Source organism: Gobio gobio (assembly GCF_949357685.1).
Source record: "Gobio gobio genome assembly, chromosome: 22".
In the NCBI taxonomy this organism is placed as follows: Eukaryota; Metazoa; Chordata; class Actinopteri; order Cypriniformes; family Gobionidae; genus Gobio; species Gobio gobio.
Window position 1 is genome coordinate 22,355,304 of NC_137118.1, and position 144,179 is coordinate 22,499,482.

At 38.9% G+C, this 144,179-nt stretch overlaps 4 protein-coding genes across 6 annotated transcripts; 2 read left to right on the plus strand and 2 right to left on the minus strand.

The window, feature by feature from the left end:
* Positions 1-3,510: 3,510 nt before the first annotated feature.
* LOC307118356 (cystatin-C) lies at positions 3,511-6,548 on the plus strand. Its single transcript, XM_079803966.1, has 4 exons — positions 3,511-3,884; positions 4,642-4,793; positions 4,884-4,985; positions 5,089-6,548. Exons 1-4 carry the CDS (start codon positions 3,791-3,793, stop codon positions 5,173-5,175), a joined length of 435 nt encoding a protein of 144 aa, XP_079660092.1. The 5' UTR covers positions 3,511-3,790; the 3' UTR covers positions 5,176-6,548.
* rassf6 (Ras association domain family member 6) lies at positions 5,508-18,912 on the minus strand. Its single transcript, XM_079803965.1, has 11 exons — positions 18,700-18,912; positions 17,785-17,862; positions 14,714-14,792; positions 14,295-14,446; positions 13,935-14,023; positions 11,682-11,875; positions 7,314-7,419; positions 6,700-6,747; positions 6,299-6,417; positions 6,113-6,210; positions 5,508-6,030 (listed from the first exon to the last, which is right to left on the minus strand). Exons 2-11 carry the CDS (start codon positions 17,841-17,843, stop codon positions 5,955-5,957), a joined length of 1,020 nt encoding a protein of 339 aa, XP_079660091.1. The 5' UTR covers positions 17,844-17,862; positions 18,700-18,912; the 3' UTR covers positions 5,508-5,954.
* Positions 18,913-28,717: 9,805 nt separating this feature from the next.
* On the plus strand, positions 28,718-81,825 carry musk (muscle, skeletal, receptor tyrosine kinase). 2 transcript variants are annotated; one of them, XM_079804524.1, is made up of 16 exons: positions 28,718-28,932; positions 47,138-47,264; positions 47,418-47,569; positions 47,697-47,824; positions 47,942-48,083; positions 48,779-48,903; positions 55,629-55,792; positions 64,313-64,576; positions 66,517-66,680; positions 73,397-73,420; positions 73,641-73,729; positions 75,234-75,393; positions 75,535-75,724; positions 77,043-77,237; positions 78,566-78,714; positions 79,041-81,825. In XM_079804524.1, the coding sequence occupies exons 1-16, from the start codon at positions 28,860-28,862 to the stop codon at positions 79,724-79,726; spliced, it is 2,832 nt and encodes a 943-aa protein (XP_079660650.1). In that variant the 5' UTR covers positions 28,718-28,859; the 3' UTR covers positions 79,727-81,825. The 2 variants fall into 2 exon arrangements, with proteins under 2 accessions (XP_079660650.1, XP_079660649.1); XM_079804523.1 differs by having other exon boundaries at positions 55,629-55,788; positions 64,423-64,576.
* A 5,416-nt stretch (positions 81,826-87,241) lies between these two features.
* On the minus strand, positions 87,242-120,372 carry lpar1 (lysophosphatidic acid receptor 1). 2 transcript variants are annotated; one of them, XR_013815571.1, is made up of 4 exons: positions 120,119-120,372; positions 104,173-104,928; positions 88,434-91,238; positions 87,248-88,098 (listed from the first exon to the last, which is right to left on the minus strand). XR_013815571.1 is itself a non-coding variant. In XM_079804555.1 (3 exons), exons 2-3 carry the CDS (start codon positions 104,909-104,911, stop codon positions 90,937-90,939), a joined length of 1,041 nt encoding a protein of 346 aa, XP_079660681.1. In that variant the 5' UTR covers positions 104,912-104,928; positions 120,119-120,372; the 3' UTR covers positions 87,242-90,936. The 2 variants fall into 2 exon arrangements, 1 of the variants encoding a protein (XP_079660681.1); XM_079804555.1 differs by having other exon boundaries at positions 87,242-91,238.
* Between the last annotated feature and the right edge of the window lie 23,807 nt (positions 120,373-144,179).

Below are 144,179 nucleotides of genomic sequence, written 5' to 3' on the forward strand. Positions count from 1 at the left end.
AATTAGGTATCATTTGAAAGCTTACGAACTCAAAATTCATCCTGTTAAACCGTTTTGAAATCAGACGTTGCGTTACCATGGAAACAGTACTCTAAATTCTTCTAGTGGGCTCCTCCCCTTGTGGGCAGCGTCATGTTTACTTACTTTACAACTACTTTATAATCAAAATGATTACTATCTTGACAAAACACATATCGTCGGAAAGGTCTGGATCTCAAGGTTCCATATTTGGTGACTGTTTTGTGATGGAAGTGATATTTGGACAGAAATTTACAGGAAACTACATTAAAAAAAAATCAATGCAATGTGGCATGACACCCGGTGGCAATTTTTTGTATAGCGCCTAAACAAAATCTCATGGGGACTTAATTTTTTGTGATATCAACTTCAAATTTGGAACACAACTTGGTTAGACATCATGGCTTTGATTTTATAGTAATTTTAGAGTAAAACATTTTTTGTAAAATATAGATTTTATATAAAATATAAATATTTATTACAGTATTTTTCATTTACAGTAAATGTAAACTTCCATAACTTTTTCATACTTTCATATTTTGAAATGCTTTCACTTCAGCAATAATCTATTGAGTGTCGTCTTTAAAACAAGACCAAACTTAGGCGTATAGGCATTCTTGAATTACAGCCCTTTAAGTTTGGATAGTGCATTTTCATGACTATTCTCAAAAAGGGGGGTGACAGTTTTAAGGGGATATACCTTAAATCCCATCAGCGTAAGTTGTTTTGGATTTGTTTAGCGCTTGCCAGATATGTAAGTAGATACACTTGCCTTGTGCACACACACACACACACACACACACACACACACACACAAACAAAGAGTCCCTTATGTCGAGTTCACACTGCCCGATTTCCAACCAATTGTTTGAGACTTTGTTTCAATAATGAGGTTAAGAATAGCTACAAGTTACTATATTCCAACTGCCTACACACAAAATCTGTTCATTTCACACGATTTTTGAAACCCCTCACTCAAAGTGCCTTTGACTCAGTTTTCAATTGTATAGAACACTTTTTTCAAAACGCAACATACAATTCTCTACCTAAAACACAAAAATCTAACAGAAAGCTCCTTTTCCGAACACAACAATCAAAATACTACAGTTATTGACCTGGTCATATACACACACACTCCTCACATGTGCAGACACTAATTGCTTAACTGATCACTAACCAATCACTGCTTTACTGTAGTATAGGCCTATACATTGGTCAAAGGTCAGATTACCTGTTTTGAACAATGGATGCTAACAACGGACAGAGAGCAAGAGGAGTAGGAGGCAGAGGCAGGGGACTACAACGAGGACAAATTCAAAGACGAAGAGTTGGAAGAGGAGGAGTTGGAGGAAGAGGAAGAAGAGGACGATGGCAAAGAAGAGAAGGAAGGAGTGCCATCTCTGATGAGATTAGGGCAACACTTGTTGATCATGTGATCCCCCGGGACTCCACAAACACAATTGTGTTATTTACTGTATTCTAAAGAATATACTTTTGGTTTACATATGTTTATGGTTTTGTTGTATGCTACTGTATACAACAGTAATGTTTGACCTAATAAATATTTTCTGTTTCTACATTGCATTGGTGTTTACAGTGTACTGGTTACCCCTCTCAGCATATTACTTTTTGTGTGTGCAGTTTTGGGAAATGTGTATAGAGTTTTGAAAAAAGGAGACATGGTTTTGAAAATGTGTGTAAGCAGTTGGAAAAAAACTGTAATATAGTCACCTGCTGTACATACACTTGGATATATGCAGCATTTGATAGTGTTACTTTTTAAAAGCTTTCAGTTATTCACCTAAATACACATGCAAATCAGTCTGCGTATGTCAGAGGGGTTTTAAGAGTTCATCGTCGGGTCAAGTCCTTAAGGAAGCTTGAACAGAAGAGCTTTTTAACAGCATTAGGCTTAGCTTATCACTGGGACTGTAGACCAATATGACAGGGTTAACTGAGGTAGTCCTTCAAAGAGATTGTATTCATCTGATATACCTGATGGCATAATTGATCTTAGAGGATGAGTTTCCCATTTACTCCCTGACAAAATAAAATCCTTAGGTCTGATAAGGCCTATTTGTAACCATTTGTTTCTTAAGGGTGTATACCATTATATATAAACCAAGCCATACAAACATTATGTGGGTATATTACGCAATCAATATAATACCATAGCACATCACACATTGTAATTACAAAAGCTAGGATGTCATCAATGGTCCGAAATTCAGTCACATACAGACATGACCTAAGGCCAGATGAGATAACTGAACTATTACATTGCCACAGACATGTGCAATAGTTTATTGTAAACAAGGCAAAAAGTATGAACTGTCTATATAATGGAATGATTAGTATTTTATAAAGCACTGGTGATATTTTTATAAATCTCATCTATTGTGCTCTGTTAGCATGGCCTTTATGTGACTAAGGCCTGGTTGTTTTGTCTGGGCTTTTGTTGCAGCGAGGGTGTGATTTTTGTAGCGCATGTTCTAGATTGTTTTGTTTTTAAATGTGTCCGTGGTGAGAGGTATTTGTACGTCACTGTTCAGGACAAATGACTGATTATCCTCCTGAGAGCAGAAAAACATGTTTTTGGAATTTAGAATTTCTTTTTTTCTTATAAAAATATTAGAGGGCACCATGTCAGACACTATATGCAAAACGTAACTTTTAAAATGTTAAAGGTTGTTTAGTTTCAGTTTTTATCTACAACGTGTAATACTGATGTAAAATGTTTCTATGATAGTTGTATTGTTGTATGCATGGTACTTTAATTTTGATTAAAGACCTATTCATTATATTAATTCAATTAAATGTTTTTAGCACTTTGACACAGAAATCTTAACCTAACAATTTAACTTTTACATCAACTTATTAAATTAACACTCATAACCAATAGCAAATATAAATAAATTAAATAATATTTTAAACAATGTCACTCATAATCAACAATATATATATATATATATATATATATATGTGTGTGTGTGTGTGTGTGTGTTATTTGCTGTAAGGATTTACACTATTCACCCAACAGAGGACAATTGGATTGTTTACTTTTTTATTGTAGTTTTATTGTATTTAAAAAATATATATATATGAAAATCATCACATATAATTGATAGTACAAATGCAAAATATACATACTGTTTCTCGTTCTTAGTAGCATATCTCTAAAATGCCCAGAATTTAAAAAGACTTATCATCTCAGAGAAATAATAATAATAATAAATTAAAAATAAGTAAATAATAAAAAAAGAATAAAAAGAAGTGAAATGTTAATGCAGTAGGCACAAATAAGCAATGACGTTTGTTCTTAAGTGTAGTTAAACTCAAGTAAGTTCACCTGTAAGTAACAGGAAGTAAAATTACATGGGGAAAGCTGTCTACGTAGGCTACTGACAACAGACCGGCGGCTTAAGGTGTAAGCAGATTACCCTTTATTTCCTAATTTTCTGTCAGGACACACACACACACACACACACACACACACACACACACACACACACACACACACACACACACACACAGACACACACACACACGTAAATGTACACACAATGCTTTCCCTTGACTCACCGTCTGTGTGGATTCACACTTACAGGCTTATTACATCAGTGGGCGTCACATGAACTCCACCCTCACGGGCGGGATGGGCGCGTGCGGCACCAGGACGCGTCAGGCATTCCGTGACTACATGGCAGATTTCTAAAAGCGTCTCTGTCCACATTCACTGGTTCATTCTCTCAGAGATCACGCAGCCGAAGTCATGGATGTCTGCTTTCTTGTCATTGTGTCTTTTCTCTCTGTGTTTCACTGCAGCAGTGCTGACCAGCCTTTGGAGGAAGCAATAGTTATACCAAGTAAGCTTGTTCTTATTGGATTATTTACAAAACTGACAAATGTTGAACGTGTTTTCTATTTTCGTGTGTATTAAATGTGAATATTTTCAATAGTAGATTGTGAACTGTGATAGCAGATAGAATATAGGCTAGCTACTTTTTTTTACTAATTTTGAGAAAAAAGAAAAAAGAATTGTGATATAAAGTCTCAACATAGAGCATTGCACTTCACAGAATACTCTGGAACATTTGTATCTTCATAAAAGTATCTTTGTTGGTGAAATGTATATCAGTTGATGTAGACGTGTGTGTTTTTCATGAACACAAACATATTTGTGAACCTGGACCACAAAACCAGTCATAAGGGTATTTTTATTTTATTTATTTTTTTTATTGAGATTTATCATCTGATAAAGCAAACGAATAAGCTTTCAATTGATGTATGGATTGTTTGGATACAACTATTTGAAAATCTGAAATCTGAGGGTGCAAAAAAATCTAAATATTGAGAAAAATGCTTTAACGTTGTCCAAATGAAGTCCTACGCCATGCATATTACTACTAATAATAATTGTTTTCTATATTTACGGTAGGAAACATGATCTTTACTTTATATCCTAATGATTTTTGGCACAAAAGAAAAATCGATAATTTTGACCCACACAATGTATTGTTGGCTATTACCACAAATATACCCATGCGACTGGTTTTGTGGTCCAGGGTCACATTTCTTCGAAACCAAGTGCTGTCATTAATATTCCATCTCCATGTCTCACAGGAAATGTGGAGCTCCTCGGTGGCTGGACCAACGCCAACCCAGAGAGGGAAGATGTTCAAGAAGCTGCTAAAGAAGCTGTAGAGATTTTCAACACAAAGTCCAAAGCAAAGAAATACTTCAAACTTATCAATATCACATCGGCTCACACTCAGGTACAAATTGAATACAGTATTTTTATAATGTTCGTGTGTAAATGTGTAATAATCCACTATTAATAACAGTGCGTAAACCTTTCTGTGCAGATAACAAATATGATAAACTACAAAATAGAGGCCACTATTGGAAAGACAAAGTGCCGCAAATCAGAAGATGTGAACATTGGAGCTTGTGGCATGGCAAAAAAGGCAATTTATTTTTATATGCTTTCTATTTGATACTTCCAGTGTAACAAATCTACCGTTACTGTACATTTCATATTTTTGACTTTGTTTTTTTGTTGTTTTTTAGCAACTGGCATGTAAGTTTGAGGTAACCCTTAACCCAATGAATGAAGACCACGAGGTGCAGAAGATGTCCTGCAAAAGATCTTCTTGAATTCGACACGAACACAAAGTTGCCACAGTTTTGCCATTTTGGATAGTTGACCAGACCACACATTATTTTTCTTGAAAGAGCTTTTTCTGATGTAGTTTATGTAGAATGGAGAACTTTTGTAAAAACTTGTGGATGAAAAAAACTCCCTTTGAAAGGAATTTTATATTTTGTTAAGTACCTAAAATACTTTGCTTTTTTTTTTAATATATATATAAAAGGTGAACATTTTTAGTAAAGTGAGATCAGTATTTATATGTAAACTTTTCCAAAAAATTATGTAATGACAAAATGATATGTGATTTTAAATGATACATCTTGCCAAGAAGTGTTTTAAAGTTATGTTTAGAATCTGCCATTGGCAGATGTTTTCCAGAATTCTACAGTAAGCCAGTTGGAACTTGAAGTAATTTTCAAACTTGTTTTATAACATTTTCAAGAGTACAACATTGAGAGAAAAACACAGTATAGCCTATAGTTAGCAATAGAGCTATAGTTAATTCACAAATAAACTGCAAATCAAATACCAGCATTTCATTTGGTGTCTTTCATGATAAATATTTTAATTACATTCATGTGAAAACTATTTTACATTATATTTACACTACAACCACAAACTTAACAGAAAGCCATGTTCGAAATTGTCTGTATGCACTTTTGAACATCTCACAATCCTGATTTCTGTCCTGAAAACTCCATTTTCCATCTTATTTTGCATTTCTCTTTGTACCCTGTGGTTGACTTCATGTGGAAAACAGTTTCCCATTGCCATCTGACTTCATTTATACAGTTGTCTCAGTTTTGACCGGCATCTTTTTTTTCAAGCACTGCGATAACAGACTTCGTTCCATTTTGTATCTGTATGATAAAAACGCGTTAGCCTATCAGGCAACACTAAAGTCATTGGCAAAAACACATTTAGCTTTTCTTAAAGTACTACCTTGCAATTATTCTTTGTTCTTCTTGATGCTCTTGCTCTTCCAGCTTCTGCAAAATTACTTTCAAAATTGGCATCTCTAAATTGAGGTATTGAGCAACCTGTTAAAGCATTGGAAACAGGACGTTAGTTCAGCTTTATTTGAAATGGAAATATAAATTTATGTAATGTCTGGAGAGCTAGTCTTACATCAAGGCTAACTTCCTGTTCGTCTGCATCCATGAGGAACATTTTCATAATTCTGTTTGATGGTCCATGTAGAACACGTTCCCACAATGGCAGGTCTGAACTGCTCAACCTTTGTTTCTCTGTGAACAATGGATATAACGATCAGAAATGTGATTCTGTAAATGTAAGCAAAGTCTAAACTCTAGGACACATAATCTTGGATTAAATGTTACTGAATGGTGGAATAATTCCTACCAAACAAATATGGATCAAAAATTTGAAAGAAAGAAAAAAAATATGAAAAGAAACTTCTCCCACAATTAGATCTAAATAAGGCTTTACAACTTTGTAATAGGTTTTTTTAATTAATTGCGAGTGAAAACCATCATCTGGATCAAACTGAATCAATAATTCTGCATTACCTCCACTTTGATGAATGCAGTAGAGAGCAAATTCATTTGGACTGTTTTCTACCTGCATTACAAAAAGGTTATCAGTAAGTTTGTTGAATTTTGAATCGAAATTAAAGGTGGAAATCATCAGTCAACTACAACAAAATGAAATTAGACTTAGATATAATCAATTTAATATAAATTGGAAATTAGATAATCATTAAGGGGCTTCTGTATTAAATTTACATTACAGAAACCTCTCTAAATGTCCAATCACAACTGTAACTGTATAACAACTGTTACAACATAATTGAACATTAAACACTAACGTTTAAACTAACAACATCATTCCCTTTACAGAAAAACATAAAATAACACTTTAATCCCTAAATTTACTCTCCTAATGGAGTCCCTTACAAAACACTCTGGGAACTGTCCAGTTAGTTGTGTCAACACAAATATTTCACGTAGTTGTAACACTACTGAATTAAGTAAACTTCAGTTTTAAATATAGTAGGTTGATTGAACACAATTAAATTAAGTTGTGACAAAATTAGATATGTTTAAGTAAAGTGAACAGAATTTAAATGTGTCACATCTATGAAGGGCCTGAATCATTTTTTTGAGTGTAGTTAAAATAATACCTACTTTAAATTTCTGAAGCAGCTGCGTAATGACCTCTTGTGTTGTCATCTTGCTGGTAATGTGTACATTTGTGGTTGCTCCATATGCTGGTGTGAAAATAGATGTCTGCATAAACAAAATGAACCAGAATGCTATAAAACGGTTTTGTTTTGTATTCCATATAGAAGAAAGAAAGTTGTACAGGTTTGAACATGAGGGGGAATTAATGATGACTTTTCAATAATGGGTGAACTTTAAATTTAAATAGCTTAGTCTGCTTTACAAGATCCTCAAAATGTAAACTTTTTTTGTGTTGATTCTGTTATATTAAACTTTTTTAACTATAATAAAATGAGTTAGCCTACCTATCAAAAGCTAGCGCTTTGTTTAACGCTGCGGGAAACAACCAACCAGAAACAAGAGGCTTAAATAACCTCTGACGGTGATATCATTTGAATACGCATGTCAAGGCTATAAATAGACTTGAAACAGGTGTGCTTTCAGGTTTCTTTGTCTTTAGAGAACCGCTTGTGTGCTACCTCTCTCTTCAAACTATCCTTGTGTTAGGAGTTAGCTTTGTCAGGCAAAGCTTTTAGAGTTATCATGTCGAGAGAATCCACTGAGAGATGCATGCTGCTACGGCCCATCCCATAGGATGATCCACATGAGTTCTGCATCATTTGTTTGGGGGAACATCATGCTGTATCAGCCCTCGAGGACGCAGAGTGTGAGCACTGCGTCTTATTTCCCATTAAAGTGCTTCGTTCCAGACTCGCTTTCTTTCGGGAAGAGCAAGCCATAGATGAAGAGACCACAGGGCTTGTGTATCAATCTGGCTGAAGGGCAGGAGACGGGTCCTCCCCTTTCTCTTGTCCTCTCACCAGATCGTGAGGTCCTTGAGCCTGTTTCTGGAGCTCCGTCGCTTCCTCAGACCAGTCTGAGGACATCAGTTCTCTTGGGAAAATGTTCTTTGCTGCCTCTGAGCATTCCTCTCTTGACAACATATAATTTCGATGAGCTGCTCGAGGTAGTGACTCACACTGTGGAAGTCTTCAGTTAGACTGGCCACAGGAACAAGAGACCCACTGATGATCGAAGTTAGATGACAGATTTCTGCACCAGAGAGACGGTCCCTCTCGTTCTTTCAAGATCTCCATGAGCAAGCCGTCTGTCAGCCATGTCCACACTCATACCTTTGGGCCTTCTGCATATGAGACCATTCCAGCTGTGGCTCAGAGCCAGGGGATTATAAGGGTTACGCGCCGCGGACTACGTACTATTTCTATGTGGCTCAGACCCCACTCTAGGTGCATGTTGTCATTGCAAAATGCTAAGGACAGATGCTTCCCTAATGAGCTGGAGAGTGGACTTAGATGGCCATCCAGCCCAAGGGAATGAATTGTCTCGAATTGATGGCTGCATTTTTGGCCCTGAAGTACTTCCTCCAGCAGTCAAGGGGCTACCATGTCCTAGTGCGGGTGGACAACACTGTGGTAGTTGCTTATATAAATCATAATGGGGGACTGTGTATGCGCCGTTTGAACAAACAAGTGCAGCAGGTTCTGCTTTGGGCTCAGGACAAGTTCCTGTCCCACAGGGCGATTCCTGGATGCATGAATGTAAGAGCAGATTTACTGTCCAGACGGGAGGGGACACACAGGGATTGAAATCTCCACCCCGTCATAGTCAGTTGGATCTGGGAAAGATTTTACAAAGCAGACGATTGGACGATTAGGTGGACGATTCAATAGCGCAATGTGCCCACTACTACTCACTGACTCCTCCAGCCCCCCTGGGTCTTCCGGGCCAAGGTTTGTCAACAAGGGTCTTTCCTCTTAGGTTGCGTGTCCACCAAATAATTTTTAGAACGCTGTGAGCGTAACAAGGTGCTAAGCGAGTATTTCACGCTCAAACGCTGAGCGTGCAGCGTTTTTTACTGGTCGCCGAGAGTTGAAGAATTTTCAACTTTGAGTAAAGTGCTGCACTCATCACTGTCACTTTTCACCCAGCCGTCCAATCAGAGTGGAGGAGGGGCGGACAAATACAACACAGACCAATCGCCACATTCTGCTTGTACAACGTCAACCGATGAAAACAAGCAGTATAATAACAGAACAAAATAATTTGAGTAACACTTCCGTGGAAATTCCGTATCATAACAAGCAAAGAGTCTCAACCGAAAAAACGCTGCGCTGCCAAAACGCTGTCAAGTGCCCACAGCGAGACGTTTTCAGCTGAGTGCCTAGCATTTTCAGACGGCTAAAAACACTTTGGTGGACATGCGGCCTTACTGATAGCGTCTCGTTGGCCAACCGGTGTTTGATTCTCACATCTAATATCTCTACTCGATGGCTCGCCATGGGCGATTTCGATCAGGAGAGACCTTCTGTGTCAGGCCCAGGGGACAATATTCCATCCTTGGCCTGAGCTTTGAAAACTGCATTTTTGGCCCCAGAGGGGCACCAGCTAAGAGATGCTGGGCTTCGAACGTATGTAATAGAGACTATTTTTAGTTCCAGGGCTCCCTCCACTAGAAGAATTTATGACCTTAAGTGGCACATTTTTGAAAGGTGATGTACTATATGTCATGCAGACCCAGTTCACTGCCAGATTGTTTCAGTGCTGGAGTTTCTGCAGGAAAAATTTACATTGTCCTGCTACTCTCCTGTATTTGTGCCTATTCAGCTTGTGATGCTCTGATTGACGGGGTTTCAGTGGGGACACAACCTCTGATAACTCACTTCATTCGTGGAGCTAGGCCACTGAGGCCACATGTCTGAGTCTAAAGATGTTTTTTCCTATGGCTATCTCATCACTGAAGAGAATTGGGGATTTGCAGGATCTGTCAGTTTCGCCATGGGTGAGGGATGATATTGTTGTGCGTGGTCAAGCTTAGCCTCTAGGCATTAGGGCTCATTCTACTGGGGGGCATCCTCCAGGGCTTTAGCAAGAGGCACCCCCTTGAGCATGTATGTGATGCGGCAGGCTGGTCCTCTCCGCACACATTTATCAGATTTTATAGTTTGGATGTTCATTTTACTCTGGGCTCACATGTCCTTGAGTCCACATCCCAAGCTCATGTGTGAGGTCTTTCTCGTGTTTGTGCGCACACACTACACAACCTTGAGGGGTCCAGACACTTCCAGTGTGGTGGCGTTTGTATTCTCGTTGCCATAGCGATGTCAGCACAGCATTGAGTGTAGCTTTGATAGGGAACGTCTCGGGTCACTTGATTGTAACCCTGTTCCCTAAAAAAGTGGTAATGAGATGCTGCGCTGCATTTCCGCACTGTTCAGGACGTCTCTTAAGACAAAGTGACCTAAAAGCGCACCTGTGTCACATCGATTTAAATCCTCTGAAGTTGCGCATTCCAATGACGTCACTGTCAGAGGTTATTTAAGCCAAATTCTTGGCGTGTTTGCCACACATGCTTCACAACCAGTCAAACAAAGATGTTTCCCATAGCACCAACCTCAGCGCAACAACTCTTTCCCGCTTTTTCAGGGAACAGGGTTATAGTCAAGTAACCTGAGTTAAATTCTTTATTTCTCAGAACCTTACCTTTCAACAAGCAACCGTTATTCAGTGTTAAAAGGTAAGCCGGTAAAACAACGTTGCATTATCAACTATGATTCGATTTGCAAAATTCAATGTTAATTCAACATCCGTGGCGCGAAGAAGGCTGTCCCTATTCTAAGGCTCCTTCAAATGCGGCCTTGAAATTGCCAAATTACACTTTTAAACGTAAGTATTGTTTTTTTACTTCCTCAAATATCTAATAAACTTTAAAGTGGTTCAAATGTTGACTTATATCTTACTAAGATGTGATTATATATAGTTTATACTCTTTATTACATACAGAAATGGACCATGGTGAACATATTTAGAGATATTTTACATATTTTGTGAACCCTGTTTCTATTTTCAGACAGTTTTTTTTGTATGAAAGTTTAGTACAAATGTCACTCATCAACGGCAGCTGTTACAGTTGCTAGGTGACAGTAACAATCCTCTGTAGGCTAGACCATTCCATTTAACAATCCTCAGTCTGACCTTTGCGGCCTTCGAAAGATGCAGCCTTTGAATTAGGACTTGGCCATTGGCTGCTATTTCTGTTGCTACACTAGTTGCATATTTTTGTTTGCTGATGGTTAATTTACATAAAACTTGATGATTATGGTGTATTACATCGATAGATGCTTCAATAATTTTTATGGATTTATATATGTATATTAATTATGTTTTTCAAAAGTTATAAGCTAAATAAAAAACTCTGGGTTTACTTATATGTCGCTTTACCTGTCACAGCAATAATACTAACAATATTATTGATAATTTACATCTGGCTTCAATGTTAGATATAATGTCATGCTAGATGAGCTACAGACCTTGTAGTTGTAGAAGTGTCCGTTGATGGAGAAGCGATTATTTCTGTTCCTCTGGCTTTCTACCATCTTCTTACTTTTTACTCTCATTTTCACCAGCGAGGCATCACTCATGGTACGGATCAGATATGAACTCTCTTCACAGATAGGCACCCTCCGGGAAGGCCTTAAAGTCTTGCTCTCGTATACAATGTAGTCTAAAGAGAGAGGTGGTATTGTGTTAATTAAAGTTGTAATGTCATTTTTAATGCATAAATCCAACTGTGAGATATTAAGTAATTATACTGTTTTTATATGTATTTTTTTAGATTTAAGTTTCTATCAGTTGTAAGAAAACACGCTTTTAAAAACATATGTTGGCATAGTGCTATTTCCATTGTCATCAAATAGAGTGCAACAATCGAATTCCGGAAGTACTGTAAAAACTTCATTAATTTTCTCCATTGAGAATGTTAAAGGAACTGTATGTAAGAAATGTATTTCAATTAATCATAAAATGGCCCTGATATGTCACTAGACATTAAGAAATCATGTTAATTTCAAATATTTATATCACTGACAACGGTTGTCCGGCCAAGATATTGTCATTTTAAAAGTGAAGTTGCAGCCCTCAACTGATGTTGATGTTGACATGTTGTGTTTTGGCCTGAAGCGCCACCCTCCACCTGTCTACCAATCACGAAGTCAGTAGTGTTTCTGCATTCGGGTTGCCAGCTCTGCTCTAGTTACCACAGCTGCAGCTACAAACTTTTTGGATAAACAATGTCTAACTTTACGAAACCTAAACGACCTCGTTATGAATCAGAAAAACGTTGTGACAGTGTCCGAAATAAAACAAGGATTTGAGATGCCTTTGAAAGATAGAGACGGCTGAAAAGGGAGAATAATTTGAAGACTGATGCCAACGTTGCTAATTTTCTCCTGGACAGGTAAGGTTCATCTATGTTTGGCTAACTTGTACTTAATGTAAATGGACATTTCAAATATTCATGACAGTCGAACAAAGATATGCATGTTCGTGCAAAGGTTAGGTTAGCGCAGATGGAGGAGGTGGGTCATTGAATTGAAAAGGTAACGTTAAGGAATTGTTTGGTAAATAAAAACGGTGAGTCGTCATTGCTAACATTAGTAATGCATTATCAGAGCCTGTTTCTCTGTCATTATGCTGGGACGCTGAGGAAAACAACATTAGCACGCCTATTAGCACTGTGTAAACGTATTTGAGACAGTAGCCTAACGTTACCTCAGTAAAAATGATTCCTCATTCGTTCTTCGCATATATAGTGGACAAAACATGCTGCAAGTTGACCTGTATGACCATTGCTAATGTTATGTAGCTTTGCTGTAATTTTACTATAGTATTTTTTCATGTGGGAATGTACTGTCACATACGAGCTTTCATATTTACGATTATATTTGTCTAATCGCCATTAGTAAATTTTTGCGATTCATAATTACTTCACAAAACATCGCTCTTGAAGCATAAACATAATTAACAGAAAGAAAAAAAACTTACTGTGTTCGACTCGTCACTTGCCATTGAAAGCTCCTTGTAGCAGCCTACCTTCCTGCTGGATCCTGCAGCCTAGCTGGCAACCTCGAGTCAGGGGGAGGGGGAGAGGGGATACACCGCTCTACAGTCATTTGAAAGTGATTGCAGTACCAGTTTTGGCCACAGTCCTACATACAGCTCCTTTAACTTATAAACTTTTAAAGACAGACCTACTGTGAGCTACAAGGTTTTTAATCAGTGGTACTTGCTTCAGCCCGCACTATTTCAGCTTATTTTTTTTAAATAGTCATGTTTGGTGAAAAACTACATTACCCATGATGCTGCAGAAAATTCCACCAATCAGACAGAAACATGCAGCAAAAGGTATTGTTAGCTCCACCCACTCCCTGCAAGTGATGTAATCTAATCGTCCTCTCTACGCTATATCAAAATACTTAAATGTTGTATATAAGTATATTTTGCAATACAATTAAAATATATTGTTTAACTTAAATTTTTATTTTTGTTCGATTTTCAAATACTTTGTTTTTGCTTCAAATCATAGTTTGCAGTGTTGTGATTCACCGTGTAGCCATTTGTCTTGGTTCATGGCTTACAACTCTTTAACGAAGAATTTAAAATCCCAATAGAGAAAGATTAATGGAAAAAATACATCCGGAACCAGCACCTCTGAAAAAGAGGCTGGGTGCTAATGCACTCTATACTGACTGTGCCAATTGTAGCACAAATAAAATAAATGGAACCTTCAGTAGTATTTTCAGGTGTTGTGGATCCAGCTTCATCCAGTTCATCAATACGAAGATCATCAAATTCTCCCCAACGTGTCATACCCCTAAATGGAATATTTTAACAAAAATTAAAAAAAACATTCATGCCACTGCCGTTGTCAATAACAAGTTATAAGTAAATATAAGTCAATATATATGAGTTTAAGCTTCATTGGACCTGGAACATTCCTTATAAATAGACCAGAACATCTTAACATATAAATAATATATATACTTTTTTTTTTACAGCCTTTTCCCTTTAACTGAAAATAACATGTTACACGCTACACAACACTGGTTACAATGGACGGTAAGAAAGAAAAAAAGAATACTAACCTTTTGTTTCCAAGTGGACTCATGGGGTCTGGTGAGTTGACTGACGACTCATTTGTAAATATTTGTTTCTCATCTTGTATTTGTAACCGAATGGGTTTCTTCACACCCCAGGAAATGACAAGGATGCCTTCAAATGTCACCTTCCCTTCATTCTATAAAAGCAGACATGACACTGTTCTTACTGATCTGCTATACTGTTCTGTGCCAGCAGAGGGCAGCATAATGCTTTTTTTTTTTTTGGCAAACTATAATTATAGCCCCAAGTTATCCAGGGCACAAAGTCCACACACAGGGGTGCAAAACCACATGGAATGTATTAATGTATTAACATTAATACTAATTATTAACAGTATTAATTGAGCATTATTAATGTAATTAATGCATTATCGTCCATTAAGATAATAAGAATGGTGTTTTACCTCATAGACTGTAAGCTGAAGGTGTGTTGTGTCTTTAAGAAAGCAGTTGTAGGTGTTCAATAAAGTGGAAAATTGAGCCCTTTAAATTCAGAAAAAAACAGGAAGAAAGAGAGAGTAACACTTTATTTCTAAAGGTCCACTTTAGACATTCCGCTAACTATAAGTATCTTTGAAACATATCAACTAGCAGTCATTAGAGTATTAGGAGACTGTATGGCAAGACATTTTGACTCTTATTCATTCCCAGGATATTAATTCTTGATATCAACAAATCAATTTTCCCTAGTTAAAATGCCATTTTTTGATATCAGGAATTAGATTTCTTGTAACAAAGTCACATAGGCTGCAATTCAAATTCAATTGTTGATAGTTGATTTCTTATCAGTTGAAATTCCAATTTCACATATCAGAAATACAATTATTGTCTTGCAAATCATATATTTTTTTATATATCAATAATGGCATTGATAAATTCCTGATATCAATAACCCTTAAATGCATACTTTGGGTCTTTAGCGACCCGGGACGTCATTCAATACCCTCCTCCTCATAATTTTTTTAAAGTTAGACATCAACTTTAGTATTCCTCAATCAATTAATTATAATATAATATAATATAACAAGAAAATAAAAAAAATCTAATTATAAAAGAATGCCTGTTTTTCCATTTGTTTTATGTAAAAATTGTATAGGGTCACTAACGGCCCGAGGGGTGTAAGAGTAAACATATATTTTTTTTCTGCACAACAATGATCAAATCTTTTATGACGTAAAAAGTGCAATTCACCTTTATTCCACAAGGTGGCAATGTCTGTACACAATGATGAAGTGATGTTTCACTTACTGCAGACAGAAAATAAAACAATAATAATGATCTGCAAAACTTGAAATGGCTCAGCGATTTAGTGCAGAGCAAGAACTGAAAGCAAACAAATTAATATAGTGTCACTGTCACTTGATGGTGGATCTGGTGAAGAAGCTGTCAGCGATCAAAATATTGATTTTGAAGATGTTGAAAAAGATAGTTTTCGGAATATGTTTGAGATCGCGAATATGAGGGAAATGCTGAATGTACTGGGAAATGAGCTCTGACGAGGACAGTGATGATGGTATAAAACATATGCTCAAACTGAACCCTTCCAAGCTCCAAAAGGTAACAAAATATGCTTTATTTTATACTTCTGTAATTGTTACAGTAATTTCAGGAGAGTTTTATATTATCGCGACAGGTAGAGATCCATCCGTGTTAGATATAGATCCAGGTCGCTAAAGACCGGAATATGTAAGAATGATTGGCGAAACAGTCATGCATTTAAGGGTTGATTCTTGATCCATGTGAATATTTTTTGAAAATGTTACATTTGGCATTTCTGATATCTGAAAATGTATTTCTGATATCAATAATTAGGAGAGTAATTTTATATATCTAAAATGGCTTTCTTACTGGTAACAATCACTATCATGATATCAAAAATGAATTTTTTTACTAGTTGCAATTCAATCGTGGATATCAAGAACAGACTTTTGCACTAGTCACCACAATCATTGATATAAAAATATGATTTTTACTATTAAGAATTGTATTTCTGATATGTGAAATTGGAATTTCAACTAGTAATAAATCTATTCTTGATATCAACAATTGAATTTGAATGGCAGCCTATGGTAGACTATTTAACTAGTGAAAATACAACTACTTATATCAAGAATTAGCATTTTAACTGTAAAAAATTTTTTTAACTGTTGATATCAAGAATTCACGTCTTGAGAATAAATAAAAGCCAAAAAGGCTTGCCATATAGACTGTCTGCTTAAAGGGATAGTTCACCCAAAATTGAATATAATCCCATAATTTACTCACCCTCAAGCCATCCTTGGTGTATATGACATTCTTCTTTCAGACAAATACAGTTGGAGTAATATAAAAAAATGTCCTGGCTAATCCAAGCATTATAATGGCAGCGAATGGCAGCCCAAAATTTTTGGTGGTGGTTGATGAGATTCCCCCTTCTATATGTAAAGTGCTTTGAGTGCCTAGAAAAGCGCTATATAAATGTAACAAATTATTATAATTAAAATTTGAAGACCAAAAAAGTGCATCCATCCATTATAAAAGTACTCCACACTACTCCAGGGGGTTAATGAAAGGCCTTCTGAAGCAAAGCAATGGATTTTTTGTAAAAACAAATCCATATTTAATATGTTCTAAAGTAAAATATCTAGTCTTCCGTATTCACAAAGTAAGTGTAACGCCTCTCGCAGTTCAAAACACTTATGCTACGACCGACGTCATTGTCACGCCAGTTACGCTTTTTTCGTAAGTTGAACGGAAGGTGGTCCACCAGACACTAGATATTTTACTTTATAACGTGTTAAATATGGATATTTTTCTTACAAAAACCCATTGAATCGCTTCAGAAGGCCTTTATTAACCCTCTGGAGCCATGTGGATTACTTTTATAATGGATGGATGAAGGCTTCAAATTTGGGGCTGCCATTCACTGCCATACAGCTTGGAAGAGCCAGGACATATTCTAATATAAGTTTGATTGTATTCATCTGAAAGAAGAATGTCATATACACCTAGGTTGGCTTGAGGGTGAGTGAATCATGGGGTAATTTTCATTTTTGTGTGAACTAACCCTTTAATATCTGCTTACACTTTATTTGTATGCTCCCCAACAGACATTCTACTGACTATAAATAACTTTGCAACTACATGTCAACTTATTCGAACACTTAACCCTAACCTAACAGTCTACTAATACTCAAATGAGAGTTAGTAGAATGTCTAAAGTGGACCATCGAAATAAAGTGCAACCAATAATAATGAAAAGATGTAAAGCAGTATATATATTGCATTGCAAGAAAGCAGCGTAACTATTTGATTGAAACGTTTATTCAAAAGTGTATATTTAAAATGTAAAACTTTTTGAATTTTCAATGTGGTCTCAGACTTTATGAACTGCTTATAAAAGTCTCCTATGTGTTACATCAAATTCCTTTGACTGAAAGAAATATGATCTGTGTTTTTGTGTATCTAAAAACAATATATTCAAATGACTACTCACCTGGAGCAAGATTTTCCGGCACCGATTTGAACAACAGAGTTTGACTGACCTGCATTCATTTCAACAAAACAACCGGATCTACAAAGAAAGTACATTTTTTTATGCACCATTGAAACCTACTAATGACTGACACTCAAGCCATGAAGACTTTCGAGTCAAGACTGCTGTATCTATCTCAAGATATTTATTCAGATGAGTTCCAACTGTGTCCAAACACGTTTTTGTCAGCATTATTAGTCTCTGGTATTTGAGTGAAGGCAGCTGATGCGTCCACGCTAATGTGCTAGCAAACAGGCCCTTTTAAAATGCTGTGCTTTCTTTCTTTAAAAACTCTAAAGCCTGAGGCCATTAGAGGAAAAAAAAAATAGACTGTCGGGCTTGTGTGTTTAGGATTGTTTGAGTTGTACTTTCACTTTACTCGCTCAATCAGACCTGGAACATTCAGTGAACTTGTGCATTAGAGGGAGTGGTGTGGTTTTTCAAGTTAGAGCACGCTCTCCACAAACCACAGATACAAATCCAGCTCCGCGGCAAACAGCTTTGACTGACAAAAGAGTGTGCATCTGTATGTAAATGAGTCTGTCAGCAGTGCTTTGCGAATGCAATCAAACAAACAATGGCACAAGTCTCAAATGAAGTAACATTGACGTTTAAAGCCACACTGTGTGTTTGATAAAATTCAGAACTCATTTTAGATAAAGATTTGAAGTCCCTTGTGTATATTCATAACATGTTTTCAATTGAATTTCTTACTTCATTAGTAACCTGGTAATTGTATCATACATGTAGGCTACTTTCTTGTAAGTCACAGCTGCCAGCAACATACATAAAAGCATACTTCTAATAAGCAAACTTGATGTAACTCTTTAAACATAATGCTGTAGTAGCACATAAACACTCTCACAGTTCACTCACCTGCTGTCTGCTTAGATCCAGTGTCAGTGGACTTTACCAGGAAGGGTTCACATATCTCTTCCCAAACCGCCGTGGCTATAGCAGTGTCACAGCCAGACAGAGTAAAGGACAGAGTAAAGAGCTACAGTCCTTGTCAGGTGTTTTTCTGGTGATTATGACAATGTAACTTGATCCAACTCACCTCTTAAGTGCATTCTGGGAATGCCTGTCAGTGAATGCATGAACACACCCATAGGTATGAATCCCATAAATTTGAATTTGTCGGCGGAACAGGAAGTTTTGCTTTATATGTGACGCACTGGTCTAAGATAATTTAATTTCCCTTAAAGATTTCTGTGCGGGGTGTGAGATTTATGGGAAATTAATTTAAAGAAGAGGTCTGGGAATTTATTGGACATTCTTTCTCTAGATAAATTAGTTTGATTAATAGTCTTTCAAAATTACTCACAATTTGATGGGGTTATCATAATAGTAACATTTCTGAAATAATAATACCAGATAAATATATTTGTAATATACACTACACTGTAAAAAAAACAATTCGACCAGTAAGCTATGACAACATATGTTTTTACATTGCTTTAACTCAAAATAATAAAAACAAAACAAGTTAAGCAATTTTCAACTTTTTTTATAAGTTATACAAGATTCAACTCATTTTTTAAAGTTAGTTTAATGTGATTTTGAGTTGAAATAACTTAATCGATTAAGCAGATTGTACTTAAAAATTTAAGGCAGAAACTTTCTATTTATTTATTTATTTTTTATTTATTTTTTTTTTTACAGTGTACCATTCAAAAGTTTGGGATTTTTAGAAGATGTTTCTTATGCTCAATAAGGCATCATTTATTTGGACAAACATACAGTAAACACAGTTGTGAAATATTATTACAATTTAAATTAATTGTTTCTATTTGAATTATATTTTTTAAATGTAAATAATTCCTGTGGTGCCAAAAAAAGCAACATAATAAAATAAATAACATTACTAGAATAATAGTTATGCAGGTATCCAGAGAGTATTAAATAATTAAAAATAATAATAAAAGTACTTAAATTAAGGCCATATTTTTTATTGGTATAACACTTTAGAATAAAGACTCATTTGTTAACATAAACAATGAGCAATACATTTTTAAAACATTTATTAATCTCAATGTGTAAACTGTAAACAAATACAGCTTGGATTAAAAAAAAAGCATTAATACATGTTGAGATTAATGATTAACTAGGTTAACTAATGTACTTAACTAATGCTAACAAAATAAAACCTTATTGTACAATGTTACAGTTTTATATTACTTAGGCTATTATCTTTCAAATCAGGATATACAACAACCCAATGATATCTTGTATTTTAGACAAACTTCTATGCAAACTTTACATTTGAATTAATCTTGACTTTAAATTTGCCTTTGCCCGTTTGTAAAAGTGCCAATATAAACTTGTGTGTGTGTGTGTGTGTGTGTGTGCGCAGCTAAAATGTGCTAACTTCTGATATATAATACAAATAGACACTCCCAAAAGCTGCAATATTCTGAAAGAATGACAAAACACAAGTGCACTTTGACCCTCAACCTTTGTCCAGCCTTTTAAAGACCCATCAACAACTCCACACTATTTCAAAATATTGCACAGAGGTTTGCAATATACCACATTTTGAAATCTCCTTTTCACATATTCACCATGCTTTTGCTTTAGCCATGCATTTTAATCATTAGAAAGTTGCTACATTACATAACATTTAAACTGCAATTGCTTCACTCACACACACACACACACACACACACATACATACACAGCTGCTAAAATGTACAAAGTAAAAACAGCGGTTGAATTTCATGCCTACATTACAGATTGGGATACCTTTTGAAATATATCGGTTTGCTAAATAGGAACGTGCCATTACTGAAATCTCTTCTCTAACTGTACAGGAGAGGGCAGTATAACTTAAGTGACACGAAGACCTATGGAAATTAAGGCACTGAGTTGGCGTGCTGTTTTCAGCCTTTCAGTGGATTTACAGCTGAATTCATAGATAGGCCTATATAGATTTGGGCCTTTTGAAAGGTAAGTTTGAATTCAGACTGCAGCATAGTTCTGCATCACCCTTACTGTATTGCAGAATGCTTGTTGTGCGATCATTGTAATACCTCAATGTCTGCCAAAACTCTGGGTGACACTGTTAGGGTTACGAAAGGAAGATCCGAGGAATCGCAGCTGTCTTCAGCCTCTCGTGTTAACTTTACCATTACAATAGACCATTTCATGAACCTCAGTAGTACATACTGTTCCAAAGATTGGGTTCATTAAGTTTTTTTTTAATTAAAAGTCTTTTTTATTAAACAAAGATGCATTAAGCTGATCAAATGTTCTTTTTAACAAACTGCTAATTCTTTCCACAAAATTATAAAGTAGCACAACGGTTTTCAATATTGATAATAATACATGTTTCTTGAGCATCAAATCAGAATATTAGAATGATTTCTGAAGGATCATGTGACACTGAAGACTTGTAAAGAGGCTGAATATATATATATATCCAGGAGACTCGGAGCGGGCAGGAGAGCTGGAGCGGATTCCAGGAGACTTGGAGTGGGCACCTGGAGACTAGGAGCTGGCTCACGGAGAACTGGCACTGCGGGTTCGCTCCAAAAGTCTATAAGCCAGCGCTCCTGTGGCTCTGGCGAGATTGCGGCCATCTCGGCCGGAATCGAGGGCTTAGCGGTGGCCCTCCACCTCGGCCGTTTGGGCTGGCAGGACCACACAGGAAGGCACACTGGAGGGACAGGTGGAGGAAACTGGCTGTGGGTGAACTGACAAGGCCGTGTGTTTTTCTGAGGGGACTGGACGAGGACACTTCCTTTCTTGAAACTCCTCAATGACAGACTCAGAACAATTTAGAAATAGAATCAGATTAATGGATTCGACTAGGGAAAAGGAACAGGCAGGTTCAATGTATTGGATAGTGTCCTTGTCCAGACCCATCAGAAAAAAAAGCGTTTAATGGAGCGTCTGGCCAGTTCACCAAACTAGATAGCTCAGTGAATTCCTCCACATGCCTCTCCAGCGGGCGGCCATCCTGGCGAAGCCCACACAGGCGATCCACCGCCATCGTGTCTCTCTCAGGGAACCCGGGAGAGAGCAGAAAGGAGAAAAATCCCCATCTTATCAGAGAAGTCCTGGCAGTTTGGTCCGTTGTTCTGTTTCAATGGTGTGGTGCAGCAGAGAAGAGGAGATCCAGGGCTTCCACAAAGATGGCGTTTTATTAACAAACTGAATATAGACACATACACATGTAGTATAACATTTGACAACGGACAAGGAGTGCAGAGAGTGAGTACAATATACAGGAGTGCTAGATGACGAGGACCAGGTGCAGGGAATCCGGGGAGAAAGATGATGTTCAGGTGTGAGACAGGGAGGATCATGGGAAATGGAGTCCGGGACAGGTGTGGATTGTAACAATATATGTATATATTAGGGATGCAACAATACAGTTAGTCCACGGTTCAATACATACCTCGGTTTTTAACCACGGTTTTCGGTTCGGTTCGGTTCTGATGGCTTGTCACATCAGTTTTTCTCTATTCTATTTTAAGCGACAGAAACAGCAAGAGGTTAAGGAGAAAAAATACTATTTTTTAAATTTCTTTATTTTCTTTCTTTATTTTACTTAAAAGAATTGAAAAACCTTACTTAAACTTAAAACTTTACTTAAAAACCCTTGTACACATTCCTAGTGTATTGTAAAATATACAATAAATACATATAAAGATTTACACCGGCAGCTCAGAGCAGTACAGCAGCATTTAAGTATGAAGTCAAATGAATAAATGTAAAATTAAAACACTACATAGACTTCATTATAAAATATACATGATTCTTATTAAAGCTACTGTATTAAAGTTTTTCAGTCAAGAGCATTGAGTGATTTTCTCTTTGTCTTTTGTTGTTGTATTAACATTAAAGGGATAGTTCACTCAAAAATGAAAATTCTGTCATCAAGAAATGAATATAGGTTTGGAACAATATTAGAGTGAGTAAATAATGACATAATTTTAGAGGTGAACTGTCCCTTTAAGGACAGCGTGTTCACGTGTTCAACTGTCCCTTTAAGGACAGCTGTGCTGTTGTCAATTTAAGACCTCTACACATCTAATCTACAGACACACGCCAATTTTACTTTCACTTTAGACATAACCTACTGTGTTTATGTAAACCTTGTGTGTATTTGACAGTATTAGCGAAATAAGACTACTTAGTCCAGTAATCGCTTGTTTGACAGGCGTTTAGTGCGCGCGCTTGGAAAAGCGCATGTTTAACCGGCAAGGCTGTAAAACGCATGCAAATAATGAGCTTTCTTGATTGTGAATAACTATAGTGTTCCGTGAGTGTAACTCCACCACTAACGTGTGATGTGAATGTATGTCGCGTGGTTCAGTATATTGGGATGGAGTCAAATTATAGAATTTGTAGAAAAATAATTAATTAAATGCAAAACCGAAAAACCGCAATTCACAAGCGCGTATTGAACCGTGAAGGCCGTACCGAACGGTTCAATATTATATTGAGAATTGTGGCATCCCTAGTATATATATATACATATACATACACCTAGTTAGTACAGAGTTGGAGTTCGGAAGCTCACTTTGTTTTCAGAGCTTTAATTCATGGCAGAGATTCAACAAGATGCTAGAAACATTGTCAAGGTGCACAGAGATTTTGGTCCATATTGACATGAGAGCGTCATGCAGTTCCGGCAGATTTGTCTTTTGCACATCCATGATGCAAATCTTCCGTTCCAGCACATCCCAAAGCTGCTCGATTGGATTTAGATCTGGTGACTGTGGAGGCCATTTGAGTTTAGTGAACTCACCGTCATGTTCAAGAAACCAGTTTAAGTTGATTTGAGCTTTGTGACATGATGCATTATCCTACTGGAAGTAGCCATCAGAAGATGGTCCACTGTGGTCATAAAGGGATGGACATGATCTGTAACAATATTTAGGTAGGCTGTAGCTGTGGTATTTAAACAATGCTCAGTTGGTACTAAGGGGCCCAAACTGTGCCAAGAATAGAATATCCATCATACCATTACACCAGCACCAGCCTGAACCGCTGATACAAGGCAGGATGGATCCAAGCTTTCATGATGTTCATGCTAATATCTGACTCTACACATCTGAATGTTGCAGCAGAAATCAACACTAATCAGACCAGGCAACACATTTACAATTATCTATTGTCAAATCATGTGAATTGTAGCCTCAGTTTGCTGTTCTCAGCTGACAGGAGTGGCACCGGTGTGATTTTCTGCTGCTGTCACCCATCTGCTTCAAGGTTTGGCATGTTGTGCATTCAGAGATGCTCTTCTGCAGAACTCGGACGTAGCGAGTGGTTATTTGAGTTACTGTTGCCTTTCGATCAGCTCATTCACCTCTGACCTCTGGCATCAACAAGTCATTTTCTTCCACAGAACTGCTGCTCACTGGATATTTTCTCTTTTTCCCAGTAGATCAGCAGTTTCTGAAATACTCAGACCAGCCCGTCTGGCACCAACAACCATGCCATGTTCAAAGTCACTTATAGGACACATTTACGCTGCAGGTTTCCAATTTGTTGACTATATCCATTTTTGATGAACAGCTTACATCTTATTTTAAAAGTGACCCATATCCGATATCTGCATTTACACTATACACTTGGTGAAACAATTCAAGGTAGACATACTGACCACTGGGCGGTGCCTTTGTCCTTAATTGCGGCATTTAAAAAAGAGTCATGAGATCGCGGTTGGTGTCCGCCTATGTTGTACGTCATTTGTCACCATTGTTTTTTCAATTAAGTATGACTCGCATTGACAGAAATATCCAATCTGTCCACTTACATGGCAGACGCAAATGCACATATCCAATTCATATGAGATATATTTCCACATATAAATGAGGCCTGAAACCAGTCTGAGAATATCGGATACCATGTACTTTTTTCCTGTGTACACATTCATGGGTCATCTGATCCATGTGCCACATGGCAGAAAAACAAATCAGAATTGGGTCACTTGTATAATGTAATATAAATGCAGCTTTTAATCACCTTTCTTCCACATTCTGATGCTCATTTTGAACTTGACCATGTCTACAAGCCTAAATGCATTGAGTTGCTGCCATGTGGTTAGATACTTGCGTTATTGAGCAGTTGAACAGGTGTACCTAATAAAGTGGCCAGTGTGTGACAGGCTGCATCCAAAATTGCATACTTCCCTACTATATATTAGGTGAAAAACAGTACATTTACATTTAGTCATTTAGCAGACGCTTTTATCCAAAGCGACTTACAAATGAGGGCAATAGAAGCAACTAGAGCAGTCAAGGGCAACAATATGCAAGTGCTGTAACAAGTCTCAGTTAATCTAGCACAGAACAGAATTTTTTTTATATTTTTTTTTATAAATTAGACAGACAGACAATGAATAGAATGATAAGTGCTATTTTTGATTGGTCAGGTGTTGCTGGAAAAGATGTGTCTTTAGACGTTTTTTGAAAATGGCTACAGACTCGGCCGCACAAATTGAGATAGGCAGGTCATTCCACCAGGTGGGAACGGTCCAGAAAAAGGTCTGTGAGAGCGATTTCATGCCTCTCTGGTATGGCACCACAAGGCGTCATTCACTGGCAGAACGTAAGTTCCTGGAGGGTGTGAAAGTCTGAACAAGCGAGTTTAGGTATATTGGTGCAGAGCCAATGGTTGCTTTGAAGGCGAGCACCAGTGCCTTGAATTTAATGTATGTGACAAAAGAAGTATGTCCGAATTCACAGTACTCATAAAAGAGTAGGCAAAAAGTACTGCGATGACCTAATATTTCCTGTGACATTCTGAAGTGTGCATACGATGGACACTTTACTATAGAGAAGTGATAATGACAACATGGCAAATGTAGTACTTCCGGATTACATTCATACTACACACACTCGTACTATATAGAACATACTTTTTTAGTGAGGTAATTATTCAAAAGAAGTACCTACTCAAGAGAGTATGCAATTTTGGATGCAGCCTTAGCGTATTAAAGAGAGAGAGAGAGATGAGACAATCCATGGCTGAATATGAAATCGCCCTCTAAACCCTAAATCACTATTCCCTACGTTATGCCACTAATACTTGAAGGAGTGAATGAAAACAAGTGAGTGAATCGTTATTGCTGTGCAATGTGGGATAGAATGAGTGCACTCGATAATGTCGACTATGGTTTCAGACACCACTACAAATGGCTGTCCCTTCAAATAAGGCCATAGGGCGGTTTTGGATTCAGCCCACGTAAACTAAAAGGTTATAACCACTGAAACTACAAGAAATAATTGTAATACATTTTGCATGTGCCTGAAGGAAAAAAGGTGTACATTCTCTTCATTTTGGCAGAACCGACTGAATTAAGGTCCAATCCATTTTCTACCCCTTAGCCCTTCCCTTTCCCCTACCCCTTCGTTTTGCACGTTCACGTGAAGAGGTAGGGGTGTCTCGATTATCTTTTGGCTGGAGTGGTAGGGGTAAGGGGAAGGGCCAGATAGCCCTACAAACGAAGATTTTTCAGGACCACACTTCGAACAAAGCGGTATGAGGAGTTTCCCTCCACCGACTACCGTGCTGCTAGAATGTGTGTATGTTGCCACTGGGGATAATTTCTCTGTTGCTTGCTAAGCGCACTATTTGAGTGATTTGAACATATTAATAATAGTTTAAAAATATACTGTATATATATATACACTCACCTAAAGGATTTTTAGAAACACCATACTAATATTGTGTTTGACCCCCTTTCGCCATCAGAACTGCCTTAATTCTACGTGGCATTGATTCAACAAGGTGCTGAAAGCATTCTTTAGAAATGTTGGCCCATATTGATAGGATAGCATCTTGCAGTTGATGGAGATTTGTGGGATGCACATCCAGGGCACGAAGCTCCCGTTCCACCACATCCCAAAGATGCTCTATTGGGTTGAGATCTGGTGACTGTGGGGGCCATTTTAGTACAGTGAACTCATTGTCATGTTCAAGAAACCAATTTGAAATGATTCGAGCTTTGTGACATGGTGCATTATCCTGCTGGAAGTAGCCATCAGAGGATGGGTACATGGTGGTCATAAAGGGATGGACATGGTCAGAAACAATGCTCAGGTAGGCCGTGGCATTTAAACAATGCCCAATTGGCACTAAGGGGCCTAAAGTGTGCCAATAAACATCCCCCACACCACTACACCACCACCACCAGCCTGCACAGTGGTAAAAAGGCATGATGGATCCATGTTCTCATTCTGTTTACGCCAAATTCTGACTCTACCATCTGAATATCTCAACAGAATTCGAGACTCATCAGACCAGGCAACATTTTTCCAGTCTTCAACTGTCCAATTTTGGTGAGCTTGTGCAAATTGTAGCCTCTTTTTCCTATTTGTAGTGGAGATGAGTGGTACCCGGTGGGGTCTTCTGCTGTTGTAGCCCATCCGCCTCAAGGTTGTGCGTGTTGTGGCTTCACAAATGCTTTGCTGCATACCTCGGTTGTAACGAGTGGTTATTTCAGTCAAGGCATTATTAAGAACTTTATCGCAGCACCATAGTAGATAACAAAACCATATAGGTACCTGCCGGCTCGGATCAGCACGGAATGGAACGGTTAATAAACAAAGAGAACAGTTTGTCCTGATGGAAAAGCGGCTTCACTAGTCTTGTATGTTCTGTATCATCTTAGGAAACTCTGGCTCATACGTTTTTGAACTGAAAACGAGCGCCATTTTATTAAGTCCATAGTCAAAATACAACGGAAAACTCTGTTGGGAGTAAGTAATGTGTTAAACGTGTTCGCTCCTAATTTCTGTTAGATATATGCACTTCATTGCTGTTCATACTGGTTAAATGTTACAGGACACTAATAAAAGAAATGGGGTATGATGACCTGTGATGACGTGTAATGGTATAGTAGTGGAGTCCCATTTCTTAGGGGAATATTTTCACCCCTATGCCTTGGCACTCTGTTTCAAGGGGCAAGGGGAACAGGTAGGGGTAGGTGTAGGGGTAGGGGAAGGTGAAGGGGTATAAAATAGAATTGGGCTTGGGCCTAAGTCAGCAGTCAAAGACTGTTATCTTTTCTAATAAAATAAAGACTCAATGATGCATGTACTTTCAGGACATTCTAAGTCCTATGTATAAAAAAAAAAGTCAAAACAAACGGCACTTCAGAAGTGATAATTATCAGATTTCTCTGCACATTGTGCATTGTGCGCACTCAGAATAACATTTTCTTATCCAAATAACCGTAAAAGGCAAAAGTGCAGAGGATGGGGACATAAACAGTCACTTTGGGAAATATCACTCTCCAGCTTAAAATAAATCAGTACATACGGGCCAGTGAGCAACAGGTGGGTCCTTCCATACAAAGGCGACTTGAATGCAAAGGCTGTGCCTGTCATGCTATTGCTATGAGTGAGGGAGGGCAGGCGTGCGTGCGTGCGTTTCTGAGTGCCATCCAAGTCACATAGAGAAATGCATAACTTTGTACACTGGCTTTCAAAAAATATGATTTATCAGTTAAAGTGGATTCACAGTCCAAAAGGAATTGTGTGAAATTTGCAAATACCACTAACACATGTCTAGTTACTAAACCTCTAAAGTGAAGTGAAGCATTTTTAAGAAATATTATGTTAGCCTATTTATTATGCAGCGTAGATTCTAAACTGAATGCCGCTATAGTGATTATTAGCGCAGACACTGTGATTTATTCCCTACAATGTAATTCATGCCATGAATCATCATTGTTCATGCTAAATCATATGAGCTCTGAATTTTGGCAGCAGGCTACAACATGTTCCCTTAAAAATGGCATTATTGGTATTTTCTGGGTACTTTCTGTACCTCGTCCCCCTCATATCACTGTAAGCATATCCAGCAGCTGGCCCTGTCTATCTTCAGCTAACCGCACGAGCACAGTGACTCAAACAGATCGCAGGCCTGCCTGCAGCACACACACTCTCACACAAACACACACACACACACACACACACACACACACTGTACTATCTGCAGGGACTTCATTTCACAGCTTTGAAATGAGGCCGACAAATGGATTTTAAAGCTGATTCGAAACAGAACGTTCTAAGGTGAACATGAAGGTCCTCAAAAACATTCCGCTGTTACTCTTTCTGACATATTTCAGCCTGAGTGAAGGGATCCAGAGAGGTGAGTCACGGCTTCTCATTGTGAATAACTAACGTGTGTTGTGAAAGAATTAACCACATGGTGAACTATGGCAGTTTGTTTATTATTGAGAAATTAGGATTAAGGATCTGTTGAAGTGTGGACACAGCAGTGAAAATGTGAAAATGCTCACTGGAACATTCTCAAATCAAGCTGGATAAAGTTTTTTTTCTTCTTTCTTTTTTTTTATATGCGTATGTGTGTGTATATATATGTTAAATAAAATATGTTCTAACATGGAATGATTTGATTTTCTAAAATGACTTATTTTTTTACATTTTGAAAATCTATTTCGTATGGACACATACCTTGGCTATAATACAAGTTCATTTTGTAAACTGTTTATTGTCATACTAAATGAGGTATTTGTCACAATAGAACCACTATTAAACAGCCTATTATTAGGATTTTTTATGTTTTCTTGACACGACACAAACCAGCAAAATGCCCAGTAAAAAATACATGATCTGGTATGGAAGTAGTCATTGACAAAAACGTGATTTTCTCAGCTTTTTGTTCAAAATGTAGTTTTTTTCAATGTAACTTACCCATATTTAAGTGTTGATAAAAAATTAATGCATGAAGGGTTAGGAAAAGCAGGCTTTAAAAAAGCAGAGGATGTACTCTTTCTTCTATTATATGGTATGTTCAGATATTCATACAACAAAATATTTTCAAAAATTATCAAAAACAATGGTGGTGGCTGGCAACTTTTTTTTGAAACCCTGGCGGGTAAAGAGTTAACTACAACTTTTGCCTCGATAAACTCCTAATTTACTGCTTATTAAAGGGGTGGTAAAACACATTCTTTTGAAGGCTTGACTGTGTTTGTGGGGTGCACTGTAACATGTGTTCATGCTTCGTTTTAAAAACAATTGCCTTATTTTTCATATATTTGACCTTTATTCTACACTGCTCTGTCCCTCCTTGTAAAACGGTCTGATGCTTTCCGGGTTGTATGAAGTCAGTCCCTCAAAAATACGCAGTGGGCTCAGATTGGTTAGCTGGCCCAGTGTGTTGTGATTCGCTAACCGCCTAGTGCACGTCGGAAACGTCACGCCCCTTACCGCCCGAATCAGACCCAGAACATTTGAGTGAAGATGATCGAGCAGAACCTGTTCAGTCCTCGAGAGTAAAGACTGCGGATCTATAATGATCGCTACTGAATGGCACTTTAACTTTTGTATTTTTAGAACGATTATAGCCAAATATCTGTCGCAAGAACTAACCCAAAACGAACACTAAGCACTGGCTTTAACTAGTAAGTTAGCCAAATCACACACAGAAGCATGTTTAGCAGGCCTGTAGATAAACAATACATAAAAGCTCTAATCAAAGAATCATTTACACTAATGCCAGGTTCGCTGTTGAGATTTTAACGTTAGTGTTTGTAACGTTAGGTGTTCATCGGATAACGTTAAGTATCAATGAGCATTTAACAGACTGGTTTGCAGAACAGCGTTGTCATCTGTTTACTTCCTTGCTACAACCTATTACAGGAAAACACATCGATGAAAAATAAATCAGACTTACAGGTTGTGGCCCGTAAACAGCTTCTGTTTGTAAATCCAGCTTTCAGGACAAGCCGTTGTGCATATCCTGTATTGAACTCGCGAAGTTTGTGGAAGATTGTGTTGTCCTCCGTGAAATGTGCAGCGCGCGCATCGTGCATCCACGCACCGGCAGTGTTTTTTTCACGCAGCTGACGTTGTGCAAATCTGGCATTGAAATCGCGAAGACGGTGGATGTTTTCCTCTGTTAGATGTGCTTAGATGTTAGATCTCCTCTGCAGGGAGCCCTGCGCGCGCCTGATTCCCCGCTGACTCAAACACACGTGCATATAACATGCTGTATGTTAAACGCTCTGCAACGCACCCCCGTCCCAAGGAAGGCTGAACAGAGCAAGTACCCCAGACCTGCAATCCGGATGAAAATAACAGCGTTTCCTTGGCATCGCGGCAACAACACTCCAGCCTAACTAACGTTATACCACAACAGTGCCGCGATACAAAATGGCCTCACCCCCCCCTTATTTATTATTCTCGGAGGAGGGGTTTATGTAAATATTGAGCCTGTTGATGTCACCAACCCTGGAGGAATGTGTGTAGTCGCCTACTGGCCGTTTGCTGTAGTTCTTAGAAACTGATTTCTTTAAAAGCAAATATCTCCCTTTGCTTTAAACTTTGAACGTTGTAACTTTGCAGATGTTGTTTATGCTCAAGCAGCAACATTACACGTTAGCTAAAGTTAGAATAGTGAAATTGTGGTTTACCACCCCTTTAATAGTTAGTAAGGTAGTTTTTGTAGCGTTTAAGTCTAGGTATTGGGCAGGATTAAAGGATGTAGAATAAGGCTATGGGTTAGTTCACCCAAAAATTAAAATTCTGTCATTAATTACTTACCCTCATGTCATTCGACACCCGTAAGACCTCCATTGGCACAATGCACTGTACACTCTCAAGACCCATAAAAGGTACTAAAGACGTCGTTACAAAGTCCATCTCACTACAGTGGTTCTACAATAACTTTATGAAGCGACGAGAATAGTTTTTGTGCGCAAAAAACCCCCTAAATAACGACTTATATAGTGATGACCAATTTCAAAACAATGCATCATGAAGCTTCGAAGCGTTATGAATCAGTGAGTCGAATCATGATTCGGATCGCGTGTCAAACCGCCAAACTGCGGAAATCACGTGACTTTGGCGATCCAAACCGCTGAATCGACTCACTGATTCATAACGCTTCGAAGCTTCATGATGCTGTGTTCTAGTATCTATTAACTAACAAGAAACTATGATTAATAAATTAGTAAGTAATAGTGCTTAGTCGAATGTGGTAGTTCACTATTAGCTAATCAATAACTACTATTTTTTTCATACCTCCCAGAGGACTACTACTATATACAGGTTCATAATTAATGTGAATAATGCATAATGTATAATTAATTCTAAAGTGAAGATCATGGTTACCCACTAGTAATGACTCAAGTGTTACTATATCCTTCAGAAGGAACTAAAGTGAAAAACATAATAACTCTCATTACTGAAATCATTGCAAACTTTTGAGGTTTTTGTAAGGTTTTGGATAGAAGTGACTCAAGTGTTAATATAGGAACTACTAATTATTTGGATCAGTATTCTAAAGTCACAAGTAATTACTTAAGTGTCACTATCCAAAATCTTATAAAAACCTCAAAAGTGTTCAATGATTTCAGTAATTACTACAGTTTTATTATGTTTCGCTTTAGAATACTGATCCAAATAATTAGTAATTCCTTTAGAAGGATGTAGTAACACTTGATTCATTACTATGGGTTATATTTACCTTCACTTTAGAATTAATTATATATTATGCATTATTCATGTTAGTTATGAATCTGGATATAGTAGTTCTTAGTAGTCCTCTGGGAGTTATGAAAAAACAAAAGTAGTTATTGATTAGCTAATAGTAAACTACCTCATTCAACTGAACGTTATTACTTATTAATTCGTTAATCAGAGTTTCTTGTTAGTTAATAGTAGTAGAATGTCAATATTGCGTTACTCGTTTGTTCCTGTGTAGTTATTCATTAATGACGGAACAGTATTATAAAGTGGCCAAGAATTGAACCCTAATATGAAGTGTTCCCAAGCAATTTTCAACTTTTTTTAATAAGTTATACAATAATCAGCTTAATATAATTTAAGTTGAAATGACTTAAACATCCAAGTTGATTGTTCTTAAAAATTTAGCAGCAAATGTAGTTTACAGTGTGTGAAATGCACATAAACATCTATAAAGCATTACATCAAATATTTCATGCATGGCAATATTTACAGTAATGGACAAAGTGTCAAACGTTTGTTATGAAAGGATCTGTTTTTGACAGCAGCCACTGTGCCTTTGATGCAACATATGCTGCTGTATTAATAATAGCAGTATCAATGGCCATTCATAACAAATACTTTGTGTCATCATAGATTAAAGCAGAGGACGAAAGCTTCCAGCATGTTTGTTCCACAATATGCACACCATGTTCAAGCACTTCAAACCTTTCATTTTTAAATCAAGGAAAAGAAAAACAATTCTCACATTTTTCTTTGCACCCACAGTGAATAAACATTTATTATGGTTTTCCTGACCATTTGAGAGAAGCAATTACAGACCAGAATTGTAGAATAATTTACAGTGTTTTACAGTATCAATCTCAGAATCATTGACAGATGGGTTTTGATTTGTTATTATGATTTAAATTGTGAGGTCTGATTATAGCCTGAACTATAATCTTTGACATATGACTTTTGGAGAACCTTAAAGCATAGTTGTGACCTCAGAGTTTTGAACCTCAATGTCTTCCAACTGGAAATGTTTATGATGATTTTGGGTTCCAGATGGGGAAGATATACTGTACGCCAAAGGTTTATCTTAAGATACATTCATGCGGTTACTAATCGACATCTTAAAATAACTTATGAGGTCATAAGTAAGGCATGGTTTTGGACAGCATGCTAAAAATCAATCGTTCTACTAAGAGCAAACACAATGACACAGTGGAATGATTTGTAGAATTTGTTGGAAAAATATTGATTGAGATTGTTTGAGTATGGCATTGCTGAGGTAATGTATTGGATGCATATGGAAGGCTATGCTTGAGAGATATGGAATGTGTACTTCATATAGCCAGAAACACAGTGGTGAAAATTTTATATTCTTCCAATCCAACATATATCAGAAGTTGCAGTATCATTTGTGCACACAAGTGCTTCAAATTCACCAAAAATGACTTTATAGAAAGTATACTCTGACTTTCTAAAGTAATGGTTCTCCATAGATGGGTCGCGACTAGGGATAAGAATCATAACAATTTCATTAACAATTTTTTAGTACTTGAAGAATAATTGATAACTAAAACATAACAAATATACTACACCAAACCAGTGGTAATAATACCATTTATTATGACAAAACTCTTATTTGTAAATGTCGACCCAGGACGAGCTATAGGGCTGGGAAGCTTTGGGGGTGTTGATGGTCTCGATCTACTCCATTTGTGTTTTGATCATCTTTCTGAATCCACTTCAGATGTAGTCTTTGGCAAAAACAAGATTTTCTCAGTTTTTTGTTACATTTTTTTTAATGAAACCACATTCAAGTGTTGATAAAAAAGAAGCCATGCAGCTTTTTTTAAGCAGATGTTATGTTATTTATTTTGTTATATTCTATGTTCAGATATTCACACAACAAAATATTCTGGTTGCCATGAAAATTTTGTGAAAATTATCAAAAATGCTGGCAGGGAAAGAGTTAACACGAGCCTTAAAGGAATAGTTCACCCAAAAATGGAAATTCTGTCATTTACGCTCTTGTTGTTCCAAACTTCTTTCTTCTGCTGAAAAGCAGCTTTCTGTTGGTCAAAGCAGAACATTTGTGTGGGGAATCTTTAACCCTCATGTGAAATCATGTGGATTCCTATTGAAATTACTGAATTTCACTGCCAAAAAATCTTTTTGAGCAATTCAATAGAAAATGCAGAGGAAAATTAATTTGACACTGCAATAGAAATATGGGGCCAACTTTATATTAAGTGTCTTTTATACTAACATTTAAATTAAGCATTTGATACAATGTTCTTTTTGTGTACGTAGTGTACATGCTTTTGCATTTTACTGCAAAATTATATCTACATCTGCAATTAATTTCTACATCTGTAATTAATTTCTTTTAACAAACAGAATGGTTCTAAATTCCCCTTAATGGTTCTAAATTCCCACAATCAAGACCCAAAAATAGTTGGTCTGTTCTGAACGCAATTAATAAAATAAACAATTTAACATGGAATTTTACATAGTTGGATACATTGTCTAAAAAGGGTAGAAGAAAACATTCCTCGTATATTTTTGTTGTTGACGTCAAAAGTTGCATCTAATCAAACTTTACAGTATTTTGGCAAAAATTCATCTGTTCCTTGGTACATTGACATGCATTCATCCTAACAAACCATGAACTATGAAAGGTTAAAGGAAATATGACCCAGCCTACATTAATTGTAGGTTACATTCGGTAGCCTCACCACTTAATGTCCATTTGGATCCTGGAGCAAAATCAGTTGAGAAACACTCCTATAAATCTCTCTCAATAGATGATGCCAAAATGGTAAGCGATCAGATGGTTAGGTATAAATTTGATATTGACGTACACACTACCTCAGTCAAATTAATAGCATCAGTAGCTGTTCCACACATCATCTGGCTGTCAATGTCCTGCGGAATGAAAATGAATGTTCCTCCTCACCCTTTGCATACAGTGTCTTTCTTGGTATCACACCAAATGTCATTCACACAGGAAGGTACTTGTGAAACAATACAATACTGGTGTACAATACTGGAAGCAGGAATTTAAAATGCGGCAAAAGTAACCAAGACTAACATTCATAGCACAAGGAATCCTTAAAGGAGATCAGTGTTGGCTGTAACTATAGTTTCTAAGTAATTAGTTACTGCAATTTAATCACTTTTCCCTTGAAAAGGTAAAGTAAGGGATTTATGCAATTTAATTTCTGATATTATTGTATAACAATTATACACTATATTTCCAAAAGTATTGGGACACTCCTCCAAATCATTGAATTCAGGTGTTCCATTTACTTCCATGGCTAAAACCAAGCACATAGGCATGCAGACTGCTTCTACAAACATTTGTGAAAGAATGGGATGCTCTCAGGAGTTCAGTGAACCACACAACGTTTGGAGGTCTGCAGCTATTGACTCTCCACAAAGTTGTTGACTTCTGCGCACAGTGTGCAGATTAGCTCAAGAACAGTGCGTAGAGAGCTTCAAGGAAGGGGTTTTCATGGCTGAGAAGCTGCATTCAAGCCTTGGCCCCTTATTTCCAGTGAAAGCAACTCTTAAAGGGTTAGTTCACCCAAAAATGAAAATTAATTACTTACCCTCATGTCGTTCGACTCCCATAAGACCTTTGTTCATCTTCGGAACACAAATTAAGATATATTTGTTGAAATCCGATGGCTCAGAAAGGCCTCCATTGGCAGGAATGTATTTTCTCACAAGACCTATAAAAGGCACTAAAGACGTCGTTACAAAGTCCATCTCACTACAGTGGTTCTACAATTTTATGAAGCAACGAGAATAGTTTTTGTGCACAAAATAAAAATAAAAACGACTTTATTCAACAGGTGCGTGTCTTCTGTCTAGGCCTCAGATGTGAACTCCACAACGACGCATGCGCGAGAATATGACGTAGAGCCGGCGTTCGAGCATTCAGGAAATGCACACTTTAGCCCCATTTTGACCACTACGCCAAGACATAAAGCACGGTCAATGTAGAATTCAACATTTCATTCATTTTTGGGTGAACTAACCCTTTAATGCTTCAGAATACCAAGTCATTTTGGACAATTTCATATTGCCAACTTTGTGGGAACAGTTTGGGTATGGCCCCTTCCTGTTCCAACATGACTGCACACCAGGGCACAAAGCAAGGTCCATAAAGACATGGATGAGTGAGTTTGATGTGGAGGAACTTGACTGGCCTGCACAGAGTCCTGATCTCAACCCGATAGAACACTTTTGGGATGAATTAGAGCGGAGACTGCAAGCCAGGCCTTCTCGTCCAACATCAGTGCCTGACCTCACAAATGCGCTTCTAGAAGAATGGTCAAAAATTGATAATTAATCACTTTTTAGAGTAACTTACCCAACACTAAAAGAGACATACTTATTATGCCCTTTCTCAATGTATTTATGTTTTTGGGCTCTACTAGAATAGGTTTTTTGTTTAAAAAACATTATTTCCCCACACATTGTTGCAGCACCTCTCTTCCCAGTCTGTCAGTAATGCGCTGTGTGTTTCCCAAAAGCAACTATGGTCACAAGTTTCATTGTTACATACAGAGTTCAACAGTTGCTGACATAGTAACAGCCCTGGGCCGGGTTTCCCAATAACTATGTATCTTAGCTCTAAAGAGCGTGTTCTACGAGCGAAGTTACGATCACTCGCAGCAATTCCACGTGCGTTTCCCAAAAATGTACTTAACATGAACGCGCGAGAACGCGCTCTAAGTGCTACTTAATAGTCGCTGTCCATTTGCGAAGTTCTGAAATATAACCTTATATGGAATCGTTTCCTCTGAACGTTTCACCTAATAATTGTCATCTGATGTGGATTAGCAATCAAAACACGTCTATATAAAGCAACTACCTTCAGGCTGAGGCAAAAAAAAAAACAAGAAAAAAAAAATAACAAGAAAAGATACCTTTAAAAAAGACGAAATAAATATCCTCATTTAATTCAGATGTGTATTTATAATTTTTTTTGTTTGTAACCTGCCCTCATAAAAAAATAAATAATAAAATCCAGTGATCATAAAGTCAGTTTCCACAATAATATTAAGCAGCAGAACTGTTTTTTTTAATCAACATTGATAATAATGAGAATATTAAAATAAAAAAAAATAATAAAAAAGTGTACAATAAAGTACAATCAAAACCTTATAGTATTATCACAATGCACTTGAATAAAGTTAAAGGTGTAATCTGCCGGTTGTCCTGTAGGTGACCTCATAACTCTGTCTTCTTACGATACACTTAGAGCTTTACGATTACTCCAGAGCACTCGTAGATCTACGATCATTTTCAAGTGCTACTTAAGTTACGATGCTTTTGGGAAACAGACCTTAATATTAAGATCACTCGTACGATCGTTTTTACGATCAATTTAGGCTTACGATGCTTTTGGGAAATGCAGCCCTGTTTAGTTTAGCTGTGATTGGTCAACCATTTGAGTGTCTTTGGAAATGCAACACCCCCTACAATAAACACAAGTTTCAACACACTACTAATGCAACTCAAACAGGCCTCAGCCCATTATTAATATTATATATTTTTTTCTTTTCGCACTGCTCTTTTATAAAAAAAAAAGGTCAACCAAAAAAATGCAGTGTGGTGTGCCTCGCGTTTTCAAACCTGAAAAATGTGTTCTGTCTGATCAGACCTTTTTCATGCTCAGACAGTAACATTACACAATAAAGAAAGATGAACATATAAAATAGCATAATAGGTCTCTTTGAAGACTTTCCCCAAACTGCTTATCATTAAAGAACAAGGTATACCTTGTAAAATTAGATTTTGCCATCATTCAAGTATCTTTTCCTGAAAGCAGTGTTCAGTATTTTATATATGGCCTCCAAAAAGTATTTGGACATTTGAGGCCCTTTCAAAAGTCTGAATGTCAGATAACAAATTATAAAAGCAATTGGCATCTGCAAACAAATTATGCTAGACCTTTTCTTAAATAGCTGAAAAAGTACTGAAGTAATCTGTTTACATCAAATTGGATAAGCAAAGAGGGAGGCTGTTACACAACCCTAAGAAGCATCTTAACATGAGCTGTTGCTAACAGGTCAGGGATGATGATGTCCTTGGAAGCTCCTGCGAGAAACAGGTGATATATCCGCTGATTCACACTTGGGAAATTGGCAGGTTGTGTTCCTGCGGAGTGCTAATGCATCCCCGTGAGAAAACGCAGCCGGCAGCAAACGAGGTTTGCACAGTCATGGTGTAAATTAATAAAGCTCCAGCTTCACCACTCATCTGCATACTAGAGAAAAAGCCTTAAAAAGACAATAACTTTGTATTCCCTCCTGGAAAAGAAGAAGAAGCTTGAACCAAACTAAAGTGCTCAGCTGGTCTGTCAAAATGGTTTTAGAGGAGTTGTGTTCAGTTGTCAGCATTCATAACTGGGAGGCCAGCAGGCCGACTTGTTTAATCCTTGTTTTGCTAGTTAGTTATGCCCTGTTAGCTCTTGCTGGTATGACGTAACTACACCGTCTGGTTCACAAAAAAAAAATTCTGATGAAAATTCAGTGAAATGTTCCATGACAGTAACACTTTATTCTGATGGTCCACTTTAGATGTTCTACCAACTATAAGTACGTTTGCAACTGTGTTTTTATGTCAACTATCAGTCATTAGAGCAAGGGGTTTTCAAACGAGAGTCACGAGACTTAAAAAATGGGTCACCAGGATGAAGGAAAATCGACTTACTTTAAAAATGAAAAAATAACATTTGTTTACACAAAATCATAGTCCATATGCCTACAAAAAAGGAATAAATACATTAAATATATTTGCCTTAAATATTTAACTGATTAACAAAAAGAAAGAAAAAACGAGTGACAGTTCCTGCTGAGTTTGGTTCATTTTTTTCAAACAAGTTCACGGAAAGGAAACCCAGACGACAGAAAGGACATATTGTTTTCTTTATTTTACAATAGCACAATGTAAACACTTTGCAATTTTGAATGATGTCCTACTCATTATTATCTGTATGACCAAAATTACAGAGTGTTTTATGTTTCCTCTTTTCGATCGCGCCGGCGCCTCACGTGCACACAAAACATATTCCAGCATTGCCAAATTGACATCACAGCCTATTCATTATAAAATAAAATAGTCAACCTAACATATACGAATAAAATAGTCAGTTTTAGTTTATAGTCAATAGTTTAAATAGTCAGTAGGCTACAATTTGTGCCATTTAGTGTGAGCGCCACCTCTCCGCTGTGGTTTTCTAAGCACATTTTTGCGTATGTGAGGATGCTTTTTTCCGTCAATATTGGGACGCGAGTGAAGTGCAAAGCCTATAATAAATAATGGTTTAGCATCCAAATACATCGCAAATATGGAAACATTTGGATTTGAATAACCTAACGCTGGTTACTTTCAGTTTCTCAATAAATAATTTCATTTTGGCTTGTTAACTTTCATTCTTGTTATATTATGAATACCACTAAATTTACAGGATTTGTGGAGTGAGGGGAGCTAAAATGGCCTATTGCTGTGTTTTTAGTGTTTATAATGTTTGTAGTAGGCTACATGATAATATTTAGCTTTATTTACCGGTATTATTTCTGAATGCAATTAAACGACTTATGCGTGACTTAGGCTACCTGTTTTTTTCCTCTCTCTCAAAAACATAAAAAAATATGTATATTTCTAGTGTATATTTAAGAAATAAACAATTCTTGTTGTTTAACGGTTAACCAAAATACCCATACGTAGCTAGATCAAATTAGTGCAGAATCAACTTTGCCTTGCGAACGCATCAAAGATCAAAGGCTGTTTGAATGTAAATGGTTGTAGGCCTATAGATGGGTCGCGACAATTAAAAAAACAAAAAAAAAGAGGGTCGCTCTTAAAAAAGTTTGAAAACCACTGCATTAGAGTATTAGTAGACTGCCTGCTTTATATCTGCTAACACTTTTTGATGTTCCCCAACAGACATTCTACAGACTATAAGTAATTTTGCAACTACACATTAATTTATTCCACTTAGCCAAACATTAAAACCTAACCCCAGCCTAACAGTCTACGAACAGTCTACTAATACTGAGAGTTAGCTGACATGTTGCATAGTTATTAATAGTTAGTAGAATGTCTAAAGTGGATCATCGAAATTAAAGTGTAACCAACTAACACAACTAGCACAAAAGCGGTATTTTTAACTAAAACTATTAAAAATCATTATTTCAATTGTTATTTGAAATAAAAGCTGAAATAAAAATATCAGATTAGAAACTACAAATGTTATTTTGGCAACTAACTGAAATAATTTTAAATTGAAGTAGCCTGATAAAATTACTCAAATTAATTAAACGAAAAAAAAAAATAAAAAATCAAGCTGAAAATAAATATTAAAAAAGAAATAATAAAAATGACTAAAACACTAAAACACTAAAACGTACACTAAAATTAAAAGGTTACCTAAAAATGTGAAATGTTGTCTTGGCAAGTCTCTGAAATAAATATGTTTACATTATTATGACTAAAAGTTCAACTAAAATTAAAATGAAAACAAAATATAAAAGCTAATTAAAATATGAATACACACTATAATAGTATATAAATAATACTAAAAAAACACTGAAGTGCAGGGACAACAACAGAAGTTTGCACATTATCTTTCTTGCTAATAATATTACAAAGCTGAAATTAGCACAAGCGTCATACTGTATGTGACATGTGAACCAGTGATAATTACATTAGTGAGCACAGTATAGTGCATCCATTTTGGTCCATTTTCTAAATGTGAGAGGAGCTTATGACCTAGAAAGGGAAGATTTGGACTAATACAGGGTTTTTTGTTTTGTTTTGCAGTGCTTTTTATCTTGTCACATTTCCCTTTGAAGAAACTAATCTTTGCAGACAATTATAACAAATCAAGTGTGATTGCAAAAGAAATGAGAAGACGAGGACTTCCTGGAGTTGATGTGGCTTGACATAACAGTGCCAGACTAAACAATAAAACGCCAGCTAAAACATTTATTACAAGACAGACAGATGGGAAAGTACAACAAACTGACCTTGAATTTTATAGTGGATGTTTAATGCTGTTTTAATGACTCTTAACACAAATATTATGCAACATTAAGAGCAAACATTTCAGAATTAAAACAGCGATACCCAGAGGCATACATTTCAAGTTTATGGAAAAAGGCTTTAACGATGTCTTAGAATAATAGTAAAAGGCTGGTCTTGCTGTAATTAAAATTAGACTAAATGTTACTCTGTGCACCTAAAATTAATGTAAAATTCATATACACAACCATTGGTTCTGTTCCAAAACCTGAGCTGTCTAGTTGCATAAATAGGCAGCATAAAATGAAATAGAACCTTATCGGTGACTACATACCACCCTACATAGGCCACAACTCCATGTGACAAAGTACTACTCATGAAGAGACTTGACACAACTATTTTTTTTCTGGTGTTAGCATGTTGCTAAGCTGACAACACAGGACTCATAAACATAAAAAATACATAGCACACATATGTTAGTTTATAACTTTGTTAATATTTTACATATTAAACTCACTATGAGCACGTTTTGCTCTCAAAAGCCCCATTACAAAAATGAAGTATATTTGAGCGTTCTATTACTTCTTTTAAACAAAACATAAAGGAAGTATACTTTCAGTCTACTTATGTCACAGTCGTTTCTGTTCTCTTCACCAGTGAGAGTGCCCCTGATTATCACCAGAGGGCACTCCACCCCAGACTTTCATTCCATCGAGGACTACATTACCCATAATCCTTTGTACTCATTAGCACTCACTGTTTCCACCTGTTTCTCACTTACCTCATTTTTGTATGTTACACTGGATCTCTGAGCGTTTATCCCTGGGTTCTGATGTATCTTGGTATCTGGACTCTCTGCCTGTTTTTGGACTACCCTTTTGCCTGTCACTCCTGCCTTGTTTGTTGGTTAGTTTGTTTGGACTGCCTGACTGTATATTGAACCATTGCCTGTACATTGGATTACGTGTCTGGATTGTCCCTCTAATAAAGCTGAATTTGGATCTCCAACCCAAAGTCTCGGAGCAGTACGTAACACCTTGTCCGTTCACCATCTTAGTTAGAGTGTGTTGCTGCCTGATTGTCTGTTTGCTAGAAATACTATTAAACCTGTCATTTTGAGTTGATTATTTTCGTGCGTGTCTGCCTTTCTGCAACCACCATGACAGATGAACGGACCAGCCCAAAGGGACGATAGGGCTAAATTTATCGTCATGGCTCAGGAGAGCCCTGATTATTTTTATTTATTAAGAGTTTTTGTTTTTTGGACAGTAACAACCCTCTGGAAGAAGAAACCCTCAAGACCCTGTTCTGGATCGGGGCGAACTTCCACAACACAAATTTCCTATATCCCTGGAACTTATCTGAATTTGAATTTGAACCTGTATATGAATTTTCTTCGTCAGTCCTGTTATCCCCACCCAGCCTCCCTCTCCCACCACCTCTAATAACTGCCATCAAGGATACTGTTTTTTGGGGGTTTTGTGCCACTCTTCATTTCCAGACCTCCGCCAAGCCTGTCACCCAGTCATCATCGTCTCCCATCAGTCCCACCATGTAACTACATCCTCTTCTCAGAGGTTCCATCATGGACCTTCTGGGAGCCTACTCCTCCTGGGCGTGAGGAGCCTGTGGCACCGCCTCCAGCCTCGTCACGCGTCGTCGGCTCCACCTGGGTCGGACATCACCACGCCTCCGTTGCGGACCTGCAGGCCAGCCACTACTCGAATATAGATGAATATATCTGCTTAAATAGACAGTTATCTCCTTTACACGAAAACGCGCATGCTAGTTGGCAGTCGCCTGAAGTCCTTTTGGTGTGTTCAGGTGCTGTTTTTTCCCCTGATGCAAATGACACAAGGCGATAACACAGTTGGCTTTCATCAGCGCTAGTTCTTTGGCATCGGTTTGGTGTGTCCCTACCTTAAGTTGAGAAGTATGAGTACTTTAGAGGATCTTGTCCGGAAGGGCAGTTGATGCTAAATGTAGCTAAATGTCAACTCAACATCCTCCTGATCCACTACCACTTTCCAAGCAGACTATCAGAAATGCAGGCCGACGCTTAACGATGAACTCTAGGCTGGACTAGCCAGAGGGGGGCAACAGGGAGAGCAGCGATTAAAACGTTCTATACTTTATCGGTCGCCCTTCCCTTCCCTAGTCTCCCCTACCACGACCCCCAAGTGATCATAACAAATATCATCCGTTGGCCTTAGCCATGGACAAATAGTGGAAGATGTCAATGTGGTCATCACATTCAGTCCTAGGAGGGCAGTCCGCAGGACACTAGTCACCTCCCTAACTTTACACTGGCATTCCAAGATAACTCTGAGGGGCTTGAGGCAGGATGCCTGAGGACATACAGCTGCTAACACCGCCCAACATCAACACTGCCCTTAGGATAGTAACCTACCCTCTACCAACTTCCAACCTTTTGCAGATCAGGGTGACTAGGGTGAGAGGTAGCAGGGTGTATGTTTTGTTTTGTTGTTCTGGCAGCCCACTTTTCCCCTCCAGTTTTTTGTTTCTGGAGGTAGTATCCTTAAATATTTGATGTTGGCTAACAATAATTCTACCATCCCAGGTCAGACATAGTGCAACACCTCAGAATTTACCACCATCCAATCACAGGAAAGCATAGACACTTCACCTTCAGCTCACGGTGCTGAAGAGGGCAGCAGAGTTTGCCATTAGAGGGAACGCAGCTACAGTCATGTCCGCCGACAACTACTGTCTAGAATAGGGAGGGCTGCTGTGTTGCTAATGCCACCAAGCTCAGCACTTGTGCATTCTAAGCTACAACCACTTCTGACTTCATCACCATACATGTAGCACATTTTGTCACATTCTGAACGAAGGGGGACAACAAAGGAGATAGCAGCGTAAACCAGGGAGGCTGCAGTTGCATCCACCTACATCTCCCAACTGGAACAGCTACCATCTTCAAGTTTCAAACAATCTTAACTCTGATGCCGCTCCCACAGGGAGCGTACCACGTGGAAGCATCTACAAATGGGGCCTCTCCCATTCCTTTGCTTATGAATCTGCCTCTTTCTCCTTAGCTCAAAATTTGTGCAATAAACCACCTCCATGTCCATTTATCACCTTCAGCTAAGTGCTGAAGGGGGCATAAGATGAGTGGATTCTATCATCCCAGACATAGAAACAGCTTGACAACATTGTTGCACAGCAATAGGAATATTATATTGGAGAGGGCTATAATTATATAATTTAAATCAGTCTCTGACTGTCTTCCAATACTCCTCATAGACTCCTCAGAGATGCAAGCCTACAAAACTGGTGTCTGCATGACCACCTCCAGGCTAGTACACTGGGGGGAGGCAAAGAACCAGGGTCAGGGCTGAAGAACCAGGGTCATGGTGACTGAAATTTCTCCCTGAACCTCCTGACTACAGTCTCAACTGCAGTGCCAAAGAGTTCAGATGGCGAAACCAGGGCATCAAGGAGAGTAACCTTACTACTCCCCAAGAGGTTCAGCCACAAATGCAACTTTGTGCCAACTTCATGCCTGCCATCGAATGGCCGTTGCATATGTCTTTAGTGTGGTCTGACATGGCTTAGAAGGTAGAACTGGAGTCTTCAAAGAAGATGCCACGCCTTGGGAGATAATTAGAAATCTGCACAGTTTTGGGCCCTTTAGAAGTTTTGACACTCTGACATTTGTGTTTTTTTTTTAGTTGCTTATAAACATATTAATGGGAAAAGTGTCATCACACTGTATTCAGCACAAACTGGGCTACCATAATATGTGAGCAACAAGTATGAACATGCTTGTATTTTTGAGAGAACAATGTTTTTGCATGGTTTTTTTAAAAACAACAAAATATAAGTCCCCGACTTAAGGCGACAAAACACACAATAGATATGTGTCCACAAGACTTTTGACTAATGTGTGTTGTTGCCTAGAGTTTTTGCTTCAAACTGATGTGAGAATCATTATGCCTGCTCATTCACATAAAACAAAATATTGATTTAAATTATGTAAGAAACTTTTTCTTTACAAAGGCTGTATGCGAAGGGGTGTGAATGATCATAAATAATGCTATGATTTACACCTGAGGATGAGCTGCATAATGAGCTGCATAATGACCTGCATAATGAATGAGCCTTTGAGTCAGGAATGTGACTGAGGGAGCTAAGCAACAGGATAAAATAAATATATTTTGTTGTAGTTTATTTAGAATTTAGTTAACAAAGGCACATTACAAAAGCTTATTATATTTTAAATTATCAAAAGATTTGACTTCTATTTTTTAATGTTTTTGAAAGAAATCTCATGCTAAAAAAAACTGTAATATTGTGACATTGAACACAATTCAGTATTCAGTAAATACAAATAAATGAATAAATGAATAATTGGTAATGTTGAATGTTAAAAGTAAAATATTTGGGATTTAAAACAACATAATGCAATGCAATTATGATTTCCAAGAGTATATGGTGAATTCAGGTTGATTGGGACACTTTTTCCCCAGTTATTTAAATGGCAAAAGTTTTCTGAATCATTTGATTTTGTAAACTATCCGATACACACAATCCTCAAATATCATTTCGAGCTTCGGTTCATTTATGAGACGCGCTGTGCAATGCATGATAGCACCAGTGCTAAGGCTATTGTCTGCTATATTTGCTATTTATTTATTAGATCTAGGCAATTGGCTGATGAAACATTGATTACAATTAAGATACAATTCATACAAAATGAAATTAACTTTAAAGAAAGGCTTTCTACAAAACAAAACTTAATGAAGTGGTCATAATAATTTCTGACAAACTCCATGTCTTCTGACATATTGCACATATTATGATGTGTCCTTTATTACTTGTGCTGTTCACTTTTCATAATCAATATAGATTCAATAAAAAAATAACATTAGGCTATGATATTTAAACATCAATATGAAACAAGATACGTTTTAATGGCTACAACAAGTAGCCTATTGTACACAAAACATATAGCATCTGAGCAGAAATTTGCGAACAAAAGCTTTAGTGATGTGACACTAGGCTATTTTACAGTAAACACTTCATAATCTTTCCAAAACAGGCCCAAGAAATCTTGTCTAAACAGTCTTACGTATATGACATTTTATGTTGCAGCAGGATTCATATTTAAATAATTCTGTTTTGCGGTTTAATATTCACAGAAACTATAAGAATAAACTTACCTCACAATCATCGGTTGGATCCATTGCTCTTAGAAATAAACAGCTTTTCTTCTGAGGTAAATTATTCCAGGATTATTTCTCACCACATCTCAAAACGATGTAAAGTAGGCCTACATGCGCTAATCTTGATGTGTTTATTCGAGTTGATGTGGGCGTTGACTCTGCTTGCATGTCAGTATTTAAATATCAAAAGAATACACGCACCATGGGCGTGGCCGCATTAGCGGATAATGAAGAAGCTTGCGAACGAACAACTGAAATCTCTCTCTTTTCAAACAGATTACATAAACAGAGAATATAGAATATTTGTTTTCGATTTGATTTCAACGTTTCTTTAGACATATGTCTCATGTTTGTGTGACAAGTATTCACTAAGTTACAGTTCATTTTCTGAAGAGATTAGACTTCATTGAGAGAGAGGCTGCAGATTGCACATCATGTTTGTTTTCTTTATTTTGCAAAAAGCACAAAATTTTGGTTTTATTGTGAGTGTACACAAATAAAAGTAGAAATTTAACAGATTATAATGACGTATAACACTTGCCTGAATTATAAAAATTGAGGCGGTCGCGCCGGTGTGATCTTCAACCTCTAGGGGTTAAATGTAATTGTTACACTGAAAATCCCTTTCCTTCTCTATTCCAGCACCCAGAATCACAACATTGCTTGAGACAGTGGATGCCTCTCTGGATAATAATGCTACTTTCATCTGTGAGGTTGATTCATACCCTCAAGCCGATATTACATGGACACGGAATAATTACCCAATACGGTTAGAACTTTCTTAATTAATTTGATTATTATCTTATGCTATCCATGAAAGTTAAAAAAAAAGATTCTCCCAAATTTTAGAGGTTAGAGTTTCAGTAGTGATCCTACACCTATGTTTTGCAAAGTATGTTCAACATTTACTTTTTGAATGCAGGTATTACGATTCCAGATACATTATACGAGAAAATGGCCAAATGCTGATTATTCCCAATGTAAAGGATTTGGACAATGGAGAATACTGCTGCATTGCTAACAATGGGGTTGGAGAACCAGCCAAGAGCTGTGGAGCTCTACAGCTGAAGATGAGTATGTTCAAATATTCTCATACCATAACTGTGAGCACTGATAATGCTAAAAAGATTTTGTCAATTGCTTTTTATGCATTGCTTTGAGTTAGTTATAAGGATCAGTCCCATTAACTTTTTTTTTTCAGAGCCCCAAATCAAAAGACATCCTACTAACATGACATTGGTTGTGGAGTCCAAAGCAGTGTTGCCATGTTTAACATTAGGATATCCTAAACCCGAAATATCCTGGATTAAAGAAGATGATTTGATTAAGGTAAATGGAATGTCTTACTACTTAATATTCTTCTCAATATTTATTTATTGGGTCTGTAATATGGTTAACAATCATTGTGTGTTTTCTGAGCATCTCCATCTTTCATGTGTCTTGTAGGTTAATAGTCGAATATCAGTTTTGGAATCTGGTTCCCTAAAAATCAACAGCATCAAGAAAGAGGACGCTGGGCAGTATCGCTGTGTGGCCAGAAACAGTTTTGGAATCGTTTACTCCAAACCAGTCACTATTGAAGTACAGGGTATGTCATAAAATAGCTTTGATCCTTAATTCAAGTATTCTTGTACTATTCAGGTTTTCTAATGCAATGATATTCAGACAATTTAAGTATCAATTTAAGGTCTTTTTATAGGTCAATGACATAATGCTGGCTTGCTTATCAAATTTTACTTATTCATTTATTCTTAATTTTTTTGGTCATCTCTATTTTTTTTAAATATATATATAAAAAAATGCATTCAAATGTACAATCAGTGCCTTTAAAACATAAAGTGCATAAAGTGAAGAAAAACACCTCATTAAAAAATTACATTCTTTAAAAAACTTTAGTAAAACGTAGTTTGATGTATTCTATTATTAATTGTTTTAAAAACATTATTTGTTGTTCTGCTTCACTGCTTATTAATATTAGAAAATGGTCAAATTGTAATGTACCTGTGGGGAAAATAGAAAAACATTTTTTAACTTAAAATGTTTTTAAACGTTTTTGTTTAATTATATATTTTTATAATGTGCTAAAAAAAATTACATTTAAGTTGATACTGTAACATGCATTTTTTTTTTGTTGAGATTACTGACTATTGGAGTGTTTTACAAGAAAATACTTAAAAAAAAAAAAAACATTTATACAAAGGGTACATTTCTAAGAACTTCAAATGTGTTTTAAGCTTTTTAAAGTATTTTCTGTTTTCTAATTTTCCATTGCCTCTCCTATAGCTCCTGCCAAGTTACTGAAAGTTCCCAAGGAGAAGAAAGTTCAGATTGGATCAGAGGTTACATTAGAGTGTAATGCCACTGGCAATCCAATCCCATCTATAACTTGGCTTGAAAACGGCAATGCGGTAAGTCTTCTAGTTTATAAGATACTTTACAGTCATTTTTCTTTCTCCTCCTCAACCTTCTTCTCCACCTATCTCTTGCTCTTCATGCTTGCTTTGGCTCTATGGAGAAAATTAATTGTACTTTCATCTCATCTTACTGGAGCAGAGAGCAGAGCTCAGTACATTCATGTTAAATGTCAGACGGCATATCTCAAATGTGCTGCCAGTACAATGATGGGAGGCCTGCGTTCTGTAAATGCTTTGGTCTGTGTCACTAAGACACAGGATTCAAACTACGATCATTCCTCAGTGCGCTGATCGGACCTCAGCAATAAAGTTTAAGCCATATCGAGATCAAGAAAATAATTCAAAACACCTCTGCACTGTTATCATTATTCTGGATTGTTTTTGGATGTGGATTTTGGTAGACAGAAACAAAGGGAACCGAAAACTGATCAGCAGTCTTATGTGAAGATATTGTCTGCAAACAAGCGTGTAAGTCTTTAAATCCAAGAGAGTCCAAGATTTAAATTTCTCAGGCTTCTGTCAGGGGGTGTAAAGAGTAGATCTGAACAAGCTGTGCTGTCTTTGTTTTCAGTTATATACCAGCAATCATATCTTAATACAATTTCTTTTTAGATATGCGTAGATAAATATTGGTTTGGCTAAGCAACGGTGGTTGAAACTTCTATTTTTTGGCACGATATGTAACAACAGTGTGAGCAGTAAGGAGTAAAGCAGAGACTGACCTCTCGGGGAAGGTTGTATAGATACTGAAGGGTTTAACCCTTGACTGCCTAAACACTTTCTCTAAATCTGACCACACTATTCACCCTATTGTATTTAGTTTTCTGTTTTGCATGATTTTCTCATTGATTTTCAAATTTTTGCTTTTCTGTTGAAGATTTTTGTTGCAGAATAGGCACTAGTATGTACACAAGATTTGCTGCCACGCATGTGCAATTTTTTTCCATTTGTGTTGTCACATTTCCTATCTAAACAGGATTTTTTTGTTGTAAACAAGCATCCTTCCCTCACTATCTCCATCCCTCCATCTCGTTCACTCAGATGTACGCAGTGGTGTCCGATGTACACAGTGGGTTGGGGTAAATTAAACGTGATCTGCTGTTATGTAACAATCATGTTGCAATGTGGTCTAAGGATCTGCCTGAAGTGTACATATTGAGTAGACTTGCTCCCTCTTTCAAATTCAAGTGATCGAGGTTTTGTCCAAATAAACTTCCCTTATTACCAACTTAACAAAGTTGAATGCACTTCAAAATGGCGGTAGGGATTCTCCCGAGGAAAAGTGCTTAGGGAAGTTTGTGAGTGCATGTCTAAAAGTGGAGTTAAATAAAAGTCACAAAACATTTACAAATGTAATCCTGGTTCCCTGAGAAGTTGAAAGTGACATTACTTCTGACAAGACATTGAGGGAAACATCATCAGAGTGACCAGTGTCTGAAACGCAATGATATTGTTGACCGTCAGCAGTTCATGATGTCACTATCTGTGCGACTATGAGTAAAAGGTTGCCTGTAGTACACGTCATCAATTTCTTTGTCTGAAGGAGACGTAAGCAGACAAGCATGAGTCATGGCAACAAGACACACTGGGGGCTCATCCCCTCAGTTCCACTTCGGACCATCGGCCAATTGGCTTTGCCATGGTTCCTCGCCTCCTCGGCTTCACCTGCGACCTCCGTCCCTTCAGCTCCACTGGGCTCCCTCGTCCCACTGGCTATGCCCTGGTCAGTCGTCGCCCCACCAGACTTCCGGGCTGTCTGATACTCTCCACCCATACAGCTCCATCAGGCTCCTCCATCCCACAGGCTCCACGAGGTACACACTCACACTGGCGTCACCTTGGTCCTTCTGCCCCTTGATTCCACCTCGGCCACTCGTCGCCTGGACTCTGCTTTGGTCTCCCTGTCTGTCAGTGTCACCGGGTCTCTCTATCCATCTGACCTTGCCTGGGCCTCTCCATCTCCCTGCGTCACCTCAGTTGGTTGGGCTCAAAGGTCAACCGTGGCTCCTTCCATCATTGCCGCCATGGATCGCCTCAATCATGGCCATCTCCTGAGTCTCTCACTGCATGAAAAGTGGGATTTTCGACCCCGTAAACGCCTGTAGACTCCCGGAAATCTCCCTAATTTTCGGCAGTTTTCAACAATTTAGAGGCAGCGAACGTCACGTTCGTCTGTGCCACAAATTGTCGTAAACGAACCATGACGTAGGTGGAGAGCCCCCGCTGAGAGACCGCGCGGAGGTGCAACGCCTCTAATTAGCATATGAATAGCAGCGAAACCAGAGAGTCAACGGCCAGACTTGAATTTACTCACTCACTATTGGCTGAAGCCACTACATTTAAAAAAGAAAAATCCCTCGTGATTGGTTGGCAGATCACTGCAAACCAATCATTATTGGTCCCCCTGGCTCATTATAAATGTAAACCCCAATAATAATAATAAATATATAATTTATGTTGTAATAATTTGTTTTATATTAATGTTATTGTGCTATGAAGTATTCATACCATCAAGGAATATATGGGAAAATTATACGGACCGTGCCGTTTATTCAAAGAAAGAGCTTCATTTATAAGCATACAGCTGTTCATTCAAAGAAAGGGCTTCATTTATAAAACACAGCTGTTTATTCAAATAAAGAGCTTTATTGTTAAACACACAACTATGTACAGTGCAGCAGTAATGTCTCGTAATGTAATGTAAAGTTCGGCGTGCTCCAGGCTGCGAGAGGGCGGTGGCCGCACAATCCATCCAGACACCCCGTCAACAATGCCGTCTTCCTCGTCAGATATGAGTTCAATGGTTGCGGACTTCCAAATGTCCACCTCACCCAGCACACTCTCGCTTCCAGCAACTGTAATACAATAAAGCAATAAGCAACCTGAAAAATACTCACATTGACAAAAAACGGATCTAATATAATAAATCTTACCCTTTTTCTTCTTGATCGACTCCGAGCTAAACTTCGCAGTTTCCGCCTGCGATGTAAGTTCAGGTTGTTTGTATCTGAAGCTCCGGCGTGTCGATTCATAATACGTCTTACAGGCAGCTGGAAAACAATTACATGAGACTGGTATTAATAAAAACAGTCACGGTAAAATTAAACAAGGAATGAGAAACACATTAGAAGTTACTTACACACAATTTCGTCGTGATCAGCGGTTAAATCTGGACTCGCGGAAATCGCTCTAAGCAGATAAGAGCTCACGGCTTCGTTATGAGGCGAGGATAGTCTGTGAAAACAAAATGTGCAGTTTTAAGCTCGGATCTATTAACGCATCCATTTCCTTATACAGCTGAATAAAAGCATATTCTTTAAATCGTAACGTTACATTACCCATGCTCTGGTTCATAGCGCCTGCAGTTTGCCTCAGAGTTGTGAAGACGAAGACAGCTGAAAATTAGTCGAAAAAGTTAGCCGCGTCCATGCAGAGGAGTTGAAGGGGAGCTGAAGGCGAAATGGCGTCCTGTCGTTGTTGATCACGAAAAAGCAAAGCAGCAAAAACACAAAGCAAAAAGAGTCCAAGGGTCCGTCCACACGGAGACGCGTATCACTGTATACGTATACATTTTTTTATCGTATTGGCGTTTCGTCCACACGGATCCGGCGTTTTGGGAGACTGAAACCGCTATTTTTTGAAACCGGGTCCTAAAGTGGATACATCTGAAAACGACACCCTTGCGGTTTTGTGTATACGGCCAATCCGTCTATTTTGTGAAACGATGATGTCATCACACCACGTCCTGCGCAGGGAAGACTTAAAGGGGATACAACTACGGGCACTGGGCATGCGCACATCAATACTGCGTTGTTTAATTACTGTATTTGCATTATTATAAGGGTATGTTTAGGGTTGGGATAGGTGTATGTGTTAATAAAACACATCTGGTAAGTAGCAAATTTATTTATTGTTATTTTATTGTGAGATTTTACCTCACCTCCGACTGTTGCTGTACCCCTTCTAGCCACAACTCTTCTTCTCCGTTTTTAGTGTATTTCTGTGGCAGAATTACAGTGCCACATACTGGCCTGGCATGTATACTACATCGTTTTGAGCCGTTTTCATGCTCTCGTGTGTACGCTGATATATCTTGAAACGAGGGGAAAAAAAAGATCGGATAGGGAAAGTTCTGGCTTCGTGTGGACATGGCCCAAAACACGTCTGTTTAAAGCTCGTCTTCAAGTTTTGTATGCGTCATGGCCATGACCTGTGTGTGTGTGTGTGTGTGTGTGTGTGTGTGTGTGTGTCTGCCTGCACAGATGTGTGTGTGTGTGTGTGTGTGAGAGAGAGAGAGAGAGAGAGAGAGAGAGAGAGAGAGAGAGATCAAGAGTCAGGAAATCAGTCCACAGAGGGGCTTAATTTATCCCTATATTCTTCAACCTCATTGAGGTTTCAGACCACCAAGGAGCTCCAGAAAAACCTATTATATTTATTTTCACTTTATTTAAGTTAATGGGTGTGGCAAAAGTGCTTCAATTACATATAGGCATAACACTGTAACTTTTCATTTTGTGTGTATTTTTTTTTTTTTTACATGGTTATTGCTAATGACATACAGAGTAATTAATCTACTCTGTTTGCCCGGACAAGTTGAATCTACTTAAAAAATTGGAGCAAACTGGTTGCCCTAAAAAAAATTTTTTAGTAATGTGAACTAAAACGAGTAGCCTACATTTAACTGAAAAATTCAGAACCTAGATAAAACTCCCCCTGCTGCTACTCTGATTTGCATTTGTGTAGCCCACAGCATGTTCATTTACATGATAAAGCCTCCCCTAGAATTAAGGGGAGGGGGGTCATGGGGGGACAACTGCCAAGCAAGGCCCACGTCAATTTCCGTCAATTTACGGCAGTTTTCGATGTTGCCTGCAAATTGCCGTGCACAGTCGTAAACCTGAAGTTTCACGGCAATCTACAGTGCCACATACTGACGAAAATCCCACTTTTCATGCAGTGTCTCTTCTGTTTTGGCGCAAGGTTGCACCCTCCAGGAGGGGGCGTTATGTCACGTTTATGTTCTGTCTGTTTCGTTATCATTACCTTTTAGTTTGTTATTTTCAGTCACATGTGTTCCTTTGTTCAGTTTCCCACCACTTCCCTCATCTGTTGTCATGGTTATTCATTTAATGTGCTCAGTTGTTTGTTATTGTCTCATCATCACTGTGTATTTAAGTTCCTATTTGTGCTCACTTCAATGTCCGGTATTGTTTGTGTATGTGTGCTACATGCTGTTACCTGCCTTCCTGCATTGGATTTACCTAAGTTTGTTTTATTAATGAACCTTTTGTTTGTAGAAACCTGTTTGAACCGTTTTCATCATCTTCATCTGAACCCAACCATGACAGTTTGAGAATCTAAATGTTTTATTATTTGATTGTTTTGATATTTAAATCTTTTTTTTACATTTTCAACATTTCAACATTTTATACATAAAACATTGCTATGATAAACAGCTTGAGCTGTCATTGCTGATGATGATGATGATTGATAAACGAACTGTGACCTCTGACCCTCAGAGCATCTGAAACCCATGAGATGTTATTAGACCATTGATTAAAATTACACCGTCTGAATGTCATTCTGGCAGGGCTCTCAGCTCATTAGTTTTCTTGAGCCAGATGAAGTGCCTTCTAAAATCAGCTGCATGCGCACTTTGTCAAATATAGAGCCGTGATCGCAGCATGAGACTGACATTCCTACAGGCTCTCATAATGTTCTCATAAACTCAACAAATCACATTAGCAAAATAGCAGGAGTCTTAACACATCCAAACGATAAATAGAGGGATTTGTTATATTTGTTGGAATAATCATGCGACTTGCATTTGACCCATCAGTTCTATTCTATTCTATTCTATTCTATTCTATTCTATTCTATTCTATTCTATTCTATTCTATTCTATTCTATTCTATTCTATTCTATTCTATTCTATTCTATTCTGCATTTCTGCACAGTAAAGTGAAGAAATAGCCGCTATAGTGTTCTTCACTAGCGGCTATTTTGTAATAATTACAAATACAAATAGCCTCCAATTACAATGCATATTCTGGAATCTCTGTGCTATTAAAAATAATATCATGAATGTTTTAATTAAGAAGTTGATTGGATAAGCCATATTTGAAGAGCCTATGCACACCTGTGATCGCACATCAGCAGGATTGTATATTCATTTAGCTATATTCATTTCTAGTAGCTACATTTTGTGGGTATATCACTTGTCAGAAGAGTTGTTTGTGGTTGTTATTATTGTTATCAACTGTTCAAAGGTTTGATTGAAATTTTGCTCTCTTTTACTCACCAAGCCTGCGTTTATTTGGTCAAACATACAATAAAAACTGTAATATTGTAAAAAATATTGTTAAAACATGTTGATACTGAACACTCTAAAAAATGCTTGGTTAAAAACAACCCAAGTTGGGTTGAAAATGGACAAACCCAGCAATTGGGTTGTTTTAACCCTGTGGGTTGTTTTAACACAGCGGTTGGCTTAAAACAACCCAATTGCTGGGTTTTCCATTTTCAACCCAACTTGGGTTGTTTTAAACCTAGCATTTTTTAGAGTGAAGAATGTATAAATGTATAAATATATCTATTTCTTAATTTTTTTCTTTTGTTTCTTTTATATTGTTCATATTAGCATTTGTAGAGGCCAGACATTACAGTGATTTTATCATGGTTGTTATGGGGGGTTGCTAATGACATTTTGTTATCTGTAGATTTCAGGAGCGTCAGTGGAGGAGACACTGGTGGATGAAGTTATATTGTCTGTTTTGCGTGTGGTGGTGCATAAACCAGCTCTCTACACCTGTCAGGCTACTAACCAGCACAGCGGAGGAGCCAATACCGTCAAAGCTACAGTAAAAATAACTGTTTCAGGTCAGTTTAAAAAACTTTTACTAGTTTCAATAGTTTGTCTATTCCGTTGTCTCTAAAAGTCCCTTAGAGTCTCGCAAAATTGCATAGATACTGAGATATTGATACTCTCAGAATTTTCAGAATTTCAGAATGTTTATACTATTTAAAGGTATTTATTTGATGACAGATTGGTAATACCACATAACTATTTTATTGCAGTAACATTCCCTGTAGTAACTTTGGTATTTAGCATGAAGCATGGATACATTGGTAAATGCTTATATGGGTTTTAACACATGAATATAGAGGTTACATGAAAATATTGACAACTGTTATTATAACCATTATCTCTGTCAAATGCCTGTTATTTGTGTATTTGTTGGAACAAGGTTGCCATGATGTTAAGCTGTTAGACTTGGGTACCTCAAAATAGTTCAAATGTCACTTTTATAAATAATTGATTTAAAATTATCTCCAAATAATAGTACATGCATATGCATTTATAATTGATAATGCAGACGTGACAAAATGCACTAACAAAAAAAGTACCTCATTAAAGGATTAGTTCACTTCAAAATGAAAATTTCCTGATAATTTACTCAACCCCATGTCCTCCAAGATGTTCATGTCTTTCTTTCTTCAGTGGAAAAGAACTTAAGTTTTTTGAGGAAAACATTTCAGGATTTTTCTCCACACAATGGACTTCAATGGCAACCAAAATGTTGAAGGTCCAAATCAATGCAGTTTCAAAGCGCTTCGAAGGGCTTCAGAGCCTCTGCAAGATCCCAGACAAGGAATAGGGTCTTATCTAGCGAAACCATCAGTCATTTTCAAGTAAAAAGAAACATTTATATACTTTTTAACCTAAACTCATTGCGCTGCTCTGTGACGTGCCACGGATTGCGCAATCACGTTGGAAAGGTCACGCTAGACATAGGCAGAAGTACTGCCCCCGTGTTTACAAAGCGTACATGCGAAGACTAATACAAACATCCTTTAGCCAAAAAAGTTTAAACAACGATGTCGGACGATTTTGAGGTTGGAGATTTAGGAGTTTTTTTTGTAAAGGGCATTTGCATTAGTCTTTATACACTCACTTGGGGCAGTACTTCCGCCTACGTCTGTAACCTTTCTAATGTACTTCGTTGAAGTATGTTGGTGTACACTACCGTTTAAAAGTTTTGGGTACTTTTATTCAGTAAGTACACATTCCGACATCGTTGTTTAACCTTTTTTTGCTAAATGATGTTTGTATTAGTCTTCCCATGAGCGCTTTGTAAACACGGGGGCAGGACTCCTGCTTATTTCTAGTGTGACTTATGTCTAGACGTGATTGCACAATCCATGGCACGTCACAGAGCAGCACAAGATGAGCAATTTAGGTTAAAAAGTATATAAATGTTTATTTTTTCTTGAAAATGACAGATGGTTTCGCTAGATAAGACCCTATTCCTTGTCTGGGATTGTGCAGAGCATCTGAAGCCATTTGAAACCGTTTGAAACTGCCCGTTTTTATTTGGACCTTCAAATTTTGGGTTGCCATTGAGGTCCATTGTCTGAAGAAAAATCCTGGAAGGTTTTCCTCAAAAACAACAAAATTTATTTTTGACTGAAGACAGAAAGACACAAACATCTTGAGTTGGGGGTGAGTAAATTATCAGGAAATTTTCATTTTAAAGTGAACTAATCCTTTAATTTGCAAACAACATTTATGATGGTAATAGTACGGTATTCATTGAAGTACATTGGTGTACAATACCGTTTAAAAGTTTCGGGTACTTTTATTCTGTAAGTACACATTTAATTTATCAAAAGTGACAGTAAAGACATTTATAATGTTACAGAATATTTATATTTCAAATAAATTCTGTACTTTGGTCTCTTTGGCAGATTAATCGAAAAAGTTTTAAAAGGTAAACTTACTAAAAAGTTATACAATTTTACATTTATTATTATGTTTGTTTGTATGAAATATATTTTCATACACATTTTACTATAAAAGTGTGAGAAAATCAAAGCCATAAATCTTAACAAGCTGTTTTCTCAAAAATTAGCTTTCAGTAAGATTTTGTTTGTGCGCACTACCAAAAGTTTCCACTATTAAATTAATCTCCAATTAATTTCCAATGCGGCAATTTTTTTTACCATGGACCATTTTTCAGGACCATTAACCCTTTGCAAATCATTTTCAACCTTTTTTTCTTTATGTTCACACAGCAAGTGCCAAAACCTTTACCAAATTTCGTCCCATTCCGATGAAGTAAACAGTTCTAAAAAATAAAAAAAAAACATAAAATGTTTTGGTAAAAAATTATCAAACAGCACCAGAAGGTCAAATTGTAATATGTCACAATATTACTCTTGTTACTGTATGTTTGATCAAATAAATGCAGCCTTGCTGATCATAAAAGACTTAATTTAAAACCATAAAAAATATTTCCGACTTTTGAACAGTAGTGTACCATGCAAATAAAAAGATACCTTTTCATTTAATACCGTGATACATGTCATAGTACTAACTAATACACTCACTGTTCCAGGTTACTGCCACTGTATATTATTGTAATGGTGTTATGTCACAATGTTTTAGCAAAATCAATTTGAAATGCTTCAGTTAATAAAGGCCCATGAAACAGGGCTTTGTAAACACTCACCCACTGTGACCTACTGTTTCAGCCATATGTTTCTCTGGCTGTTTTGTGTAAATACGATGTGACTGCTCTCTAAGTTTCAGCAGCTGTGTTTCTGGTGCCAGGACTTCAGTTAGCTTCCCTTGTGTTTGCATAGCTGTTCTTATGCCTCCTCAAAGCCCTGAAATGCATCCCTGCGCAAACATACCACAATACTGTATTGTGGCGCTTTAGCCATGTAGAGAATGTACACAATGTGATTAGGCAATATGGAATTAATTATGGAATAAACTGAGTAAAGCCTGTGTCTATTTGATGTTCATTTCTACCACATATTCCATATTAATGTCTCTTCAGAATACTTGACTCTAAATGGTCTATCAGCATCTGCAAAGTCAAATATAATGTATCATGATTGCTAAACCAAATTTTAGATTGTTGCCTTGGGGAACCGATTTATTATATATCTGTGCTAGTTTCATATCATTTTGTGCTTCTTCTCATATAGTAAAACAGAACAAATTCAACTCTAATCAGTATTTCATGTCCGTATATTTATTTGGTGACACTTTTTTTGTGTCCTTGTTACTGTTATATGTAGTTACTGTAATAATATAAAACCCGATATTATTATGAGGTGGCTAATTCGTACATATTTGTACGACCTCACTTTTTGCTAAATTGTACGTATTTGACGAGTTGGCCAATTCGTATGATTTCGTACGCATGACCTAACCCATCACTGCGGTTTAGAAAAATCATACAAATTCGTACGAATTAGCCACCTCATACAAATGCATACGAATTGGTGAGATAGCGTTGCCATATCTGTAAATTATGCATAATTACATTCAACTAACTCTAAACCAAACCCTCCCGCATGAAAAAATACTATAGTATATTATAGTAAAATTACAGTAAAATTACTCTAGTAAATACTATAGTGTTTTTGAACCTACTATAGTAAAGATACTACAGTACATTTTTCGTATACTGTAGTATATTATAGTATTTACTACACTTACGGCCAGTTTACTTACACTGTATAGTAATTACTACAAATTACTGTAGTATATTTACTATAGTATGGTTCAAAATCACTATAGTATTTACTAGAGTAATTTTACTATAATATACTATGGTATTTTTTCATGTGGGCTAATCTAACCCTAATCCTACAGTAAGTACATGTTGTTAATTATTATTACTTAGTACTTAAATGTATAATTACCCTGTAACGCGGACACCTTATAATAAAGTGTACCGATTATTTATTTAGTGAGTAGCCGTGTAATAAGTGAGATAATAATAAAGTCACAAAATAATACTCACTCAACCTGGGTTAAATTTGTGATAATGCCTGACTAATGTTTTATTTCGTATGGGTGTGTATCCCAAAAAGAATTCTGTGCGTTTTGAAGTAAGACGGTGTGTCAGACTGGTTCATTCTGTGAAGATTCTTGAATCCTGTCACATGAAATCAGGAGGGGCCGTTAAACTTCACACCTGGTGTATCCCCAGAAAGACCCCCCAAGTTCTGTCTTTGTCCTCCTCTCATACACACAAACACTGAGCCATGCAAGCACTGCATGACTGAAGAATGGTCAGGCCAACAGAGTGGATGTGTTATGGATGCTCTGACATTAAACAGATATTGTTTGTGCTTTTCTCTCTTCTTGGGCCTGTTTCTGGTGGCCGTCTCTGGATCCTGTAACTTTCCCATAGAATGGAGGTAAGGATACATTTGCACCCTATTAAGTGGTACTTCAGCATACAATATATACACTCTTAAATTCTTTATTGAGTTCTCTTAAGTTCTTTATTGGCATTGATGGTTCCATGAAGAAGCATTAACATCCATGGAACCTTTCTATTCCACAAAAGGTTCTTTAGAGTGGAAAAGGGTTCTTTAGATTATAAAATGTTCTTCTCACCTAGAACAAAACAGTTATTTTAAGAACTGTTGATTGAAAGTTTTTTTGGGGAACCCAGGGTGGTTCTTTTGTGGCAGCACTGTAAAAAAACTATTTTGGAACGTTTACTTTAAAGACTGGGTCCCACTTTATATTAGGTGGCCTTAACTATTATGTACTTACATCAAAATATAAGTACAATGTGTTCATATTGTATTGCAAAAAATCTTTTGCTGATATTGAGGTGGATACAGTTAAAGTTAGGGACAGGTGTGGTGGTATGGGTGTGTTTAGTTTTGTACGTTTTGTACATGTACTTACCATAGTAATAACAGTAAATTATGCATAATTACATGCAACTAACCCTCAACCAAATCCTAATCCTACCATAACTTTATACATGTTATTAATGAATATTACTCAGTATTTCATTGCACTGTAACAATGCACCTTAAAATAAAGTAACCCTTTATTTTAAGGTGTCTGTGTTACAGCATAATTATACATTTAAGTACTGAGTAATAATAATTAACTACATATACATACTTTAGGGTTAGGGTTAGTATTAGGGATTGGTTTAGGACTACTTGCATGTGAATTATGCATAATGTATATAGTAAGTACATGTAACATGTGACAAGAACACTAAGACAGTGTTACCAAATTAAATGATTTCAATGTAGAAAATAAAGACTATTTTTATAACAGACATTATTTCAGACTGTCCTCCCAAAAAAAAAAAAAAAAGGCCCTATAGGTCGTTTTTCAAGCACCTTATTACGACCTTTATTTAAGTTTTTAAGTCATGCGCCCTCTAGCTGGTGTAAAAATAATGACAGTGTTGTGTTACGTCTGTCGTCATGAAATGACGTATGACTGTCTTTACCAATCAAAAGGCGTGTTCATTTAAATGCAATGTGTGGACTTTGTATAACCATTTGTCATATTTCCATTTATCAAAAATAATTTTTATTAACAACTACACCCACCCCACCCCTAAACCGAACCCGGATCGAACCCACGATTGCATGATCACAGGATTACATGATGTTATATTTAGCAATGCTCTATCAAGTAAACGGTCCTATAGGTCGTATTTCATGAATTAAAATGAAAGTGTCCTGTTGTCGATAGGGGCGCAACTTTAGTAAACGCTCCTATAGGTCGTATTTCATGAATTAAAATGAAAGTGTCCTGTTGTTGATAGGGGCCCAACTTTAGTAAATGCTCCTATGGGTCATATTTCAGGGAAGTAACAACCTATATAGGCGTATTGGTTGGAGGACATGTTGCATTATTCGCATGACAGTTGAGCACATTACCGCACACCATTCTCACTAATGCCAAAAATCCCATTCTGTTGTTTTTTTTAATAGTATTTTTTAAATATAGTGTGGATGATATGCTTAGTTGTCTTTAATGTCAAAATTTGCACAATTATCTTTATGTAAAATAATACAATTCACATTTTTGAAGTTAGTCAGATTTTTGGAAGAAAAAAAAACTTTTATTCCTCAAGGATGCATTAAATTGATCAAAAGTGACAAAAGGCCAGCTTTGATCACAGGAATAAATTAATTTTTAACATATATTCAAATAGAAATTAGTTATTTTAATTGTAATAATATTTCACAATAATATTGTTTTTACTGTATTTTTTGATCAAATAAATACAGCCTTGGTGAGCATAAGAGACTTCTTTCAAAAAAGCATGCTGAACCTAAACATCTCAATGGCTTTATTTTCTTAATGTAAAATATGAATTCTTTTTTTTCTTTTTTTGAATTTTGTAAAAAAACTTTTCACCACACTAAGGTTCAGTGAATCATGTTAATAGGCCTTGTCATTCAATATGACGTCATCTTTGGACTGAGAGCTATGAAAATACAATTGATAAGAAATCTGTATGAAATAAACCAACTGAAAGACAGATCTCAACAGTGTACTGCATGACTCAAGTCAGTCGGAAGTTTTTCAAAAACTTGCGTTTACGCTGACGGAAGTTATTTCACTGGAAAGAGCCACTCAAATTGAATCATCATGTTTCTGTTGATTTGAAATGATAAACGCAAACGTATACACATGTGCTGGATAACGCAGTTCACTCCTGCCGTAAAAGCCAGACACGCCATATGGTCTAAGTTACACATGAACTTAAATAAACCAAGCTATTTTCCAGCGATTCAGATTCAGCATCTGGATGCAATTAGAGCTAAGTTAAACAGAATGAACTAATTGTAAGAACTGCACTTTATTCTTGTCAATTGTGCAGTGTGTACATGAGTCAGCATGTAGTCAAGAGACAGAGTTATGTATGGAAACCTTGAAGCAACATCTTTATATGACTTGAGTCCAAAACAGCCATTCTGTTTAGCAGAAGTCAATGATGAGAGTCTATGACTCTTTGACAACTTCCAAGCCCCACTACATATCTCATAAACACAATTTGATAGGGTAAGCATCACTGTCATTATTTCTCAGAGAGCTATGGTTTGTTCCTGCACTATTTGTACTACAAACATGATTAATGCCTCAGATTATGCAGTTTGTTGAGGAGAGGTGAGCGGTTACATTTCAAAGCAATCAGACATTTTAACTACTAACTAACTCATCAAAAACTCACTTCATTTTGATTTCCCCCCCAGAAATTTGTACTTATCTAGTAAATTAATCTTGATTTAAGAATTTTAAATATTTGGACTGGAAACAAGAATTTTTTTTTTGCAGTGTAGTCAAATCTTCTGATCATTTAAAATATAACAGGCCTTTGTTGATTACATTCCAAATAAAATAAACTGCAAAAATATGTATATTTCCTTTGCTCTGTTGCTCTCTGTCACATAGGTCTACCTGAAGCTCATTCATTATGCAGCTCATTAATGCGAGTCCTTTGTTATCTCAGGTGCTATCTCATCATTATTCATTAGATACCACGCCTTCTCGCATATTGGCTTTGTGAAGAGAAACTGTAATACAAATTTTAAATCAGTGTATTGTTTTATGTGAATGAGTAAGCTCAATGATTCTCACTTCAGTATAAAGAAAAAACTCTATGCAAATACAGACAGTAGTCAAAAGTCTTGGGAACAGATATCTATTGTGTGTTTTGAGGCCTTAATTTTAAAACAATTTTTTTTGTTTTTTCAAAATCCGTGCATAAACATTTTTCTCTCCAAAATACAAGCATGTACATACAAGTTGCTCACATATTCTGGTAGCCCATTTTGTGCTGAATACAGTGTAATTACAATTTTGCTATTAATTTGTTTATAAGCAACTGAAAAATAAAACACAAATGTCAGAGCGTGTCAAAACTTCTAAAGGGCCCCAAAACAGCTCAAACTCCTAGGGGTTAAAAGCCAGTTGTGCTTGCACCATGGCGCATTCGCTATTTACATGGCGGAATATAGACACCCTCAAACTGAAGTCAGTTTAAATACATGTGTGCGTATTGCCACGATTGGTTAAATAAGTAGCCAATTTCATTCGTCATTACTGCAAATAGGTCAATTTGATTCATGCAATGACCATCCATTATGACATGTAGGCATTTTTATGTACACAACAATAATCTTTTACATTGTGATCCTTTTATTTGTAATATTTGGCGTGTTTCTGTGCTGCTGCACATCCCTGTGAGTGTAACAAGCAGTGTACGCACGTTGTGCACCCTCCAATAGGCGCATATTACTAATGCGCCCTTTAAATAACACAAAAAATACTGCGCTACTGACTTTAGACTAGGTTTTTGTTGGTAAATAGCGCAGTCGTTTTCAGTTGCCTCAAAATAGCAACGCGCCAACAATGTGCCTGAACACACCTTGTTTTCAGACCAGCACACCCATGGGCTCACAAATGGGCGCAAATGCATTTGCTATTTAAGCAACCATCTAGCAACCATCCAGAACACCTTTGCAACCATAGGACAGAACCTCCTAGCAATGTGTTGAGTCATTGTTGTGTTGTGTTTAATATTGCATTGTGATGTCTTATCTTATTTAGACTGTACAAAGGCAATGCTGGCTATTGCAGCACATACAGAGGCGACGTATGTCGGAACGTGCTCCATCGCGACGCTTTGGTGTTTTTCAACTACTCTTTCCCGAACCCAGAGGATGCGCAGGAGTACCTGGCTCAAAGCGTATGGGGGGAACTGGATGGGGTCAGCTCATTCTGCAGGCCTGCTGCCAGATCGCTGCTCTGCCACGCCACCTTCCAGGACTGCAATCCTTCGGGAATAGGACCAGCACCTAAACCTGTCTGCAGGTAACGGAAATGTTCTGATCTGTTGTGCATTTAGGGTACATTAATATACCATGCAGAATATAACTTTTTTTTGTTATATTCTTTATCATATAGGAAAGCAAACAAAAATAATCAAAACAAAAGAGTCATATGAGTCATTCTTTGTATATGGTGGCTTTTCAACCCAATGTTGAATAAAAACTTGCTTGGATCAGATTTCCTAACTAGCAGATCAAGTACTGTACACTGTCAAATATTAGTGTCACTGTCACTTGATGGTTGATCTGGTGAAGAAGCTGTCAGCGATCAAAATGTTGATTTTGAAGGTGTTAAAAATGATAGTTTGGAGAATATGGTTGACCTTGCAAATATGAGCCATATGCTGAATGCACTGGGAAATAGGATCTGACAATGACAGTGATGACGGTAAAAAGCATCTGCTCAAACCCTTCCATGTTCCAAGGAAAAAATATGCTTTAATTTATTATTTTGTAATTGTTATTAAAATATCAGGAGAGTTGTATATTACTACGGCAGTTATAGATCCCTATCTAGATGTTAGACACGAAAATTTAAAAATGGTTGGTGAAACATTCATGCACTTAAAGGGTTAGTTCACCCAAAAATGAAATTTATCCCATAAATTAATCACCCTCAAGCCATCCCATGTGTATATGACTTTTTTCAGCCAAACACAATCTGAGTTATATAAAAAAATATCCTGGCTCTTCCAAGCTTCATAATGAGTGAATGGTAGCCTGAAGCAAAGAGATGCATTTTTTTTTACCATTTTTTGCAACATCTAGTTGAAGACGTTACAAAGTCTGAGTCTAGTTCAGGCGGAAGAGTGACCTTGGACCCGACGCTTGAAGCATTGACGAACGCTGAAGCTCAGAGGATAGAGCAAAACAAAACACGGTCCCGAATTAGAAGTCTTCTAAGATTTTTTAAAGATAAATGTCGGAGGAGCTTGAGTTTCTTGCCCAGCCCTATTTGTTTGAACCATGACAGGCGTCTACTCTCACCTAAGCTTACACTACTCCTACATCCTACATCATGTGTCGGATCAGAGGTCACTCGCCGGAACTAGACTCGCATCCGGCCATTACCGGAAGCCAGTGATTGTAGTTTATAAAGTTATAAATATGGATATTTTTCTTACAAAAATTCATCGCTTCGCTACAGAAGGCCTTTATTAACCTCCTGGAGCTGTGTGGAGAACTTTTATGATGGATGGACGGACGCACTTTTTTGGGCTTCAAAATCTAAGATACCATTCACTCCCATTATAAAGCTTGGAAGAGCCGATATAACTCAGATTGTGTTTGGCTCAAAGAAGACTGTCATATACATCTAGAATGGCTTGAGGGTGAGTCAATTATGGGATAATTTTCATTTCTGGGTGAACTAACCCTTTAAGGGTTAAAAGCAGTTTCCGGGGAGAGAAAAAAACAAACTAAAATGGGAATTGAGAATTTGGTTGTAATGCTGACTTTACCTGTCACAGTGTGACTTCATTGTTTTCACAGTGTGACTTTAATATCTCACAATTACTTATTTTATGTTTTATTCTGAGGCAAAAATAAACAGGATTCCATACATATTTGCATTATATTTAGTAAAAACGGAATTCAAAAAATCGAATAATACTTAAATAATATTAGAATCAAATTCAGTCCATATTTTTAAATAAAATCATTTTCCTCAGAGACAGAAAAAGGCTCCACACACAGAAAATTATCTATATAACTATTTAGTAAGTAGTCATTTTGTAGATGCCTTTATCCAAAATAACTCACAGTATAGTGGAGCAACTTGAGGTTAAATATCAAGCTTAAGGGAACAACGGTGGTCGGCCCAGAAACCAGCAACTTTTCAAATAATATCCCTAAGCTTTAACCACGACACCACCCATGCTGTATATATATATACTGGGTGGACACTGTGCTGTTGTTTCACAGGGAGCACTGTCTCACAGTGAAAGAGCTGTACTGTTATAAGGAGTGGCGTTCTGCTGAGGAAAGTTCTCATCGAGGGTTCCCACATAGCATCACTCTCCCAGAATGCACCTCTCTACCCAGGCAACAAACAGACCCATCCTCATGTACAGCGGTTCCTTACGTTGGTAAGAGTGACACGCTATTATATAACTGTACATCTTCCTGTGGGGTGCCATTCAACTCAATCTTTGTTTAGTTATGAAAATCCTGTGATATTTTTGGGGCTGATTGTCAGTGATGTCCATAAAGCATCCGTCCCATGAAAACAATGGGTGTTAGTGGAAAAACGCCACGTATGGTTCTTGGCAGGACAATGCTGTAGGACTTTTCTTTGTTTGTTTATGTGAAATGACTTGTGAGGAATGTGAAGACAGCAAACCTGTAGATGGACTAGATTAGTGTGTTTTATAGCCAAAGCATGTGAGGAAGGATCAGTAGAGGATGTGTAAACAGTAGACAGTAGACAGCTGAGTAAATGTTCCCATCTAAAAGTTTCCATGCCATGTTTGCAAGCTGATGTCTTAAAATTCATGTGAAATGACAATGGAATGGTGAAATATTGTAGGAGAGTGGCTATTTTGTTGTGTATTTTAGAAACCTGCATGGTTAATGATTAAAATGAATAAATTAAGTTTAAATGAAAAACGTCTCGGTTACGTATGGTAACCCTCGTTCCCTGAAGGAGGGAACGGAGACGTACGTCGGACGTACCGACGAATTGGGATCACTTCTGGGAGCCCCTATCAGCTTCGAGCTATCTAGAACCGGCCAATGAACAATTGGCGTGCGAGATTTGCATCTCGCGCTCCGCCCCGCGCCGCGGGTATAAACAGGAAGCGAGAGCGAATGCACGCTGTTTTTCACTGAGGAGCCACACGTAGTGGCTCGACCTGCAGTGATGGTACAGCAACTGTGGCGACGGGACGTACGTCTCCGTTCCCTCCTTCAGGGAACGAGGGTTACCATACGTAACCGAGACGTTCCCATTCAGTCGGTCACGTTCGACGTACGTCGGACGTACCGACGAATTGGGATCCCCTATGGAAAACGCCATAGTTACTACCACTTCCAGCGCCCAGCGATGAGCCCCACAGACCCCGATCTGATGCGGGCGGGTAGGTTCACGCAGGTAGAGTCAAAGCTGCTGTTCCGCAAGACCCACTCAGCTGACTGTATTGGATAACGCTGGGAAAGCGTGCCTGTGAAGGCAGCTGCGGAAGCCACATCTTGCCCAGAGGGAGTTAACATGTGGAGAATACACGTATGGGCTGGCCGTGGGCAGCACAACATACGGAAGTCTCAGGGGTGGCCCCGGCCAATTAGGAGGGAGACAACACGTACCTGGGACGGCAGAGGAACTCTGCCGAGGGAAAGACACGGGCTCGCCGTAGGGAGCCGTACCGTGGAAGAATACACATATGGGACCGCCGTGGGGGTCACTACATACGGAACCCAGCCTAACACAAGTTCCACCAATGCATACGAGTGTTAGACCTGGCGTCGAACGCTCCGCCACGTCCGACTGCCGCGGGTTGCGGAGGACTCAACAGGGTTCGCCGTTCCGGGGAACTCGACTGGAGCAGAATAAGCGCACGCATCCGTCTACCATAGGGGAGGGAATGGCGCAGCAAGCCGACACTGGAACGGGTACTTCGGTGTTACTGACTATGGGAAGTGAGCACACAGGAAGAGACCGGCTCTACACGGAGGCTATAGAATCTAGCGAACGTGTTAGGTGTCGCCCAGCCCGCAGCTCTACAAATATCTGTCAGCGAGGCGCCACGAGCCAGCGCCCAGGAAGAGGCAACACCCCTAGTGGAGTGGGCTCTTAACCCGAGCGGGCAGGGCACGTCTTGGGACTGATAAGCCAAGACGATGGCGTCCACTATCCAGTGGGCCATCCTCTGCTTGGAGACAGCCTTTCCCTTCTGCTGTCCTCCGTAACAGACGAAGAGCTGCTCTGAGGTCCTGAAGCTTTGCGTTCTGTCCACGTAAGTCCGGAGAGCACGGACGGGACAGAGAAAAGCTAGGGCTGGGTCTGCCTCCTCCGAAGGCAGCGCTTGCAGGCTCACCACTTGGTCCCGGAAGGGAGTAGTGGGAACCTTGGGCACGTATCCAGGCCGGGGTCTCATGATCACATGAGAGTTACCGGGCCCGAACACCAGGCACGATTCGTCGACCGAAATGCCTGCAGGTCCCCTACCCTCTTGATGGAGGCCAACGCAATCAGGAGTATAGTCTTTAACGACAGGATTTTCAACTCGGCTGACTGCAGAGGCTCAAAGGGTTCTCTCTGTAGTGCAGTAAGCACCAGAGCTAAGTCCCAAGAGGGTATAGAGGGAGAACGAGGAGGATTTAATCTCCTCGCTCCCCTAAGGAACCTGACGATCAAATCGTGCTTACCTAGAGATTTCCCATCTACGAACTCATGATTAGCGGCGATAGCGGCGACATAGACCTTGAGGGTGGAGGGAGACAGCCTTCGCTCCAACCCATCCTGTAGAAAGGTAAGCACAGAAGCGATCGAACATCTTCGGGGGTCTTCTTGCGGGAAGAGCACCAATCGACGAACAGGTTCCACTTCAACGCATAGAGGCGCCTCGTAGAGGGGGCTCTAGCGGAAGTGATGGTGTCCACTACCGCTTGTGGTAGGTCACCTAGAACCTCCGCGTCCCGTCCAGGGACCAGACATGGAGTTTCCAGAGGTCTGGACGCGGGTGCCATAGGGTGCCCCGTCTCTGAGTCAGGAGGTCCTGTCTCAGAGGAATGGGCCAGGGAGGTGCTGTCGCAAGGAGCACTAGTTCCGGGAACCAGGTCCGGTTGGGCCAATACGGAGCAACCAACAGGACCTGCTCCTCGTCCTCCCTGACTTTGCACAGTGTCTGCGCAAGAAGGCTCACTGGGGGAAACGCATACTTGCGTTCTTCCCGGGGCCAGCTGTGGGCCAGGGCATCCGACCCGAGGGTCCCCTCGGTCAAGGAATAAAACCACTGACAGTGGGTCGTCTCTGGGGAGGCAAACAGGTCCACCTGTGCGGCCCCGAAACGACTCCAGATTAGCTGGACCGCCTGGGGATGGAGTCGCCATTCTCCCGGAAGTTCCTGCTGACGTGACAGCTCGTCGGCCGCACAATTGAGCAGGCCCGGAATGTGAACAGCACGAAGCGACCTCAGATGCTTCTGACTCCATAAGAGGAGATGGCGGGCGAGTTGCGACATGCGACGGGAGCGTAGACCACCCTGTTTGTTGATGTACGCTACGGCCGCAGTGTTGTCCGTCCGGACCAGAACGTGCTTGCCTCTGAGCGGCACTTTGAAGCGGCTGAGTGCAAGACGAACTGCTAACAACTCGAGGCAATTGATATGCCATTGCAGCTGAGGCCCCGTCCACAGGCCCGAAGCTGCAAGCCCGTTGTACGTGGCACCCCAACCCGTGGATGAGGCATCCGTGGAGACAACGGAGTGCCTGGACACTTGTTCTAGGGGGACTCCCGCCCGGAGAAACAAAGGGTCCGACCACGGGCCGAAGGTTTGGCGGCACCTCGGAGTCACTTGGACGCGGAGGGAACCGCTGTGCCACGCCCATCTCGGGACTCGATCGTGTAGCCAGCGTTGAAGCGGTCTCATATGAAGCAATCCGAGCGGCGTTACTGCGGCTGCGGATGCCATATGCCCCAGGAGCCTCTGAAAATGTTTCAGTGGAACCGCTGTCCTGCCTTTGAATGAATTCAGGCAGTTCAACACCGACTGGACGCGCTCCTCGGTGAGGCGCGCAGTCATGGCGACCGAGTCCATCTCCATACCGAGAAAAGAGATCCTCTGCGTGGGGCAGAGTTTGCTCTTCTCCCAGTTGACCCGAAGTCCCAACTGGCTGAGGTGACTGAGCACCTTGTCCCTGTGTTCGCACAACTGCTCTCGTGACTGGGCAAGAATCAGCCAGTCGTCGAGGTAGTTGAGGATGCGAACACCATGCTCTCTCATGGGAGCAATGGCCGCCTCCGCAACCTTCGTAAAGACGCGGGGCGACAGGGACAGGCCGAAGGGCAAGACGCGGTACTGACATGCCCGTCCCTCGAACGCGAAGCGCAGAAAGGGCCGGTCGAGGGGAAACGAGAATGAAAGTACGCGTCCTTCAGGTCGATCGCTGCAAACCAATCTTGGGGACGGACGCACCTGAAGATGTGCTTCTGCGTTAGCATTCTGAACGGCAGCCTGTGAAGGGACCGGTTCAAGAACCGCAGGTCCAAGACCGGCCATAACCCGCCGCCTTTCTTGGGTACAATGAAGTACGGGCTGTAGAACCCGGACCTCATATCGGCTGGAGGGACCGGCTCCATCGCGTCCTTCGCCAGTAGGACTGCGATCTCCGCCCGGAGCACGGGGGCGTTCTCCTTCGCTACTGGGAAGTGAACGCCCCCAAACTTAGGGGGACGCCTGGCGAACTGAATCGCATAGCCGAGTCTGATGGTACGGCCCCGAGACGGGCTGGGAAGCTCTAGCCAGGCTTCCAGACACCGAGCAAGGGGATTAACCACAGACGTACCCGCAGCGGGGCAGCGACGCGGAATGCAGGGATCCGACTCGGACGGCATGGAGCGGCCCGAAGTGGGATCTGAGTGTGCTGTGCAACACTTACCTGCGTCCGCGGAGGGGGCGTGCGAGTGTGGGGAGGCCGCTTGAGTGCGTTCCCACAGCCGGCGCCCCCTGCTGGCGAAGGGAGAGGCGTCTGAGGGTGGCGAGGCATGGGAGCGTCGACCACCGCCAAGCGCGCTCCCAAATGAAGGAGGGGCTGAGCGTGGCAAGGCTTTGTGGCGTTGCACACGGTCTGCCTCACCTCCTTCCTCAGCGGGGAACAAGAGTGGCGAGGCATAGCGTCGCACACTGTTGTCCACGCACCGCTGAGAAGAGGGGAATGAGAGTGGCGAGGCTTTGTAGCGTCACACACACTGCCATTCTCGCCCTCTTGTGGGGAGGGGAATGAAAGCGGCGAGGCTCTGTAGCGTCACACACACTGCCATTCCTGAACTCCCGAGACCCAGAGGTATTGGAACTGCTCTTTTTTTTTTTTTTTTTTTTGGTACCACTGGCTGTTTTTAACATCAGTGGCGGAACAGAATTACTAATGGTTTTCCACCCGGCCCTCCTCCGGGGAAGAACAGTTCCAGACCAAATCCGGGTCAATTGTGCTTCTGGACCAGGGTGGACATCGTCTAGCCAAGGGCCAGCGCTGTGCGCAGCTCAACCTCAGCTCAGAACTACCCTTGTGCACTAAGCAGGGCGGAGGTGGCCTGCCAGTGGCACTGCCACCCCACCGATGAGGGTAGTGAGAGAGAGGAAAACTTTATACAGATTATGGCCCTATTGGTGTTCCATATTTTGGCACCAATAGTTCCACAATGCCAAAGCCTTCCAATGCACATCCGAAAAAAGGCAAGGGGCAGGCAAGGCGATTTACGCGTTGCACTATGCCTCAGCCATCCGGGAAAGCATGGCTGTCAAGTATGAATCTGATTCAGCACGAGCGCCCACTATTACGGTGGGAATCTCAGCATCATCTTCATTTTCAACACATAACAGCCCTCTCTCCGATGCAGCGATTGACATCTGTCCTCTGCTAGAGCCCCAAATGAAATGCTAGGTCCCCTTTCAAGGACCAGCAATCCCATCTGTAAACTACCAGCAGACACGTGAGACAGTGGGCGTGGCCGTGAGACGGCACACGGCGCGCTGAACACTCAAGCCCCTATGAAAAAGGCAAGACCAACAGCGCGCCGACGTGGCCATGCTCTCGTGAGAGAGCATAGACCACCCACGAACACAGTCTCAACATGCTTGCGATGCGATAGAGGAGTGAGGGGCCCACAGAGATGTACGCGGCGGGGAAGCCTCACTGTAATCCTCAGGCCACCCAGGCTTATCAGCCAAAATAGTCCCCCCTCTGGTGCACCAGAAAAGAGACTAGATCGGGGTATAAGCGAAGGGACTCAACCCCGTTTGAGGCATCATAGTCTCGACCGCGCATCGGAGGCGCCGAGTGACGCGCGCAGAGTTGCCGTGGCAACCCGCGCTGTCACCCGGCAGCCAGACGGCACACGGCGCGCTGAACACTCAAACCCTCACGCGGAAGGTGAGATGACCAGCGCGTCGACGTGATCCCGTTCCCCTGGGAGAACATGGATCACCCACGACACAGTCTCAACATGTTTATGCGAGATGGATCGTGGCCGTCAGGACAGGAAACAACCGCATCCAGAAACGCACGAGTGGTAAGACATCTTGAAAAAGACGGCACGTCACCCGTGAAGCTCTTTTGTGAGGAAAACGCTCTGTGCTGAAGCACTCAGGGGGAAACGCGACAGCGCACGGGATTGTTAGTGCAGCCCGTGCCTGTACTCAGCAGGAAAACGCTCTACCCAGACCAACAGGTTGCTGTGATAACAGCAGTTTTTCTGCACTCAGAGGCAGCTCGATGAGTTCAGCGCGATCCCACTGAAAGGTGCCGTTTCTCCAACACGCGTCCTCCTCTGGCTTTCCGGTGTCTGTAGACAGTCTTGCTGATAGCAGCGAAAAATACTCGTCTTGAATGAAGAGAGTGAGTCCTTCATACGCCTGTGTGGCTCCGAAGTGAATGACAGCGTGCATTCGCTCTCGCTTCCTGTTTATACCCGCTGCGCGGGGCGGAGCGCGAGATGCAAATCTCGCACGCCAATTGTTCATTGGCCGGTTCTAGATAGCTCGAAGCTGATAGGGGCTCCCAGAAGTGATCCCAATTCGTCGGTACGTCCGACGTACGTCGAACGTGACCGACTGAATGGGAACACAATCTTTTTTTTGTTATTCAGATATCAATAAAGACCAAGTTACATGTAAGTATGAGTTTTATATTCTCTTCACATAGAGTGGGTCCAAAAGTCTGAGTGCTATTATTTATTCAGTTATTTTGAATTACAAAAATGCAAATGTTTACCAATGGCTTCAGGCCTTTGGACTCCACTACAATTTTTTATGTTTCTGTCAAACTGCAATAATGATCATCAAAACACACATTTCAATATATTTGACCGTTTGCAATTTATATATCTATAGCAACATGTTACAATGACAAAGGAAGATTTTACCAAGGATCTCACAATGTCACAGCATCTGCAATTCCCTGTCAGCAATGGAACAAGCAGGTAAATGTTTGTATTAAAGTCAGCATAAAATCAAATTGACTACATTTACTTTCCTAAAATTTTTTCCTGCTCGTGTTTTGTGAGATTATTCAATGCATTATTCAATGCATGTTACTCTAAAGAATCTAATCTTTAATCAAAAGGCTGGTGTCACTTTGACTGCATGTGCAGGGAAAATAATATTAGCTAGTAATTAGCCAAGTAGCTATTTACGCATTGCTTTAGACTACCATTGTAGGTAATGCAGCGTTTCCAATTTTAGACTTTAGTTAATGCAGTCATGCAGGGCCGTAACCACAATAGACATTGAGGGGGACAAGTCCCCGCGAATAATTAGAAATGTCCAAATTGTCCCCCCAATATTTAATATTCTTGATGCTGCTCTGTTGTACTCATTACACACCGCGCTGTTTGTTGCTAGGATGACAAAAGTAAAATGTTACATTTTTTGGTTGGTCTGCCTCAGCGGTTTAACAGCTCTCGTCACTGTCAGAATGAGTAAGATGGCCAATCGAATCAAAGAAGGCGGAGCTAACAGTAATAACAAGTGATGCAAACTTCTTGACATTTTTTATGAAATTTCACCATTTTGAATTGAAAATATGACATTATTTATGTAAATCATAACTGAATTTGACGTGACAATATGCATTTTTACATATTAGACTCGAAAATATAGAGTGAATGTGTGCATATTTAAAAATTTTTTACTTAATAACTACAATAGAACTGGAACTTTTACCGTTCTTATTTCTTTTCCTTTGTTACCTTAAATTAATTTAAATAATTGAATTCCTTTAAATAAACCAATAAGACCAATACCAAACAAACAAACAACAACTTTGGTCATCCCCCAATGTCTAAGACATGGTCACGGCCTTGCAGTCATGTAGCAATGATAGCAAATAGCATTTCGCAAAGAAAAGCTACCATGGTTAACATACTGTAGAATTTTACTTTTAACAACACAAAACTCAAATGTGTAACCGAAAAGTATGTAGATAAACAACATTGCTTATTTAGAATATTGGACAACGGATTAGAATTGCAAAATTAATTTTGGTTTATTAATTTTCTTTTTTTTCATGCATTTTGACATGCTATCGTTTTCCCCTGTAACTGTAATCAAAATTATACCAGCTTGTTTCGTTTTTTTTTTTCCTCGAACAATACACTAACCCCAAACAATCCAAATGCTGCATGTTGGCATGCGCTTAGTGACCTTCAAATGATACGTACACAGGAAACAATTTTTTTACAGCAAAAACAATGGAGGGTCAAAATACACAAATCCTGAGGTTTCCTTTGAAATGAAGTTTTGAATGGAGAAGATGTTGTCTCTTTTCAAAACAATGTTGAACGTTTTAATGCATGCAGTGGGTTTCAAACTGGGAATACTGGAAATACCAGGGATAATGGAAACATTGAATTTAGCCGCAGAAGATATGTAAATTACCACAGGTTTGAGTTTCTTGGTTGACCCCTCTCTTTTTATCCTATTCAGTATCCCCATCAACATAGACTCTCTGTAGATGTGATTCCTGAGTTGCGAAATGCAGAAAACTACTGTCGTAACCCGGGCGGAGAGAGTGACAGGCCATGGTGCTACACCACAAACCCCAATGTACGCTGGGAGTACTGTCTGGTGCCTAAATGTGGAGAAGGTATGTATACCTGAGCAATAAATAAAATAAATTGTTGACTGGAGTAGTTAATCCTAGATTGCCAGTTTACTCTGACATTGGTAAATATAAAACAAAAGCTGTTTCAAATAATCTGCATCAACATTATAATTCTTTCTTCAGTTATCAGTGTGAAGACTGCACCACCCTCAATTCCAAAACCAGTCCAGTTTTACCCACCTCCTCCTGTGTCCACGGCCTACTCAATGACCGTTATCATCTTTGTCATTGCTGGCTTTGCTGGGGCAGCCTTCTTCACCATACTCATCCTCACGTGCCACAGACGAAATAAAGTGTGGAAAAAGAGGAAAAGGTGAATAATGGACTGATTATTTTGATTTAAGTCATATAGTCACGTATAGAATTCATAGAATGACCTGCGCTGGTAAAAGGTTGAAGTCCCAACCCTAAATCTAACTAGCAAAACACATAATCTAAGGCTGAGGTATTCAACCGTGGTCCTGGAGACCCACTGTCCTGCAAAGTTTATTTCTAACCTGCTTCAGCACATCTGCTTGTGTATTTTCAACAAGTGATCCTGAAGAGCTTGATTAGCTTCATCTGTCTTTAATTGGGGTTGGAGCTAAACTCTGCAGGACAGTGGGTCCCCAGGAGCAGGATTGAAGACCTCTGATCTAAGGTAACTCTAGAACAGGGTGTCCAAATCTGTTCCAGGAGATCCACTGTCCTGCAGAGTTTAGCTCCATCTTGCCTCAACACACCTGCCTGGAAGTTTCTAGTATGCCTTGTAAGACCTTGATTAGCTGGTTCGGGTGGACACCCCTTGGACACCCCTGCTCTAAACATGGGTAAACATTGGCCACCAGGGCTACCATCCTGCAAGTTTAGCTCTAAACCTAGTCAAACACACCTGAACCAGCTAATCAAAGTGTTCAGGCTTACTTGAAAGTAACAGGCAGGTGTATTGGAGCAGGGCTGGAACTGGAATCTGCAGGAATGTAGCCCTCCAGAGGTACGACAGGCTACTCTATCTCTTGGAGGTACACCATCATATAGATTTTACCTCCAATCCTGCTCAGACACATCTTCTTGTAATTTTCAAGTACACCTGGAAACCTTGGTTAGCTAAACTCTGCAGGAAGGTGGTCCTCCAGAAGTCTCCTTGAGAGTAGAACAAACGGCCCCACTTTATATTAGGTGGCCTTAAGTACTATGTACTTACATCAAAAAATAAGTACAATGTACTTACTGTTTTCAAATTGTATTGCAAAAGACCTTTGCTGATATTGAGGTGGGATACGGGTAGAGTTAGGGACAGGTGTGGTGGTATGGGTAAGTTTAAGGGTAGGGTTAGGTGTAAGGGAAGTGTCAACTGTGTAATTACAAATGTAACTACAGAAATTAATTACAGACGTAATTACATGCAGGTATTTTTTTTAAATGTAAGTACAATGTAAAAACATGTTTGTACACAATAAGTGCATTGTATCAAATGATTAATTAAAATGTTAGTTCATAGTAGTTAAGGCCACCTAATATAAAGTGGGTCCGAACAAACCTACAACTGGGAACTCTCATCAAAAGTGTACTTGAAATTGCTTTGGAAGTTGCATTACTTAAATTATTAGCTAAACATGTCAAAACAAAACAAATGGTGCTTCTATTTTCAGTAGGGTGCTGGAGACACCTACTCTGACCACCCTCCCCTCAGAGCTCTTGCTGGACAGACTTCACCCCAACCCAATGTACCAACGGCTGCCTCTCCTCCTCAACTCCAAGCTCCTCGGTCTCGAATATCCACGGAACAACATTGAATATGTCCGTGATATTGGAGAGGGGGCTTTCGGTAGGGTGTTTCAGGCAAGGTGAGAGCTACCAAATGTTACAAGCAAATGTAACACCAATGGTGATAATGTCTGTCCCGGTTTTGCACTGTCCATGTTTATACTGATCATGTTTTCCTTTGCCTGTTTTTGTCAAAGTTTGTCACTATGTGAATGATTAAACTAATCAATTTTTTTAGAACAATGACTGAATTCTTAGAAACTCTTTAGTGACTCACCAGTTAGATTTAGGAAAAAATGAGCCGATGGTGAATCAGCATGCAAAGGTCTGACGTATACAGACCAAACCACAATGTAATCCTTATATCATGTGTATAGACACTCCTGGGAATTACAGCAGTGGGTAAAATAAATACACCATATGGCTGTCTCCTGAAATAAGAGACTGAATAGGTCACACTACACATGTGATGTGTTTCAATATGAAACTTCCCTGTAGATACTATCGTGTGAGCAAGCCCTGCTGAGGAGGTTATTTATAGACACCCATTAGAAAAGTGTTTACTTCTCCAGGAACACACAGGAGCCTTCAGCACAGGAAGTGCAATCTTAATGGAATTCTAAGATGGTTCTTGAGTTGCTGCCATTGTGGTTCTGTTTCCACAGTTTTGCATCACCATTTAAACTATTTTAAAGGCATTATGACCTGTTTGACAATTTGTGACAAGATGTAGGGAGGAATTTGGTTTGAGGTCAGTGAAGGTTGCCTACTACTGCTGCCAGAGTCAAGTGTTTACCATTACAGTAAATATTGTATACGCTGATTGCCCAGTTCTGCAGGCTTGTGCATGTGTGTAAAGAATAACATAGCTTTGGCTGTATGGGAGCAGTCATGGCCTGATGGTTTGAGAGTCAGACTGGTAACCCGAAGGTCACAGGTTCTATTCTCAATACCGGCAGGAAATGACTTAGGTGCCCTTTAGCAAGGCACCTAAGCCCGAATTGCTCCCCGGGCGCTGCACTGAATAGCTACCCACTACCCTAGGTGTGTGTGTGTCCACGGTTTGCAGTGTGTGTGTTTTCACAACCCACTACTCATAATGTGTGTGGACTAGCTTGGATGGGTTAAATGCAGAGGACAATTTCCAAGAATGGGTTACCATACCTCTCCTTCATATGTCACTTTCAACTGTACAGTAATTTTACATTTAGGCTAGTTGTAATGCTCTGCCTAGTACGATACTTCAAACACTAGGTAAAGCTGCCCAAAAATTTATCAAATTACTGATCTTCCAGATTTGGATTGTTACAAATCCCTTGGTTGGATCAGGACATTTTAGCTAAAATTACTTCACTGTGATGCAAGCAACCTTTAACTACTAGTTCCCAATGTGCCTGCTGTCCTTTAGAGCCCCTGGTCTTTTGACGATGGAGCCGTTCACCATGGTGGCAGTGAAGATGTTGAAGGAGGAAGCTTCGGCCGATATGCAGAATGACTTTCAAAGAGAAGCTGCTCTCATGGCTGAGTTTGACCACCCCAACATTGTTCGTCTCTTGGGTAATGTATCATAATTGTATGCCTTCAAAGGCTTGCACTTTTAGAATACATTTGCTTGAGGACTTTCCTAAAACGAACCACATCTGCTTCCAATTACATGTATGTCCTTTCCCCAAGGGTACCACAATCAAAAAAGCCTTAAAATAGCTTGACTCATCCATTTCAGGGTTGACCCAGTGTATAACCCTGGATCAGTCCCTCTGTGGCATTCCGGAACCAGATTCAATGCCTCGACCCAGTGTTAGAATAACAGAAGTGTATTTTTGTTTAGGTATCAACAGTTGGAAGTGTAACTAAACCTTGTCATTTGTTTATCTGTCATGTAGGAGTCTGTGCGGTGGGGAAGCCCATGTGTCTCATGTTTGAATACATGGCCTATGGGGACTTGAATGAATTTCTGCGACGGCGCTCTTCAACCCAGCAGCCCAGTCTAAGTCGGGATACCTTGACATGCAGCAGCCTTGTGTCAGAACCTGAGCGTTACCCACCCCTCAGCTGCCTGGAGCAGCTCTCCATTTCCAAGCAGGTGGCGGCAGGAATGGCGTACTTGTCAGAGCGCAAATTTGTGCACCGTGACCTAGCTACCCGCAACTGCTTGGTAGCAGAAGACTTGGTTGTGAAAATTGCAGATTTTGGTCTTTCACGCAACATCTATGCGGCTGATTACTACAAAGCCAGTGAAAATGATGCCATCCCGATTCGCTGGATGCCACCCGAATCTATCTTCTACAACCGCTACACCAGCGAATCAGATGTGTGGGCTTATGGCGTGGTATTATGGGAAATCTTCTCATATGGCATGCAGCCCTACTATGGCATGGCCCATGAGGAGGTCATCTACTATGTAAGGGATGGAAATGTTCTTGCCTGTCCAGAAAACTGCCCACAAGAGCTATATAACCTCATGCGTTTGTGTTGGAGCACCCATCCCACTGATCGGCCTAGTTTTGCCAGCATTCACAGAATCCTGGAAAGAATGCATGACCAGATGCTCAAATCTGACCTTTCTTGAGGATTTTTAAAAATGCAGTTTAAAGAATCAAAAAGCTGCAACTATTCAGGAACTCATTAGAATCTCAAAGAGCCCAGAGGGAACTTGAAGAAGGATAAAACAGTTTAAGGTATCCACACTAGCTCCAGACAACCCAGAGGAGACCTTAAAGAGTCCTAACAAACCTTAAAGTCCCCACACATACTCAAAAAACCAGAGGAACATAAAGGAATGTGAAAGAAGCCTAAACTGATTGAAAAGCTTACATACCTTAAGGAATACTGATCCCTCAAACTCTTTGAAGATGAATGTTTGCATCTGTTCATATGATCTCAATTGTTTTCTTTCAATGACACAGATGTACGGTAGGCATCAGATGAGAGATAGTCAAGATTTGAGGTAGTTTCATAATAAAAGGATCTTCAATAAAGAAGGTCCATGTCTAGTAAGGCGGATGTAATGAGGTCACTGCAAGAACCTAGACCGAAATCTCTGCAAGCAGAGACATACAGTATAAATGCCTGATATTTTTACTTTACTTACTTGCTTTTGGATCTACTTTGATTTAAGTTGTGAGAGTAATGTGCATCTGGTTATAGTTTAGTAACATTCATAAAAGAAGTTAATTCAAGAACATGCTATAGTGCTGTAAGCTGAATATTGTTGTTATTGTTTAAGTTTAAAACATTTGAGTACAATAGCTTATTCCAAAGTGGCACATCATCACTTTATTATTTTTATGTTGTAACTGAATAGTTTCATTTACTTTGATTTACTGTATGCATTTACTGTATACAACTGATATTCCAAATTAATATGGTTCTGTGTTTGTTTTTAGTTATATTTGCTGTAAGTAGAAGTGAGTGAAACAATATATCAGAAAATATTGTAGAGAAGTGTATGTAACAGTATTACATCATATCATATCATATCTCATAATTAACTAAGATTAAATTGGTATGAATTGAATGTTTGTTGTCATAAATAGAGAAAAAGATATCTTAAAATTAACTTTCAATCAATTATCTCTTAGTCAGTCCCATACACTACCAGTCAAAATCTTGGACAAAAGTTTATGACTAGTTTTCACATTGTAAATAAATAAGAAGCAATACAATTATGAAATAACACAAGTGGAAGTATGTTTAATATGTAGTGACCAAAATGTTAAATATATCATAAACTTGTCCATGTACATGTTGGACGCTTCACTGTGTGTCTGGTAGACCTTACCCATTTCATTTTCAGTTCAGTTAAATTCAGTTCAGCATGTCCAAACTTTTCACACAAATATGCTTTGGAAATTTGTTATTACACACTTAGCATGACTTTTTTGTGTTATTATTATGTTATTATGTTATTATTGCATCATTTAACCAACTCTGTTAATATAGTGGTTATATTAGCTATATGAATAGATGTTGGAAATTAATATAAGCTTGAAATAAAACTATTTATTAAAATTTGCTTGGTGTTGTCTTGAAACCCGGATGATACATAAATACACCCATCCACAATTCCAATAGTAACATTTGTGGCATAAAGGTAACTGTTAAGAAATCGAAAGTCTATTGGGCACTTGTTTTTCAATTTAAAATGGTGGTTTGCATTGTGTAGCAGGTAGGGGGCAGTGTTACATCACAGGAACTAAAATTACCTCATGGAACATGATTTATGACACTACTTTTCTCTGCATTTGAGCCAGTTTTTGCTCTAAGTATTCAAAACAGGAACTTACTGAGACAGTATTAAATCACGCTGGCATTTAATGAAGAGGGATGGTGAAGGATTTACTTTCAACGTGTGTGGGACAGTTTCTCCATTCCAGCATTTAATTTATCATCTAAGAATGTCAGGACATATCTGATAATCCTAGAAATACATTTTCTTTGCCATGAGTTTTTTTTTATTTTTACTATTCAATTTCAAGGAATAAGCAAGGCAAAACCACAGACGTCCCGAGTAGTAAGCCAGGAAAAACAAGTGACGAATGGATTCATGAGCCAGAATGTTTGGAAGACGGAGAGGCCACAACAAAACTGAGCGGGTGAATTTGGACTTCTTTTCAAATCATACACTTTCTCTGACCCTTGTGATGTAACTTCCTGATTATTCCTGATTATGCCAAAAGACAAAGAAAAAGAAGAAGAAGAACAACATTGATTCTTTCTCACTAAAATATAAAAAGTCCTATTGAAATTGGATAGGATATTGGATTTCATGCAAAACAAACAGAACAAATTATTTTCTTCAGCCATGAATAAAAACGGTATTGCTCCGAGGTTGTTTAGTTTAATAATCAACATCTCGAATGTTGCTCATAAATTCGCTAATGAGACAACATAATGAATGTATGGACAACATAGGTCATATAATTTGGTTCATATTTTCTTTATTTTGACATTTTGAGACAATGAGATCTTATAAATTCAAGTGGAGACGCATGAGATTACTAGGGTCATTTTCTCAGGAGAAAGCAGGAAACTTCAGTGACCTACAAGTCTCCGTTTGATCGCCATGTAATCTCACTGCTTTCTAGGAATAACAACTGAGATGCTGATGAGATCTTCTTTGTGATTTTTCTCCTCTATTGCTAAAACTGAATTCCTTTTATCCTTCGATTTCTGTCTAAACCATCACAAGCCAGTTTTTGGTGTTTCTCAGGGTCTGACACACGGTCTTTGACTGAGAGGGTGGAGTATTATAACCTGGAAAGTGAACAGTAGGTAGACTGTTCCCATTTTGGTTCGTTTATTTTGGACTTGAGCACAACTTAGTATAGCCGTGGTCTCCTAAACTTCAGAACAGGAGTATTTGGATACTTGTAGTATAAGCTCATTGAATTACTTAATGGATACCACATTATGCACGCATGCGCGCTTGTACAAGTTTAAAATGTATCTTTTAATAAATAAAATGTTATTTTTGGAACTGAATTGACCAGCAGTCCCTGCCTCATATTCATATTTCCTGCAGGACCATAGTGTTATTAATATTATAAAGAGTCTGTTCTCAAACTCATATTAATGCCGATAATGCAATTTACAAATAAAGCTGTGAGCAGCAATTATCAGGGCCAAACACAACAGAGGCAAAACAAACATGGCATGGAGCATTAAAGACCAACTGTAAAATGATAATTTTTTGACATATTTACATAATTTTAGGCAAAATGGTTCAAAATGATTTATTTGCTTGTTGAGTTTTACCAAAAGGTGGTGCTGTCACCAAATTGATGTGTTATTGTCAGTGTGGCATGACAATGACACAGAGAGTTTGGAGTCAATATCCAAAACCATTGCAGAGTTACAGCGTTGTTTTTTGTCGTTTTGGAATGACAGCCATGTTTATCAAAGTACACCAATGGCATAATGGACTATGATAGCAACTGAGACAAAAACACGGCATGTAATTTTTGAAGTCAATCAGACCAACGGTACTATAGTTAAAGCCAATTTCATGTTTTTTTCAATTACAGCGCCACCAAGTGGCACAGTCCCACCGCTATTTTGTGTGCCCTGAGAGTGCTCTCATAGTGACCCCCATATATAAAAGTGTCAAATTTTTATATATTTTTATAGTCATAAATATTTATAGTCATTTTTATAGTCATTTTTATAGTCATAAACATTTATATTTATGAGCACATAAAAAATGACCCACATCCGACTTTGCATATCTTGCGCCACATACAATAACATTTTTGCAAAATGTTGATGCTATGATTTCATACAGTGGTTTTATTCTTGATCGGAGTAACGTTTCAGAGATATTTTTGGGAAAGTTTCTTAAATGCTAAACCACAATATCGGACAAATCATAGGGTGACACATAGCATGTTTTGACTCGGCAAGGATTCAGAAATCTAAGGAGATGACTCCTGTGAAACCAAATCCAATGTTATAAGAATGTTAAAAAAATTACCACTAGGGGGTGCTGGCACAAAACTTTTTAGGTCCCTTCTAGGCATGGTGCCGAATACCCATACTGAGTTCTGTAACAATACGCTAATGCATTCATTAAATGCAGCATTTTACTACCAAATTAAAAATGGGCGAGCCCAAAATGGCCAAAATGGGGAATTAGATATAATTCGACTATAATCGTCGCCCCAAGTCTAACGAGACAACTATTATGATTTTTGGGCTAACCATTCAGAAGTTATACGCTTATAATCTCCAGACCAGTAGGTGGTGCTTGTGCCAAAATGAGGCATGCAGCCTCAGGTCGTGGTTGTGATGACCTGTACCAAGACTCGTGTCAATATGCTAAAGAGTTGCGGAGATATAACTTCACATTCAATTTGGAGTGCACTTCGTCAAATTCGTTTGTGCGTAATTCGAAAACAGTCGGGTTTATCAAAATTCTTTTAATAACTTTTTACCAGCATGGTCTGAAGATAATATGAACCAAATTTGATGTAAATCTGACGGATGAAAAAACATGTTTTAAGGAAAATTCTAATTGGCAGAAACATTTACATGACGGAAAATTACGTCATAGGGTGCAATCGTCATGAGCCAAGGAATCAGGGAATTTTTTTTTTTGTTTCTAGCCCTTACAGTTTAAAAAGTTATTAGCACAAATGTAAGTGAAACTTTGGACAGTTGGTGGTGCTAGAGGGATTGAGTTAGAGACATAGCTTTAAAACGAGTAGGGAAAGAATATGCTTTAATATAAAAGATAATATAAAAGTGTAAATTGAATGCAATGTTTTCAGACACTTAATTTCATGCTAATTGCAATTAATTATAGTGTACATTTTTATTTACTGAACTTTAGACTGCTTTTTACACTGCTTTTTAAGTATTTAATTAATTTGCAAGTGTAGTTTAATAATTACTTCTATTGTTTTGGAAATATGGTTAAAGTTGCTGCTGAATGCACTGAGAAGCATTTAAAATATTAGTTCACTTTTAAATAAAATTAAAAAAATAGTAAATAAAATATTTAGTCACCCCCATGTCATCCAAGATGTCCATGTCTTTCTTTCTGCAGTCAAAAGAAATTAAGGTTTTTGATGAAAACATTTCAGGATTTTTCTCCATATAATGGACTTCAATGGGCTCCAAACGGTTCAAGGTCCAAATTACAGTTTCAGTGCAGCTTCAAAGGGCTTTAAACGATATCAAATGATACCAGACGATGAATAAGGGTCTTATCTAGTGAAACGATCAGTTTCTGCGAGAAACCGAGCAGTATTTATGCTATTATTTTATCTCTTATCAGACGAACGTGATCATATGAGCTCCGCCATAACTTCCGTTAAGTGAGGTCAAAATACGAGCATGGTGAACTAAAAGTAAACTAATCCTTTAAGGTCAACTAAAATATACTTTAATTTCATTTATATGATATTTAAATCTATTTGTAATTACACATTTGTAATGCTGAAGTTGTAGTTAAGAACTTTTAAATGTTATACTTCAATTGTACTTCTATATAAGATTTGGTTTAGGGTTAGTTGCTTGTAATTGTGCATAATTGACTGTTATTACTATATTAAGTACATGCAATGTGGAACAAAGCGAATGTAAAATAAAGAGTTACCCATTTAAAACATATTACATTTAAATGTAATACTGAATAACACACTAGAGTTAAAAATTATAATAAAAAAATTACTTATTTTAAGCAAAAGAAAAAGAGAACACTCAAATCCTACCCTAACCCTATAGTAAGTACATGTTGTTAATTAACATTACTCAGTAATTAAATATATAATTACACTGTAACAATGACACCCTAAAATAAAATGTAACCGCCTTTTTAACAGTACATGTACTTACAGTGTACTTATCCAAGAAAGTACTGGTAATGTAAGGTAATTACATGGGTTAAGGTTAAGGTGTAGGTTCAGGGTTAGTAACTAATATGATCCAGTTATTGCAATTGCTATAATAAGTACATACACTCAAAAACATATTTTATGATGCTGTTCACTTTATTTAAGCAATTAATCTTGATTTAACACAATTATATCAGGTTTGTTGTTCAAATGTAATTGATTCATGTTAAACTGACTTAAAACTGTTACTCTTTGACATAACTTGATGTTTTCATTTTGAAATAACATGTTTCAATCAAGTAACCCAATCAAACAAGACTTTCACTTCCCATCATGCTTTGCAAAGGGGCTGAATTCGGAGAGTAAATGTTTAAATATGAAAAGTGCTTTGATGCATTTTTAACAAGATGAGAAAATGGAGAGACTTTTTAATGCTTAATGTTTTGTTTTGTTGGTATTTAAAAGTTTTTGTTATGTTAGTGTTTTTGGAGGTTACCATTGTGGTGAAGTATAGAGAATTATGCTTATGGTGAGGACCTGCTAATAAACAATTAAAGTGATTTTAATAATAAAAAACAACTACTTTGGGCCTGCCATGGATGTAACAAAACTATCTTCTGAATAGCCAATAAGACCTTGTAAAAGGTTTTGTAAATGTTATAAAAAAATAGTATTTCACTAAATAAAAATAATCAATTTAACTGGATTACTTGTTTTGGTTTGTTTTTATATTCATTTTAGAATAATTAAATTGAATAGTTTTGGACAAAATTAAGAATGTTAACCTGATTTAACTAAATGGCATTGAATTAACCTTACATAAAAAACTTAAGTTTACTGAAATAAACTATTTTAATTAAATTCAACATAACCCAATTACGTGGAACCTGTTGACATAAAAAAAATGAAGTAAAACCCACGTATCATTTTTTTTGAGTGTACATCTGAACAGGACTGTAAAATTTAAATATTTTAACTAGTGAACTTTTGGATCCCAAATGTACTTAACATTTAAGTTGTGACCAATCTTGCAGAAATAAATTAGATGACTAACTTGTAAAACTAGTCTATGCAGTTTATGAAACAGGTCACTGGTTTTCAAAAGGCCTGTAAAGGACAGGAAACTGTTGTCCTTCACAGCTTCAACATAGCTGTTTGAAAAACTCCATGTCTAGTATCACACATGACTTAAGAGTAACGCAAATACAAAGGAATTCTGACCCCAGCTGCTCTGGTTTATAGACTTGGCTATCTCCAACCAAAAACTATAGTCCAATTGTCCTGTGGAATCTCTTTGGCCGTATGTTTAACATACCAGGCATTGTTTTACAGATATAAGGCATGTTCCATATAGAAGCCAAAAATGAGGCCAGTGAGGGTTTGTTTTATAGGAGTTATTGTAGATTAGTGACATCAGCACGGGTAATATTCCCATCACTCTTCGACTTGCTCTGAACACAAGGATTTCCTACCAGTTTGCAGGAAATCTGGAAAGCTCCATTTTGTTGTAATTCTGGAAAATATCTGTCACCTGTGAGCCATCACATTATGGGGTAACTGACACATTTTTCCTTTACAAGAGGACACAATTAACTAAAATGCCAGTTTTGCAGAAACTTTGCCACAGATTTTTCCAATGAATGTGTTGATATGCTAATAAGTTCATAATTTCAGTGCAAAGCAGTGAACAGTGTAATTTGAAATGAGACCTTTATTTGTGGTATATGTAAATAACACATGACAGATGAGGATTTGACTCATATACAGATTTATTTTAAGAAGGTTCACTAATTGAATGAAATTGTTAAGTGGATGTTACCATACAGGATTTCAGAGTTCAGACTTTACGGTCACATTTGCTGAAATGAACAGGAAACATAGCATCGTTTTTCAACCTAGAATGAACCTATGGCCCATGACCCGTCAAGCACAGCTGTCTCTTCTGGATGGACGTTGTTTGGAGCACTGTACTGCTTCAAACTTGCTTTCGCAACAGAGTAAGACTTGCAAAAATGCTGAAACATTTGCTACTTGGTTAACAACAAAAAAAGAGGTTTTATAGGTTGTTTTCCTGGAAAGACAAATAACATGAAAAGCTCTCAAGAAACTTAAATGTTAACACTTGATCAATGCATATTTTCAGTGTAATATTGATAATAACAATGTTAGTATGTTTTTTTTTTGTATGACAACTGGTAATACTGATATGTTTTAAAAATTATATTATCTCAGCCAAAAATCTTCCATTCGTCTACAGAGTGCAAATCTTCAAATTTCAGACATGTTAAAGTGGAAAATTCAGTCTCATTACGCACAATGCCATTTTAAACATGAATAAACATTAAGTTCAAAATGTTATAGGGTACAAAAGTAAAATCCTTTTGCTACAACACTCATTTTACATCGGTTTTAAATGGAGGTTATTTCATGAAAAGCATTCCCTCTTATAAACAATACAACATATAAAACTGTTAACTTCACAGATGTTAGAATTATATTATGAACTTTTCTACTGTGGCCCCAACAAGTTTTGGACACTTACCAGATAGTTTTTTTGGGGAACACTTTATTTTACATTGCCTTTGTTAAGCGTTACATGTAGTCACTGTAGTAACAACAGTAAATGATACATAATTATACTCAACTAACCCAAAACCAAACCCCAATCTTAACCCTAACCCTATAGTAAGTACATATTGTTAATTAAATATTACTCAGTATAGCTACACTATAAAAAGGACACCTTAAAATAAAGGGTTACACTTTATTTTAAGGTGTCCATGTTATACAGTGTAATTATACATTTAAGTACTATGTAATAACAATTAACTACATGTACTTACTATAGGGTTAGGATTGGGATTTGGCTTAGTGTAAGTTGAATGTAATTATGCACCATTTATAGTTATTACTACAGTAACTACATGTAACATATGTAACAAGGACGCTGGAAAATAAACTGTTACCATTTTTTGTAACGTCTTTTAATAAATTGGTGTCAAGAGGATTTTTTTGTGGATGTGTGATTTCACACAGGAACACTGTAATCACAGGAACATTTCCTGTCATACACTCAGAAAAAAACAGGTACAAAAACAGTCACTGGGTGGTACCCTGTCAAAAGGTACAACTTTGTATATTATTTAACCCTAAATGGTACATATTAGTACCTTAAAGGTGCATATTAGTACCCAAATAGTACATATTATTACCTTTTTTAAAAGGTACCACCCCAGTGGTAAATTTTGGAATTTTTGTCTGAGAGTGTAAGGGGCTTTTGTGCCAGATAGTTATAGGAACTCAGTTATAGGAACTAGCCACCAGGATGGTCCCTCAAGAACTAAAAGTTCCTGGCCGACTTCATTTAAGTGCGGCATTGAACAACTGGAGGATAGAGGACGGCATGAACAGAGCTGTGTTTTTGTTGGGTGTTGTGGGTTTCGTGATAACGGAGATGGAATGTAGACATATAAGTAAATGCGATTGAAAGAGCAAAAAGGAGGGCTAAGAGACGAAATCTAAGACAACTTGCAGTGCTATATTTTTTCGAGGCTGAGAAAAGAACACAACGCCGCAAACAAAGGTGACATGCTATCCATCGCTGTTTTCCATGTTCATGGAGTAAGTATACTCTATGTAAACTGTGTGTTTACACAGCTCAAATGGCTTCAATCAACGTACACTTACATCACTCATAGTTCCTATTCTGCTGGGTTAGACCGTACTCTGAAGTAGAAGCTAATTTATTTCCTCTAGATAACCAAAATCGTTCCCATTTCCTGCAGTGTGAACAGAAAAAAAAGTGGGTACTTCCACCAATAGATATTATTGAAAACTTTCCCTTTGGTGCAAAAGCCCCTATGTATAAAATGTTTGTAACCAAGCAGATCTCGGCAGCCACTGACTACCATAGTGTGGGGGGGGGGGGGGGGGGGGGGATACTATGGTAGTCAATGGCTGCCAAAATCTGCTTGGTTACAAACATTTTGGGTGAACTATCCCTTTAACAACATGTACTTACTATAGGGTTAGGGTTATGAATAGGGTTTGGTTTAGAGCAAGTTGCATGTAATTAGGCATAATGTACTGTTATTACTATAGTAAATGCATGTAACAAAGAGACAGTAAAATAATGTTTTACCAAGGTGTCATATTTATGATTAAATCTTACATGTCCAAATACTTTTTCGGGCCACTGTATGTATACTTAAACATTTGTCCTTCCATGTTTGGCCAACATTTTTTTATTTTGTATGATGAAATTAGATTGTAAAGAAGAATAACCAAAAATATTTTAAAATAGCTATACCTTGGTTCAAATGTTTTAACTTTAAACAATAAACATTCCCTTTTTGACTAACATATGAATATATACACTTATTATATACATACGTACATACGACGGTATATGAAGTAAAGACGCTTTTCGATAATTTAATTTTCATCATGTTGAACCCTTTTTTTTTTATTAATGACATTTAATTTTGATTATGGCCATGACGCAAGGTATGTTGCATCACTTCAATGAATCAGTCAATTCTGTGGCCACAAATTGAACATCCATAAAAATAATCTTGATTTGTACTTTTATTTTGTCTTGTGCGTTTTAGAAATGTGTACAGAATACCTTAAAAACTAAATATAATTCATAAAAATGTGTCAGAAATAATAAAAAGGGACGGATATTGATACCCATTGCAAATGACTGGGAATGATAATTATAACCAATAGAAAAGGCAATTTTTGTGTAAGGAAAAATATAAAGCTAAATTGTGTAAATTAAGTTGTTTCAAGTTACTGAGGTAAAAGTTTACCCAGCTTCACATAAATATTTAATGGTCCTCATCATGTTCAAATTCAAGCATTCATCTACATTCTCAGCCCCTTGGACCCATAAATCATTCAATGGGCAGAAAGACATATTTTTCGGGGTATTATATTTGGTGCCAGCTTGTTATCATAGGGATGAACCTGCAGTGCAAAATAAACTTTGCAAAAAAATCAAGTACTTCGCATAGTTTACCAAAAATATTTCCCAGTGGTCTCTTACGCGCACTCTTTCTTTCTAGTGCAGATTCACTGGACACTTCACTACGTCCTTCACTTCAACACCTGCTGTACAAGACGAAAAAAAAAAAAAAAAAGTGTAACTCCTCGATTTACAACAATCTGGACGAAAAATTACAACTAACCAAGATACTCAGCCAACTTTTTTCCATACTTAAAGGCATTACGGGAACAAATACAATTTGTGTTAAACTGGCTACTTAAATCCTCTTGGATTAGCCTTTAAATAGTTTTTTTTCTTTAATATAGTGTCAAAACATTATAAAGAAAGAAAAAGCACAGAAAACTTCATAACCACAAGTCTTTTGCTGATGAAAATGCCTTTTTCACAGTCTCTCCTCGCTTATACTATGTAGATCCTGGCCCCTGTTGAATCTCAGACCACTGAATGGTCATTATGGTGAGCCCCGCTCAGGACGGTGTGGTTGATGGAGGACGCGGATCGGTCTGAACCCTCTGCAGTACCATTCACATTCTCCTGGCGTTGACAGCACAGGATCTGTTTGAATGTGATGCTCATCTCCTTGTCCCGGTAGGAGTATATGATAGGGTTCATGGCAGAGTTGAATTCCGCTAAAAGGAGGAAGAATTTCTCATAGGTCAGGACATTGCATTTGGCGCAGACCACGTCCAGCAAGAGAAGCACCAAACCAGGCGTCCAGCACACGATAAAAGCACCTGAAAAACAAGAGGAAATGGATGCGATTCATGAGTATTTGAAGACATTTTCTGTACAGTAAAAATAGGTTTAAAAGTAGCACAGTCAAGCTCAATAACACTAAAGGTGCAGTAAGCGATTTCTGAGAAACGCTATGGATCAGGGGTGCGTTTCCCGTACAACGACGTAACTCAGTGCTTAACTACCATAGTATGATGCATCGTTGAAGAAATCAACTAGCTAGTCACGACTGTTTCCCGAAACCGTATTGTCGCAAATCTGTCGTTCAACCACGTTGGTTAATGATGTCACGCAGGTGGTGGAATAATAAATGCTTTGAATAAATTATTTTGAGATCGAATTCATGCTAGATTTTTTGCTACACATTATGGATATGGCACCTGAGGAATAATTCAAATTTTTCTCAGTTATTTTGCTTTATTTCCAGATTCAAATAGGCTCTTTTTTACGTACTAGAGCATGTCCGCACATGCGCACTCTTCAAAAACGGTGCTTTAAATCTCTTGACAAACTAAAAGACATTAATGACATTTGTATGTATTCTAAATAAAAGATATAGGTTGTACTGAATGCCAGCTTGCTTATTTTGCTCAAGATAAGGATTTATTAAGTCCACATGTCATGCAAACAAGAAACTATGCTTCTAACCACAGGTCGAGAGCTGTCGTTGCAACCACACAAGTTTGCAATGCTGTTTGCGAACGTTCGTTCGAACGGCGGTTTCGGGAAACACTGACTGGTTGAACTATGTTGATAACGACGGAACTTGCGACCATAGTTGGCTAACGATGCTTGTGGGAAACGCACTACAGGTCGAACAGCACAACACACTTGTAGCCAATTAGCAGTAAGGGGGCGTGTCAAATCATGATGGGGGAGGTATGAGAGTGAGCCAATCAACAGCAGGGGGCGTGTCCACTCATGATGGGGGAGAGAGAGCAAGAGGGAGATTTGAAGAAATAATGTAGAAAGAGAGATGGTTGAGAGACATTACACAAGTGAAAAGCTCAGAGGAATATCAAAGGAAAAAGAAGGGTTATGATCAGGCAAGAGCTTTAGGACGAAAAACGTTCCAGTGCTTGAGAGACCTCAGCGGGAAGGCCTGAAACAGACTCCGATGTTGCGTTGTTTCTGCTCCGTATGTGAGTAAAATTGGTTTTGAGTGTCATTGTTTGTCTGGAACTGCTGGTGAATAATGACCAACTCTTGCTTGTATATACTCTTGTGTATGCACATATTTTTATGTTCCCTATGTCGTTTGCTTGTCATCTTCACTTTATTTGTCGCAACACTTTATTTTGCTTCTCTTCAGCTATGATAAGGAGATCTTTGCGCGATTTTCGGGAATCGGGAATTTTGGGGGGCGGAGCAATGAAGCGAGGGGTGTGTTTCAGATGTCAACAGTGTTTCTCAGAAATTGCTTACTGCACCTTTAACATGAGAGCTCTCGCAATGGAAACTAGTTGTGCAGTCAAAGTTTACAACACTGAAAGTACAACACTGTTACTGCGTACACTTAAAGTACACTTGAACGTATGCATTTATAAACTAAAAGGTGGGCCAATTCATTCCCAAGAAGTATTGAAATGGTACACTTACAACTCACTTATGAGTATATACACTTGGAAAATTGACTTAATTTTACTTAGGCTAATAAAATTAACTTGAATAATATTTCTGTTGGAAGGGATGATGTGATAGATTTTTTTAAATACTGAAAAGTATTCATAGTTCAATTAAATCTGGTCTATTTTAGCCATTTCTATTCTTTTTAGAGTATCATAACATTAGCTTAGCAACATGCTAATGATTTTGAACCCATTGCATGTTAAGCGCCCTATGCTGTTTCTCATCAGTTATATCAAAAAAGTTCAACAACTGCGTCAGATTGGTTAAGTAACATTACCGCTCAGTCTACTTTGAGTACTTTTTTAATATTTATACCTATATGATACCTTTCCTGAATCATTTGAAATGTCTACTAGCAAATGTTACGTTAGCATAGCATATGTTTATAATGCTGAGCACAGAACCTATTGAATACTTTTATTCATGTTTCACTGTTTATCCTATGTTTTTATTAATGATGTGGGTGTTTTATCGTACACTTTTGTGTGTTTTTCAAAATAAATGAGTCACTTTGAGTCTGCATCCCTCATTCACAGCTGTTGAGCAAATAAGGACATAAATTAGGTTAAATACTACATGTCCACCTATTCAAAAGTAAATCTATATAAAAATGACCAACTGATTACCAACACACAACTATTGATCTGTGATGTTACAAAGTTATGTTGTGACACAATGTAACTAGTTACTTCGCCACAACGAAAGTTGGATCACAAGATTAAGTTGCAGTTACGTAACAGTCAATTTTTTTTATTAGCTGGGATGTGCTTCATGTGAAGACAGGGTTTGAATGTTTCCTTCAGGGATGCTGCCTTAAAAGGTAGTTTCCTATGTAGGCAATAGACTGCTGCATCCAAAATCGCATACTTACCTACTATATGGTAGGCTTAGGCGGAAAACTGTATGTGAAAAAAGTAGGCAAAGAGTACCCGGATCAAACTAAACACATTCATACTAAATAGAATGTACTTTTTAGCGGTCGCAAAGTAATTACTTATTCAAGATAAGTACCTACTCAAGAGAGTACGCAATTTCCGATGCAACCTAAGTTTTGGACAGAGACTACATCTCATAATATAAGACAGAGGATATATGGCTTTTCCATTACTAACAGAAGGGCAGGCAGGCATCCCAGTGCTTAAAAAAATCCCTATAGTAAATTTTCTTGGTGCCAAACTTCTCCTTTCATATCCTTTGTCTTATGAATCTAACCTAACATGACTTCGACAAACAAAAAATATTTACTGAAAAATAACATTTTGGCAACAGTTGTTATTTTGCAAGACAGAAATACGTTTGCAAAAGCACTACTTTTCTTTTAGTCAAACGCAGCTGCTCTTGAATGGTTTACATCACTTGAAAGTTATGTGGAGACTCTCAGCAGTTAGATAAACTGCAAGCTGTTTCCAGCATGGCTTTGCCACATGTTTTGCTCTCTCTGAACAAACCCACCAGAGACGTGAAAGAGGGGGACTGAAAACTGTGTTTGAAGTGGGAGATTCTGATACTTTTGAACGTCAAAGACAAAACTGTAGTTTCCTCAATAATGATCCCTGCAACCAAAAGTCCAGTTTGTTTTACCCGGAAACTTGATGCTACTTCAGATTCATAGTTCTTCTGAGAATAATGAATCTCTAAATACAAATATACTTGAAACAAAGACAATTTCCGTCACAAGCACTTCACTGTGGGTTCAGCTGTGAGAATGGAAGCAGCATCGAGAGCTTCTTTTACACAAACAGCTCAGAAAACTAATTCGAAACAGAGGATCAGCTTGTTTTGGAAGAGAGAAAAATCCCAGAAATGTGATGGTCTTGGTCGAGTTCAGGACTCCGAGTCCTTGTCAGCCGTTGGACTCGGGAGCATGTGGATTCAGAGTCTGGTCTTGGTCCTGACTTGGACTCAAATAATTCGGTCTTGCCTATATCAATCTATTAGCCTGCTGTTCACATAGCATACAGAAAGTCTACTGATGTCATGCTCTCTCAGAAGCATTTTACTAGATTTTGTTAAGCAATATTTATGTTATCTAATTTAGGATGAAATTCGACATTGGTTTAATTGGAATTTAATCCACCACAACACCATTTTGATTTAATTCAGCCCTTTTGAGTGATTCTGTAAGTGGCATAAATGAGACATGATACCACCAGACACATTTCCTCTTTCAACTAGATGTAATAATTAGATGCACTATATCCTTAATCTGAGTCTCATGTAAAAGCAATTAGTTTGATAGATAACTGAGTGTTTGGGGTAAGTATTCCTCGCAGTGCTTCATAGACACACAAAGAAAGCCAATACCATGGGTGTGGACGAGTTAACACTGAGTAAGTTTAGACTGATGTCATCCTAAACGGCAGTATCAGTCAAAGCCTTGTATGTTGGACCTCAAAAATGAATCATGCCCAAATGCTCCATGGTTTCACACTTACAAATGAACATTTAATTTTAAAAAAGCACCCAGATATGGTTTATTGTTTATTTCAATCTACATTCTGCATGTCATAACTACAGGATATTGGTTAGGTACAAATAGGGCCATAAAGAATCCCCTCACCCTCCATTAAAGCTCTCTTCCATTTACAAGCTGAATAAGCAGTTAAATTGGCAGCTGCTCAAAGCCTTGCTTCATCTTAGAGCAGGATTTCGATTTATTACTTCCGCAAAGGGTTATTAACACCATCAGGCACAATGACTGGGGTGTTCAGACGAACACTGCAAGAGATTCAGGTTCAGAGGCGAAATAACTTTGCTAAGTCACATGAATATTGGGTTTGTCTAGGAAGTATTTTTTGGCTTTCCTTGACAAAGGCAAGGAACTGGCCTTATATAAAGGAAAACATGGTTTCATGCCTTGAAAGTAGAAGTCAAGCGATTGATTGAGTTGCTTATTAGCATTCAAATTACAAGGAAATTGGCTCATATTTAGCACACATTATTGATTATTCTCCATGGCCATATTCTACATCCCTTAATCCTACCCAACACACCTAAACTTAAACGCAACAAAACTACCTTACTAACTATTAAAGGTGCACTATGTAAAATGTTTGCAGTAAAATATCCAAAAACCACTAGGCCAGTGTTATATACAGTATTTTGTTCAATTGAGTACTTACAATATCCCAAATGTTTCCAACTATTTGTAAATCGTGAGACAATTGCTATTTTACCCAAGGAACCGGGATGTATAAGGGAGTCGCCTGTCAATGGCATCATATCTGCGTTACCATCGGTTTCTGGTTTTATTCTGCAGAAACGCTTTACTCTCCCTGCAGTGTGCAACAAGTGTCATAGCAGCCGCCGAGCGAACGCACAGAGTAGCGTCATAACTTAATTTTCAACAAACTCAGATGTATCTAATATGATAAACAGAGCTGCGTTACCTTATACTCATGACCGGAAAAGTGGAAATGGCGCCGGCGACTATTCCATAATAAAAGTCCCGCTGCTCACAAGGCATGTTGCGCTCTTCTTATTAACAATCGCTCCTGCGGCCTTGCTCAGCTCCCACAACACTCTGCTTCATACTACAGTAACGTTAATAATCGCATCCATGAACATGATTTCTGCCCGAGTCCTATCCCAAGTCTTTTCCACCGGCTGTGAGGAGAAGACCACATGTCCGAAGATTCTGTGCTCAAACTTGGCGTCATCAAACTAAGCCTTTGTTTTGAATAGGCGCCCTCTAGTGGACGGAAAAGTTACATAGTGCATCTTTAATAAGCAGAAATTAGGAGTTTATTAAGACAAAATTCACAGTTAATAGTTAATAGAGAGAATTGGATCTTAATCTAAAGTGTGACCTACAACACAATAATAACCACTATATATTTTAGTGTGTTTAGTTGGCGCTGGAGAGTTCTAGAATCTCGTCAAGGGGCGATTGATGCAGAACGCGATTTTGCATTCCACACCACTGATCTTGCATTGATTTTCTATATAAACAAGCTCTAGACAGACGTCTTGGACCATTGGACTTTTGGAGTATCTTGCACATGATATTTCATTCTCTATTCGAGGAGCTTAAAGTAAAAGAAGTGCAACATAATACCAAAATGTGTTTTGTGTGCATGACCCCTATGACTGCAAAAATAAAAAACAGTCAAAACATCTATCATGATAAAATAATTAATTCAACACTGGGTACAACAGCTGTCACTGGGATGGTACCCTTTCAAAAGATTCTAATATGTACCTTTAAGGTACTTAGGCAACATTTACACTGCAGGTCTTGATGCCCTATTCCGATTCATTGACTATATAAAAAAATGTTGACGACCAGCTGTCATCTTTTAAAAGTGACCCATATCTGCATATATCCATATCTACACTATACACCTGTCGAAACAACCCAAGGAAGACGTACTGACCGGGAAAAGCTTAGGTCAAAAATAAAATTGATGAAAAAGTCTCTTCACCCCAAAGGCTCAAAATACATAAAAATTCAGGATGACTCCACAGGGTTGAGCCTTCGTACTCCATTGTGCCACTGAAAAGAGTCATGTGATTGCGGTTGGTGTCAACCTGAGTTGACGTCATTAACCACCGTCACTTTTTCAATGACATACGAGTCGACGAGGGGAATATTTGATCTGTTCGCTTACATGGCAGATTAAATGTATGTATCCGATTAATATCAGATTTATTTGCACATATGAAAGAAGCCTGAAACCGATCTGACAATATCAGAATCCATGTGCTTTTTACCCAAATTGGGTCACTTGAACCATGTCATTTAAATGTGGCCTATATGCACCCTTAAGGGGAAAATAGGATACAAAGGTGTACCTTTTAAAAGGTTACTGCCCCAGTGACAGATTTTGTACCTTCAAAATCGAAGGGTTAGAGTTAAAAGAGTTCAAAGGGCCAGGAACCATAAAATGAAGCAAAGATAAAACATTATTGTGTTGTTTTCGCTGACCACAAGCAAAAATGTGCATACATCATGTCCAGTGTCGTCCAATTCACAAAGGTATTCCTGTTTTGAACTTGAATGAATCGTATAATGAATAGTTAAAAAAAGTCAAAAAAATGATTGATTTGAATTATTCTGAAAGCACTTCTGTGATTGAATCAAACATTCAATCAAAGTAGTCCACAGATGCCGTGGACAATAATCCCACATTAATTTGATCTCAAACCGATTAATCAGATTTTATTACCTCACCACCTGTGTGATGCCATTAACAACAGTTCTATTGTTGAACCAGCATGGTTGGAACGGCAGACGTGCAACAGTTACTACGTTTACGCAGCAAGTTACATCATTGTACTAGGGGAGAGCAGGGCACAACCTAACGCACAACCTGACTTTCTCAGCTTGTGTAAATCCACTTGAGTATTTATTTTTTCTAACATTTATTAAACACATGTTTAGTACAATTATGTGGTTTTGTTTCATTAATACAGTGTAAATTTTTTTTCTTGATATGGCAACTATTAAATACACTGAGATTTGTTTAGTAATTTTACAGCCACTATCTGCTGCTTACAACACTGCATGGTTTACCGTCATATGACAAACCTTGACGCAAATTCAACAAACATGTCATCTTAAAAAATCTAGAATGCAGAACTAATCAGTGTCCATCAACATTAACCACCCACGAGTACAAGTTATCTAAGCAAAACAAGTGCTATCATTTTTTATGGCAAACTCGACAACACATGGCCAAATGTTTGTGGTCAGAAATATGCAACATTAGCAAGAGGTTGATGGGAACTCAGTGAGATAGCAACACCTGTGGAAGTGCTTAGTGCATACTTTGCATAGTTAACAGCAGATTCAGGACTGAAGGATTTAGCAAAAGCACAGACATTTGTTCTGCCCCTCCCAGCTCAGTTAGCTTTTCCTACAAATTTCTGGGGAATCGGCTCATTTAGACCATATTTCATCGGATATTTACAATGAAGTCTGCCAGAATCCTCCTTACTAAAGGGATAGTTCACCCAAAAATGAATTACTCACCCTCATGTCATTCAACAACCCGTAAGACCTTTGTTCATCTTCTGAACACAAATTAAGATATTTCTTATGAAATCCGAGAGCTCTCTGACCCCTCCTTTCAAGGTCCAGAAAGGTAGTAAAGACATTGTTAAAATAGTCCATGTGACTACAGTGGGACAATCGTACTTTTATGAAGCGACAAGCATACTTTTTGTGTGCAAAAACAAACAAAAATAATGACTTTATTCAACAATTTCGTTCTAGCACAGGTTTGGAACGACATGAGGGTGAGTAATTAATGACAGAATTTTCCTTTTTGGGTGAACTATCCCTTTAAGTCTATGCTTTTATTAAAAAAATAAATAAAAAAAAAACAGTTTGAAACTCAACTGATATTTTATGGTGTTTATTCAGTATTAGATGACAGTTTTTTTTGTTTAGTTTTTTGTTGTTGAGAAAAGTCATTATGGAAGTAGGTAAACTTGTTTCCGCCACTGAATGAAAACAATTAAAAAGGTAATTGCAATTTTTAATCTCACAATTTAAGATTGCAATTTTTCAATCTACAATTTAGACTTTTTTTCCTTGCAATTGCCTGTTTAAATCTCCCAATTCTGACTTTATTTCTCAGAAAAACGTGATATAAACTCTCAATTGTGTTACTGTCGGTAGGTTGATCTGTGTCCGTGTCTTCTTTGTTTGGTGTCTTTATAACTATTTAACTGTTGTTTGTTCAACTTTTGTTAGATGTTGTCCGTTTTGTCAGATTCTTTACTTGGTTGATATGTTCGTTCTTACTGTAATGTCTGTTATGAGTGAGTGAATAAATAGATTTGATTGATTTCTACGCGTTTGATTGATTTCTACGCCTACGCGTTCTTGTTTATGTTACGTAAACCTCTCTTCTCTTTGAGCCAATATTTTCATGAGTGGTTGTAACAGTTGTGAGTTATGAAGTTTTATTCTGTGCCATAAGGAAGTGAATCGGGTTAAGATGTGAATGTAATTTTTTTTTATAGACGTCATGGTTGAATTATGAATGGAAAGCTGATTTTCAAGCCATCACTTGCATAAGTTATGATAATTGTTTGTTGTTCATGTCTGAAATATCTTTTTATCAACCACTCATTAAAAGGGTGATTTCTTCAGCTATGCTGATATTCCATAACCATGAAATCATTGCTGCTTCATGGGTTGTAATGTTTACACTTCTCATGAATTACGATTATGGCAGTTTCTGAGATTCACAAGGGGCAAGATGCCAGTAAAATCAACAACATATTTTCGCAAGATAAATGCACTGGTCAGCTTATCATAATCTATGTTTGTTTTTTATTTCAGAGCTGGTCACTGCCTTCAAGAAACTAGGATGAGGGGAAAAAGAAACACTGAGTATATTTTTCAAAATTATCTGTATGCCATGTAAGCATATCCGAGTTTGTCATGTGGTCCAATAATGCTGATAAGGCAAGAAACAATGGCCAGGGAAATAAAAATTCAACACTGGCAAAATGTATTCAGAATGAAACACCCTGCTGTTTTACACCACAGTCCCAATGTCTTGTTTTCTTGAGGAACGGAAACTGATCCAATGATTTCGTCATCACTGTAACTATGTTATTCAAATATACTTCATACGCCCTTGAGTAACTCTCAACAATGGATGAATCATGCCTTTGAGAAGTAACAACTGATTTCATTTTAGCTTGTGGAAGTTATTTGTAACAGTGTGGGGAGAAGCAGAGTCTCATTGTTTCCTGGAAAGTTCTTTTTAGTGAATAGAACATGAAACCCTGAAATTGTAGCGGTACTTTTTGCAGTGATGTGACAGTGGACATCAGTGTTTCCCGATCTTACTTGAAAAACAAGCAACCTGGTCTGACAGAACAAGCTCAAGTAATTTATAATTAACGGATATGGTGAGTGTAGTGCACTAAAGAGAATTTTTGGAAATAACAATGAACTTTAATACAAACAGAGCAGGAAAATAGATGCTTTATCTTTAAAAGGCTGTATTCTACACTTTAGCCTTTGATTTTGTTTCCTGAAGTCCACCTATAACATTTCTGTTGTTCCTAGTTTATCATTTCCTATGTTTATTTAACATAACCAAAACAAGACAATTATGACAAGAACGAGAATGATCCAAGGCAAACTCAAACATGATGACTCTGTATAAAAAAACAAAGATAACAACTGACAGGAAACTAAGGACTATATACCAGTGGTGCGCGGTTACTCTGATCGAGATCTGACACATACAGCACATTTTGTTGCATTGGGTGTAAGATGCAATGACAAACTCAAGCGCAGAGTTTCAACTAATTAATTATTAATTTGTTTAGTTGTATCATTTATAATTTAAATATGAGAACAACACCAATAAACTTGGCATCATCATACTTCTTTTTTTTTTCCCTTGCATCATAGATTGGAAAAAAAATATCTTCAGGAAACAGACAGACTTGAATAGCAACACAGCAGCAAACAATACACAATAAAATAGCAAAACAACAATAAATAATTAATCCAAAGTTTGAACAAGTATGAGTAGGCAATTCTTCATTTGAACGTGCGTTGTGTGACTGTCTACAGTAAGCCTACACACGTTGATCAAACACAGCGTGAAAATAAAGAAATTATATAGGGGTACATTTGACCTCCTGGCGGTTTTAGGTATAAATGCCTCGTTTTTTAATCTGGTTTTATCTAAACAATTTTAAACATACGTTATTGTAAATAACACAATTTTAGTAAAAGTCAGTGACTGGGAGACTTGGATATTTTATCTGTTATGTAGCCTACATTTGAAAAACAGCCATGGGTAAATTTTACCCCCTGGCGGTCCCAATGTTTAAAGACAAGATTTGGTCTTCAAAAAGCTTTTTTCCAAAAGGGGGGGTCGTCTTATATTCAGGGTTGTCTTATATTCGAACAATAAGGTACATCTATTATCTCCAGGGTGAGATCACAGTCTACAAACCATGCTTTCATCCAGACCCCTTACTTTCCATCCTCCCCAGAGGTTCGAGACAAGCTCTGCCCGGTCCAAACAACAACAGTACTGTTTCCTGCACAGTGCTTGTGCAGCGGGATGCAGCACCATGACTGGCTTCCTTTTTTCCAGGCCAGGCTTCACTGGGGGAGCCGGCGAGGCATGACACTGAAGCAGTGCAAGGCAAACAGTGGAACTGGCCGCTAGACCTATGACGGTCCCTCAGCTGTAGTCTACTCAAGGGCTACATTGTTCGTCGACTAGAAGTTGGCACAATAGAGTGAAGCGTAACATATAACTAGAATTTATTTAAAGCTGCTTATATATGTATGGACTCTTGGTGATTTTGAACCACAACTTGGAGCCTGGTGTGTAATTTTGTTTATTATCATTAAAGGATCTCCCTTGACAGGAAGTGGACAAATGGAATATTGCCAAAACAAAGCAATGAGTGTGAACAGCAATTGGAGAGAATTTATTGATCCCCAGAGCAAATTTCCATGTCACAGTGACATCATTAAAGGATAGATTCTCAGAGATCATATGAAATTTGGCTCCATGATGCTCATATCCACAATGCGGTAGACCAAAAAAGGATTAATGATTGTTTCATGTATTATTTCTGCAAAGATTTACTAGTCAAGAGTATTGACCTTTATGATTTTTCCCAACATTTCAAAATAAAATTAAATATCAGTGGGGACAGTTTGTTTGTTGAACAAGTCATTGTGGTTTTAGGCCATCTGCTTAAGATCATAATAAAGGATATTATAGCTATTTTTATGTATGTTTAATCAATCTGCAATTACAATAGTGTGAGAAATGACCCACACTGGACACATGTCATATACAAATTCTTGCGTTCGAATACACCTACTTCCCAACTATATAGTACTTAAAATAATGTCCAAATCCGTAGTATTCATAAAAAAGTAGGCCAAAAGTATGTAAAGCCAATAGTTAAAGTTCATGTTTTGTCCTTCGAAATACTATAATAGTTCAAAGATGGCTAAAAGTGAGACTGCATATCGAGCTTTATTCAGTCCATTTTAAATTCAGCCTTTGAAATGGGTCAAACAAAATATATTACCTAAGAAGTTCAAGTAAATACTCTAGAAAGCTCATTCAAGGATGTGCATTTACTGGACGGAGAAAGCACTGGCGCCTGCAGGATTTCATCTGACGGGATGCACAAAGGGTTTTTTATTTACTGCTAAAAAGAATAAGCATATAGCCTAACTAATACGCACCTTTCGGACCATCAGTGAGAGCAAAGGTTCATCAGAACGAGTGTAGCCTACTGTATCTCTAGACGTTTTAAACGTTTTTAAATCTGAAAACTCAAAAAAGCGACAAAATTGTCAGACATCCATTTAGCGCATGTTCACAGAGGAAAACAACTGAAACAAACAACAATTGGATGTTCTCTCGATACTGTCTGTTTGTTTTACTGACTGTAAATCACATCAGAAGATTCAGTGAGAGAGCAGTCCAAACGAATGTGAGTGGATTCAATGCGTTTAACCAATTCATAATTCAGAACATAATTTCAAAAAGATATGTGCGCAGTCCAGTTACAGAACTGTTTTTTACAGTAGATCCCCTTGCGATGGGCCTGCTGGTAGGTCACATGACAGTGACAACACGAGGGATGAAGTACGTACATCCAGATTTCATTCATACTGCACACATTCATTCATACTTTTTAAATGAGTTTTTAATGATTTTTTAAAAAAAAATGTGTTTTCCTCATCAAATGTAGTACCTTTAATTTTGGACACACCATTTCATATTGCTTTATATGACCAAAAGGAACCAATTACTAAAATCTTGAAATCCAAAATAATGAAAATGTCTTCAAATGCCTTACAATTTATTTATTTTTTGTCTGTGTGTGTCTGTTAGCACTGAGGTAATCTATATCAGGGGTGTCCAACCCTGATCCAGGAGTGCTTCCATCCTGCAGTTTAGTTCCAACCCCAGTCAAACACACCTGAACCAGATAACCGTGTTCTTCAAGATTACTTGAAAATAACAGGTAAGTGTGCTGTATCAGGGTTGGAACTGAACTCTGCAGGGTGTTGGCTGACCAAGAGCAGGGTTGGACTCAGGGTCTACATGCTAAAGCAGGGGTGTCCAATCCTGCTCCTGGAGGACCCCTGCTGAAAAATCCAGCAACAGCATCAACAGCATAAGGTATGTTTTGCATGCTGGGACCAGCATGGTATGCTGGTTGCTGTTGGACCTGCTACACCAGCTCAATAACATGGAATTCATGCTGGATTTTTCAGCAGGGACGTTGGCCCTCCAGGCCTAAAGTACTAATGACGAAACACTGAATGAAATCACAACTTACCCAACACAATCACGACCGTTTTCAGCAAGCTCATCATAGTATCCCTGTTCCGCCGTTGACCTGAGCTGTGCCGGGACATCCTCATGGTTCGCTGACGTACGTACATAAATATGTGGGCGTAAAGAACCACCATCACCACGAAGGTCACCAGGTTGAAGATGGCCCAGAAGCCCAAGTAGGAGTTGCTGTAGAGGGGGGCCATGTTGGAGCAAGTATCTATGGCACAGATGCAGTTCCAGCCCACGCTAGGAATGGCGCCCATGACGATAGACATGGTCCAGATGATGACGATAACTACAACTACTCGTCGATTGCTCATGCGGGTATGGAGCTGCATGCGGAACACAGTTATATGGCGCTCAATGGCTATAGCTAACAAGTTAGCAACTGAGGCTGTTAGGCTTGTATCGATGAGGCCTTGACGGAGCAACCACGTGCTGACTGTAAGCCTTCTCGTATTGGGTCCCGTGTTAAACATCAAGTAGAAATAGGCAAGTCCCGCAAAGAAGTCCGCAGCTGCTAGGTTAGCCATTAGATAGTAGATTGGAAAATGAAATCGGCGGTTGATGTAGATGGCCACCATCACCAGCAGGTTAGCCAACATAATAAAAATACATACTGTAATCCCAAGTCCCATCACTAGCTTGCTTACGGCGTTCCATTCTGTGGCCAGATACTTCTGACTACGATTGTAAAAAAAGGCTATGGTTTCGTTGTAGTAGCATTGTCCGTCATCCATCCTGAAAGGTTATGTTTCTGAAAAAAGATAAAAAAGAAGATGTCAAAGCTTCAGCATTATTTGAAATCTAATGAAAGGTCACATATGGCTTAATGTTTTGCATAATTTATGGCATGTAATTTCACATTGATGATACACAGTAGACTTGCCACCCACATGCATTGAGGCTAATTGATTTAGAGCCATAAGCAAAATTATCATTATTCTGAAATAAAGCGTTGATGTATTTTTTTGTGACAGTGCAGACAAGCATTTAAAATGCATGGCACATCCATAGAAATTAACCGGTAATAAACCTCTCAACAGCGTGTAACAGTTCATTTAACTCAACAGTATGTCCAGAATCCAGTGAGATGTTTCACAAATCAGCTTTTTAGCATGCAGTTTCCATCTGGTCCTGTTTTATTAGAATGTTAACTCATAATGTTGACCAGGAAAAGCCGTCTAAACACAGGGGGGGGGGAGGGGGGGGGGGGGTAGAATGGTAGTCTGTAGCTTGGGATTCTAACTTTTAAAACTATTAAACACATCAGTGCAGGACTGAATTGGCCGATTCTTCCTCCCTAAACACCCAGCACAGGAAATAGGCCTCATTTGGGCATTGCAAGATAATTGACCCTTATTATGTGTAAGAAAGTAATCAGTGAAGTTCAGCAGGGCATCATTATTGTTTAAGAGTCATTGTGGTAACATGTCTACAGTATGTCTAAATATTTAAAGTTATTCAACCTTTAAAATTCAACAATGAGCTATTAATGGTTTACTTTTGGAAACATTGGTCATCATTAACCAAAACATAAATTCTGAGTAATCCACTACTGGTTGCTATTTTGCCAGCAATTACAATAGATAGAGAATAGGGCTTTTAATCCTTAAAAATCATGCAAAATACTATTAAGAGTGGTTCATATCAGTTGTGCACTATATCAAAAGTCTTCTGAAGACATATGATCATTGAACCAGAACTTGAGAACCTGGTCGTCAAAGTTTTCCAAAGCCATACAAGTGATGCTGATTTCAATTGTATTCACTTTCACTAAAAGTGTGACCAGGGTATTCTCAAAAAATATACACTTTGTTTTCCACAGAAGAAAGTTGAACAACATGTAAGTGAATAAGTGTTTCAGGTTGTGTTTGAAAACCTGGCTGCATTGAATATCATAAGGTCTATGATAAAATAAATATTGAACAATTCTCAATAGGACCATTTCTTTTTAGCCATTACCAAAACTTTAAAACAGACATTTCTTTCAGCTCACATGTAGCTATCTCAGGCTCAGCATGCTATCAATTGTTTAGAATTCAAATGCCAAGCGAGAGTGGATGACCTTTCCACAGTTATTGTGTACTTCTAAAGCTATCATCACCACACATTGGTCCATAGTGCTGGGAGACAGACAGACAGATCCTGTCATTGTGTGTCAATGTGTTTTATCATATAGCCTCAGGCCTCTGATCTCACTAAACTAAAGGCAATGAACAAGAGCAGTCTGTGCACAAATGTCTCTGAACTTCCTCTCTCAGCTGAAGCAATGCTCAAAGCCACAGTTCCAGCACTGTTGTAGAACCCATCCTCAATGGATAAAGACAGTGAGAAGGAAATTCCAGAAAGGCCTTGGCTGAGTGCATTTGATAACATTGTATCGTCATGGTTCTTCTGTATCTCCTGCTAAAACAACAGTGCTAGACTGTTACTCAAGGAAACATGTGAAAGTAAACACTTATTTCAAACTGTTTTTTGTTTAGAAAGTACTAATTTGCCAGTTGATTCACCCAAATGAGCTTTTCTCTGAAATTATTTTTCTTCTTGAAATAATGCCTTTTAACAATTAAATTTTTTAAAACATGGTTCAAGTGTCAACATGCTTTTTTGGCACCATTATGGTTTTTCAATACATCCAACACTGAATGGGCCTGTGCAATCATTTACATATTAATGACAATCTTGGAAGCATATCTAAAAAAATATAAGAGTTCAAATAAGACCATTATCTTAATCCTGTAAATTAAATGGCATCACAAGCAAACAGTACTGTGCAATATAGATACTGTGCAGGGAAACTTTGAGAATGAGGTTAGGGAACGAGCAACAGCACCAGTCTTGATTTATTTCAGTATTGGTCCCCTGCCCGACTGAAATTACAATACAGGCATTGTTCTGCACCCATCCTATCAAAAAAAAAAACAATGAAACTTGATTATTACAAAGAATAAATTGTTCGCATTAGTGCATAGGCTCTGTGAGGCAATACTCCAAAGTGATTTAGACCCAAATGTTGCAAATTTATGCCCATAATTTGGCAGGCATCTGAAAGCTGTTAACAAGGAGGAGGATGAATAAGGAACTCAGGTAAAGCAGTGGTGGATACTTACTATAGTAATGACAGTAAATGAAGCATAAATTGAGCCTAAACCAAAACCTAACCCTAATCGTAACTTTATAGAAAGTACATGTAGTTAATTAATATTACTCAGTACTTATTTGAGTAAGTACAATGTAACTACATCAACTTACACTTTATTTTATCTTAATTCTGCACTAAAAATATGCAGTATTACAAGAGATTATGAGCCAGATTCACGAACAGCTTGCGCCAGTGCAAACCCTCTTTTGGCGTTAAAAAAAACTACTGTCAGGATTTATTCTTTTTGCGGCATTGCATATGCATTTGTAGGAGTTTCCCTTTAAGGCGCAACATTATGGGAGGAGAGTATTTAAATTAATCCCGTGAGGTGATTTACAAAGGTTTACACTCATCAATTAACAGGTGTCAAAAAAAGTAAGTCTTAAACCAGACGCTAACGGGTAGATTGCGCTGGTCAGAAATGATCCGGTTGCATCTATGTTCTTTAATTTGCGCATCGTCCATAGATCACACACAGAAATGTCCACTCCCATTAGCCCTTTTATGGAATTGCGTTCCCACGCTAATTTGCCCTGTTTAGTAAATCTGGCCCTATGTGTCAAATAGGCTACAGGCAAGGCTCTCGATTAAAATGAATGTAATGTAACATAATGTTATACAATGTGACGTAATGTAACAATGTAACATAACAATGTAACAATGTAACAACTTAACATAATGTACTGTAATGTAGCAATGTAATGTAACATAACAACATAACATAATGTAACCAAACTCCTGTTGTATTCCTCATTTGTGAGTTGCTTTGGGCCATCGAAATAAAGTGTTACTGAACAATCATTATATTTCTGCATTTTCCACTTTATACATTCTACTCCCTATAAGTAACTTTGCAACTACATGTCAACTAAGAGTCATTAGAGTATTAGTAGACTGTCTGCTTAATATCTGCTAACACTTTATTTTGATGCTCCCAACAGACATTCTACTGACTAAGTAACTTTGCAACTACATGTCAACTCATTCTACCAACCCAAATCCTTACACCTAACCTAACCTCATAGTTTACTAAATAATACTCTAATGGGAGTTAGTTGACAAGTAGTTGCAATGTTACTTATAGTTAGTAGAATGTCTAAATTGTACCATCGAAATAAAGTGCAACCTAGTGTTTATGCTAACTGAATATATAAAATACTATAAATTAATATATCAGCCATCATTTTACCCAAGTAGACGCTTCTAATTTGGGAGGAAGTTGTTTTTTTTCATTCTGAACATTACACGCATAATTGTTACCCTAGAGCAAAACCCTGTTCTCAACAACAAGTGCCATAGAATCTGTTTTGACATGTTCTCGTGCCGTGGACTTGAACCTCAGGTTTAATTTGGACTCGTTTGCAGATGTGCAAACGGCATTTCATCTACGGTCTCTAGCACCTTAAAGGTGAACTATGTAGGATTTTTGCAGTAAAATATCCAGAAACCACTAGGCCAGTGTTATGTATTTTGTTCAGTTGAGTACTTAGAATATCCCAAATGTTTCCAACTATTTGTAAATCGTGAGAAATTGCTATTTTTACCAAGGAACCGGGACGTGTGAGCTATGCGTGTGAGGGAGTCGCCTGTCGATTGCGTAATATCTGCGTCACCCTCGGTTTCCGGTTTTATTCAGTGAAACACTTTACTCTCACTGCAGAGTGAACAAGTGTCATAGCAGCCGCCGGGCGAACGTCATAACTTCCTTTTCAACACACTCAGATATATCTAATACGATAAACAGAGTTGCGTTACCTCATACTAATGACTGGAAAAGAGGAAGTGGCGCCGGCAACCGTGTCATAATAAAAGTCCCGCCGGCGATTAGCCATAATAACAGTCCCGCTCTTCAATCGCTCCTGCGGCCTTGCTCAGCTCCACAACACTCGGTCCTGCTCTGCTTCAAACTACAGTAATGTTAATAATCGCATCCATGAACATGATTTCTGACCGAGTCCTATCCTGACTGTTTTCCACCGGCTGTGAGCTGAAGACCACATGTCCCAAGATTCTGCGCTCAAACGTGGCGTCATCAAACTACGCCTTTGTTTTGAACAGGCGACCTCTAGTGGACGGAAAAGTTACATAGTGTAGCTTTAAGGCTAATACAAGCCTGCAAATATTTGGTTCAGAGTGCACTTAAAGGGCACACTGTACAGTGTCCCTATATTACATGATTCTCTGACAGCTTCAGTCTATGCAAACAGATACATATATAAATAAATAAAAAATACTTACAAAAATGTTAAGCAAAGTAAAAGTTAAAAGGTACTAATCAGGAAAAATAAATCAAATTAATTGATTTAAAATATACTCAAGAGTCAAAAGTATCAACCCAATCTCACGGCAATTCGTACATGTTTTATGAGGTGGCTAATTCGTACAAATTCATACGAGTGAGGTTGTACGAATTGGTGCGATTTTTGCTAAATCGTACATATTTGACGAGTTGGTCAATTCGTATGATTTAGTTTGAATGACCTAACCTCAAACCCTGCAACTAAACCTACCCATGCCGTATAGACAAATCGTACAAATTCATACGAGTGAGGTCGTACGAATTGGTGCGATTTTTACTAAATCGCAAGTATTTGACGAGTTGGTCAATTCGTATGCTTTCGTACGAATGACCTAACCTCAAACCCTGCACCTAAACCTACCCATCACTGCAGTGATGGATAAATCATACTAATTCATAGGAGTGAGGTCGTACAAATTTGTACGAATTGGCCACCTTGTACAAATACAAACAAATTGGTTGTGAGATAGCGTTAAAATTATTGTGTACAGCCCCAGGCTATAAAATTATAGATGAACTTAATGAATTACACAAAAGCAGTACCAAATTCCTTTGTTATTGCTTAAAACAAAGTACCAGCTACAACCTACTTAATTTCTTTGGAAACATCAATCCTCAAACACGTGTTTAAAGTTGGGCTTCAGATCCCGCAAACAAAATATTTTTCAGATCTCTAAACACTGAGCTGAAGAAAGGGTTTGATGTTCTTGAACCACAATCTGCACCAAAAATGTGTGAAATTTGAGTGTGATATGAAGTTCAGTTTGCGGAGAACTGTGGGCAGTTTCACGGTCTAGTTTTCTTTTTTGGCCTTGAGATTTTAGATCAGCGCTAGATGCTTGAGGAAATGAGAAAACATAACCTAGCTCACTTCTACCAACCAGCTGATGACACCTAAACCTGAAACCCAACCAGCTTGCTAAATTGCCATTTACACGACAATGATGTGCTTACATTTCTTTTCTTTGAGTTTTCTGCGTACAGATGATACATTGTCAAAAGGATCCCCATTCACATGGATCCGCGAAAACGACTAAAAACTCTGTATTCTGCTACTTGGCCATTGGATGGCAATGAAACACTATAGACTGAATATGTAATAGATTCACGTTTTGTTGATAACACAGAGACCATTTTCAAAAACTTGCCATTGAAACCCGTTTTCAAAGGTTTTTGTGTAAATGAATGGCCAAAATACATAAAAAGTTTTACGTTTTTTAGTTGAAAATGGTGTTGTGCAAACGGACCCTAAGTTAGTAGTACCCGAACAACATGGAAGCAGAAGTAAGCAAAACCAAAAAATGGCCAAACTGCTAAATAGCAAAGCACTGGTCCGTGGCAATTGTTGCATCCTAAGGTGCTCTTCACGTCATATTGACTCATCATATAGGTCACATCAGAAAACGAATGGAGAGCCACCATTCATGTCTTCTATTATGGTGGAAGGAAAGAACTACTTTAACTACTGCCTCTAACTTCATTTCTGATCCTATTTCTGAAACCTGATTGTTCAGCTGTGGTAGCATGGTGATTGGAGTGCACTCGGCTAAAAGTGTATTATGTAACTATATAAAAACATAATGTCATCAACTCATCTTCGAACCCAGAGAAACGAAATACTTTGACCTACTGACTGATCACACTTCTATGGAAACCAGTCACAAACAGTGACACAGGCTAAAGCATGTAACCAAATAAAGGAAACACAAATGCACAAGCGCAGAGCATAATATAATATACACAATCCATGCATTCAATTATCTGATGCAGAGTAGCTATATTGTGAAAAATTATATGATCAATAAGTTATGCCAACATATGTTTTTGCGTTGCTTTAACTCATCAAAATAAGTTAATTTAAGCAATTTACCAGTCTTTAAGTAATAAAAGATTCAACTCATTAAAGTCAGTTTAAATGTAATTTAAGTTGAAATGACTTAAACATCCAAGTTGATTGTATAAAAAAATGTAAGGCAGCTACTTTTTTTACAGTGTATGTTTACATTTCATCACTGTTTGAAATATCAAAAATCAAAATCAAAATCAAATCCAATCAAAATTGTAAAATATTTTGGTAACACTTTAGAATAATGGTCCGTCATTAATAGATAACTATGCAGGAAGTAATGCAGGACTAATGAGTAGTACTACACTAACACTTCAGCTACTACTACTAATTATTAAAGAAAAAATGTTAACTAATCAGCAAGTAATATCGAATTTAGGAGATAGTACATTGTTAAGTAATCAATGCTTACCGAGATTAGCCTCATTAACTATTAACTAACTGACAAATTATAAAGAACATTATTGTGTCTGAAACGTAATCAATCATCTTTTTTACTCTGAATAAATTCATAAAATGCATCACTAGTTACTCAAGGGTTACCTAGTCACTATGCAGGAACTACTAATGATCTAACTAGGTCAATCGTTATGAAATCTGAATGTGTTTGCTCGGTTCATTTGGTCTGGGCCAAAAAAAAAACAAACATTTTTTCCTGGTCCACTTAGAATTAATTCGCATTGGCATTTCATCACCGAACTTAAAGGTATCCCTATGCCTTTAGGTTGGGTATGTTCACAACCTGAATGGTAGTCTTTTATTATGTATATTTTGCGGCGGAACTTACCAAACATCCAAAACAATGCTGTGTGCTGGGATAAATGAACTTGTTGCACCCTTAGCACTTAGCTAGATCACACTAGCACTTTTGGTGGTCACCCAGATTCAATTGACATCAGAGTTCAGTCTCGGGTGCACATAAAAAAGGGTGGTCTGGATTACGTTTCATGCGAATTCCGGTACGGTTCACTGCTGATATGAATTAACTGCTATTAATGATACATGATTAAATAAAACTGTTTGTTTGTGTAGGTTTCACTCACTTTCCTGACAAACGTGACTGACACACTGCAAGCAGAGAAAATGTATATCTCATTTCTGCTCACCTTCAGCACAAATCGTCTCTAGAGTTCTTTGGAACATTTGCAATACATTTGCGGCAGATAGACACAAGTGCTGTCATGTCCCGACCTTTCCTGTGTTGCCATTACCAAGAAACAAGTAAACAGCTGCTGCTTTGATGATGCAAACACATTCGTTTCGGACCCAAATAATGGGTCCAACAATGGGAGGGGGAGCAATCGAACTTGGGTTTGGACCATGCAGGCAATCGAACCAAGTGAGAAAGGACCCAAAGATACACTTTTTAACAATCAAATAATCAAGGAATCAAATTCAAATCACCAATCTGAATCAATTCCATAGATTCAGACAGATTTGGTATAATCTAAATGCAAGCAAACTGTGTATAGTGAGACATCACACAATTCTAGCATAAAATCCTCCAGTTCTTGAGAAAGTAGAGATGATGAAATCTACATTTGGCTGTTCATGGTTCAATCATTTTTAGATCTGGGCATGGAAATTGTCTGGTGAATGAAATCAACCAAGAAGTTATTTAGCCGTGTATGGTGGCATTATCTCCCTGAATTATGGGAATGTCATGGCAGAGCAGTGTTTGCAGCATCTAGATAGGAAGCACCTGGTCCTACAAAGTGGTCTCATATTCCTTGGAAGCTATAAAACCTTGAAAAACAATCATCAGACATAATGACTCCCACAAGATGGCTGCCCAAATACTTATGAAACACAATGTTTAACATTTGGCAAACTCCTTGGATGAAAGTAATAGGATAAAAGATTATTTAGATTTTTTTCCCCCCATCACTCAGAGGTGGGGTTTTTTGTGCTCCTTACTCCAGATTATCCTTCATGGTGCATGGTTTTAAGCTAGGGTTTCCAAATGGCAGTCCTCTGACATAATATTGCTCAGAGTGGGTCACAGGGGTTCAATTTTGTGGTAAATTTTGAGGTTATACTTTTGAGGTTTATACATTCATAGCCAATACTGTAAAGCATCCATCTGTCTCTAATATAGCAATAGTTCATCCAGAATTGAAATTTCGGTCTTCATTAATTCCAAACCCATATGACTTCCTTCATAAAATGAAAATAAATATTGAAATGCCCTGACTACTTTTAAAAATCAAAATGAAAGTGGAATGAATGTTCAGTATTTTTATATATATATATATATATATATATATATATATATATATATATATATATATATATATATATATATATATATATATATATAATTTGTAATAATATTTTTGATAAGCTTTTTATTTTAGTTTTTAGTTTTATTTTGTTTAATTTTTAGTATATTTTGTGCGTTTGTCATTAGTGTTTATTTTTTGTAACTATTTAAGTAAAAAAAAAAAAACTATTTAAGTAATTTGTTTCTTATTTCAGTTAGTTGCCAAGGCAACTTCTCAAATATAAGTTTTAGTTCATTCTAGGTTACACTTTATTTTACGGTACATGTACTTACAGTGTACTTACCCAAGAACGTACTGGTAATATAAAGTAACTACATGTGTTAATGTAAGGTTTAGAGGTAAGTTCAGGGTTAGTACCTAGTTATAACCTAGTTATTGTAATTGCTATAATAAGTACATAGCATGTACATGCAGAACAGGACTGTAAAGTAAAGTGCTACCAATTTTGAGTAAATTATAATAACCCTGGGATGAATATTGGAGCTCCAAAAATGATAAAAAGTAGCATAAAAGTATCATAAAATAAGTCCATATGACTTGTATGCTGTATTCCAAGTCATATAAAGCCATATAATGGATTTGCATGAGGAACATACCAAATATGAGATGGTCAAGATCCATTACACCAGGTTTACGTTAACCACACATCAATAGTATCATTGACATAACCTGGTGTCATCAATGCATGTTGACCATTCAAGAGTAGCGTGAACATTCTTCAAAATTTCTCCTTTGGGTTAAATGGTAGAAATAAAGCCATTTCGAACAAAATGAGGGCAAATATATTTATTCTTGAGATTTATAATCAGGTTTTCCTTAACAAATGTTGTGAAACAGGGAGCTGCAATTCTGGCATAGAGTTTGCTTTGAACTGCAAGTTTTCTTTTGTTATTAAAAAAAATGAATTTTATATACACATACTGCTAATTGGCAGTCGACTTAGTGATTCATCTCTGCAGCTGCATTTGTTATTCTAATGTAGGTCATTTTAGCTCTTATGACATGGTTCTGTTATTTTAAACACCCTTATATGTCAATTGTTTACTCAGTTTTCATTCTTAAGGATATTACAAGTAGGGTCAAACGTATACACAACTAAAAGTTACTTCACCTTGTTAAACTTCACAACTCAACTCTATTGGCTTCCCACACAACTGCATGAGACGAGACGATTTCCTGTATCATTCAAGGTTGCATAGAACATCCAGCTTGGTCTTATTAAGCAGGCATCAGATATAACTGCGTATTACAACATGCAAACTAACAGTAACAATTATAACCTTGACATTTGAAGCTTTAAGAGGGTTAATTAAATGGGCAATAGATTAATTAGGCACCAAAGGCTGAACATACATCACTATGAAAAGCCCCGTTTCCACCGAAATTACCCGGAACAAGGAACTTTTTTTCCCCCCAGACCTGCTGCTGTCTGCGTTTCCACTGCTGTCTAAAGTACCGTGAAGATTAGGCAAATTAGTCCGGTGATGTAGGACTGCGCGCGACTGCTCTTCCCAGTCAGCGACGGACAGTAATAATTTTTGTGCGACACTGTCTGCAACAATAACAAGTATGGAGGAGATTCAAGCAGCGCTGCTTTTGCTGGTTATTTATTGGTTTACTAAAGAGGTAATTAACAAAATGGCGGAAAAGAGATGAGCACTGATACTAAAGCGTATTCTGAAATCTCGTAAAGCTAGATTTAAAATAAGACAATATATGTTATTATCAGCTATTACGGACATTGACCGTGAAATGGCTGAGACGGCCGCGCGCCATCAGACAGAAAGAGCAAGACTGATATTTACTGAATGCAGAAAGAACCTCGCAAAAGACTTTTAAAAATGCCGGTTGAAATAAAATGTTGTGTGAGCTCAACCAATCAGCATGTTCGGCGCCAAAGTCCCACCCCCGAAAGTTTGGGGGTACTTTGAAAAAGTACTACCTCACGAGCAGGGACTTTCGGGGGGGTATTTACCCAGAACTTCATTTAGACCCTGGTTCCTGGGGTCGAAACACACCGAGTACCACCCCAAAGTTCCTGGGGAAAGTTCCTGCGGCGGAAACGCGGCTAAAATGAATGTGATCTAATGAACATGATATGTTGTTTAACAAGTATGATTTAAATGGAATATTCACTGACATCAAAGTAAGAAAACTTCAGGAAGAAGCCAAAAGGTGATTGAATGCACTCTTCTGAACTATTAAACTCAAGTTCCCCTGTAGATATAAGGCTGGTTGTGTGTGTCACAGTTGTGTATGGGTGTGTCTTGGATTCATATGGGCTGCACACTCCAACAACGCATCTTTATATGCCAAGTGAGACACAAGACACATTTGAATACAAACAAAAAACTCCCAACTTATTAAAATACAAGTTACACTGATTAGTGTGTGACTCTCAGAAAACCTAAAGAGAACCGGTTATATTTTCTAAAGAAGGTAGATTAGGTATAATATTATATCATTATTAGGACCATTACTTTTTTAATTTTTTTTTTTTAGCTGCACAAGGCAATTATTTTCATAAAAAAATAAATAATCATGTAATTTCACATAATTGTCTACCACAATTTGGAAAAGTTAATATTTATTACCGCAGTTTTTTAGAAAAAACTAAAATATAAATAATGAATATTAAAATAATGTATAACTGCAAGTTAAAGAATACTCAGTTTTACTGCTTTTAATTTATTTAAATATGTAATCTGATTTACATTAAAACAGAGAAGAAAAATTAATAAAAAATGATAATGATATCAATAATAATATCTATATGCCCATTTAGCTCCAAATGCTCCATTTACACCAACAAACGGCTCTTATCATTTTGGTGTGTATACTGTATAAAAAACACTCCATTTATTTATTGTGAGAGTGTGTATGTGTGTGTGTGTGTGTGTGTGTGTGTGTGTGTGTGTGTGTGTGTGTGTGTGTGTGTGTGTGTGTGTGTGTGTGTGTGTGTGTGTGTGTGTGTGTGTGAGTGAGCGAGTGAGCGAGTGAGAGAGAGAGAGAGAGAGAGAGAGAGAGAGATACACCCTACAATCAAGCAAGTCATCACAAAGTTACAACAGCCTACCACAATTCATATTGTGAGTTTGCCTTTGAAGTTAACCAGACTAGGAGCCATAAACTCCAGTAAGGACATAAAACAATCTAAAGATAACAGCTTGACACCAACATCACAACAAATCATTATCCTATGAAGATAATACACAGTTTAGAAATCAATAAACCTCATAGCTAAGCTAAACTGTTTTGACATCTGCAACTTCTCACATTAAAAGCAATAAACCACACACCTCAAAAGATCACATACATCAAACTAGTATGTCTTATTTATACTACCAACTGGGTGGCCATAAAAATAGCTCACAATACAGCACAACAATCAACCACAACCTGTCACGGGACCTCCCAGCCATGCCCATTCGACATATTTATTTAGAGAGCACCATTGCACCTAATTGAAGGCCACAGAACACATTTTAGAGTTTGATATCTCCCTTCAGCAGCTCTGACACACAGCAGGAAGGGCAGTAACCAGCCCTGGCATCCCAGCTCTGATCGGCTCCACAGCTGCACCCAGTCCTGACCTGGGAGGTGATGGAGTACCATGTGTGTTTTTTTGTAAAGGGGAGGCTTTCCTGTCTCGGTCTAGCTTGCATCAGACCAACCATTGGATATATTAAAACCTTGGCACTAAATATGTTCAGTCTACTGATCTTAAAAGAGCACAATGCAGAATTAAAAGTACTGTATTTTTTTTCATGCCACATGTACTGTATTCTAAAAGTAAGGGCCATGTCGAATGTATTCAGTCGACACAGAGTTCAAACAAATACACACCATAAGCTCTAATGCTCAAAATATAATTTATTGGTTTGAGGTGGGCAAACTCAAATTAAATCAATTAGTTCAATCAAATTAACTTTGAGTATTTAGAACTTTCTTTTTCTTTTTTGAGTTCACAAAACTGACACATTTTAAGTAATCTGAATTGTTTCATCATTTTGAGTTCTATGAACTTGTTTCTTTTCATTTAGACAAACTTAAATGTACCTTAAACTGGGATATTTCCCAGCATGCTTTGCCATGGCACTCGAAAGGGAGAGTAAATGCTTTGTGCAAGATTAATGTGAAGCGGGAGATTTAGTAGGGCTGGGCAAATTTTTTTTTTTTTTTTCGATTAATCGTTTTTTTTAAATGTGGTTGATTCAAAATCGATGGAAAAAACTCCATAAAAACGGACAGAGTCTGAATGACGGTCGGCTAAATCGCAAGAAATGCTTGTCCTTTACTGAAAATTGCTGAAAATCATCCAATATCCTTTTTAAGTTTTAGAATAAGTGTATCAAAATATTGTATATAAACTTGTTCAATGTTCTTTTTTATAAATATAGTGGGCTATTTGAATTAAATCTATATTCATTGAGTTGAATCGAAATTGAATCGAGAATCGAAAATCGAATCGAGAATCGAAATCGAATCGATTTGAGAGCTTGCGAATCGAAATCGAATCGAATCGGAACATCTGATACCCAGCCCTAAGATTTAGTAGTGTTTAATGTTTTGCTATGCTAATTTAGAAATGTTTCTGTTATGTGTTTTTTTTTGTAGGGTTACCATCAATGGAGCATGAGCTGGTTTGAGAACAGGTATGTTAAATATATTCTGTATTGCCATACTCTTTCAGCAATTGCTATGATAATGTTATCAAAGCATTGCGTTACCAATTAGCATTTTGTTGAATTAGCTAGTTATAGCTAGCTAAATTTCCACTTCTAAAAATATTTAAAATTAGATTATATGATCATTTTAAGTTAAATGTATGAATTAACTTACATTTTAATTACTCTTAACTTAAGCATTTTAAGTTCTACTTAGTTGAACTGAATTGAATTTCTTAACTTAAAACATTTTGATGTAACAAATTACCAAATTTTTTTTTGCTTTGTCAACTTTGGGTTTACAGTGCAGTCAAAACTGGCTGCACACTGTTAACCCGAATAAGTTGACAAAACTCAAAATTTGAAGTTATCAGTTACATCAAAATGTTTAAGTTAAGACATTTTGTTTTGATTTAGAAAATAATTTCTTAATTTGAGACATTCGAGTACATTTCATTTAAAATTATCATGTAATCTCAATTTAAATATTTTTTAGTAGAGCTTTAACTAGCTAATTCAGTAAATGCTAAAATCTCACTGCAGTTTAAGTTAAATTTAACTTTGTCTAAATTAGAAAGAAACAAGATCATAGAACTCAAAACAATGAACAAATTCTGATTACTTAAAATGTGCCAGTTTTGTGAACTCAAAAGAAAAAAGAAAGTTATAAAAACTCATAGGAGTTCATTTGATTGAACTCATTTGTTTAAATTTAAGCTTACCCCACTTAAACCAATTAAATATGATGAGCGTTACTGTTCACAGTGCATCCCAGGAAGGTCAGATATAAGATTTTTCCATTTTCGTTACTTGATGGTTTTGATAAAGTTCACTGAATTGCCTAATAAATCAAATGTACAATCATCAGGCAGCTTAACTGTGGTTTTATTTGTAATCTTACTACAACTACTTAACTGTGTGACCACATCATGACTCAGGGTAATGAAATGAAAATAAATGAAGTCCTTGACATGAATTTCAGTTTTTTTTCCAATACAGTCAACTCAGATCGGGACCAACCTACTGCAACATAAGATACTAAAGCCAGTACTTTAAACCGCATCAGAATACTTGTATGTGGTACAATATGGTGATTGACCTGCATGAGTCCTTTCTGATTTGGCATAGGCTACATTATTCAAAGGCGTATTTTTTTGGGAGCTGGCCAGAAGGGCTAGGAATGTTTGACTGCTATCAATCTGAATTTACAACAATCCAGAACTGGTTGTTAGAACAGTAACTACACACAACACAGTATGAAACAATTCCCCTTTTGTTAGGTACGTTATCTTCTTGTGAGTGTTTAGTCTGTGTGGAAGTGAGGGGGAGGTATTAGTGTAAATTGGGGCAAACACTGAAGTTTGACACCTTTGGGGGACAGGGTGGCACCTATGCAGACACCTAAAATGCATTTTTAAAAATGCAAAGGGCCTGATTTACATCTACCAATTTATGCATCCCTAAACTAATATGAGAAAGGATGCATTAATTAAAGGGTACAAATAAATTATGATTTTTTTTTTCAGTTCCTCAGCCTCTTCTTTCGGACACTGCCACGCGTTACTGTCTCTGAGATCCGAAATTTGCTGATCTTACTTATGCATACTTGCGTAGCAAACATTAACATTAAACATAAACTAAATGATAAAAAAACAAATCTTAGGCTATCATTTTCATATTTTAAACATTGACATTTAATACTTACTTGCAGTAGTGACAGTGAACTCCAAGTTATTCCAAAACTGAATGGTAACTCCTCAAAAAAAGTACTAAAAGCTCCAAAAACACACGCGAGTCTGTTTAAGAGAGATGGCTCGATTGTTGTTCAGCGCTGTTTAGTCCACGGCTGTTTGTGAATATTCATTTTATTTCCTCGCAGTTGCGCGCATATACGGCATGTGAGTTGGGATAATTCACCTCTGTCCCGTTACTCGGAGAACAACTGCAGCACTGAGACTCAGCAGCAACACTCTCTCGCAGAGAGAGAGAGAGAGAGAGAGAGAGAGAGAGAGAGAGAGAGAGAGAGAGAGAGAGAGAGAGAGAGAGAGAGAGAGAGAGAGAGAGAGAGAGAGAGAGAGATGTTAGAGGGACGTCACGTCACACACACAGACGCGCAAATGCAAACACTCACTGTAGGCGCGCTGGCGTGGTGCGTATAATTGAAAACACATTGTCAGCTCACTCAGTACATTTTATAAGCTGTGAGTGAACTACCTTTCTTACAGTGTATGTGTATGTGATTCATGATACTAACTTTTTAAATGTTGATTATATAGTCTGTTGTTAATTCTGGGGATGATTTTGTCATATATTTGACTTTTGTCCTGACTTAGAAAACATTTACCACCATCTATCCATCTTATTTGTTATAAGTTATAAGTTTGGTAGGTACTTTTTACCAGTTGGCATCAGGGTGATTTTTAATAACACATCCCAATTCATCATTTAAAACCTACCTGATGTATTACAATTGAGATAGATAGATGGTGGTAAATGTAGCCTATACCACACACATACATTTTAGGTGCGCTTTAAACACAAATTCACACCCCTACAATTAATCGTTTTCAGTCAGTTGGAGCCCTGAAGGGCGAAACATCCATAGAACTGCAGCACCGGCCTGTCAGTTTTACATTTGTTTTAAGCCACACATATTTAGTGTGCTTTATATGCACACAAGTGCTTTAATGTACTAAAATAGTTATATTCGAAGCTCAAATTCATTACACACCTTATTGATTATGCATACTATACACATGTGAGCAGATGAGCCCGGAATATCTTATAGAATAGAATCTTTATAATAGTTTTCTATGAAACAAAAGAAAAAAAGCTTAACAAGAAACAGTGTGTTGCATATTCTGGGTTCATCTACTCACATGTTTATAGTATGCATCATTAATAAGGTGTATATTGAATTTGGTCTGTAATAAAATTGTCTTATTACATTGGTACTTAGTACGCTCCATGTAAAAATGACTGGCGGGTAATGGAGGAAAGCCTCGTTTTGCTCTCCAGGTGAGTGTTCCTTTAAGAATGTGACGTAACGTGAAAACTATGAATAGAATGCACAACATGAACGCACCTTTCAACTATGATGCCCTTATGGATAGCAAAAGAACAGGATGAGGGATTTCTCCCTGCAATCCAAATATGCCAACTTTTCTACTTACACTATATTGCCAAAAGTTTTATGCCTATACAGGCACATGAGTTAACGTAAACACCTGCTGCTTTGATGACACAAACACACCCCGGTTCGGACCCAAATAATATAATATGAACACAGTCCAGTGGGGGCAGGGGGAGGGGGGAGCAATCAAACCAAGTGTGAAAGCACCCTTAATGACATCCCATTCTTAATCCGCAGGGTTTAATATGGAGTTGACCCACCCTTTGCAGCTATAACAGCTTCAACTCTTCTGGGAAGGCTTTCCACAGGGTTTAGGAGTATGTTTATAGGAATTTTTGACCATTCTTCTAGAAGCACATTTGTGAGGTCAGGCACTGATGTTGGACGAGAAGACCTGGCTCGCTGTCTCCGCTCTAATTCATCAGGTTCCGCCACACCAAACTCGCTCATCCATGTCTTTATGGACCTTGCTTTGTGCACTGGTGTGCAGTCATGTTGGAAAAGGAATGGGCCATCCCCAAACTGTTTCCACAATGTTGGGACCATGAAATTGTCCAAAATGTCTTGGTATGCTGAAGCATTAAGAGTTCCTTTCACTGGAACTAAGGGGCCAAGCCCAACCCCAGAAAAACAACACCACACCATAACCCCCCCTTCACCAAACTTTACACATGGCACAATGCAGTCAGGCAACTAACGTTCTCCTGTCAACTGCCAAACCCAGACTCGTATATCAGATTGACAGACAGAGAAGTGTGATTCATTACTCCAGAGAACATGTCTCCACTCCTCTAGAGTCCAGTGGAGGCATGCTTTACACCACTGCATCCGACGCTTTGCATTGCACTTGGTGATGTGAGGCTTGGATAGAGCTGCTCGGCCATGGAGACCCATTCTATGAAGCTCTCTATGCACTGTTCTTGAGCTAATCTGAAGGCCACATGAAGTTTGAAGGTCTGTAGCTTTTGATTCGCTCTGTGACCCGCTCTGTGATTTTACGTGGCCTACCACTTCGTGGCTAAGTTTCTGTTGTTCCCAGTTGCTTCCACTTTGTTATAATACCACTAACTGTTGACCATGGAATATTTAGTAGTGAGGAAATTTCACGATTCACGAATGGACTTACTCCACAGGTGGCAACCTATCACAGTGCCACGCTTGAATTCACTTTCTTTCACAAATGTTTGTAGAAGCAGTCTGCATGCCTAGGTGCTTGATTTTATACACCTTTGTTAACAGCAAAGACACTGTGATAAAGTAAGATTAAATGCATGAAGTATATTTGCATTATATTCATGGGGATATATTGTATATCTCACACAAGGCAAGAGTGTCAATGCTTGAGGAATATTTTATGCAAACAACTCACCAATTACTTTATGCATGCAGCTCAAGGGTTCATGAACTGCACGTTTTATTTAGAGTAATTTTCAGATTTGTATTCAAATGTAAAATGCCGTTTTGAGTCGTGCAACTAAATGCATTTGTAGCAATGCTAGACATGTGAACCATGTGAGTGATAAAAAAACGAAACAAAAAAAAACAAATACTGCACCACTTACTCAACCTTTTGGGGATAAATGCTGTTTCACGTTGCATAAAAGTAAAAAATGTCTCTTGCCTTTGCTCCAAATTGTGGTCCAACATGTTTCCATGAGAGCCTTCCACACGAAGATGGATAAATTCTACGGTGTAATCAGTTGTTTGATTGAAACTGAGGTTAAATTTCTTCTAGAGTTTGCACAACAGCATACCAAGAAGCAACATCTGACTTACAGCTGGGTTTAACAAGCTTTCCTTCTTTTATAAACTGTTAAGCTTCAAGCCAATAGCACCAATGTTTCTTCCTGCAGTAAACATTGTTAGATATTGTTAGATGTCTGTTCAGTGCATTCATAACACGAAAATGTCAAATGTCCTTGCAGTGGCCTGCACTGCCCAGTGTAAGATGTGAAACAAGTAGGCTAACCCATTGATTCACAAAAAGAAAAAACTTTTCCCAGTAAAATACCTGTCAGGATCACAGCCTGTGTTCCCCAGGCCTTGTGCGGACTTTTATGCTATTTCCTGTTTTGCACCATGTTTTGTAGTCCTTTGTAGTTTTTCTTGTTGATTAGTTCTTTGATTTTTCCCAGGTGTGTCTTGTTTGCCAATTACCCCTTGTGTATTTAAACCCCAGTGTTTCTCTTGTCCCTTGTTGAGTCTCGTCCTTCATGGCTGTATGTTTGGTGATCTGATTAATTTTCCTGGTCTCAGGTCAATAAACTCACTCTGTATGAATACAGCTCTCCCTCATTTTTGACTTCACTCAAGTTACAATACCACAAATTCATATATATGTATTTGAGAAGCAAAATTGTGAAGAATTAGATTTATATTTTCTACCTCATTGCTAATATTCTTTCTTGTTTTAACCATAACCCAGACAGAAACATAGTGCCGGTCCAGATCCGGGCCTCATCATGGTACACATAGTTCCCATTCAGTCGGTCACTCTCGACGCCACGTTGGAGTACCGACGAATAGGAATCTCGCTCGCGAGAGCCAATCTACTTCGAGTGTAACTAAACGAGCCAATGCACATTGGCATGCAATGATTGCACCAGGTGCTCATGCCACGCCGTGCGGGTATAAATGAGACACAGGTGATTGCATCAAATCAACCTTTTGCTTTGGAGCCGGGTGGTAGATGGTAACGCCAGATATCACTCACTACTTCGCAGTCCTGACTGAAGACGGAAGCCGCCTTTCGGAAGCGATCTCTTCAGTCGGTGTTGGTGTGACGACACAGCAGCGGTCGCGTGGTTTTCGGATCATCTCTCTGTGTTGTTTGTTTAGAGCAATCACAAAGGCTGTTCTCACAGCTGGTTCGGTGCGCTAGGTGGAGAGCGCTGAAAAGCCGTTCTTACGGCTGGTAAGAGAGCGCCTTCGTGTGAGAGAGCGCGCACGTCAGGCTGCACCCACCCCCTGACTGTGTCGCCGCGACCCCGCCCCCTGCGTGCTTCAGCACCAAGGAGAGCGTCCTTCTGAAAGAGCAAACACAGATAGAGCTTGCGTCTTTTTCAAGATGACATTCTATCTGTGTGTTTCTGGATGCGGTGGTTACCTGTCACCAAGGGATGGTCACCAGCGATCTCGTGTTTGGGCATTCAGCAAGCTGAGGCAGCGTTGGTGGATGACTCATGTTCTCACTGCGGGAACATGACCATCTCGGAGTTGCGGTCTAGACTCCATCTCGCAAGGGGTGGAGTCCCCGTGCCTCTGCCTCGATCTAACCCTCCACAGAGGGTTACTTCAGGCAGTAGCGCGGGTGATTTGAGGGTTACGGTGAGCGCGCTTCCTCCAGGGAACCAACCCCCGGGGAACCCTCATGCCTCACGCACTCCGCAGCCAGTAGAGCTGCCGTCGGAACGTGGTGGGCCGTCCTCGAGATGTGCACCATCCGTATCCTTCGGGGCTCCCCCTGATGATCAGAGGTCCATCGCTGCATCGGAGGGAGGGTCAGACTTCTCTGGAGATGACGTGTCGGCGCAGGGGGCTCCTTCGGGAAGATCCGCTGTGCCCGATACGGATCCGGAGATGATGGCCATGCTTTCCCGGGCCGCCGAGAAGATCGGGCTCGTGTGGAACCCTCCACCGTGTCCCGAACCTTCAAGGTTGGATGATTGGTTTCTCGGGGTGGCCCGTGCTGGTTCTCAGCGCCCCACCCCGGTTCCTTTCTTCCCGGAGGTGCACGAGGAGCTCACTAGGTCGTGGACGGCACCTTTTACTGCCCGAAACCGGCCCAGTGGATCCTCCTCCCTCACCACCCTCGATGGCGGACCTGCAAAGGGTTACACGCAGGTTCCTCCCGTGGAACGGGCCGTTGCTATGCAACTGTGCCCTAACTCCACATCCAGGGGGAACCCGTGTCTCCCCTCCCGAGCCTGTAGGTACTCATCCGATCTGATCGGAAAGGCCTACCAGGCTTGTGGAGAGGCAGGCTCCGCCTTACACGCTATGGCGTTGTTGCAGGTTCATCAGGCCCAGGCACTGAAGAACCTGCACGAGGGTGGTCACGATCCCGCAGTTCTCCAAGAACTGAGAACCGCAACGGACCTCGCGCTTCGTGCGACGAAGGTTACGCCGCGGGCCGTGGGTCGTGCGATGTCCACTATGGTGGTCCAGGAACGCCATCTCTGGCTATGTCTGGCAGACATGAGGGAGACCGACAAGATCAGGTTCCTTAACTCCCCCGTCTCCCAGACCGGCCTCTTCGGCGACGCGGTCCAGAACTTCGCCCAGCAGTTCTCGGCCGCACAGAAGCAGACTGAGGCCATCAGTCACATCCTGCCACGGCGGTCAGCTGCTGTCTCCACCCCGCCGCCGGCAGCACCTCAGTCTGCTCGTCGCCGAGGGCGGCCGCCTGCGTCTGCCTCCGCTCCCGCGTCGCAGCAGCAGCCTCCACCCAAGCGACATCGTGGAGCCGGGCGCAAGCAGGCCGCCCAGCCCGTCCAGGCTCCTGCCAAGAGAGGTGGCAAAGGCAGGGGCAAGCGGCTCTGAGACGGGCGACCCGGAGATGGGGAGGACTGCTCTTCTGGAGACGGTGACCGCACCGCTCCATCCCCCGGAGGAGGGCCGGGAGGAGAATTTTGTGTTCCGTTTTGTTTCTGTTCCGCCGCTGGGCTCAGCCCCAGCGGTACCCAAATTTTCAATAAAAGAGCAGTTTCCTCCATCTCTGGGTCCTCAGGGGGCTCGGAGAGTTGTGGCCGGTCAAACGCCGGACCACACTCATCCTCCCCCTTCGCCAGCGGGCAGCAGTGGACGACCTCCTCACGTTCCTCCTGCCCACCTCTGGAATCAGGTAAGTGTTGCACAGCACACTCTCACCTCGCTGCGGGCCGCCTCCACGAGACAGCCGCCCCAGCCCGGTACCTGCATTCCACCTCGCTGCCCCACCGTGGGTACGCCGGTTTTCCCTATGGTCCCGCTTGCACGGTCTCTGCGAGCCTGGCTAGAGCTCCCCAGTCCGTCTCGCTGGCTCATTCGGACCATCAGGCTCGGCTATGCGATTCAGTTCGCCCGGCGCCCCCCCAGGTTCAAGGGCGTCCGCTTCACCTCGGTGAATGCTGCAGATGCCCATGTCCTGCGTGCGGAAATCGCTGTCCTACTGGCGAAGGACGCGATAGAGCCGGTCCCTCCAGCCGATATGAAGACCGGCTTCTACAGCCCATACTTCATTGTACCCAAGAAAACCGGTGGGTTACGGCCAATCTTGGACCTGCGAGTCCTGAATCGGAGCCTCCACAAGCTACCGTTCAAGATGCTCACGCAGAAACGCATTTTCGAATGCATCCGTCCCCAAGATTGGTTTGCAGCGATCGACCTGAAGGACGCGTACTTTCATGTCTCGATTCTTCCTCGACACAGGCCGTTTCTGCGCTTTGCGTTCGAGGGTCGAGCATATCAGTACAGAGTCCTGCCCTTCGGGCTGTCCCTGTCCCCCCGTGTCTTCACGAAAGTCACGGAGGGGGCCTAGCACAGCATTCTAGCACAGTCCAAGGATCAGTTGTGCGAACACAGGGACCTGGTGCTCAGACACCTCAGCCAGTTGGGTCTTCGGGTCAACTGGGAAAAGAGCAAACTCGCCCCCGTGCAGAGGATCTCTTTTCTCGGTATGGAGTTGGATTCGGTCGAACAGACAGCGCGCCTCACGGAAGAGCGTGTCCAGTCGATGCTGAGCTGCCTGGACACGTTTCAAGGCAGGATGGCGGTTCCACTGAAACAGTTTCAGAGGCTCCTGGGGCATATGGCGGCCGCTGCGGCAGTAACACCGCTCGGCCTGCTTCATATGAGACCGCTTCAGCATTGGCTACACGGCCGAGTCCCGAGATGGCCGTGGCAACGCGGCACTCACCGGGTGAGCATCACACCGGCCTGCCGCCAGTCCTTCAGTCCATGGTCAGACCCCTCGTTCCTTCGGGCCGGAGTGCCCCTGGAACAGGTGTCCAGGCACGCTGTGGTTTTCACGGATGCCTCTGCCTTGGGCTGGGGAGCCACGTACAACGGGCATGCAGTGTCAGGGGTTTGGACGGGCCCGCACCTGCATTGGCATATCAATTGCCTCGAGTTGCTAGCAGTGCATCTTGCTCTGAGCCGCCTCAAAGCGCGGTTACGGGGCAAAGATGTACTGGTCCGCATTCATGTCCCTGGTGTGCACAACCGTGTGGCCGACGAGCTTTCACGAGCTGCGCTCCCAGGCGAGTGGCGACTCCACCCCCAGGTGGTTCAGCTGATTTGGAGACAGTTCGGGGTGGCACAGGTCGACCTGTTTGCCTCCCCAGAAACGTCCCACTGCCAGTGGTTCTATTCGCTGACCGAGGGTACACTCGGCACGGATGCCCTGGCGCACAGCTGGCCCCAGGGGCTGCACAAATATGCGTTTCCCCCAGTGAGCCTACTTGCACAGACTGTGCAAGGTCAGGGAGGACGAGGAGCAGGTCCTGCTGGTGGCGCCGTACTGGCCCAACCGGACCTGGTTTCCAGAACTTATGCTCCTCGCGACAGCCCCTCCTTGGCCGATTCCTCTGAGGAAGGACCTTCTGACTCAGAGACGGGGCACCCTTTGGCACCCACGTCCAGACCTGTGGAAGCTTCATGTCTGGCCCCTGGACGGGACGCGGAGGTTCTAGGTGACTTACCCCAAGAGGTAGTTAACACCATCACTTCGGCACGAGCACCGTCTACAAGACAGGCTTACGCCTTGAAGTGGAACCTGTTCGTCGAGTGGTGTTCTTCTCGCCGAGAAGACCCCCGAAGATGTTCGATCACGTCTGTGCTTTCCTTCCTGCAACAGGGGTTGGAGCGTAGGCTGTCGCCCTCCACCCTCAAGGTTTATGTTGCTGCAATATCCGCCTATCACGACCATGTAGAAGGTAAGACGGTTGGGAAGCACGACCTGGTCGTCAGGTTCCTTAGGGGGGCGAGACGGTTAAATCCTCCTCGCCCCCCCTCCATACCCTCTTGGGATCTTGCTCTGGTGCTCCGAGCACTTTAGAATGCCCCATTTGAGCCTTTGCAGTCAGCAGAGCTAAAGATTCTGTCAATGAAGACTTTGCTGTTGGCTGCATTGGCCTCCATCAAGAGGGTAGGGGACCTGCAGGCATTTTCGGTCGACGAATCGTGGCTAGAGTTTGGGCCGGGTGATACCCACGTGGTGTTGAGACCCTGGCCTGGCTATGTGCCCAAGGTTCCTACCACTCCCTTCAGGGACCAGGTGGTGAACCTGCAAGCGCTGCCCCCGGAGGAGGCAGACCCAGCCCTAGCTTTGCTCTGTCCCGTCCGCGCTCTGCGGGTTTACGTGGATAGAACTCAAAGCTTCAGAACCTCAGATCAGCTCTTTGTCTGTCACGGAGGCCAGCAGAAGGGAAAGGCTGTCTCCAAGCAGAGGATGGCCCACTGGATAGTGGATGCCATCACCTTGGCTTACCAAGCACAAGGTGTGCCCTGTCCGCTCAGGGTGCGAGCACACTCTACTAGAAGTGTTGCATCCTCCTGGGCGCTGGCACGTGGCGCCTCGCTGTCAGACATCTGTAGAGCTGCGGGCTGGGCGACACCCAACACGTTCGCTAGATTCTATAGCCTACGTGTAGAGCCGGTCTCCTCCTGTGTTCTCACCTCAAACGGGTAGAAGCACTGAGAGGCCCCGGCTCATGTCGGCTTGCTGCGCTACGGCGCTTATATTCTCCAGAAGCAAACTCTGTGAGTCCTCCACCGCCCTCGGTGCCGGACGTGGCGGAACGTCTGGCATCAGGCCCCTTGCCGCTGAATCCTTGAGAACCGGTATTGGGCTTGGGCCATATGAGTGACCCTGCGGGGATCCCATATTTTCTTCCACGGTCGCTCTTACGGGAAGCCTGTGTCTTTCCCTTGGGAGAGCCTTCCCTGCAGTGGGACTGAGCCCCCTTCTCCTGGCGGGCTACGGCTCAGCATTGTACTCCACATAACTCCTTCGGGGTACGATGTGGGCTCCGCAGCGTTCCCTTCTCTAAGGCACGCTTTCCCAGTGTTATCCAATAATCACTGAGTGGGTCATGCGGAACAGCAGTGATGGACTTCCCGGTGTGAGCCCTGTCTCATCAGGTAAGAGAGCTCAGGTGGCTCACACAGGGCACTGGATGGGGGCAGAAGCCATGGCGCTTTGGTAGGGATTCCTATTCGTCGGTACTCCGACGTGGCGTCGAGAGTGACCGACTGAATGGGAACGTCTCGGTTACGTATGTAACCCTCGTTCCCTGAAGGAGGGAACGGAGACGCCACGTCCCGTCGCCATGTCCTCTGTACCCTGCTGGGGTGCCTGTCTACCTACCCGGCTCCTCAGCAAAAGGCTGATTTGATGCAATCACCTGTGTTTCATTTATACCCGCACGGCGTGGCATGAGCACCTGGTGCAATCATTGCATGCCAATGTGCATTGGCTCGTTTAGTTACACTCGAAGTAGATTGGCTCTCGCGAGCGAGATTCCTATTCGTCGGTACTCCGACGTGGCGTCTCCGTTCCCTCCTTCAGGGAACGAGGGTTACATACGTAACCAAGACGATTCCATGTTGCTGCCTGGGAAACTTTATTAAATTTGTGCTATTTTTTTTTTTTTGTGTGTGTGTGTGTGTGTGTGTGTGTTGTTGATAAAAAACAATACATTTTAGGTCATGGTAGTTTTTTATTCACACAACTTTTCTTAAAGTTACAGCAAATTACAGATAGGAATGTCTGTAATTGCATTATTAATTAATGTATTTATTTATTTAACTTTTGACCTTCATCAAATGCCATACTTAGATCTAACATTTTTGCTACACTTGCATGGTGTACACAACTGTACGCATCCTATATGAATTAAAAAGAGAATTCTATCAGTAAGGGAAGATGGTATTTGTAGATTTCTCAGAAAACAAACCTCTTTTGAATAGTGATCGTTTGTAGAGTCAAAAAATAAATCAACAACAGTATCATATTAGCCTGACAGCACCAACATGACAGTGAGATCACAGCCACATTTTCCTCATTCTTCCAGGCATGTCATAACTCAACTGGCTTCTTACTCCATATTTTTTAGGGGGAGTAGGGATATTTCTAAACATGCATTTGGAGGCCAGGGGAGTTGACAGGAGACCTGGAGTCTCTTGTTCCTGCCAGAACAGGCTGGCCAAACACTTAGAACAAGAGTTCAGGACATGAGGGTGAGAGAGTGAGAGGAAACAGGAGGTCATTTAGTGGAGGGGTTGGCGACCCTCTGTACTGCTGTCAGAGACAGATTAAATAAACTGGAGATAGAGGCAATGAGCTCTGGTGTCTTAGTACTTTCCTAGCAAAGGACAGAGGACCTTTCCTGAAGGCATCTTTGATTGAAAACCATTTTACTGGCATCTGTAGTAAACAAATTTTAGCTAAGAACTGGGTCAAACAAGACTAATGAGTTGACTCCCCCATCTATGCTGTAATGAGTTTGTCAAGTTACAAGAAGTGACGCTAACATCTTGCTAGCAAAACACAACAGCTCACAGTCAAGCTATACTGTCCATTAAACTCTTACAGTCTCTGCAGAATAGATCTCCTAATCAGTCAATAAATGCAGTTACATGCACTTTATTAGTTTGATTTCAGTCAGATTGAAACAATAATTAGTTGTTTTAAAATGTCTACTGTATACGCCCTTGCAAAGTTGAACTAAGAGACCTAGATAATGCGATTGTTATTGTGATTTTCATCCAGTACACATTAAGTAAACTGTCATTGACTTTAGTATGTGGCATTTACACTTTAAAGCTACACTGTGTAACTTTTTTAGTCTATTCTTAGCTAAAAACACTTAGTTCTTTCAAAAATATATGTGCTCATTAATGTATATTTACTTCTTTCAAGTAATAAAGTATTCTCGTAAGTTTATAATATGCCATTGAAAATACATAAGGTAATGGGATCTAACGGTGGTCGCCATGTTGCCGCTCCATCTTGAAAGTACATTAGCCAAAGAGGGACATACCCGTAAATTCAAGCTTCGCCTTTGGCGTTTTAACCGGTTTTAACACTGTGCGCGTCAACTTGTTCAGACTTGTCTGGTGCATGCGCAGAGAGTTTTCATCTCAGCAGCTCCAGTAACAGAGTTATACGGAGTTTTCCTGGCTTGTTTATTCCTCAAAAGTCTGTTTTTCCTTGTGTGGTATTTCTGTGCGTTAATAACTCCGTAAGTAATAATAGTTATTGTCATTGTGGATGTGTTTCAGAGTGTGTCATCATGTAATTCAGTTGATGTTACCTCAGAAGTATTTTTGTGTCAACATACAATAGCGTAATGCTCACCTATATTTGAATAGTCATTCAGTTATTAACAATGTTTATTCGTTTATAGAAAATATTTGCTTGTAATGTATGTTGATGGAAATATGTATCAGGTCTGATCGGCATATTAACACTTGTTATACAGAGCTAAACCTGCGCACACACTTTTGTAACCGGACACCGCTTGTTAGCAGCGGCAGCTCCGCTCCTTTTAATGCAGCTGCATTTAGCGCCTATATGTGGTACAATAAGCTCTGGTTTACGGTTATATTATACAAATGTAACTTATAAGTATAGTTATACAGTTCTTAACTTTGTATATTCTGTCATGTCATTATCATGTATATTTACCATCCTAATTTGTTCTCTCACAGAAACCACATTTATGTACATATCCATGCAAACCTGTTTATGCCTTGCAATTGGATGACTGAATAAACATAACTATCATCAAAGTTCACTCTGGATTAGCTGCAGTTCTTTCTAGCCGAATAATTAGGCCAGTTGAGTTCCAACCATCCCACTGCGCACAGAATATCCCACAGGCACCGTGTCGAATGTGGACGAGGTCGAACTGGAAGCCATATTAATCTTGGACTAAATCGGCCACCGTAGGAGTTAAAACGAAATCGGAATTGAACAGAACAGAAACTAAAATTCACTGGATGGTCATATACAAGTTCACCACTAGATGGGGGAAAATATCACACAGTGTAGCTTTAAATAAAGACTGTAACTTGATTATGTAAAAAAAGATCAATTAAAGCTGGGCATGTAAACGTACACCGATCAGGCATTACATTATGACTAATAGGCATAACATCAGATATAACATTGTCCTAATATTGTGTTGGTCCCCCTTGTGCTGCCAAAACAGCCCTGACCCATTGAGGCATGGACTTCACTAGACCCCTGAAGGTGTGCTGTGGTATCTGGCACCAAGATGTTTGCAGCAGATCCTTTAAGTCCTGTAGATTGCGAGATGGATCGGACTTGTTTGTTCAGCACATCCCACAAATGCTTAATTGGATTGAGATCTGGGGATTTTGGAGGCCAAGTCAACTAGTCAGCATGGACACCCTGACTGGTCTGAGGCTCTGCAGCCCCATTCACAACGAACTGTGATGCACTGTGTATTCTGACACCTTTCTATCAGAACCAGCATTAACTTCTTGAGCAATTTGGCCCGCCTTTGCTCCCCACGTGCATCAATGAGCCTTGGCCGCCCATGACTCTGTCGCTGGTTCACCACTGAACCTTCCTTGGTCCACTTCAACTGCAGACCGGAAACACCCCTCAAGAGCTGCAGTTTTGGAGATGCTCTGACCCAGTCATGGGTCATGATGGCAAGTATGAAGAAGTCTCTTTTAAACCAAGCAGCTTTGTACTGATCAATGCAATGAATTTGTGTCCAAATTGAACCCATTGTGAAATCCGCATTGGGAAATCTTTTGCCCTCACAAGACATTCCTTGGAATCCGTTTGAAATGACAGTTTTTCGCTCGCAAATATTCACCCGAACAATTGTAAATTTGACCTCAACCTAAGGTCCCGTTTAAGTTGGCACACTTGTGGTCTTGGCCGCCACTTATCCGTTAAGTTCATGAGACAGTTCGGTGTCCATTTATTCACTAATGCCCCCTTTTACTGTGACTGTCCTAGAAGACTTTACTATGGTTTTCTTCCCAACAGTCTATGCTGCATAAAAAATTGGCATTTGGAGAGGACCAAACTATCTCAGCAGTTCCACACAATGCCACATCTTGATTGCCATTGATTTCTACGAGTGGTGTCTGTCCGCAACACCCAGCTATGACTCCGGAGGCTGTTATAAATCCTGCCGCGCCACTGTCACAGTTTCATTGTTCGTATTGTTTCGTTTCTAAGGCTGCCCACACACTAGAAGATTTTAAGCCCGATTTTGAGCCTGTATGTATCCCCAAGCGATCGGGGGGTCTGACCCGATTCGATGCTTGTTGCAATCAACTTTTTGTCCAAAAAATCCTCAATTGTGTGGTGTCATTACAATTATTTTTCTGCTCCCGATCGCGTCAGAGCCCACACAATCCCAAATCGCTAATATCAATTAGTTTGATATTTAAAATGTTTGATATTTACCACTCTTAATCAAGATGCCTCTAACATGATACCCGCGATAGCCAATGACTATCGCTTCACCAACCGGATGTTGCATGCTTCTATAGCTGAAAAATGGCAGCCACAAACATGCCACGAAAGTAGAGTATTGAGAACGAAGATCACCCATATACTTTTTTTCTCCTTTGTTTTTCTTCCCGTAAACAAAACTCACAGCAGGAGAACCAGCTGACGACGTCGATCATCCCCCATCTGTTTTTTTTTTTTTAAATCCTCATGTCACACAAGTCTCTGTGAGTTCTCGTCTCACTGTGAAAATGTTACTACAATCGACAGGTGTGTGGTCTTGTGGTCCGGAAGTATCATCTAGTGTGTGCATTCGGAGGATTATAATGCTAAAAATTATTTGAAACTGCCCTTATTGTCTGTGGTCTCCCACAGTTTTAAAAAAGATTAATATTTGAAAATTGTCTAGTGTGTCCCAGGTCATTATTTGTCTGAGTTTTACTCACTTAAATTAGATTAGTTTAGTCCCAAATTGTTGTTTAATGCATGTTGACTTCCCCCTAGGCTGGAAGATTGTGTATTGTGCATTTTTTCTGTGGCTTGAATAAAGTATGTAGGCTTTATATGGAGATAAATAATGATATAGATTTAATTTAAATTCATACAATGTGCATACAATGCACTTATTATGTACCTGCATGTAATTATGCATATATAATTACATTTCTGGAATTACATATTACCATGTTAACCCTTCCTGTACAACTTAACCCTCCCTTAAACCTACACACACCACCAAACCTGTCCCTACCAGTATACCACCTCAATATCAGCAAAAGCGTTTTGAAATCAACATTTACCTAACCTACCTAACAATTATTATTATTATTATTATTATTATTATTATTATTATTATTATTATTATTATTATTATTATTATTATTGATGTAAGTGCATAGTAGTAGCACACCTAATATAAAGTGTGACCAATTTCCCTTTCTGTTTCTGTTCACTCGTTTTTTTTCCCCAACTGATCCAAGTCTACCTATAGGAATACGACGCCTATCACAACATCCCTATATACGGTCCATTCTGTATTATCAGCAGCTTTTATTGCGTTGCTCAGGAGCGATTTACCCTCCTCCATCCCCTGCTCCTCCTCTCATCCTGTCAGGACTTAGCCTTCTGATATTCCTCTCCAAATCAGACATTTTTCTTGATTTATATCGTCACATTAAATTATTGAACATTAATGATATCTGCAATACATTTATGTTGGTTCTGTTCTGTTTACCCTAGGGGGGGTTTATCGCTGCTCTCCCTGCTCTTATCCATGCAAACTGAGTTCTTGCCCAGAACAGAACCATACCGCCAATCCAAACTGTATGCTAATTGACAGTCATCTTTGACGATAGTGGCCCTTACAGAAATCAAACTCATCAACACTACTTTTTTTTTTTTTTTTGAAATTTGAAATTTATTCATGGAAAGCCCCTTGAGATGCAGCATCTCGTTTTCAAGGGGGACCAAGAACATACAACAGATACAGTGCACTCAATACAATACAAAACAAACAAAACATTACAAGACAAATCTGCTCAAAGATCCCCCCTACCCTCCCAGGACCATTTCAGAGTCTGCAGAGTCCCAACTTTGTTGAGTCTTGAAGTGAACTTTTGCCTGTTTGGTGATTAGATTCACAATTTTGGACTGCAGTGATGCAGTGCTTCTCATCTGCCATGTGACCACCTTTATACCAGATTCCGAAACACACCATATAATGACCAATTAAAACAGGAAATGCTGGTTCATTTACAATTCTGAAAACTGTCTGTCAAAACATCTTGTTTTCCCCACTTTACCATTCCTTGCAGGATGTAAGATCTTCTACATGAGGGTTGTAAGGAACTGTTGAGTGACTCACGGAGCCTGTTTCTTTACAGATGTTTGTTATTGAGTCAGTGAGGTCAGTAATCACATTTTCACTGCGTGTTAGCGATACCTCACCGTGGGTGTGTCCTGGGGGTCATGGCAGGATTGGCGAATCCCTTTGAAGCCAACTGCAACTCCAAATCCCACCATCTTGTCAGTTTACTCACAGATTCAAAGGAATTTCTGAGTTAATGCCTTCCATATAGGCACGCACAAACTGGGGTGGTTCAATATTACCGTTCTAACGCTTTCTTCTCTCCGTAGGGGAAAAATCGAAGAGAGACACTTGGTTGAAAAAACATAAAACAGGATCTTCAAAGACATATGAGGTCTGGTCCGTATTACCCCAAGTATCTACATGGTTTTGATCAACCAGTCAATTCACATGCTGAGCAAACAGGTGCTATGCAGCCATCTAATAAAATGTCTTTTCCCCGTGTTGGTTTTGGGTAAAGCTTCTGTGACTTTTTTAGCAAAAAGTATGGTTATCTCATTTATTTATAAGTTATTATATTAATTAATAGTTATTATACATTAATAAACTTTCAAGCAATCAGAATTTCACCTATCAGACTATCAAATGGTTGAAAGCATCCTTGAATATGGATACTTTTACCTTGGACCAGCAGGCAAGCATCTAGCAATCTTCTAGCAATGACATAGAAACCACACAGCAATGCTTTGGAAACCATCTAGAACATCCTAGTATTGTGGCAGTGAGTTTTGCATAGTCAATAAACACCTACATTTTACTAAAAATATCCATTACTCTAGTATATGTGTAATACCAAAATCCTTAACCTGACAGAAAAAGCAACAGCAATGTGAAGTACTGATCACTTAATTCCTGAGTTTGTTGCTTCACCCTCTACCATCGCAAATGGAAAAGGATGGAAAAGCCATTATTTGAAACAAAAAAGCCCTGTTATTTAGAGGAAAACGTGGTGTAGTTGGACATAAGGAACCAATTAACCCCCCTTTCTACCCCCAACCCCCTTCTCTACTCTACCTCTGTCTCAGCCGTCCTGGAGAGAGAGCAGAGGAACTTGTTGGCACTAGACATACCACCAGGTTATGAACATCTGTGTTTTTGTATTAATTTTGTATTTATCAACAACATCTGAGCCTATTTTGTTTTTTACATTATGATAGAGAAAACTATTTATTGGTAAATTACAATTTTTTGTCCAAATTAACTAAACTATTAAAATTTTGATTTATTAGAACTATTAAAAATGGACAATGTACTTGTCTACGATGAATTTATATATAATTTTTTTTATAGTGGCATAACCAAACTGATATATATATATATATATATATATATATAGTTGGTTATGCCACTTAGACATGCAAATAAATAAATACAAGTAAAAATAAATATATATAAATTCATCGTAGACAAGTACATTGTCAATTTTTAATAGTTCTAATAAATCAAAAAAATTTTAGTTTTTATTTGTGTATTTATATTGTATCATATTTGTATTTATATATTTATAAATGTGTATTTATATTTATGTGCATCTGAATGCAATGATACAATGTCCTACCTGCCTCTCAATGTATCTATTTCCATACCTCCATGCACCTGATCACACTTATGCTGCTTTCACGCTTTATTATTATATATATAGTTTAACGCCATCTCTCGTGACACTTCTGTTTTTCTCCCTGTTGTATGCGTTCATGTGTTTTGAAAGTGGGGGCTTTGGAGATGCTCTGAAGGGAGAGCGGGATCTTATGCTTTCAAATTGCTAGCCTCTTCGAAAATTGCCTACCCTACCTTTAATAAAAAAATATTGTTACTTTAACTTAGTCAGTCTGAGATTTTCAAAGTCAGCAGATAATAAATTTCATGGTTACATATGTTACATAGTTACAATAGTAATAACTATACATTATACATAATTACATGCAACTAACCCTAAACCAAACCCTAATCCTTCCTAACCCTATAGTGCGTACATGTAATTACTTAATATTACTCAGTACCTAAATGTATAAATACAGTGTAACAAAGACACCTTAAAATAAAGTAACCAATAATACTGAATACTGATATTTTAAAATAACCTGATCAAGTTGCACCTGTAGTTTTCAGTTAGTTATCTTACTAACCCTTTTTCACTTAGTGCATAAGGATGAATTCTGGATCCTATCTGTCAGTTTGACAAACAGTATTCTGAATTTCTCAGGAGAGTTATTTCACATATCCCCATTCCAAACACGCATACCTTCGTGTCCATTCACGCAATCAAGGTCAGATCAAATACTGTTTTGATACGCCTCATCTCCAAAGTTACAGATAAGATTATGAGCTCCATTAAGATGATTCTTTAGCTCAAAACTATTTTATTGGTCTCTTTAACAGACCTTTATAACACTTCATCTTTGTTATACTTTATCCCCAATGCCAAGTCGAAGAAGAATGTTAAAAGCCTTTGCATGGGAACTGGTGTGTTTTGTATAAAATCACACGCTCTTAACCCTTGGACATGTGTTATACAGATGGTTCAACACAAAGCACACTCCTTATAAAGTTTATGAAAGAAAAAAGAGGGGAAAAGAAAAAGGGAGCTAAATGCCCTTTTTGTGGCAATCAATCCTAACAAGTTAAATTTCCTGACAGGAGGCTAGCCAAAACACTTGCTGCGTCATATTTTGATTTGGTCTCTGGTTAAGTCTGTCAATTTCAGGCTGTGCTAACAGCTTGTAGCACTTCATTGCTGCATGTAGCCCCACCCTGGTGTAAATGCATGTGGTTAGCCTTGTGTGCGTCTACATGCTAATGTGCTCACAAGCTAACATGTATACCCGCAAAGCCCGACTTCTGACTGCCGGCCTAAAGTCAGGGCCACATTGTGAATTCTGAAATGATTGAGACGGTATTGCATTTGGTACCAGTAATATGAAACAAATTTGACACTGAAAGTCAACCTGGAAGGCTCATTTAAAAAAAAAAAAAAAATGTTTTAGTAAGTAAGTTGCCTTTTAAAGGACATTTTCTCAAACAGATGAACGTGAATCTGGCAACATTTTATTATCATCCCATTACCATTCCATTTTAGTTTGCTTCTATAAGTCTTTGAGCTCTTTTATTGTAACGTGTTTCATGGTACTCAAACCCAAGCGCTTTGCATCACAAGTGCAATACTGTACAAGGTGAGCTATTGAGCAAGTTTACTATATCATTTATATGAAGCAGGTTATGTGATGTAAACCTCAAAATGTATTAGTTTACAAATCATGCCCTATGGTAAAAGTGTTTTGAGGTCATAATATAGTATAGTGCAAGGAAACATCCTATATAATAATTTGTGAACTGTGCTGGCAAAATGTGTCGCAATGAGCACATTTTCACAAGTTTTCAAAAATAAATTATGTATATGGTGTACATAAAATGACTGAGCAACACATTTGAAGTTAATAGAGTTCTGAAGATTCCAAAACAAAATCACCCAGCAACCATAACTTAAAATCCCTGGTAATAACACCAAATTTGGCACACCTCAAGATACAAAACACATATCTCTATATATATATTATTTTTTCCTTGACACCACAATTATTTGATTAACATTAATGAAACAGATACCTACTGTACCGCACGGATCTAAAATAATGTTACACATCACATTTTTTTCTCGAACAGATAACCAAACGTTCATTTAAGACATAACAGATAATGTTGCATGAATACTCGCCAAGACAGATACCTTGAAATACTGTAATTCTGTGTATATCGGGATCATGCGTTCTGAGGCGGCTTTGTGCACACGCTTTGGGTCTGTCAGTCAGCGCGAGTAAGATTTTTTCATGGGCAAAGGAAAGGTACTCCTCTCAGAAAATGTACAAATATAGATACTTTTAGATGCTTAATTGCTATTTGGAGTATTGGGATCGCTAGACGAGTGCTCATTTTTGTGAAAACCTTAAAATCGACACGTCTCACTTGTTTTGCCTGTAGCTTGAAATTAGCTGTGAGCATTCCGACTCATTTCAGTAGCTCCTTGCTGCAGAACATGAGATCCAGGGGGTGGAGATGGAGTAGGTTTAGCTTTGGGGTAGGTGTAGTCTCAACCTCAGACGTCACACGGACCACTGGCTGAACGTCTGATGCATATGGCACACTTAACTGAAAACACTTCAGGATTTTTTAAGTAGTCATCTGGTTGTTTGAATTCTACAGGATGTCCGGGAGGTGTGTGTGTTGCGTTCTTTAACGGTCCGTCTGGAAACAAAAGCCATGACGCCAAACTCCCTCTTGGAAGAAGAAAGTCGTTGTGTGACAATGAGCGCTTACCAGGACCAACTGAACGCTGGAAAAGTATGTTAAGTTCTTAGCTCCATTGTTGCAGTAATATAGCAATGTAATATAGCAAAGTATATAAAGTGGGAGGAGTTGGATCTGGATCTGGATCCAACCCCGCCCCCTGGATCTCCTGTTCTGCAGTGAGGACCATCTCACGTCTTTGAAGTTTTGCTAAAATGTAGTTAGAGGCCTGTTTTTCCAATGAGCCTGCGTTGGATTTCTCATATGTCTGCAACAAATTTTAGCCTGGAAAATGGTTCAAATTATGTCATATCAACATGTGCCAAACTGATTAAGCTAGCTAAATAACTGAATGTGATCGTTCTACCCAGAGGCTCATTGATGCAGTAGACCTCCCATTGACCTGCTAACAGGATGTACAGCTCAGGGTTGTCTCTCGGGATGACACCCTCCTTAGCCCAACATCATACACATGGCTTCCACTCGCAAAACTGACATACAGCTTCTCTGGGCCCTGGGAGACATTTGCATGCAGTGTTTGCATCTGGTCAACACCACTGTGAAGAAACAGAGCATTACCACAAATCTATTATATTAGACTAGTCTTTACAAATTTTGTAAGTTTTTTGCTGTCTTTGTTGCTTATCAAAGTCATAGAACAGCTATTAATCCTCTTTACTGTAATGCATGCTATTATGTTACAGGGAGTATAGCTCAGTTATATATTTGATACATAAATAATAGAGACAAGGGGAGCTCGATGGGTATAACATGTTATTGGTTGTTTGGAGAGGGGCCAGCGATCTCAACTGGGAGGCCTGTTCAGTAAAAGCTCTGACAGTGTGGGTTGGAGCAAAAAGGAGGCTTTCATGTCCTGGGTGGCCTGTTTAGCTTGTATTGAAGTGCAAGACAGAGGATGACCGTTTACTTCCACAGTCCATCAGGGAAATTATTGTCTAAAAGACTTGCACAAGCATACACAGCTGGAGATCTACCCTTGTTGTCCAAGACTGAGTCATGCATATCCATTCAGATGGACGTCTGTTTTTTCACCAAGATATGAAAATTCTGTCATTTACTCCCCAAACTCAAGTCATTCAAAGTGAAAGGGGACTCTGCCTTTCAAACTCCATAATCACATCAGTCCATATGGTTGGTGCACTAAATTCCCAATGTTCTGAAGCCATATGAGATCACATTCCAAAATTTCACTAAATATCTTCAAATCAAATATGACCATGGACCACAAAACCATAAGTCATAAGTCGCACTGGTATATTTGTGGCAATAGCCAACAATACATTGTATAGGTCAAAATTATCGATTTTTCTTGTGCCAAAAATCATTAGGATATTAAGTAAAGATCATTTTCCATGAAGATATTTTGTAAATTTCCTACCGTAAATTTATCAAAAATGTATTATTTGTAGTAATATGCATTGCTATGGACTTCATTTGGATAACTTTAAAGGCTATTTTCTCCATAGTTTTTATTTATTTATTTTTTTGCACCCTCAGATTCCAGATTTTCAAATAGTTGTATCTTGGCCAAAAGTTGTCATATAAACCATACATCAATGGAAAGCTTATTTATTCAGCTTTCAGATGATGTATAAATCTCAAAAAAAAAAAAAAAAACCTTATGACTGGTTTTGTGTTTCAGGGTCACATATGGTAGCATTAACATCAGTGATGTTTGGTTGTGTGCTACATCCTGATATACATACTTGATACAGTTGACATGTAGTTGCAAAGTTACTTAGTCAGTATAATGTCTTAAGTGGACCATCAGAATGAAGTGTGATAAAAAGGATGTTCTAAACAGTCTACATGTGTGGTATGAATGTAATCTTGTCATATTACATTTGCCATATTGTCTTTGTCATGTGACTTATGGCGTCAGTTCCATTGTTTCACTGCCATTTACAATTCCTCTCCCATGGGATAGAGGTTTACGCCTACTCTCATTAGAGTATTAGTGGGCTAGACTGTTAGTAGACTGTTAGGTTAGGGTTCGGGTTAGTATAATAAGTGACATAGTAGTAAATAAAATGTCTGTTGGGGAGCATCAAAGTGTTAGCAGATATAAGCAGACAGTCTACTAATACTCTAATGAGAGTTGCAAAGTTACTTATTGTTAGTAGAATGTCTAAAGTGGACCATTGAAATAAAATGTTATACCTCCTTTTTTTTTAAACAGTACTTTATCAAAAGAAGTACCTACGCAGAGAGTATGCGATTTCAGAGGAGAAAATACACACATTCCCACCAAATAGCCAAAATGTTACAAAACAGTTACAAATTGTCATGAGTGTGTTGAAATTGACGTTTGTCAATGCACCAGTTTAGTAGTCCATAAGACTTTTGTAGACCATTTTAAATATTTTTTGGTAAAAAATTCCTGTATACTGTACATCTTAAAATGCCCTTAAACCCTAGCACACCACAAGTATATCCTCAGTGCAAAATGAAATGTAATCATTTAGTCAGCTCAGTGCTGAGGTTATAACATTAGTCAGTCTTGAAACAACCCCAATGGGTGTTAACCCACATTCTAGGCACATTAAAGAGAGCGAACCGGTTCATGTGTCTGTATTTGTTTAGAGTCTCTTTAGAGAGGGTAAGAGGCAAGCATATGGCCAACCACCTGTTGTGATGCAATGCAGAAGTTCAGTCTTACCCTGAACTATAAAATGATGGGACATGCGAAAGAGGAACAAACCAATGAAGGGTGGAGGTCTCAGGCTTGAGTCCAAACAACTTTTGCAATCCATATAAAGCCCTTTCGTTTTTTCCCTCGCCTCCCTTTCGTTTTTTCGCCACTGTGTGTGTGACGTACGTTTGTGTGTGTGTTGTTCTAAAAGCTAAGAAAGGTCACTCCCATCCATCAATCTAATACTCAGTATGAAGACTAGTGTCCAGACTTTGATAAATAGTGACATCAGTGTTGGCTTGATGATTATGAGGCTGACAGGTTTATAATCGCACATCTCCATGAACTAGATGTAAGGTTGATGTTATCTTTGGGAAGTCAGCTCCCATGCATTCCTGCATATTCTCAAAGACGAGAAATACCTAGCATTCTCCAACAGGCTCAGCGGGAAGCTCTCCCCCTTGCCGAGATGTCCTTCTTTAACCTCTTTACGGCCTTGTGGCCTTGAGTTGTTGTGCCGTGAACCCCGACCATATTGGGCTTTCATGATAACCTGTAGTATTCGGACTAGCTCGGCAGTTGGATAGATGCTTCTCAGAGTTCATCTTTTATAGCTCAGGAGCTATAACTTATCAAATCAGGTGTTTCTTCTAAAACTTCCCAGCACTGTAAACCTGAATAAGTTCAAATTAAAAAAAAAAAATAGGCAATCGGTTACAGCTGATTTTTATTTTGTACTCATACATTTTAACAGCTCTTAACTTCAAATATTTGAGTAAGCTAATTCATACATTTAAATGAAAATGATCAATTTAAATATTTGTAGTACTGGAAACATGAATAATAAAAAAATGCTACCTTGCTAATTGTTAACACAATGCTTTGATAGCATTAGCATAGCATAGCAAAGCAACTTGCTGAATCAGTACAGCAATATAAAACATAGCATATATCTGTTCTCAAACAAAGCTCACGCTCCACTCTTCCACCCACCAAAAAACCCAACATAACAGAAACTCTTCTAAACTGATATAGCAAAACATTAAATACTACTAAATCTCCACCTTAATATTAATCTAGCACAAAATACATTCTATACCCCTTACTTTTAGCATTTACTCTCCCTTTTGAAAAGGGAAATTAGCTGGGAAATAGAAATCCCAGCCCATTTTCAGTTAAATTTAACAGTTAATACTGAACTACTGAACTTGAAGTATACTTTTTTTGTAAGGGATTGCTTATGTGATTTGTAATCTTGGGGGGGAGGGGGATTTCTAAGCTTTTTGTTCAAATGTTGCTTTTTTATGAAACATACCCACATTCAAGTGTTGATATATATGAAGAGTTCAGA

Excerpts from the sequence above, each read along its gene's own strand:
- LOC307118356 (XM_079803966.1), top strand. The coding sequence starts at position 3,791 with ATGGATGTCTGCTTTCTTGTCATTGTGTCTTTTCTCTCTGTGTTTCAC. Across the intron at positions 3,885-4,641 it reads GGAAGCAATAGTTATACCAA|GAAATGTGGAGCTCCTCGGT; the intron begins GTAAGCTTGTTC and ends CATGTCTCACAG. Across the intron at positions 4,794-4,883 it reads TCACATCGGCTCACACTCAG|ATAACAAATATGATAAACTA; the intron begins GTACAAATTGAA and ends CTTTCTGTGCAG.
- rassf6 (XM_079803965.1), bottom strand. The coding sequence starts at position 17,843 with ATGAATGCAGGTCAGTCAAACTCTGTTGTTCAAATCGGTGCCGGAAAA. Across the intron at positions 14,793-17,784 it reads GCCGGAAAATCTTGCTCCAG|GGCTCAATTTTCCACTTTAT; the intron begins GTGAGTAGTCAT and ends CTGAATTTAAAG. Across the intron at positions 6,211-6,298 it reads AACAGGAAGTTAGCCTTGAT|GTTGCTCAATACCTCAATTT; the intron begins GTAAGACTAGCT and ends ATGCTTTAACAG.
- musk (XM_079804524.1), top strand. The coding sequence starts at position 28,860 with ATGAAGGTCCTCAAAAACATTCCGCTGTTACTCTTTCTGACATATTTC. Across the intron at positions 47,265-47,417 it reads CGGAATAATTACCCAATACG|GTATTACGATTCCAGATACA; the intron begins GTTAGAACTTTC and ends TTTTGAATGCAG. Across the intron at positions 77,238-78,565 it reads GGTAGGGTGTTTCAGGCAAG|AGCCCCTGGTCTTTTGACGA; the intron begins GTGAGAGCTACC and ends GCTGTCCTTTAG.
- lpar1 (XM_079804555.1), bottom strand. The coding sequence starts at position 104,911 with ATGGATGACGGACAATGCTACTACAACGAAACCATAGCCTTTTTTTAC. Across the intron at positions 91,239-104,172 it reads AACGGTCGTGATTGTGTTGG|GTGCTTTTATCGTGTGCTGG; the intron begins GTAAGTTGTGAT and ends CTTGTTTTTCAG.